Raw genomic sequence first — 106,023 nt, 5'->3', positions numbered from 1 at the left:
CAATTTCCTTGATGAAATTGCAACATGCGCAGTCTAGGTTCAGGTACTGGGTGCAACAAGTCCCCTGCCGCAGAGAGTACAAATGTCTGTTGAATTATGGAAATACTTCTTTCCACAGAATGTTATTGCCACATGTCTGAATGATCTAATTGTACAGGTGTGAGCTATTACACAGATTTAATGGCAGTATTTGGAAATACTTAAAAGTTTATTAGGTTATTTGTTCATTGCTTAACATATGCAAATTTACAGTGGCATAAAAGGTAGTTTTGAAATATATGCTGTTTCGACAAGAAATGATAAAAGTAAATTTTATCATAATTTGGTCATACAATCAGGTCATCCAAAAGCATCTGAAAACCAAATTTGAGACCTACCGGACAAGTTATTTCTTAAGAGAAGACAATAATTCCGAAAGCGTGAACATTTTCTGCTCGAGTTGTGAAATCTTTCCTCGTAGCACATTCTCTACACAAGAGGGCAACCATTATAGACAGCTAACAGATACATGGTTCATGTCATGATGTTGCCACAGTTAAAATAGCATTGCTGGATTGTTAGTAATAAACAGACACAGGTTGATTTATTCACTGATTAACAATTTCATTCTTTTGCAAGCTAATTCAGTGACACTGGTCAGTGTAACAATAAACGAGACAGCCTATTAGTACGTGGCTCGCAGTGGTCCTTTGGCAATGATCCCTGACACGAGCATGATCGTTATGCAACAGCACCACTGACGTGTTTGCAGTTACCTATGATGCACTGCCACAACAAATATCAAAGCACGGGACCGTGATCAAAGCAATATATGGAGTGGTGTGTAGTGGCTTATAAGTAGGTGCAGTAGGCGGACAGCTGGACGTACAGACATACATACCCAGTACATCAGGGATGTAGAAAATATATTGCAGCCTGTAAAAACAACGATTTGTTAGGTAAATTTTACCAACTGGGAAAATTATTAGGTCAATAAAAATTCTGTGACATTTTGCACAAAATTTACACTACTTATAACTGCCTTTACTTTATTTTTTGCTAACTGTAACCAAACTTTTCTGTATCCCAGTGTACATACACACATACAATAGATAAAGACACAGAGAGACTGCTGTTTTCCACTTATCAGATAAGATCCTATTGTCATATACATGTGGGAAAATGAAATTAAAAACTCACTGATTAGAAGCATATCTATGATAGATTTATATGTAGTTTAATATCACAAGGTTCACCACATGTTGTACCTGTTCACCCCTAATATCCTGTTAACAGGTCTACACTTTCTGTTGACAACAAAGGATTTGGGTCAAATCTGATGATGGTGAAAGGGTTGGGTTGTAGTACTGGCAAAGAACTGGGTCATTGGCACAGTGCGGCTGGCTTATCTTCTATCTACCGTTGCAACGGAAGTTGTCATGAAAAGGCTGTGGTGCAAAGGTCAGTTAAGGTCATACAGGGTCTGCCGATACATGCATGTCCATTATATGCTAATCAGATTTCTGTAGTCTTCCAGCGAAAGATTAGGGAGTCACCTGTGCTGTAAGCTTGGTCATTTTGATACGTTGGAACACGTCGAACCAGAAGTTCAGGTAGGTTACAAAATGTACATTATATATTTCACATCCATGGTTTGAGCTTTGAACATGTTTCACCAAAGGTCGAGAAATATGTGGTCTTTAGAAGGTTAACTGCTGTAAGGACAGTGTACATATGACGCCATTATAGTTGTATGCTACAATATTTATTGATTACTGCAAGTTACCACACAGATGTGTTAAAACAAGTAGCCCTATGTATTCTGCATTTGCAAGAGCTACAAGTTCAATTTAACAACCACTGATCATGACATACAGTAATTTTGTGATTGTTCTGAACATTACAATTTTCTGGGAAGTACCCACCCAATTGCTAGTAGTCATGAGGACACTAAAGCAGACGATTTTTAACATACCTGTATGTTTAACTGAATTTGCATCATTGGATTGGAAAAACTAAAGGAATCATGTTTGAATGCACAGATATGAGTAGCAATTACTGCACTGGGCTGTAGGTATGTTGATTTTTAGCTCATGATGTGTTCCCACACATGAGCTTATGTCACAGCGATGTGTGTCTGTCTGTGTGTCTGTCTGTCTGTGTGCCCAATATCTCAAAAACGGCTCATTAGATCATAATCAAATATGATACATAGATTCCGTTTGCAAATGGCAAGCTCTGATTAGTTTATGGTTAGTGTGGCTTGCGTAAGTTTTGCTCCTTGCATAATTAATGATTTTAGAAATAATGGATATACATTGAGAACGACTGCACACAATATAATATGATGAGATTTGCTACAATGTTGATTCATCAAGATATATCAGCTGTGAACGCTATTAAGGGCTGACATGAAAGATAATTGCTAATTTGCATATTTAATGAACTTTCCCAATTAGGGATATATATTGGATTTACTTGATCAAAGTTGGCAAAACATGCTATTGTATATTGATCATTATACCAGGTTATACCAATATTGAAAGTCATTTCGCATTGTCACGTCAGCTAATTTATAATTTGCATGAGCTTTCACAGTTTGGCGTATACAGCTTGAAGGCAATTACACTTGCTATATAAAGTGGTAATACAATGACAGTAGACAAAGAAATTAATTATTTTTATTTCAGCTAACTGCATATTTGAATACTTAATGACTTTAGAGTTAATATGTGGTGAAAATTTTTCATTATGGATTATGTTGATCATAACACTTTCAATGAAGTTGCAAACATGTGGCAAAGGTCCAAATTTACACAAAACTGCAATATATAATGAAACACGTGAGCATTTTCCGTTCATATCTGGTCAATACATGCATATATAGTTACAAGGAAATGTATTGCTAAAAATATAACTTAAATGCATGTTAAAGAGACATAAACATAAACACATGGCTACAATGAATTGAAAAGATTTCCTTAAAGTTCGTCAAAGCTCACAAAAGGGATTCTGTAGAAAGCACAAGTGTGGGCAGTAGTAACTGAACAGCTGTGTGGTCTCAGATGCTGATTGTTGATTTCAGTTGACAGGAATACACATAGGTACAAGGAAACAAGTAGGCAAAAACTCTTGTACTATGGCCAAAAAAAAGAATTGTTCTGGTCAGGTCTTTCTTTAAAAAATGGTGCGACGACGCGCATTTTATTTTTTTTTATTTTTATTTTTTTTTCCCTCAAGGGAGGGAGGAGGGTCAGTTTTATAGTTTTATCAATATAGTCACATATATACTGTTCATGCAGTCACTGATCATGCCCCCAAAGAATTTTCTCTTTTTTCTTCAGCCATTTTGGTTTGGTGTCAGCCACGGCCGCCGGCCACAAACACAATAAAATACCGTCAATGACGCTGTACCTTCTCTAATGTGTGGCCAGGTCAGGTAATTGGTTGTTGGCATGGAGTTATTGGTAAATAGTTGATGATGTAGGGGCATGAGGTGAGATATGGACCCAAAGAACCCAAAAGATGATTAAATACATCAATCAAAAAAAAATTCTAAGCTACAGTATAAACTGCCTAAAGATAGTTAAATGTGGAAAAAAGGTTAAATAATTCAGAAATAAGAATTAACAGTCCAAAATAGTAACGACGCACTTCCCTACTGACCTGAGTGCATGTGAAATACACAACCTGGCATCTGTAAATTAAATGTATACCAAGTGATCATTTTAAGTCACTTTTAACTGTTTTTAAGGGATATTCCAAAGAGTCCTGTGGAAATGATGAAAAACGCTTATCTGGTCTTGTGTTTGTAAAACCTCATGGCTGATAATTGTCATAGTATTCAAAAGAAATTGAAAGTGAAGAAATTACTGTTTTTTCATGTTATCCTTGTATGACAGTCAGTACAATATGGAACACACAGTGAATAAGTATGCTGTAAATGAAATGGTGTGGCTGCATCCACATGCAGCAATAGGACTAGGAGTGCCTTTGTCTCTCACCCCTCATTTCCAACCATCCCTGAAAAAATAGTTTGGTCTTATATTTATAATGTTAATAATTTCTGTATTTGTTAAAATGTGCGCATCTCAAAAACTTTTGATCATAAACATTTTCATTGTTTTTTATAGCTGACCAGTCAGTTAACCTGTTTATTTTGAATATTTGCGCATTTTTTCTCAGTATTTGACATTTTCAGAATAGCTTCTTATTCAATTTGTCATTTTCTAAAAGTTAAAATGCTCCTTTGTGTGGTCAAGCTTCCACAAGCATCAAATGTTGTACTTCATATAGGAAGGTCTGCCTCTAGAGGGCGGGCATCATGAATAGTGTTTGTTAGTTATTTCCTCCACATAAACTTCTGATTGTACTGTAAACATTGAACATGGCCGACGTCCGATTTTCCTGTCTAAAACTTTCACTCATTTTCGTTCATATGACTCTGAAACTCAAGGAAACGGTTGGGAAGAAAGAGTTATCTTGAAATATTGTGGTACTCGCCGATATTTTGCAAATTAAATGAGAAAAAATGGAAGGAAAATGCCGACAGGCTTGCACAATAACCATTTTCAGACTCAGAGGCATATGATCATCTGCAGATTATGCAACAGGCCCATATCACGTGAGGCCATGAGGGGATATCCACGCAACTCAGTACCAAACACTAGCGCACACAGGGTGAGCAGACACAAAGTGAGTACCCCTAACGTCAGCTCAGTAGTCTGTAATAGATCGTAGTCAACTAAGAACCTTGGAGAAAGGCTTACATGTAACACTGTGGCTATGCCACTAAGTCCCTTTTGATTTTGTCACAGCTCAAAATCGTTCTCCTACACCTCAACCTGAACCATGAACACCCCACCAGCTTAGATATGACCCATCACAATGACATAACGTCAACGGATCTTGACAGACGGAAGTATTGACAGACGGAAGTAGTTGACACCAGCATACTGGTTTTCAACTCTAATACCTTCTCTGTCTATAAATAGACACGAGAAGGTAAAAAAGGGTGACGCGCTGTTGTTCAAGTGACACGCGCGCCGACCAGAAACATATTTTTTTCGGCCTATAGACTTTGATGCATGCCATGCTGACAGAGAAATTTTTAGCAGTAGCATTAAAAGTTGTTCAAAAAAATGAATCCCCCTTTGATACTCTAAAAAATCTCAAGTCCCCCAGTCTATATTATACAACGCACTATCCAGGGATCACTTTCGGGCGCGATAACGCGATATTTACGCTCAAAAATCAGAAAAATCGCATTCAGAAAACTCAATCGGGCAAAAAAGTCGCGCCGATAATTCAAATGGCGCATACGTGATACCTTTACGCGATCTAAATTCATCGGTAATATTTGGCAAGTTTTCAGTACAGAACCACTCATTGTGTCGCCGTAGAGAGCGCTATAATTATGCTAGAAAAAAGCTGTTGCAGAGTTACCCGTTTCTACAGCGTTTGTGATTGGTTGCCAACAGGAAGTTTTGCGTTCATTGACAAATCATTGGAGTCGATACAGCAAGTGTTCATTGCTGATGTACAGTGTGTTGTCGTCGCCCAAAATGGCGATTTCGAAGGAATATTCGTGTCCAGTACGAGTGTTAGTGCAAAGAAAAACGAAAATGCACTGGACTACTGTACTTCCGTTACTCCCGCACTAGAAAGTATGGATTCGATTGCCTCCGATTACGCCGATTACAACTACACAAAGTGTGACAGTTTTCGGACAGGGTAGTGAATTTTGCCCAAAGCCATTTCATAAATGACGAGCACAACGAAATCTTATTATCATACCTTTCGAAACTTTATTGTGTTTATCCTCAAACTGTTTACACCGACAGAAGTGGCATTAGGGGGTCAGAGTTGCCAAATTTTTGCCCCCATGTTGAGTGCGTGTAATCGGACTGCTATCGCAGTAATCGGACGTCGTACTTTGAATGTGATAAGGGGCTAAATATTGATATTTTGAAACTTCAAACCCCGATTTTCAATTTCGATGTGTTTAGAAAACTATATGGAAATATTTCGTGATATATAGTTACATTTAATCCATGGACGACGCAACTATATTTCAACGTGTATAGCACTTAGATATCGGACACGGGCTGTCCCTGTGTGTTGCGTTCAACACCTCGTATCGTACGGTGTGGCCATGGAGTGGCTAACTTCACCAAGTTTGTAGCGCCCGAAATAGCTTCTACCGAAAAAAAAAATCCAAAACGGGACGGCAGCGTCATCTGACTTAATATGCTGTAGCATGACTTGTAAAACGCTATCAAAACGGAGCAAAGTGAGTATAACAAACAGCATGTCATTAAATGTCGGAAAACTGAGGAAAACTGAGGTCGTCCGAAAACTGTCTCACTGAGTGTATCGTTATGCAAATTAACCAATATGCAGAAAATCAGGGAAAGTTAGGTCCGGTTCCCACAGACTTTGAAATTCTCCCACTATTTTTTTTCATGTGCGATTATATCTCATGCCGTTCTTGAGCCAGGGTAATCCCCGACAATTCAGGGCAGATGAATATTCCACATTGATAAAGAATCATTAGCATAAAATTTCAATACCGAAACAATGCTCATTAATATAATTTGCATAAATTAATACTAATCTGCCCCGTACCTTGCACTAATAGGTCTATATAGCTGCATATTTATCGATGCAAGTAAAGAAAAAGCAAACATGTATTGGACAGTTCTGCTCGCAGATGTTCAACACTTCCTGTTATCAGCAGTTTGTAGAGCCATATTCCTAAGGCAAGTAGTTAAAATGAGTCATTTTTAAACATATCAGTGGAATTTTTTGATTTATCAGTCAAGGCAGACTTGATTTAATCCAACTCGCTCTGGCCAGCTGGCCAATGGCAACTGCTAAAGAGCACACACAATGACAATCATGAGAGTATGCAAAGTGTAAATTCATGGCTACATAAGATGCTACTTATAAGTTTTACAAAATTGACAATACTGGAAGGTATTCTATTAAGTAAATGTTTAAATCTCTGAAAGTTTTGGTGTAATAATGGCAAATTTGGTAAAATTAAAAGAATTCAATTTAGTTACAAATTTTTTATTTAAATTAGAATCTTAACAGTACAAAGTTTCACTTTTAGTGTTATTCTACGATGAGAATGTGAAAATTTAGAAAATCAAGCAAGGTGACCCGCATCAATTTTCATTAATATTTGATTATTCTCATATGCCAGAATTCAAATATCCTTGATAACATTCAAGTCTCCTGGTCTACTATGTGTTGCTTTCTGGCCTGATACTTGTGTACAAGTATGTTCACTGTCATGAGCGTCACAATGACCCGAACTCTTATTACTTCATAGTTGGAGTTATCTCTGTCACTGCTGGTATGCAGTGACAGTGACACTGCCCGTAGGAGTAGCAGGGCAGTAGCTGTATTAACTTTGATAATTTTGACGATAATCTTGTTCAGTTTCTACAACTGCATTCTTGTTCTATTCCCTAGGGCGTGTTGAACTGTCCAGTATTCATTTTAACAATACAGCCTGTGAATATGAACCCCATATTTGTAATATTGACAAATGATTCAGTCGAGACTCTATCAATTATCACCCAACTTTCATATGTGCAGGCTTCCCTTACCAAAACTTGAGGTATGAATGAATACAGTTTTGTCGACAAACAGAATATAATGTTCCAGCATGCTGTAGGGAGATAACAAGAAACTGTACTTGATATACTGCATAGAAATATTACAACTGTTGCCCCGATACCAGGCCTACTAGTTTGGTTTTTTACGAAAATTCATACATGTTTAGATTTTTTTGAGACAAAAGTAAGGAATACGGCTAGTTTTCAATCTGGTTCGAACCCACACATACTGCATCAGTCGCCTAGTGGAGAGGCCACAGAGAGAACCGCTCTGCTAAATCTCCACTCCCAAAAAAGAGTGGTTCAATAGCCGGCTAGTTGTACGTTACATTTTTCTGACTGAGACCGCTCCACACGTTGAAGAGCGTCAAAATGGTTGTAGATCTTGTTTAATTATTACTAACAAAGAATAATTGGATGACATTAACTGTATAACATATTATTAAATTTTCATTTGATTACCCAAAAATCTTTGAATCGTAAAAAAGGAAACCAACAAATTGTCAGGTCTCTGTTCCTTATAGGCAGTGCAAAACTTTTACGTCCCTTCTTATTACCCCCAAAAATTTCAATCTCCCCGTTTTTTTGTGAATGCAGCCTTACATGAATTATTTTGTTTTGTTATTTTCAGTGAACTCCTTGGAGCAAATACAGTCATGGCCTCATCGTTAGACTCCAGAGAAAAACTGCTGACTGACATTGATGACAAGGTATTGCTGTGCGCAATTTGTATGGAGCGTTTCAAGTCACCTAAAATACTGCCTTGTCATCACACATTTTGTGAATATTGTCTCACAAAATGGGTCAAAACAAACAATGGTCAGCTGATATGTCCAACATGTAAGAATGTATGGCCTTTACCCTCTGGAGGGGTACCGGCTATCACCAGTAATCGATTTTTGAATGACCTTATGGAGGTTATCAGCAGCAACGCCCATCCTGAAAGCATAGCTGAAACGGTGTGTGAAGGGTGTAAGAAATTGGCCAAGTACTGGTGTGGTGATTGCAGTGGACATTTCTTCTGCAATGTCTGCATACAAACTCATAAAGTACTGACAATCTTGCAAGATCATGAACCAATGACAATTGCGGAATACAATGAGAAGAAGTCAACACAGCACTTCAGAATGACTCAGCCAAGATTCTGTGCTAATCACCGTACTACTAAATTAGAATTCTACTGTGATACTTGTCAAGTTCCAATATGTCTTAGGTGTACAGTTGTTGACCATCCCTCACCAGATCATAAGATGTTGTCACTGGAGTCAGCACTGGAGAAGTATATGCCAGATATGAAAGCATACTCACTGAAAATTGCTCAGAAAGTTAGTGATTTAAAACTAAGAAAGGACAGAGCATGCGGTGTACGACAAGACCTGGATGTCAACAGGTCTACAGCTGAACAACAAATTAATACGCTGTGTGAAAAATTAATTGATGAAATTAAAAAGCAACAAATGAAAATGCTGGGTCAAGTTGATGATATCTACATACCAAAGTGTAAACAAAGTGATGCCAATATAGAACTTCTGGAACATAAAATTGCCAGTGCAGAAAGTATGCTTTCATATCTGAACCATCTCTTGACTTTTGGTGGAGCTGTGGACATCATGACGGCACAAAAACAGATGAAAGATCAACAGCAGCACTATGATGATCTGACCAATGTACTTTGTGGTGACAATGACAGTGACCTGGTTTTTACAGAAAATCCTGACTGTTTACAGATTGATCTTGGTGTTGTCAGAGGAAATCATCTGACCACACAAGGTATGTTAAGGTAATTTTGAAACAAGCTTGGGAGGAATTAATTGCACAGTGGCAATTACTGTTGAGTTTGCTTAAACCGGTAAAATGCAGGTCATAAATCTGTTACCATGAAAATGTGTTGGGTTTATTGTTGGTAATTGTATTTAAGCAAAGTTTACGTGATTTTATGAGCTTATATATACATGTATTAAATGGCAAACAAGGTAGCCAAACAGATATACACACATATCTATACATTTGTTTTGTATAGAGGGGCTTCCTTTCCCTAGAAGCACCAGATGGCTGTTAAAGGTATTTGAATAATAATAAACTTGTGCATGATAATTGCCATGGGTGAACATGGATTAATAAGCATAATGTAATACGATATTGCAGTTCTAAGAACGCAGGTAAGGGAGCCGTCATTATTTATGGCTTGGGGGATCAGAGGAATTTCATCTGAAACTCTGAAATTTCGATTAACCCCCCCCCCCTCCCTGCCAACCATGATGAATTGGAGTAACCCCCCTCTCTAACTCTGAAATTTTGACTGACCCTCCCCCCACTTCGAAAAGTTAAATACCAATACACTGTACATGTATTTGTAAAATTTACAAAATACAGCAATCAAATCCTGATATACCCTGCCAGATTATCATCAGTTATCTTATGACTGTTGGACAAGGTGAACCCAACAAAATGAAATTCAAAGCTCATGCCATGGCCAGTGTCTAACTATATAGTATATTGTTTAATTTGGATGGGTATCATGACAGGGTTTTCACTTGGATATCTGACTGAGCAGAATTTGAAAGTACACAGGGAGAACACAGGGGAGGCGGAGGGGGAAATTGTCAGAGGGGGCTGTCCCGTATCTTACATGGAAAATTTTACGAAATTGATGTGTGAAATGGTGCAGTCTGGTGCAATGTGAGAGGTGTTTTTAATTTCTTTTTTACTAAGTAAAACTGTTAGAACACCCCAAGGGGAAAGCACAAGTAGGGGTCCTCTCTCTCGTATCAAAATTTTTGAGAAAGAGATGTTTAATGGTGCAATCTGAGTTGTTTCAATTTATTTTGCACTTCTTGAGTCATTTCTTCAGCTGCCAACTTCTAATGAAAAACCTGACTATGGAATGTCAATATATCAAAATGCTTACTGATGTCAATTAAAATATGTGTTTCTGTGATAATAAAGGATGAATTCACAACAGTTCAATTTTGTCCTAGATCCTGTCAAAACTTTGAGAAATTGTTGTTTGCAATGGTGCAGTCCAGTGCAATCTGAGGGGTATTTCAATTTGTCTTTTACAAGTAAAAATGTTAGAACACCCCAAGGAGGAGAGCACGAGAGGGGTTATTCCCCCTCTCGCATCAACAATTTTTAGAAACTGATTTGTGCAATGGTGCAATATCTGAGAGGTGTTTCAATTTATTCTGCACAAAAAATTGAGTAACCCCCTTCTTACTCTCCACATTTTGAGCAACCCCCACTTGAAGTTTGCAATATTTGAGTGACCACCCTCACATTCCTCCAACCCCCAGGCCGTAAATAATGACTACTCCCAAAAGCTACCCATCTATGGCTTTAATATGTGTGCAGGTAAACCAATAACATCTGAAGTAGAAAGGAAAGATGGAGATAAGATGGACACAATCACTCGCAATCAACTCCAGGTGCATAGAGAAGAGAGAAGTGTGACTAAACAAACTGGTAACACTGGACTTGAACTGATTGGAAGACGTGAACTTGGTGTTGTTGAAAAGAAACAGACACAGACTGAGGCACTTGTAGTACGAGCCAAACATCGTCAGCCAACAAAAGAAGTCCAGCCAACAAAGAGAGAAACAAAGCCTGCTAAAACCAAGCAATCAAATCTGCCATGTGTGTTTGCAGATTCACCAGGTAAGTGTACTGGATGAAGTTAACAATTATTTTGTACAGGACCTAACTTTTGATACTTTGACTGGATTTTTCACATATGACAGTTATAGAAGGGGCACAGCGAATGTTCATGTGTGGGATTCATATTAATTAAAACTGAATATATTGAAAGGCAAGTCACATTTCTCATTTATGCTGATAGACCTTTATTGATATAGTGAGTTACATTTGTTGTTCTCAGGTGTATAAGCATTCTACCGGTACAATATAAGTTGACAGCACCATGACTCTGTAGGAAGTGAGGACCTAGCTGGAAATTATTCATAAGCAATTAGTTTTTCAGATTAGGTTAAGCAAAACACAACTGTACCGTGTGTTGGTAACTCATTTTAAGTTTATCACAATCAAAGTAAGACTTCATTGATGTGCACACCATGTGTCATATGGTGCAGCCACAAAAATAACCAAAGTCCTTGTGTTTGTACCGGGTACAGGTTAGTTTATACAAGACACAACCTTGCATATGTGACTGTTTCAATCCCACCTTGTTAGAACTACTATACTATACCCACGCACTTCGTTGTTTAAAATAAGTGCTCAATCCAGTTATTTATTAAAAGTTTTACATTTTTGTTCACTTTTACACCCTACATCAACTCTATTGAAAGTTCAAGTTTCTAGAATGCAAAATTTTTCTACATCCATGTGACTTTTGAACTGCATGTCACTCAAACAGGACAGTCTTTTCTCATGAAATTTGATAACTGCACTTTCTAAACTCTGCATTGTAAGGTTCCTACCATAAATGAGGAAACAATAAAAAGATTCCTTGTTTCAGTGTAAGTAGAATAGTTAACACTTCTACACCACATTTGTCAGACATGTATACTGTTTGCAGAAGCAAGGATTTTACTTTGAAACATCAAGATTGAAAATTTTCTCAAAATGACCCCTAACTTACTCAATTCTCATTTTAAATAATTTGGAAAATTATGCATGATTGATAGAGGAGACAGCATTTTTGTAAAATTTTCCACTGATTGTGTCTTCAGCCATGCAGAATAATGTGATGGAAAGTAGAGAGACTAGTTGCAGCAAATACAATGATATTGATTTTTTCTATTGAAAATGAAAAAAATTTGCATGCAGTGTTCTCACCAGAAAAAAATATTGTGGGACATTTTGTCCCGCTGACCAAAAAAAAGCGGGACAACAGATGATTTTGTGAGACAAGATAAATATGTTAAAAAAGTCAAACTGCAAATACGAACCTTATTCTATGCATGGAAAAAATAAAGGACTCAACAAATCATTCATCTTAACAACTTTTTTATAAACACTCGGTAAACACATCAACTGATATTGAATATCAGTGCCTTTTAATGAAAATTCTATGGGACTTTTGTTCTTTCCAGTGTGAAAGTGCACTGATAAAGTTGAACTTTTCCATTTCGGGGCCCTCTACCATAATAGTTGATTTCTGTCATAAGTTATGCTGTTTTGCACACTTAGTCTAAATCCCCTTTCACAGTCAGCAGAAGGAACAGGCCAAATCAGTTCTATGGCATCTATTTGGATTAGGAAATATATCCCTATGATGTTTGTAAATAATCATCACATTTTGACATGAAATTTTAGCCGCAAGCCAAGGCTACAAATTTTGCCAATTGATCGAAGCATGGACGTATGAGTTCGCCGAGAATAACATACTTATCACATGCACAAGCCAATAATTGATAATAAGAGAACTTTTCTCCAACTATTCCACGTTTAATCCTCTGAACTACTTTTTGAATAATATCATCAATTGGCAGTGGGCAAGTTGTCAATCATTTCCAGTCCTACGTATTAGGTCGCGTGGGCGAGGAACGGAGCAAATGCTGATGACATAACACGTACCTCCCCGAAGTTCATACACAATTTCAAACACAGCAAAGACCTTAAAAATTATCTCAGACAAAGTTGCGTTATTTTCGAGAACAAAAATCGACTGAATCTCAACGGCACGAACACTATAACGTCGTGCCCGTCCTGGTTGCCACGCGGAACCCACGGTATAATGCAACCAGCTTCGAGTTCGTTGGTTCGAAAAAATGTTTATGTAATTCCTTAGGGATATACAAGCTGTACATTCTTGTGTTTTTGTAGTTCGTATTATTATTGTTGTAGTCTCTGAAAACATTGATCGTGCCCATGACACCTCCAGCTTCAGCGAATTCCGTGGACATATGCAAAGCGAACACGTCCAGTGCGTCAGTACCACAGTCTCTTGTGGTTCAATACACAACGGCCACTGTGTGGTATACATAATGCCTACCACACAGTGGCCATCGCGTCTGGGAATCACAAGTGACTGTGGTTTAAGTACGCCCTCTGATGGGCATTGCTTCCAGATTGCCTCGGTTTCAACCAGAAATGTAATTACTCGCGTCAATCATTTACGTCCATGGTGAGAAATACTGGCAGTATATACGCATGATACGGCTGACCAGCCATACGGCTTGCTCCACGAAAGTTTATAATTTCAAATGCGTGCAACTATTGGCGCGCACGACCCAGAAATCTGCGACAAAACAGAAATATACGCGAGAATGTCGCGGAATCGCAGCCTGGTGAAAACCCTGTGCATGCTAAGTTTTCTCAGAGAATGACCCTTCAGTTTGTCATAACTTGCTGCCCAAAGTATGGTATTTGTAGTACCAATAGAATGTGACTTTAATGATTGTTTAATGGTTAGGGAGCGTTCAGTTTTTACAGCCTGGGGGCGGGGGCGGCAAAATCTTGTCGTCGGTGTTCAAAAAAATATAGACCCCCCTGCATTTTTTGTGAAAAAAAGGATGACCCCCTTTGTCAGACGAAAAAAATTGATGACCCCCCTGAAAAATAACCAAAACCCATATGTCAAATATACCTGAATGGTTTGGATTTGAACTCCTGTACGCGGCGCACTTTATTCGATGCCAGTGCACAAACTTCTCAGCCACATCCATTGAAACGTCTGTTAATTAGGACGACTGTAAGGCAATTTTTAACTTCATTTCCATAGACAACTCATGTCCATGGACATTGTATAAAGTAAACTTTATTGGAGTGGTTCGCAAAAGGCAGCCCTCCGGTTAAGAGGGTCATGGGCCATTACGTAAAGTCAACTTTATTCTAGTGGGCCACCAAAGGTGGCACGCCAGTAAAGAGGGTCGATAATGGCTATTGCATAAAGTAGACTTTACTGGACAGGGCCGCTGAAGGCACGCGGCCATTACCATTATTCAGTGCGTGATCCCAGGGGTCCCTCAAAAATCTTTCTAATACAAGCCGCGGCTTCAATTGGGAATGTTACTGTAAGATTGCCGTGGGGTATTACATAAAGTCAATTTATTGTAGTGGGCCGCCGCAGGCGGCCCGCCGGTAAAGAGGGTCAATCATGGCCATTGCATGAAGTAAACCTAATTGGAGTGGGCCGCCAACGGCGTCTGCCCGTTAAGAGGGTCATGGGTAATACTTAATGTATATTTATTGTAGTGGACCGCCGAAGGCGGCCCGCTGGTAAAGAGGGTCGATCATGGCCATGGCATAAAGTGAACTTTATTGTTGGTATTATGTTTTTGAAAATGTGGTGACCCCCCCTTTCCTACCAGTGAAAAAGCGATGACCCCCCCTTTGCGGATTCCAAATTATGATGACCCCCCCTGGATTTTGCCCCCCCCCCCCCCCCGGCCGTAAAAACTGAACGGTACCTTATTTGGAAACTTTCACTGAATGATGCTGCACATTCAGACAAATGACCTTCAATGATACAAATCAAAGAAAATTGTGGGTATTTATTGTACTCTGCTGCCCTGGCCCTACTTAGTACACTCAATTGTGAGAATGCCACAACAGATTTGAGAACCCTACAACTGACAAAACAAGATATTTTTAGCTGTAAAAGTACAACACTGGTGATCTGAAGACTTGAAAATGTTATAAGAGAAGAAACCTTATATGATAAAAATCAAAGAGAATTGTGGGTATTTATTGTACTGTGATGCCCCGGCACTCAATTGTGAGAATGCCAAAACAGATTTGAGGACCTTACTGGTAACAAAACAAGATATTTTAGTTGTAAAAGTACAACACTGGTGATCTGTTCAGGGCGGCATGAGGATTTTACTTACATGATGATTGAACTCCTTGACTCTGTGTCGTTTTGTGAATGACTGGATTCCATTTCCATTTGGATCTAAATGTACAGTGAAAAACAAAACATTTTATTGGTAAAATTGTTTAATGTTTAAAGTAAGCATTCCCATTGTTCCACAAACTGTTATAAAAGCACTACGGTTACCAGCAAAAATGAACAAACATAATCACTATTTATTCTCACACTGAGCAAATAAAATGTGACTCAATTACAGTTAATTTACATTGGAAGGAAATTTGAACTCATTATTACTAACAATCATATTACTGTATTTATTATAACAGTTAAGGCAGAATGTGCCTCAGGGACAAAAATTCAGACTCTCAAACTTTTACAATTCTTTTCAAGTTTACCACTTGTGGGGGTTCATTTTAAAGCTTTTGCCGAAAGAAAGACTTTGACCGTCTTAGTTTTTTAAAAATCGAAAAATTTCATTAACACAGGGATGGAGGCCATTTTGAGTTCCAAATATCAGTAAATCTCGGGTACTCTGTTTCTCTAGTACCAAAATTTGTACTAAATTTGCAAAAATTGACCCCTGATTTTTATTCTTGAATTTGAAATACAATGGTTGACAGATTCCTTAAGGACATTTTGAGCAAAAGTTTACATATTTCACTTTCAAGGCGCCTACTACTTTAATAAGCAGGAAAAATATTTTTCATATTTTCAGGGAAAATTTATAACTTTGTCATTGCAGCTGTTAAAGGATAATAAATTTTCCTGATAAAATACATGTAGAAAAGTGTGTTTGCTAGATATTGGTGGGGAATATTAGCGAATGATCTACACGTAGGAATCAATGTAACACTGCTGTTAATTGTCCCCTTATCTGACTGTTTTCATATATCAAGGGGACCCATGGTAAAATGACTAGGAAACTCCGGTAACATTTACCTGCTTACAGCCTTCAACAGGACACTGTTTTCTACCAATACCTTCCTGAAAGTATGAAAAAAAGAATTTTGAATTTACAGTGACATCAATATAGAAATCAGTAAATACTCTATATCTTGTTGCCATTGCAAAAAATTAGCAAAACTTTCCCTGCTCTACTGATGTTATGATGTTGATTACAAGAAGGCTTACTTTATTTGTCACAATGTAAGCTAATAAATTTACACTGTAAAACTATTTTGAATTCACAATTTTATTGACAGCATACTAGGAAAATATTTTTAAATACAGAACATTTTCTAATATTATTCATATCCTGTCAGATAAATGAATGAACGAATTAATGAATTACGGCTATATAGTTTTAAACTGAAATCTAAGTGTTGCCATGGCAACATGGCTTTCCCTTAATGATGTGAATGTCAGCGTAACATGAAATTACAATACTTGTTCCAAAACTAACACTGTATGAAATCGGGGCGTTTACGATTTTATAAGCTAACGTAAACGCGCCTTATCCACTTCCTGTCCCGTCGATTAAGCCAGCTTATATTTCCTAGGGTTGTGACCGGCAGAAACTTACACATCCTAAATCTCACACTTAAGCTGTTACAGGCCGTGTACGTCGAATCTACAAATACGCCCAAATGTACGTTTCAGCAGGGTGATTCGTTGCAATTTTCAACTATAGTGCTAACATAGTGATCTACGTTGTCTTTAACATGCACTTTTGTGGTTTACGGAGCTAAAACTGGATAGAAAATATGGTTTTGAGCAGGGTTACTCAACTATGTCGAAGTTGCTAGCGAGTGGCGTCAGTGGACAGGCGGGGCAATTGTCACCACTGTCCGTTGTGATTACATAAGCAAGCGCTCGGTAACACACGGGAAGTATGAATCGCTTCGGTTACGTGCCTTACTAATACTATGACCACACTCTTTTAGTTCTGGTATATAAAGGAACATTAATAGTGGAGCAGCCTCGGTCAATTTTAGCACAGAATGTCTCCCAGTAAATATGTAGTCTTCCCAGTAACTAAAGGCTGACGGTAGCCAGCTTCACTTGGACACCCGGACCATTTCGACAGGAGTTATTCGACGTCTAGTTTTGCCGCGGCCACATTGATTCCCCTTTTTAGTCACTTCCAACAAGGGAAATTCTCATTTCACTCCTTTCTTCATGTTAACGCACGTTTTAAGGCGAAGCTAATTCTAGGTACTACATGTAGTACGTTCAAGAACGTGTTAACTCTCACTCCGAGGCACGGTAGCATGGCATTCATTAGTGTCTACCAGCACGCATTATCGCCTAGCGCCTTCTTTACCTCATAACTATACATGTACTTAACTTTGAATCATTTCAACCCACTCTGATTTGATTTGTAATTAGCCATGGATTGACTGCTCACACAAACAGCTTGGCGGTCAGAATGATCAGGATCGAAGTGGCAATAATTCTGCTGGACGTTGATCAGTAATTGGACGATGTCGTTACCTACTGTGGTCCTTAGGTGCGCGCGAGCTACTTTTGATTTGAGCCTAAAATAAGTTTCCCGAAACTTACATTCAAAAACGCTGGCTGGTCAATAGGGACGCACAAAAAAACTATAAAATTAAGAAAGTTCACTAGTAATTTTTGAAATGCGAAAAAAAGTTTAGTGTAAGTTAGGGTCGTGTTATAGAAAAAAAGGCATATTACGCAAACTTTCGAAAACAATTGTTCCTGTTTTTGAAGGTCAGTGAACCGCTAAATACCGTGGTTTCAGTAAGTTGCGACGGAACGATGTTCCGATGTTTTACAGGACGAACAGGATAAAAAGTTGTGAGTGACAGTAAGCCGGTACGACTGACGTTTCGAACGATCAAGGGACCGTGTTTCCATGAGTGAAGTGAATTATCCCCCTGAAAATCTCCTCGAATGAATAGAATAGCTGCCAAGAATACATATACTATAGGAAATGTCGCTAATTTATACATCAATTTATCAATTTGACAATCATATGTACAACGACAGTCCCTAAACACATAACTACATGAACAACGCAAAGCGTTTCTTCGCAAACGCCGATCACGCCTGTTCTGAATGTGAAATACAATAGAGCATGGAGGTGTATCTGGTACTTATGTGTAAATGTAGTTCTAACCTCTTGACACCTCATGTTTCGCGATGGAATCTGCGATTGCATGATATGAATTTTCTTGCCACTGTGAGCAAACCAGCACTATAATGTTTATATCGCTGGGAACTATGATATACTTACAAAATACCGCAACCTCAAAGACAGATGCAATAAGCAATTATCATAAAACACATGATGGACTTTCGTCAATTTATAATGGCGCTTCAGTGAAAACTGGGAAATTCCTGAAAAAGTCCACTGACTGGAAACGCCATGATACTGGCCACGGTCCCTCCTGGCACGTATTTTAACATTTATTTCCGGGTTAAATTTCTAGATGTTTCGGCATAAAGTCGTAAATTCCGACCGCAAGCCGTTTCGTGTCGGCCTCTAGCATGTTCTATCTTACAGGGAACATGGTAAAACACAGTAATATCTTCACATCATTTTCAATTCTGTGACACAAGTTTATCGATAGCACTAGCCGCTGATAAAACAAAAGCTTGAAGGCGGATCCGTTGGAGAAAAAACAAAATGCACGTAAAAGTAAAGGTAAGAAGGCAAAGGTCAATCAAGCTTACGAATACAACTAGTCAGTCAATGACTGATAAGTTTGCCCCCCCCCCCAAAAAAAAAACAACAACAAGAAAAACAAAACAAAACAAAACAATTCGAAACAGGGATGCTGAAACGACTTAGGTCACGATGCCGATGTGACTTGCGGCCGGAAATTGAGATCGTAATGACATGGGTTGAAACGACTGGCTGGAGGCCACCGGTAGCCAGCGCTACGCAAACCCTTTTATCCACAAGCTATCAGTCTTTTTAACGCAAATTTTTATCGTGGTAATTACAGTTGTCAAAGTGTAGGTCAGGCCCAGATCATTCAGCTATATCATGGCTGTGAGGTAATTGGCCTAATGGCTTCCTCAAATATCCGAGAGAATTTCTGAAAATCGCCGTTTGTGAAACTTTCCTTTGACATCTAAACCATGCGATCAGAATTCGTCCGACCTTCGCGACGTCAGAACTACGAGTGAAAGACAAATGATAGAAACATAACTTTTTTCCAAAATGCAGAAAAGCCACTGACATGAACAATTATGCAACAATCACCGTCCCTCCGTGGGTGGAGGGACGGTGAACAAATGTAGATCGTGTGAAACGGGTACGCTTTTCCCGCAGAGGAAGTCCTTCAAACGGTGTTTTCTTTGTACAAAACGTGTCAATTACCATTGCGCCAGTAAACTCTCTAAACAATCATGAAAAAAATATTTCAGCCGACAAACATTGTAGCCAAGACAGTTCAATTTAGTACAAAAATGAGATAAAAGTTCACAGGTCCGCATTTGATAGCCAATATATTCCCCGGAGAAATAACCCATTTGAGAGGTTGTCGGACAAGTGTGTCGAGGTATCGAGAGAACGTACCGGCTATCAAATACTACGCAAAATAGTAAAGAATGACAGTGGAATGAGCTACAAAATCACTATAAGTTTTAAGTTGCAGGTAGAATAAGTCAAGCAAGCTTGTCGAAGAGAATGTTGCATCGGACATTAGAGGTATCGAAGATAACATCTGACAAGTGTGTCACGGGTGTCGATCGACTAGATGGCTTTCAATTCTACTGGTGGACTCAGAAGGAAAAAAATCAAAGAAAAATTAGTCAGAGGAAAGCATTAACGAAATCAAGAAAATCAGTGTATGTCTCATTGTACTTGTCCGTGCACAGTCCCTCCACCAAGGGACCGTGGTCCGCGTAAGCTCATTTTTAACCACAGGCTTTGTTTCTGTATATGGTTTTACTGTTGGACAAAAACACCGTAATGCTACGCTAAAATTATAGAATTGATTTCCTTCCCAGAGAACTTTTTCATATTATGATACGCAGATCGATGGGAAATAGTTTAATGTTAGGTATTCTTAGAAGTCGGCTGTCCTTTGTTTGATATTATGATTAGCAACTGCACCCTTCGTTCATTTGCATCTAAATGAAGCCGTCTTGGCTTTGGATTTGCACATATGCATGTGAAATGAGATTTCAACCTGTCGTTTTCACGGGTTGAAGCGATGTTGTAATCACCGTCCCTCCACCCACCTAGGTGGAGGACGGTGTTGTAATTAATGGTTCATTGTGTATGCACAAGGGGCAGATGAAAGTCCCCGGGTGGGGGAGTTTTTTGTGCAACGGTTTACCTTATTTGATTTTATTAATTTTGACTGTGATATTTCAAATAAAGCTTTCGAATCCAAACTGTCTGACTGTGTTTTCAACGTCCTTATCTCCTCTTCAACCAGTGCACATACCACTCTAATTGCTGCGCAAACATTGCCAACTTGTATCAGCGTATCAGCGGATTGGCTTATTAATTACGTCAACACCACATTCGTCCCACATGTGTAGGGCGGCTGTGGTGTTGACTCAATCACTTAATCCGCTGATACCGACAACGGATTAGTAAGTTGGCAATGTTTTCGGAGCAATTACAATGGTGTATACACACGTTGGAGAGGAGATAAGGACTTGTCGGGTAATATATAAACAGTCAGACGGTGTGGAGTCGAAATCTTTATTTGAAATACCACAGTCAAAATTAATAAAAGTAATTTTATTAATTTTGACTGTGGTAAAATTAATAAAAGTAATTTTATTAATTTTGACTGTGGTATTTCAAATAAAGATTTCGATGATCAAGAAAGCAGTCAGATGGTTTGGAGTTGAACTTTATTTGAAATATCACAGTCAAAATTAATAAAATAAAATAAGGTAAACCGTTGCACAAATAAACCCCCCTCCCTATCCCAGGGGACTGATTTCTTTCGCCTATGGTGTATGGTGCGAGTACTATCAGTGTCAAAGAGGTGAAACGATAATGGTGGTGACATTTCGGGCATTCTCCAAAACAGTCGGTTTTCACTGAAAAAAACAGCCTTTAATTTTAGGAGCGGTGAAGATCGCCCAGGTCCCCTGCTTCAAGCCATCGTTCACTGAGCACTGTTGATCGCCACGATTTAGCTCCGCACCGAAAACTGACGCATCAGCAATACAGTATTTGCATCAAAGCACGTGTTTGCATGACTTTGCGGTCCCATGCACGCGCCGATAGCATTTTTGTCAAAGGATCAACAAAACATAGCTAAACTTCTGTAAGGCGAAACTAGATTCTAACGCCTCCCCTTGATGATAACATATAAATGAACAATATCTGATTGGTAAGACAAGAGACGTTACATGACCGCAAAATCTTCTCAACAGTCAAAGACTAATTCTCAGAAGCAGTTGTCACTAGTCTCTAACGGTCCCATCCTACGGGTGAGAAGTTACGCAATTTGTGTGATTTGTTAATTTCATTGCCACTCCATTTTGTGGGGTGACGGCGGTTATTCGGGTAAAATTCCATAGCCTGGGATCCCCCAGGCCGAAGAAACTGACCAGACCCATAGTGACAGTTGAAAGAACGCTAAATTTTCAGGTACAGGTAGTCAACGGAGCTGTTCATCGAAAAGGGGCAGGGGAATCGTTTTATTTTTTTAATGGCAGTGAAACAATATTTTAACTGGATGTGTGGCAGATTTTGTTTGTTTGCTGGGTGGGTAAAATCACATGATTGGCGTTTGGAACGGGTTATTAACGACTGGCGAGACGAAAATGCTCGTAAACTTGTACAGAACAAGAACATTTACGATATACAGCGGAAACGCAGTCAGATGTGTCCCTCGGTAGCTACATGTAAAGAGTACACCAACAACCGCACACTATCCAAAATACAGTCAAAATGTAATAAAGTTGAGGAGAGCTGATGTACATCGACTTTCATCTGTTTACATTACCAATAAAATCAATTATGAAGTATGAAGCTTTTTATATTTTGTTCTTCCCCCGAAGTGTATAGAAAATATACCGTATGGCGACATGTCTGAACTTTTCGTATTGTTTTCCCAGGCATAGCATTCCAATTGCAAAGAGTTAGCGAGTATATAGAGATGGAGCGTTTTACAAGATGGTCTATACCAGACTGCCTGATTAAGTAAAAAAATCCTGCATGAGAGATTTAGAATTGACGGACGTCCGAATTCTACTTGTCCAGTTTATTATGAATCATTGTACGACGTAAGCGATCAAGACTTCCAAAGAATTCTATAGACAGGCACGTTTTATAACAACTTTATAATCTTATAATCCGCGGACAACTAAGATCATAATATTTAGCAAAATGCTCTCGTTTCGATTTGTTAGGGTTGCCATCGCAAATGTCGCTCATTTATATGACAAATATGTGCAGTCAGCAGACGACACTCTCTTGTGAGTTCAACTTTGTTAAAATTGATGTGACTTGCGACGAAAATTGATTAATTGACACATAACTATAGGAGAGCTGCATTACATTTTGTACCGGTGTGTTTTCGAATATTGCCAATACACTCTCATTAACATTCACCAGGGGCATCAACGACATCAAAAATCGGCTCGGGGGTGAGTCAAGGTTGTTTAGCGACATTGCTTAGCAACGCAGAAACTTATTCTTGGAAACAGGACGGGAGCATAAGTCAGGGCCGGATTGAGCACAGTACCTATGGAAACCGGTGGTTATTTCTTACAAAATATGTGATTCGACTGCGTACTTCTTCTTTTGGCCTTGGACTTTCGCCGCCTTGCCCCAAACGTCAATCAGCAAACAAATCATAAGATAGTTCAGTCACATTAATCTGTACATTTTGATGCATAAATCTTTTGTGATTTATTGTTATTCTGACTACCTAACTCATACACCGGTACCTCCAAGCTCCATCAAATCCCACATCAAGTTGTGGTGAACACCGAGCTCAGTTCCGCATGTGAAATCGCGACCGTGACCCGATGATGATGAATTGCATAAAAAAGTGCTTATATTTCGCTTTTCCCGTCATAGGGGGGGGGGGGGGTGCCTACAGGTTGATAGTTATTATACCAGGCTGATTCCAAAGCTTATTTAGAAATTGAAACAGATACGATATCCAACTAAAAACCGTGTTTTATACAACTGATTCGTTATCTTTTCGCCTAGACCTTGTTGTGACATCCTTACTTCTGGAGCAACCTGGTTGAGCGCGACCGAACTACAATATTTCTTCAATGTCTCAAAACATATTGCACCACGTTGGCGCATTGGACACGTCCTTGTATTTTCGTCAGAAACTAAATACAGTAGGTTTGGATATGACATCGGTTACAAATTATGGAATATTAAAGATTAAAATACTTTTATCGATCGACAAAAAAAAAAGAAAGAAAGAGAGGGTATGTTGAATCAAAGTCGAAAGACACGATACTTTCCACGAATTAATCAACAGTGAGCAACGACCATGAATATTTTATTCAACTTTTAAAATTTAGTTATCGACTTTCTTTGACACCCCCGTTTTTTTGGTTAGGAAATACTGTCTTCAGTCGTTTTGGTACCTCTTAGTATGACTGACACACGATTGCAGGCCTTACCCAAAGTTTTAATTAGGCCTAATTGCTGCTAGTTTTTACTATTTTGAAAAAGACCTCGCCAAATATCCGGTTCAGCCAGGTGCAGCCAACGAACAATTCACTTTTAAAGGGGTCCTTACTAATGATAAGGTATATAGTGTGAACTGACTAATTTTCAGTCGAGAGGGTAATTAATTCATAATTTGCCCTCCCACTAAAACTTTTTCGACCTACCCTGCCGCACTCAAACCCACTCCCCACTTATTTTTGCCCGTTTCCCCTCCCTACTGTGAATTTTTGAAGCTGCCCTGTGGCGAAAAAAACTTGCCAATTTCCCCTGCCCTGGAAAAAAATTCCCTCAAAATGTTGTCATTCCTTTTCCCCTGCAGACATGAAAAGTTATAAGTACTAGCCCTGTGTCCCAATCCCCAGAAACACCATGACTCAACTTCCCCTGTCCCCGTTTTAAAAGTAGATTTCTCTCTCCTCGTTTTTCGCCAAGCTCTGTCCCCAGGACAATCAACCGATATCTGCCCTGCCCTACAAAACAAACACTAAAATTTGCTCCCCTGCCACTTAAAAACATGTTCCCTGCCTGAGCAAAATTAAAATTTCCTCTGCCCTCAAAAATCGCCTCGGAACAGCTTTTTTCGATGTTCCTGTTCTGTGCACGGGTTTGGCACGTCTGTTGTGCGTAACACAGAATATTCATGAGGATAATATTGCGTAAATACAATACAAGCCGCAGTCTGATAGCACGGCAAAACTTGACCCTCTAGCTCTGCTGCCCTTGAGTTTGTACATTTATCTGGTGTAAGACAAAGATGGGGCTAAGTTAGCAATATTATTGTCTAACGAGAGCGAAAAAATAACATTTTCTTCAAGATTGAGTAAAAAATGATAGTTATCATCAAATTCTTCGCAGTTCGTTTCGTGAATATTTGAAAACCTAAGGAGCCGTAAGCCATATTGGTCAAAGGTCAATCAGTAGACCCAGTGTGGTGTTGGCGTGGCGTCGCGTACACGTACCGCCAACAATGATCAAAATCTCCAGTCGTTCATCTTTTAGCGTTTACTGACATGTCCCGCCCGTGTTTAGGAATGTCTACAGTCTACCCTTGAAATCCTGGACCATCTCGACGACTACGCTGTACGTTTTAATCTAGTACAACTGGAGAGTCCAATCGTGTCGATGTCATGAACTTAGTTACGTTTAGAGCTACTACCAGAAGCTCAACGGTTCGACAAGCAGCAAGTTTATTCTCCGTTCAATCGGGACGAAACTCGACAACCCATTTTAGCAATTTGGACGGAAGAGGGCAACTCTTTTCGCACAAGCGAAAGGTCGACCCCTCGATCGCTGCTGAGTCCTGCATCAGCTGGACGGAGGTCGTGTACAGTATACCAGGTACAGGTATGTATAGTTAACTTGTCCTCTTTGTCTATTTATTCTTAACCAGCCATATGTAACAGCCCAAGTGTCTTTTTAGTCCCCGCGGACGAAGTCCGGCGGGGACTTATAGATTGGGTCCCGTCTGTGCGTCCGTCCGTCCGTCCGTCCGTCCGTCCGTCCGTCATCAACAGTTTCTCAGACACTGTTGAACAATTTCGTTCAAACTTGGCACAAAGGCATAGCACTATGACCTACAGATGCACGTTGATTTTTTTGTGATACGATTGAATTTGGCCGCTAGGCGGCCATTTTGTTGTGATTTTTCATGTCTTTGGACCATAACTCAGACATCCTTGAGCAGATTCTGTTCAAACTTGGCACAAAGGCATAACACTATGGCTTTCATATCCATGTCAAATAATTTTGCGATATGATCCAATATGGGCGCGAGGCGGCCATTTTGTTGCGATTTTACATGTCTTTTGACCATAACTCAGACATCCTTGAACAGATTCTGTTCAAACTTGACACAAAGGCATAACACTATGGCCTACATCTGCATGTCAAACTAATTTGCGATACGATCCAATATGGCCGCAAGGCGGCCATTTTGTTTGCGATTTTTCGTGTCTTTGAACCATAACTCAAACATCCTCGAACCGATTCTGTTCAAACTTGGCACAAAGGCATAACACTATGGCCTACATATGCATGTCAAATTATATTGCGATACGATCCAATATGGGCGTGAGGCGGCCATTTTGTTGCGATTTACATGTCTTTGGACCATAACTCAGACATCCTTGAACCGATTCTGTTCAAATTTGGCACAAAAGCAAAACAGTATGCCCTTCATATGAACACCAATTTATTTCGTGAAATGATCCAATATGGCTGACAGGCGGCCATTTTTTTGCAATTTTTTCATGTCTTTGAACCGTAACTCAAACATCCTTATCCTTGAACCGATTTTGTTCAAACTTGGCACAAAGGCAAAGCACGTACTATGGCATGCATATGCATGTATCAATTAACCTTGCGATAGGATCCAATATGGCTGTGATTTTGTTGGAATTTTGCATGTCTTTGAAGCGTAATTCAAAGGTCATTACACCCATTTTGTCCAAACTTGGCACAAAGATCAAGCACTATGGCATACATGTCAATTTACTTCGTGACATGTTCCAATATGGCTGCCAGATTGTCATTTTTTTCCAATATCGCTGCCCAATGGTCATTTTTGGATTTTTTCATGTCTTTGAGGCTTAATCATATGCAAATATTCCTTAACCATGTTGTTGAGACTTGGTACAAAGATAAAGTACTATGACATACATATGCATGTCTACTAATTTTGTGCTATGATCCATATGGTCAATAGACAGCCATTTGATTTCAATTTTGGTGTGATTTTTTATGTCCTTGAAACATAAACATAGGTCACTGTCCCTCGATGGACTGATTTTGTTCAAACGTAATACATTCTTGTGCACATTAATTTGTTTCATTATATGATTTGAAATGGCTGATGGCTGATTACGACAACATACCCGATCCCATAGCATTTCGAAAATTCCACCAAACCGTGTGTATAGTATGTGCCATCATGACACTGGAGGCAGTAAGGGCATCGTTATGTGTGATGTAATCAAAAGTTCCTTCAATGGTCATTACTGGCAGAGATGAGTCATTTATTGAACATTCCTCAGATTACTTTATTATGCAAGTCACAGGCCTCAGGATGCACCCGTTGCATCAATGTCATTCCACAGCGACCTAGACCACAGCTACCTAGACACCAAAGATTATAACAAATGGACAAGCGGGGACTGTGTCATCAACGATGACTTGTCGTACATACGTCTACTCCTTCTCGTATAAACGTGTTCAGCAATGTCTTTATCTTGCAAAAATGTCTAACGTTTGTGTTGTTTAAATCATCGATATTGCTGATAAAATTTCAATAAACAATGAACATCTAATTCCCAGGCAACTTCATGCTAATGTAACCTTTTCGTGGCGAGGGACTGTACAGAAATTACGGGGGGGGGGGGTGTTAGGGTTCTGGTGTTGGTGTTTCGAAAATATAGAATAATCACCCTTCAAAAGTGTTTTCAAGAAAAAGATTGCCCCCAACTTTCATTTGTCCTTTGTGTCACAGTCTTATTTGATGTTTTATTAATAACTGACGTAAAATTTCTTATTTGACCTTTGAACTTTCAAAGAATACCCTAAACCTTTAGAAACATGTAATCACTTGGGTGAAAGTCCAATAGCATATTTGTTGTTCACATCTGCTTTCAAACGCTATTCTCACCATCCGGTACTATTCGAAAACCAATTTCGTGCACCAACATTCATGATTCACTAGTAACCAGCTCAGTCTAATTTAAGTACATTAATATCAATAATCAAGCATCTATAAATACACAGATGTGGCTAGTTCTGTATTGAAAAATAAGATTTAATGGTTTCCTCATAGATACAATGTGAAGTGAATCACCGTCCCTCCACCCACCGGTCTGGAAAGAGCTCCTGTTTGCTCCGAGCCGCGTTGCTGGTAAATATATCAATTACAAAAAATCTCTGAATCTCTGACACCTTAAATGTGACAAGTACGTGAATTTGCATTAAAAATATGCTAATTTTATCCAAAATGACCAGAATGCATGGCGATATTCACTACAGCGATTTTGCTGGATAAACTTGTCGAGACCAAAATATTTTGTAACATAAACATTTTGATATTGAGGTGGGAGCCTCAAGGTTCTTTCACATTTTTATACATAAAAATTCATTTCTTTTCAAAGCTGTCGCGTACTCTTTTGGCCTCCAAAATAGAGCTTGCAAGGAATGATGCTAGACAACTGTATGCGACAGTATCCCTTAGTTACACAGCGGAGCTATATCGGCCGCTAGGTTTGAGTAATGTTAGAATGAAAATCGATTCTAGAAAATAAACTTTTAGGAAGACTTACACCTCGCAATTCCCATTTTCAAAAATAGGTAATATTACTAAGGACATAGAACATACAATGTCTAAGTTGAAAACATTCAGCGCTCTGCATTATACATTAGACTACTCTGTGCACTTTATGTGAAGATTTCAGTGCAGGTATGCACAGTATCCTCAGTGTTTGCATGTTTGGGCAAATATTTAATCACAGCACAATCTTTACCTTGTGCAAATTGCACATACACCAAAATTACTGTATTTTCACAAACTTACTTCAGCTCTGAAGGATGTTGGCTTTTACTGCAGTAGGAAACCATACATTTGTGAAACATATGATGAGTAAATTCAAATTTTAACAGTCATTTTGATTTTGGTAATATTCCTAAGGAACAGAACATGCAACGTCACAGGTGAAAACATTCACCTCTGTCAGTGTTCAATCTGGGATGTCAAAACAGGGGGTCACTGTAAACCCCTACTCCTGTCCCAAGGGGACCATTTTAGAAATTCGGGGACATCAACACACATGTAAAACCCTTGAATCTTCTGTGGAAATTACTATATTCTGTCAACGTGGGATTTAAAGGGACATAAGCTGTAACTTGTTGCAAGTTTTTCAGTGTTCTGCTTCTGTATATCAACTACTGTGTCTGATCCTAAAAGTTTGTCATGCTGAAATTTCAAGTATTCTTTTTGTCAACACAGCTTGTATGTGTGTAGTGATCATTGTTTATTGTTTACAAATGAATTCTAGTCCAGGCTTGAATGCAATTTTCAACAATACCGTAATTTCGTAGATTATACTCATTTAGGTTGTGTTGACATGCTAAATACTTGGCATTAAATTACGAATAAGGGATTCAATGCAGAAAGTGTAGAAAACCACAAAACAAAAGTTCTGAAAAAATAGCCAAAAGATACAGCTTATGGAGCTTTAAATAAAGTATATATCAACTCTTAAACATACTGTTAACTTGTATGTATTGGAAATTAATGATCATTGGTTCTGACCTAAGGGTTTTACATAGCGCTGTTTCTCTGGAAAATCAGATATGTCCGACCTAAAATATTGCTGTTCAAAACGATCATAGCTGGCCCTACATGGATGCTTGCCTTGTAGTGTTCAACCTTTGTATGGGTGGTAGACATTGCAGACGCTTCAATTTGAGGGTATGCCCCATCACCTTTGTCTAAAACAGGGTGCATCAACTACTGGCATTAAAAATCCAAGTCGCAACTAGCCTATCGCCATTATGCACAGTCTATTTTGTCTTGTTTACATTCATTAGCCATGTCACATGCACACAGCTCTACACTACATCAGTCCTTTCTACCCAGCTTCTTACACACCACCTTATACACTCTCACAAACTTATTTCAACTTGAAAGTTAACCTTTTCCTGCCAGACAGTATTAAGACTATTACTTCCCAATCAGCCAAGTCAGTAAAACGCGGTATTGAGCCCAAACATGGCGTTTTTTCACCTGCTTGGCTTGGCCTGTTATAGCATCTTTAGTCCAAAAAATCAAGCTTACAATATTTATGTTTTCTACAGCCTTCAAATGTACAATATTATGTTAAAATACACCATATGGAATATGTTGTGTTTCATTAATTTTAACCATCTTGACCTGATGGTGAAATATGGACTTGGCAGGAAAAGGGTTAGCGCATAAAATAATGCTTAAAGATACTGCTATTGGGGCTTTAAAAGGCCGTGAGCTGCAACACTGTGAAATTTGTCCAACCTCAAAGTACCTTCAATTTCTTCAGATATTCATTGCAATCTACAAATTGAACGATATATAGTCATTAACTGTGCCTCAACAGCATTTGGTTGTGGCAGAATAGACAAGAAATTGAGCACATCTTTGTTAATTTTAAATTTCCCGCAATTTTCAAAATCTTGCCATAATTAATAGGTGAAAACAAGAATTTTTCCTCTAAGTGGAGTGAATCCCTTTCCCTTCCTTTCAGTGGGTTGCACCATATTGTATTTGTAAAGATTTAAATGTGTACATCCACCATTTACGCTGTTTATCATGTAGTTGCATGTAGGCAGCCATATTTGGGTGCGGCACCCATTTATTATTTGTCTTACAAGAATCTCCTCATGCAGTCCAACTCTGTGGATAATTATACTAGAGTAAACATCTCTGAGTTGTAGAAATTTGCTATGAACTGATTTAATCTAAATATAAAAATCATAAAAATAATGTCAAAAGTTGCAACTCATCTGCCTTAAAGTAAACATGAGAATAATTCTGATCTTACCTAAACATGGTATGTCATTTTATTTTGCATCACTTCATTAATGATTTCTAACTTTCTAAATTAATGCAATTTCTGTATCAAATGAAATATGGTCTTATTTTCAACATGAACATTTTGTATTATTGTATAACCATGGATGTAAAAAGAGTCAATCTTTCATCCATGCTTAGTGCAGTGGGAATCCGATGATGTCAAGCCTTTGTAGGCCATGGGAATGCTATTGTCTGATTCAAATGTGAATACCAATTGATATTCAGATTAATATGATTATTCATTGTCATTATTGTCACATGAAATATGATGATTCATCATCTGTGTTTCAGATATTTTGATTTTTCACAGTAAGATTTTTAACTCTTTTATTTATATCCTTGCAAGTTGCAGGCCCCTTGGAGATGTTTATTAGGCACTGAAAAAGTAGGGAAAGGGTATGTCTCAAGGAAAGACAGAGTTACACAAAAAGGCATGCCAACAACAGGAGAATAAGAGAGGTATGTACTACAAAGTCTGCACTGATAATTTTTTAGTCTAAACCAGTGAACTTTGAAGGACAAGGTAACCAAAGCACCAGTGTTGGTGAATTATAGTACATGTACATGGTAGAACCATCATGACACAAGTAAAATCAATTTTACTTAGTTCAGCTTTGATATTTGGTTATACATTTGCAGAGCACCTAACAGCTTTAAGCGACAAAATCTGCCTTTTTAGCTCCGCTGTCAGAGACGCGGAGCTTATCCGATAGACTGATTGTCTGTCGTCGTCCGTCCGTCAACAATGGTCTTCTTCTCTGAAACCACAGTCAGATTTCTTTGAAATTTGGTATGGAGGTTCATAGGAGTGACCTCACTCAAGTTTGTTCAAATTGTGGTGAAATTTGCATAATTGTATTTTTGGGGTAATTTTTCCTGTTTTTGGTCAAGAAATCTTCTTCTCTGAAACTTCAAGTCAGATTAATTTGAAACTTGGTATAGAGGTTCCTGGAGGTAACCCCAGTCAAGGTTGTTCAAATTGTGGTGAAATTTCCATAATTGTATTTTTGGGGCAATTTTTCCTGTTTTTGGTAAAAAAGTCATCTTCTCTGAAACCGATCGTCGGATTGCTTTGAAATTTGATGTGCAGTTTACTTAGGGTAACTTAGCTTTGCAATTTGTTATACAGGTTCCTACCGATGAACTTAATGGTATTTATTGAAATTATGATGAAATCTGCAATTTTGTTATTTATGGGTAATTTTTGCCATTTGTGGTCGAAAAATGTATTTCTCAAAAAGTACTGGTCTGATAGCTTTGAAATTCGATATGCAGGTTCCTACAGAATAACTAAATTTGATATTTTGACATTATGATGAAATCTGCAATTTTGTATATTTTGGGGCAATTTTTGCTATTTCTGTTAAAAAAATTTGTTTCTCAAAAACTGCAAGTGGATAGCTTTGATATTTGGTATACAGGTTCCAAGGGATTATTGTAATATGTGATATACTAAAATTATGGTGAAATCTGCAATTTTTATTTTAGGGGACAATCATTGCCATTTTTGGTCAGAAAATTTTATTCTCTAAAAACTACTCGTCAGATAGCTTTAGTGGACGTGTTCTTTGGAATGAGCCGATGTAAAAATTCAAATTATGATGAAATCTTCAATTGTATATTTTTGCAGATATTTTAGCCTCTTTTTTCTGGCCATTGAAATGAGCTATCAAAGATTTCCACCTTCTTCACCAACATGTGTCAAAATAGTTATTCTCTACATAAACACAGCGGAGCTATATCGGCCGCTAGGTCGCTTGTTAACCTTCCCTTGAAGATACAGATGTAATCGATAGTTATGCAGCTTATTCAATGTCAAATTTTGAGATCACAATGAAATGTGTAAACCCTGCAAATTATTTTGGAGAAACATACAGATAAAGTATCGCCCAAAGCTTCGCTTTTTTAGCCTCATTATCGTTTTCCGTATCGTTTCCGCATCGCCCAACCCCAAATCCAACATCGCTCACTCGGTTGTTTGGTATCGTTTCCGTATCGTTTCACTAGCGCATCGCCTCATTCACGGAACTCAAAGACATCGGATATGAGATATCGGGCATGAAAAGTCGATGTCATTTCGTCAAAAGTCATCGAAAATTGAGAATATAGACAAGATTTTATCTAGTTGAAGGTAAATGATCGGTTAATAATCATGAATTTGAACGTCTTGGATGATGTGGGTACGTGATTTAGAGTGATTGGCGCGGCGTGACATATGTAGGCCAACTCAGATTTATACCGTATGCGCATGGTGCGATAGTTTGCCTAAAATTAATTTTATTTGTGATGGATAATTGGTTGCGGAGTGTAACTCTATAGTATGAATTGCGTAGCAATTATTGAAACACTTGGAAGTTCCCGCTATCAGAGTGTTATCAATGTGTTGTGACTAAAGGTCACGGACTTCCTCTACATCATAATTTATTCACGTCATCGGGTTTAAGGTCACTGTGTAAAGCGTTAGGAGAATTCATGGCGGCATCACTATATGTGTTAACCTAGTATATGATACACTGCAGTTATTATCTTAGCAATTGTCCTTACTTTGTACGGCCAGTTTTTCTTGTGCGCTTTCAAGGACGTACATGTATTTAAGCTTAAAAATACTAATTTCAGTCATTTAAAATGGTAATCCGCACACAGTACCACACATTTCTGGTTTCTAGTCAGTGGAAAAGTTGTCCCACGTCACTTTTTGACACTTGTCTCATCGGGCAACCCGTACTGGTGTTTCAGTTGCAGTTGTCCAAACGCGACTTTCACTTGCAACCGTTAATGTCTGTCCCTGGTAGAGTGCTATCTTGTTACAAAAATGTTCGCAAATAAAACGGTATACAAACTTCATATCAAATAAAAGCAATTCGTAAAAGAAGCGCATTATAATCACAATATGTTTCAACTTTGTTCCCATTTTTGTGTGTTGAAGCAACATTTCATGAATGGATAATGTTGGACATATGGGGTTGGACACATGTATTTGATCTTTCATTTTGTATACCTTTACTCTCAAAAACATGGGCAATGCCAGGCGGCGAAATTTCCGAAGGCGGCAACTTTGCTGTGGCATTTTTGAGTGAATAATATGCCGTGGCCAATTGGGACCATGAAATTGACTTGATACGATGCAGTGGCGATGTTTAGGCTGATACGATGCGGAAGCAATGCAAGGCTGATACAGAGGCGGTAATGAAACGATATAGAAAATAAACAAACTGAGGCGACAGCAATGTCGGAAACGATACAGAGGCGATCTGAGGCGAAGTTTTATGCCATACTTTATCTGTAGTGTTGAAACAACTAAAGGGGCTCTTAGATTGAGTTCAAAACACAATGTACATAACATAACATACAATAATAGCATAGTCAAACTCAGGATGAGCTTTTAACACTTTTAACAGCTTTTAACTGGCCAAAATATTGTTGAAGGAATCCATGAAGTGTATTTTATGAACCTTGCCAGGGAACACAACTTTGAAACAATATCACAAGACACACTCATGTCCAAGAGTTTGTTGCAAATTTAATATTGAAAGATGAAACAAGCTTATGCTCTGATAACATGTTCCAGATTACACGATGTGCTAAAAAACCATAGTTTTATCTTTTATTAACATTATACGAAACTGTTTTTGGAACAACCAACTGTGTGCAAGAAAACTCTTGCCTTATTTCACAAAATGTAACTTAATATACATTTTTTCATAAAAACATTTTGCATAGTCAAAACAGCTTCAGTGTTGCACCCGCTGGGAACAAGGATATAGTTTTGAACTAGTATTTACTTAGTGGCTGAACTGACAGTTATTGAACAGTATTCAACAACAGCCAGTCCATGCTTCAAGTATCTCTATTATACTTCAAACTTTTCTGTATGGCTGTCTATATAATTTCTTGAAAATTATATAAAATGTATATAACACGATTGGAACTAATTTGGGATAATTGGATTTTCATATTTTTCAAATTTCTCAAATATGTTAGGTGCCCTATAGTTGAATGTTGCAATATTACCAAATACTCATAAAAACAAGTGCATAACATAAAAAGAAAAGTAGATGAGGTTACATTTGTAGATGAAATCGACATTACTTCATCCAATTAACCCAAATTAGTTCCCATTGTGTTATATGTACTCTAAATAATGCATGATATTGAAAAATCATTTGAAATGGTTATTGACAATGAGTCTCCTTCAAAGCATTTTTCCAAATTTTTATTTTTAGTAGTCTACAGTTTTCTCTACACATGTGAGCTATGCCTGGCTTGACTAGGGAATCTCTGTTGGTACAAATCAGAATGAATCATGGGATATTTGTAGTATGGGTTGGGGTCTTTGCATAGTTAGCACTATTAGATATACAGAGTCAACAATTTTGTCACAATAATTGTACAAATGTACTAATGGGTTCAAATAAAATTTAACAAAGCAAGACTTACTTTAGTTGAGGGTTATGTAAATTGACAGTTCCATTCTGATGTGCTCAAAGGTCTTTGGACAAGGATGCCAATGTTAAAATGATACATGAATTTCCCTATGTTCCTAAGCATAGGTGGAATGGAAGGCAACATAATATGTTCAAATCAGTAATAAGTCATGATACCAGAGTTGATCTTAAAATATCAAATGTACCATATTGTTAGTTATGGCAGTGACTGTAAGTATTATGCCATCATTTATCTCACTCTTTGCATTATTTTAAATAACCATCATTTATCATTTCTACCTACAGATTTTAAAGAGGAGAAGTGCAGTGATCAATGCAGATGAGAAGGGTTTCTGGAATGATGTAACTGCAGACCTGATGTCTGATGAGGAGGTCCCACCAGATGGAAGGATAATTGCCTCCAGGCCTTCTTGGCGATCTGACAAACTAAACGTTTTGATAGGATAGACACACTCAATCAGCGAATGCTTAATGACTCTAATTCAAGACACTACATACTGCAGAGGAAGTATGGCAGAGCCAGTGAGAGACCACCTGATAAAAACAGTTCAGTGACAATTGTGTGAGACAGAACAGTGATGCATAGCTTTTCTGAGTAATTATCCATCATCCCTCTGTTGGTCAACAACTGATTTGTTCTCAATTTTAATTGCTTTACTTGAAAAGTAGTACACAGAGCTGGTGTTGTAAGTTCAGTGAAATATAAAGTCATTAGCTGGCACAGGTCAGTTACACCAAAAAAGTTTAGTATAACCAAGGCATAACTTACAAATACTTCACAAGTACATCTTTTAAGTACTGCTGAAATTTGTCACTTTGACGTATCTGGATTTGTGCCCTCAAGAATTTATCAAGGTGCAGTTACAGTGTTTAAACATGCTGAAACAAATGTGAGCCACACCGTGTTACTGATGGTATTTTTCTATTTCTTGTCCAAAATTTCTCTGAAATTGCTTGTCAGATTGCTTTGAAATTTTAAATGCAGGTCTCTTAGGATAATATAATTGAAGCAGTAATCAGTTTGTCCTGAGATATGCAATATTGTGTTTTTCAGAGCAATTTTTCCTACTTTTTAGATTTTGATGAACTGAACAAAAGCTACAATTTAACAGTGCACATACATGTATGTGATAAGTAAGAGTTAATTAAACATACACTACAAAAAAATTCACCCCTGAGACAGTTCCTGCACAGGCCCTGATACAAACTGTGTTACAGGTCTGTGTCAGCAAATACAGAAGGAGTTCTATCAGGGGCTGATGCACATGTCTGTATCAAGTACTGTAAACACATGGCTGTATTTCTACCAATTACAGCACCTGTACACAGTGCTGTGAACACTGATCTCTAACAGGGTCTGAAATTTTTCAGTGTTCAAACAATAACATTTCTTTCTGCTTCAATCATCAAAATTTGCCAATTTTTACAACAAATTTACACCCTGAAATCCATCCAAATTTTCAGGCCCTGTAGCTGACACACCACTGTACGCACACCGGTGGTTCAGTGCTGCAATTATAGGTCTTGATACAGTCAGAATTTACAGCATTGTATACAATCCTGTACCACCATGAATCAGAATTTACACAACCCTAAAATTTGACAGGTTTTTACTGGTCTTGCAAAAAAGGTTATTTCTCTGGGCCTGTTACAGGTAATGATTATCCTCTGTTACAGGCATGTGTCTGCCTTTTCTTGCTGTGTAGATAGCTTGAGTGCTTCATATTCAATCAAGAAACTCTTGAAATGATTTTTTATTCCTATATTTAAAGGTACACATAGTTGATCTTGTAATTTGGTGAATTACACAGTCATTAGCTGACACATCTCAATTGACACAAACTTACTGTACAAAACTTAGGAATACTACACATGTATATCTTTTAACGTATGCCAAATTTACAGCATACTGTAAAGAGCATTAATTTTCACCAGGATTTAATTTCACTATTTTGCTGTTTGGGACACATGATTCACTGTGTTTTATTTTCACAGATCAGGCCGTGAAACAATGAATTCTATTATAATTTAAAATTGTCATATGGGTTTAATTGAGCTGATTTTTAGTTGCTTGTTGTATTTTGGGTTATTTTCCTGTTTTTGTTTAAAATAATTTCTCTGAAACAGGTCAACAGATTGCTTCAAAATTTTGTATACAGGTCAATAGGGATGATAATGGTAAGATATCAAATTGTTCTGATGAACCATATTTCTCCCTGTTAGGCTCAGGCATATTTAAAAGTGACTGCATTAATTGATATTAGAGTTATCAAGGCTATGGAAATTCTTTTTTACAGTATTGAAGATAACTTTGAATGTGTCTCAGGAAATTGTTCTGAATGTTTTTTGTCTGTATTTTTTATTTATTTTACTAACATTTACACATTCGTTTGGAATAAGAAGAATCATTTACAGTGATCTTGGATTTGTGTATCTAAATTGCAGTATAGTTTTCAGATGCAATCTGTACTCTATTTTGCTGTAGAAAGCATCATTACATTGGTGTCTTCACTTGTAAAAAGAATACTCATTGCGTATACACACACACACACACACACACACACACATATATATATATATATATATATATATAATATATATATATATATATATATATTATATATAGTGTATGTGATGCCTGTATGAGTAGAAATACATGAGTCAAAAGCTACAAAGCTTTACTGTTATTTGAGGACCCACCCCCACACCCCAGGTCCCCCGAAGCCAGTGTTGGATAATTATGTAAAAATTGGTGAATAATAAGTATGGATATATGCGGCAACTGTCCCTTCCATTATTATGTAATCAATCAAGCCAAAAGTACTGGTCCCTTGATTCTCTATAAATTAGAGAATCCAGTAGTATCCTGAAATACATATATAATGGATAACACGTGAATCCAGCAGAATCCTGCAATGGATTAAGCAATGGATTCTGTTCCGTATCCGACAGAATCCATTGACCACCAGAATCCACTGGCATACATAATGTATATTTTAGTATTCTGGTGGATTCTTGAAGTATCCAGAACAATATACAGAAGAATCCTCAATGGATTTCTCACTTTTGGCACAGTGTACCGGTTAGATAAGTAGCCCCTAATTGACTAATCTGTTGATGACACCAGTTAGTGTTTGACAAGCCTGCAGCTACTGTTCCCAGGCCCTGGGACGGCTAACCAACCAGATCAACACAAACCAAACCCATGGTAAAATAGTAAAGTAAACAAAATTGTGTCACAGATCATGAGTTTGGTTCTATTACCCTCTCACCGTCCCCTCTAAAGATGCCCAAATTAACGCAATTCAACTATAGACAGTAGAGGGAGCCCACTCTACTGTTTATGATAACAAATCGCGGTTTAGTAGTTGTTAGAACATCTATCATGTGATAAAGATTTCAGGAGCCATCGACGTCGTGGCCATTTCATAGCTAGTTTCGTTTGTCGGACCACGCGGATGTTCACTTTCCTGTCTCAAGGCTGAAATTTATGCATGTGCGTCAATGGACAAACGTATTCACTTTATTGCCAAATTGGGCGTTAAAAACCCAGCGTACTCAGTTTGTACTGACCCAATATTACTGTTGAACGCTACATGATTGTATCACAAATACGATTGAAATTCAAAATCGTCGAAGTAAATAAGAAAATAACGCCACCGATATAAAATAGAAAGGTCAATCAAGTGCATGGCGGTAGAAGAGACTGCTTCAAAGGATGGTCACCCATTAATTAGAGTATTATTTTGAGGTCCCGACATCGACTAATTCTTCATCAGGTATTTCTATGCCGTAAATCACAAATTAAAACATATTGAATATGGGAATCATGTAAAAAATCAACAGGTCGCAGTTACAAGCTACCTGTGAAAGGTCGCGATCGACTACTATCGATGGAGGAAGCGTGTCGCCCTTGAACAGAAATAATTATATTACTTTTGTGAAAGGCATGTAAAAAATTAAGAGAAAATAGCTTCAGGTCATAAGGACCTGCACCAAGCCAAAGCTTCAGGTCCTTACAGAAAACTGCCGGTCCTCAATAAATGCAGTTGTTAACGACCATTAAAGTCAACTTCTCCACCGATACTATGCTTTTGAATGTTGTAATATTTAATTTTTCATATCCTTTTATCAATAGAGTCAGTAAGTATTCACTCCAAAGGACTATTTTTCACATAGATTGCAGAATAGTGTAAATGAATGATCATGAAATATTCATCTACATGATCAGGAATCTGAAAAAGATCACAGCCCTCATCTTCCTCAAGGTCATGCGCACACATTTATCAATGTTTTCCATCACCGGGGGGGGGGGGAGACAACGGAACTAACAGGAGAATTTGACATTTTTCCTAGCCATGTCAAATCCCCTACTCTCGGACTATAAAATGATGTCAAACACCCAGGGGCCGGGGAATACAGGCTCATGCACTGGCATGGCTACATGTGGCTGATGATAGCGAGAATTTTTTCTATCGTAACTTTCTATGGGGAATGGTGTTCTCTACATTGCTGTGTACAATAGCGCTGTTCACGGTTACACGTTTGTTCCTAAATATAGCTGTACGCGCGCGACATCGGACACACAGCTTGAAATGCGGACAAATTTTATCAATGTTGCACACATGGCCGTTTTTGCAGGTTGTACTCTGAGTCCTGAATATGCCTTTTATTATTCATTGTTACACTAGCAGTCGCCTACTAAGATTTGTTTTCGTCGATTTTGCATGCGCAATTTCAATTTCTAAAAATGCGGACAAATATTAATTTTTGCATATTAATAAGAACAGTGACGTAAAGTTATTAAAATGACTCTGAAAAGTTTGACAGACCTCGATACTGCTGAAAACCATCGACACAATCAGTTAATGATACCGTAAAATCTTAAAAGACGTAATTTTTGCGACATTTAGGCCTACAGTCCATGATGACGCTGAGTTTTGCCTGCCTGTCGTAAAACGGTATACATCGAAACAATTTGAAGCCCTACTCTCGGCCTCTGAGAGTATACACGACAGACAGTGCAACTCGACAAAACTGTTAATGATAAGGTCGGTCTGTTTTATAAAATGCACACATGTTATCACGATATGTCGTGGTAAGAGTCGGCCTTGTGAACTTTGGTTAAAGACCAACAAGCGAGAAAGATGTTCTAGCAGCGAAACGCAGCGAAACTTGAACTTGACTGTCGACTGCAGGTAGTGCAATTGGGCTGTCGTGTAACATCTAGTCCTTGTTCAAAACTTGAGGTAAACAAATACCTCCATGTTCAAAACCAAATATGTTTAGTCAACAGCACTGTTCTCGTAGTAGGTTTTTGTCTTAAACTCTTCTGTGAACCGTTTATGTTTTTAACGCTTCAATGAAAAATCAAAGCAAAGAAAAGAGGTCAGTTTGATAAAACGAAGGGCTGTATTATGTACATTTGTGTACATGTAAATTCCGAACACTTAAAGTGTGGAACTATTGAAGTAGTACTGGGTGTTGTTATCATATGACACAGATATGCTAACATTACCAGGGTTACACTCTCTAGACGAGTATTATTATAATATTGTGTCACATTGTTGCACCAAAATCAATCCATTCCATCATTGCTAGAATCTGCATGCACGGACGTAATTCATACTGATCTGAATGTAATCAGTTGCACCGTGCTATGCGCGTCCATCGGAGGGGTTAGACTTTTTGTAAATGTAAAAAGTCGCAAGACAAAAAATTACTATGTTGCGACATTGTCAACTCCCACCACCCCCGGTCTGGTGTACCATAGAGATCAAATTCCCCACTACCAGGACACGAAGTGCGATCAATATCCCCTGTTGCCCCGCACTCCCACGGTGGAAAACATTGATAGGTGCATGACATTCAAGTCTGAATCGCATGATTCAGAGTCAGTCATCATCTGCATCTGATACAGGTCTTGACGGAGAAATTTTCATCATTTATTCCAAATTTCAGTCGGTCATAAGGACCGACATGTTGCCAAAAACCTTCGGCCCGACGAGAAATCTGTCGGTCTCGGACCGTCGGACCGACGTTAATTTCGCACACTGCTTATAACTGAATGCGTCATTCTAAAATCGTGAGGTTCGAGTCTTGTACAAGTAAAGAAATACGTGAACTTCAGTCAAACAGTTGAATATCGCGTTTTCTGATATGTTGAATCGAGCATTCGTCGTTCTTCGGTGGCGACTGGCCGTTGAACTACTATAATAACGATGATAGACAACCCAGCAGCACGCTGTTTGTCCGCGTGATTGAGTTTATAAACAGGAAAAAGCAGTTGGTGATTCGAAAAAAGCACTTTCGTGGTTGTTTAAGTTTTTTCAAGTTCATGGAAATAATTCTATTATTTTCTATTTTGGTTTCTTTAAATTTATTGCATAAGTGTATAATTACCTTATTCAATATCGTTTTCAAGCTATACTGACATGAATTTGTGCTGTGAAATATCGCATACTTTTCAATCGAGATTTACTTCGACCTGGACTTCGACTCATTTCATAAGCAGTCCGCCAATGACAAATTATGTCTGCTCTATATAACTGTTCGTGATAGAGGGACCGTGGTCTGCTCTATAAGAGCGCCGGTACAAATTGAAAAACAAATGCTAGGTCAACATTGTGTTTACATTGTAAATCACAGCATCATTCTAATGTAATATAGCAAAACTTTACGTGCGTTACCCGTATCACGTTCCCTCTTTACCCGTCATAGAATTTACATAACGATAAGCTTTTCCAAACCGGGCAGAGCAGACACCGGTGCGATATTTTGTCGCTTTAAAAGTTCGAACTATTGGCATATTATTTCTAATTTCTACTGAGAGGCATGTTGCTCGCTCAACTGTCGAAACAAAAAGACGTCGCAACCATTCTCACAAAAAAGGCAGAAAACTTTGGTGACGTACAGGAACGTAATGTTCATTGCATGCTTTAAACCGTACAGTATAAAGCGGGAACAGTTTTGATTGCCAGACTGCACTGGGCATATGCAGACATAAAAGTCATCTGACATTTTTATCGTCAGTCGCAATTAGTTCGGAGCGGATCGATTTTGAATGTCGGACTTCATTAGGTGCAGACGAACATGTAAAGTGTTATCAGAAAAAGACGTAATTTTTGGATTTTCGAAGTAGGCCAAGTTTGATTGAGACGGGGTCAGTTTGAATGTCAGACTATACTTTGCATAGAGACCACGTCAATTCGAGAAAAAAACGCAAAAAACCTGTTTTGTTACTTCGACGCGACGGTATTTGATAATTAAACGTGCATTAACCTAAACGCAGGCATATTTTATTACCTAGTGATAATGTCGATCGGGAATGACAATTGTTCAAAGAAAAGTTCCGAGAAAAATAAAATAAATAAATAAAATAAATCACGGAAAACTACCGATTTTTGGAGCCTTTGTTTCGGCACGTCGCCAGAGCTAATGGCTTTACCAGGCAAAAAAAATGACGATGAGTCATTACTGAGATCGGACGTGTCCTAATTCATAATATAAGCTTGCCTACGTTCCCCAGATACATCGGACTAATGTTTATTGTTCACAAGTTGTGAGAAGTAATCTAATAAATGACTAGAACCGTCAAGCACCGCAAAGCGGCTAGTTCATCCTCCAACCACAACTATCGGTATTTTCGAGGTATAGCCTAAACTTACTTGTATAATTAGGGTTATCATACGAAGTTTGGAGGGTACCGACTGATGTTTCCGTATTTTGGCAAGTAGCGCAGCAACTTTATCGTGCCTTCAACAAACAGGTTTTTGAATTGCTCTGAGCTCCGGTCAGAGGGTGGAGATTCCAAACCAAAGCAAGGTCATTCGAACGTAATGTAAAACAATCGACGAATACCCTGGCAACGTTTGCCGATAGGGTCCGAGGAGCGGTCGGCATATTTTTTCGCGTACAATCCGGGGGAGTTCAAAAGAGTTCGTGGGGGATGTCGCCCGATCGACTGTCAAATTGTATGACATCGCAACCATTTCCAAAATAAAACGACACTGAAACCCTTGGTGAGGTACGTGAACGTAATCTTTATTCACCGTGATTACGTTCAGATGCATTGAGGAAGGTGCATAAGCTTACAACGCGAAGTTTACCGAGTTTGACCATGGTTGACCGATGTGTAAAACACAATCACTGCATCAAAAAAGATGTTCGTTTTTTTCGGCTCCAATTAGTCCGGAGTAGGTACAATTTTGGATGTCGGACTTGAGCAGATATGCTAAATATATTCAGAAACGGACATAATAATTTGGTGTTCTGCATCATAGGTTGGGATTCTGGGAACATTTTTTGAATGTCAGACATTGTATTGACCGACATAATATACCAGAAAAAGTCGTGGTTTTTGGTAGTTTTTTCGACCCTAATTTCATTCAGAGCAGGATCGAAGATTTTGAGTGTGAACTTTGTTGCATGTCGACTCACATGTAAAATGTTAACAGAATTGGACGTATTTTGGGGTTTTGAGGTCGTAATATTAAGTTGGATGGAGAACAGTTGTCTCTTATCGGGTATGGATAAGCTTAGACGTGAAACATACCGTAAAACAGGTAGTTTTTGGCCGCAATGCGTTTGAGCGGAGACACTCCCGTATGTCGAAAACTGACTTATTGGACTAGGCTTCAACCACCGTCCCTCCTGGGTGGGGGACGGTGCTTCAACAAACATTATTGTTACGGTTTATTGTTGACAGGTGGGAGTGATCATGGGTTTTGGAGAAGCCCAACAACGTCACTATGTAAATTACGCAACGCTGTGTCATTCAAGGGGAATTATGCAAATAGGAATGCAAATGTGTCCACAATGTTTACAAAAGCTCCCCGATTTGACCGGGATAGCCACGTGCATATGTTTTGAATTTTAAAAATCGTGTATTACACGAAACAATTACTTATTATGAATGAGCGACACAGCTCAATGATGGCCATGATTTCAAGGCGTATTCTCTGAGAATTTCGAAAATTTGACAGAAAAATGACCAATTTAGTATTATCTACCTTAAGACATAAGATAAACGATGGCACGCGAACTGGCTCACAATGTTCATTTTTGTTAAAATCTAACACATTTCCGAGTATGTTATGATTTCAAACTTATCGTCCACTCAAAGGCTATATATTACACGGATTCAAAATTTATCATAAAACAAAAAATGACCAAAATCACTCAAGGAAGGTGGGTGTACCCCTTAAAACTACTTTTGTGCCCTTATCAGTTAGGATTCCTATCCAAATTTCTACGATGTGAAAATCGCATTGCGGAGACGGCTAATGTCACAATTATTTCAAATTTCATGAAAAAAGTACGTTTCCGCCAGAAAATGAACCGTCTACCTGGCAGTTTGTGTATTCACATAAATTAGTGTGATGGCAGGTTAGCCTATGACGTCGGACTGTCAAGTACGGTTTCTTCAGTTGCCGGGAGGTGCTAACTGATCCTCGTTAATTGGGATTAGCTGATAAACAAAGGCTTGTTCCAGATCGATTATTCTCTTTTGTTCACTCGCCAGTTCCTTTCCATGATGGGTAGACTGGAAACTACTCAGAGATTCGTAAATGTAGCGATTTTGTCGGGTGGTAATACGTGTTTTAACAAACGACCCGGTACTTCTTTACAGTGTAAATGTTTTGCCTGTTTTAGATTAGCCAAGATACGAAGCCCTTCTACTGATTCCGGCAGTACGTATGTAGTGTTCACTCAAAGGGGTTTGTTAGCGTATCGAGCCCGATACCGTTTTCATGTGCCGATATCTGATTAATCAACTCGACAACATATCCGATAGCCAAAAAATCTCCACTTACTCAAGTTTTCACGTCCGTCGTTGTTTCTTTATCCGCACGTCAGTGTCTTTTGTACTGAACAATTTAATATCGTATCGCGCAGTTACCTCCATGATCATATTTAATTTTGCAGTCAGTGTTCGCATTTTCAAAGCTTGCTCTTCTTGAACGATTGACACAGTGACAATGCCATTTCCAAAATGTGAATGAGAGATCGACCAATGCAAAATAGATGACTCGGAGCAAAGCCAGCGCGAAAAGAACTGACAACGTCCGGTGCGGCAAGCTTATGATTAGCTGACCACAAGTAAAATTGACAGTTATGGCTACTTATTAAATTTGACCGCAGTTTGGGCTGTTTCACCTTTTGTGAATTGAAATATCTTCCGATGCCGTCATTGATGCAAGCGACGATGACGATGTCACGATCCCCATCCGATTTCCCCCGACGGTTGAATCGTGTCTATCCGAGTATGAATGATACCCTGTAGCTATGGGTAACCGACCATTGCCGAACAATGCCGAAGATCAACCGAGTAACGTTCCCGGAATGGCAAGGCTTGGTTATCACCGGTAAATGAAAAAGCTGGCGTTGAAAACGTTGTTTTCGTGCAGCTTTGTCGGACTAGGTCAGGTTCGTAGGCAAGCCATAGGGTTTTGAGCAAAGGCATTTTGCGGGTTTTTTTCATAATTTGAGTCATGACGTCGCCATTGATGCAAAATTTCAACACGATCTTGTAGTAGCTTAGCCTGCGTACGATGCTGTGTGTTCCGCTACAGCTAACCGCCCCGCTCACCACAGCGGGGCGGTTAGCTGTAGCGGAACACACAGCATCGTACGCAGGGCTAGTAGTAGCTCATCCCACAATTACGTTGTCACACGTGCCCTTGAAGAAGCAGGAATCAGCAAGTCGAAAGAAACAATTGCAAGTTCTGCAGTTTAAGACTATATCTCGGGCGACTGAATGGCTATGTCGCTTTCGGTAAAGTTAATGGCACCGACCTTGGCAAAATGCAACTATATTCTATAGGACTATCAAACAAAATAAAGAATCGGCAGTTCCAATTGCAAATATGTCTGCATGCTCCACCTCCTATGTTTATCTGAAACCGAGTAAATGGCCATACAGGGCAATCACCTCCTCCAAAAAGAGAACTACCGTAAACGCATGTCTTCATGCTTATCCGATTCATTTCCCAATCATAACGTCAACCCAAACTTTGATGAATAGTCGAAAATCTGAAACAGGGATTTGTAAAAACTCCATGTTTACAAAAGACTTAACACAATTTTACAAAGTGTTGTGAATTACGAAATAAAGTTGCATTTAGAGAATTTAAATGGGTTGCTTCGGTTAGGTGTGTCGCTTTTATCTTGTTTGCTGTGCAATCAATGTGTTTTAATATTGACAGCACAAGTAGGGAGAGAAATTTGGCGTCAGTTTTTCGAAAATTTTACATCCGAACGAAAAATGCCTTTGATACGAAACAACCGGATTGCTTCGGTTTAGAGATTTGTTGCGCTCATCCTTGTTTGTTGTGTAATCAATGTGTTTTTTTGTTGACAGAATTAGTAAAGAGATAAATTTTGCGTCAGTCCCTGCAGTTTGGTTCATGAGATTTTGTGCTGCGGACCAGTCTATATACCTAACTCATGCACATTTGTTGCGTACCTGGCATTTTCCCAGCATTTAAAATTGGATCTGTGGTGTGATCATCTGAAAGTTTTGTGTTTTGTGCGTGCCAACACTTGATAGCTAAGGCTAATCAGACACATTTTAATCACCTTCGACAGATCAAGCTGATGAGGCTGCACGTGTGGACAACGAACCATGTGGCCATACTGTATATTACGCTTGTCACTGATACTTGTCTTCGCATCGAAGCATAGACCCTCTAAAACACGTCTATGATCGAAGTAAATAATCACTCACATGATCCATGAGTGACAGCTTTTTATTTGCCCCTTTGCATCAAAGCTGAACCGCGTCACGGCATTCCTTGCATAAATGCATATGAAATTAGCTGGTTACTACCAGGCGCCATGTAAAATAATTATTTTACACATTAGAAGAACATATTCATACGAAAAGGGTGTATTTGCATGCATTTATCAATAAAAAACTACTATAGCATAAGTATAAATAAATCAATACAGACATAAGTAAATACATATATGAGTGAAAAAACATACATATATGTGAACCAATTCACACAAGACCTATGAAGACAGACATATACATACATACGTGCATACGTACGTGCATACATACATACATACATACGTACGTGCATACATACATACATACATACATACATACATACATACATTCATACATTCATACATACATACATACATACATACATACATACATACATACATACATACATACATACATACATACATGCATACATACATACATTCATACATACATACATACATGCACTCACGCACGCACGCACATACATACATACATACATACATACATACATACATACATACATACATACACAAGCCCATATGCACTCATGCACGCACGCACGCACATACATACATACATACATACATAGCCCATATGCACTCATGCACGCACATACACACAAACCCACACACTCATATACATACATACATACATACATACATACATACATACATACATACATACATACATATACATACATACATACATATATACATACATACATATACACACATACAGGATCGAAAAGTTTACATGAGGGGAACGAAGTACGCTTGCGTATATCCACTCGCACACACACACACTGCTACTCGGAAAAGTTTACATGAGGGGGAACGAAATACGCATGCGTATATCTACTCGCACACACACACACACTGCTCTGAAAAGTTTACATGAGGGGGAACGAAATACGCATGCGTATATCTACTCGCACACACACACACACTGATCCACGCCGCCCTGGAAGATATCCTATAATGCATTGCTGTAAGCCCAACGCCTAAACCGGAAATAGGCTCATTTGGCGTCAAGACACCAAGGCGAGCGGACCGGCGTCGCTCATCCAATCTTGCCGCATATGGCAAGCAATTGCGATAATGACGAATGCTTTATTTCCAAAATCAGTAAATGACATGCTTTATCCATCCGTACTTCAGTGAGACACGTTCCCCAGTCAGTAAATGACAATGGGGCCGGGGTACCCCAGGCCTCCCACAAGTATCAGAGTGTTCACAGCCCCGTGGATAGCTGTGATATCGCAGCGGTACTCGTGGCGAACGCGATCGAGTCATTGGGGTCATCGCCACAGGGATGACCCCAAACCAATGACCCGAGCGCGTTCGACACGCACAAGTACCGCTGCGATATCACAGCTACCCCGTGGATTGTTGTAGCGAAGCCAGCAGTTTTCTCACAGAAACAAGTTGCATAATGTACTCAGTAAAACGTTGTCAGGTACATGTAACATGAAAACTGACTGAGGTCGAAGTGACTAAGGCACCGGGATTGATTTGACCACAAACAACGACAAGAGGGTGTGAATTACTTGGGTCGAAACGGACAGGGGTCGAGGTGACCTGCTGCCCCGGTCCTCAACTGCAGGCCTGACGGCCTGGCTATGTTTACATAAGGCGTCCACATTTTAGAAAATCACTAAAAGTAGGCAGAAAGAAAGCCCCCATTACGTGAAAACGCTAGGGGTCGGATGACAGTTTGACACATTTCGTACCATTAAGAGTCGAATGATACTACATTGACCGGGTTGACCATATGACTTTCATCAAAAAACGTCCGGGGAAAAGTGAATACATTTGATGTTTGACCAAACTTTACAAAGCATCAATTTTTCGATCAAAAAATTCACGCGTAGAACTAATGAAAATTCGTAAAAAATACAACCACTGCCTTGTACATCAGGCACTAAAATGTCGTAGGCGTGAAAATGAGTTTATTAGAAAATACACAGTGGCTCTTAATATTAGTTTGAAAATTCCAGTTCTCCGTACTCCGTTGCTGTCTAGTTCCAGTGGGCATACTTGGCATTCCAGACATTCATTCCCTGCTGAGTGGAGCTACGTACGATCCTGAGTAAAGTATAGCAGAGAGTTTAGAGAGCAGAGAGTTTAGCAGTAAAGCTGTTGCTTTAGTTCCAGTAAGCTGTTGCTGTAGTTCCTGTTGAATGCTGTATTTAACCATTAAAGAATATAAGCCGAATGGCAGAGAGCTGTAATACACGACTCCCAGTGTTTTATTGGCCTGGGTTGGGCCGTTAACCCCAGCAGAACTTCGCCGGCATGGCAGGTACCATTAAGTCAGAAACCCTTACGGGGCCTCTAAGCAGTGTAGTATTACTCAGGCCGGCTACCACTTTATCACTGTGTAAAGCCCTGTACGAACCCGACTCACGACACAAAGGCAAGAAAGAGAAAAAGTGTCGCACATCTTTGTCATCGTCACTAGCCTTCGACGCCGCGAGGTACGTAGAGTCCGAGTAAGAAGTGTGAGCTCCCCGGTGTGGCACTTCCGGGCCTGCAGATCGTCGCGTCAGTGTGTGTATCTCAGAGAGAGTAGCAATGTGTGTGTTGTGTGTGTTGTGTGTGTGTGTGTGTGTGTGTGTAAGTGTGTGTGTGCGAGTGGATATACGCATGCGTACTTCGTTCCCCCTCATGTAAACTTTTCAGAGCAGTGGTGTGTGTGCGAGTAGATATACGCATGCGTATTTCGTTCCCCCTCATGTAAACTTTTCCGAGTAGCAGTGTGTGTGTGTGTGTGAGTGTGTGTGTGTGCGACTGGATATACGCATGCGTACTTCGTTCCCCACCATGTAAACTTTTCGATCCTGTATGTGTGTATATGTATGTATGTATGTATGCACGTATGTATGTATGTATGTATGTATGTATGTTATGTATGTATGTATGTATGTATGTATGTATGTATGTATGTATGTATGTGCGTGCGTGCGTGCGTGCGTGAGTGCATGCATGCATGTATGTATGTATGTATGTATGTATGTATGTATGTATGTATGTATGTATGTATGCACGTACGTATGCACGTATGCACGTACGTATGCACGTATGTATGTGCGTGCGTGAGTGCATGTATGTATGTATGTATGTATATATGTATGTATGAATGTATGTATGTATGTATGTATGTATGTATGTATGTATGTATGCACGTACGTATGTATGTATGTATGCACGTACGTATGCACGTATGAATTGGTTCACATATATGTATGTTTTTTCACTCATATATGTATTTACTTATGTCTGTATTGATTTTTTATACTTATGCTATAGTAGTTTATTTTTATTGATAAATGCATGCAAGTACACCCTTTTCGTATGAATATGTTCTTCTAATGTGTAAAATAATTATTTTACATTTGGCGCCTGGTAGTTACGGTTGCCGCCTGGTAGCGTTGTTTGCTTTTTTGCTTTTTCACATTAATCCTGTTAGTCTGAAGTGATAAGTCGACTACATTTGTGGTCATAAAGCTTTCCCCCAGATTGAGCGCTCTATATAAGACTGCGCTCGATTCCCGATAGTTTCGAAACCGACGTTTGGTATGCAGTGTAAGATTTCTTTTACAGACTGTCTGACTGACAAACATTAAATGTTGTAATTTATGAAACGTGTGTGTTTCACGGCATATAGCCGTTCCGTTGGTTGAAGAATACTCGAAACGTAGGCCTACACACTGTCCCTCCACAAACTGGCCTACATCATGGATGTAAAAAATAGACATCCATGCCTAGATAAGCTCACTCTTTTAGCGAATATAGGCTACAGTAGAAGTCAGGTCTCGCTGCCACTCTCTACATTAATGCAGCGTGGAGGTAGCATGGAGGTAGCATACCTCCATTGATAATGCAATCATGAACATGTCCTGTAAATCCCAGTAAAATCACACGCGCAGATACGGATACCTAGCTTATGTTACACAACTGGTATCAGTGGTAAATGACGTTATGCTAGCAAGTACTGCGGTTTTACAAAAGTTTCGGCAGAATTTTGAGGTTGTGAACGGGTTACGAGTATTTGATTCAACGTTACCGACGTGGCCCTAACCGATGTATAAGTTGGGCTTAACCATGCCGGTTAAAGGACATTTAAGCCATGTCGTATACGTCGGCCTACAAGCGGATAAGCTGACGGTTAAGTAACGTATTGGTAAGTAAACAACCGACGGTTCTCTTCCGGTCCAGTCGGATCAGCCATTGAACCGGTGACGAACCGCTGACAAACCGTTGCTAAACCGGAAGTGTAAACGCCCGATTTCATACAGTGTAATGAGTTCTACATTAAAAACAATGGTTTCCTACACTTTGCAGGGGTTTCATTAAGAGCCGGCAGCCGGCGAAATTGACCGGTTACTCTCACGATTTCGCCGGCTACTTTTTTGGAAAATTGGGACTCTTTCATCGCTAAAATGTTTTTTACCTTCTGAAATGGTTCGGACAAGTATCACAAGCTGTGCTATCAAATATTTAAGGGTTTTATGTGAAACAAAGTTTAGTAGACGAGCACTGCGATCGCCGTGTAACACGTCTGGGGTGTGTTGCCTGAGTAAAAATCGGCATTGCAATGGACAATTCTATTGGCTACTGCAATTGCTGACCCCAATATAGTGACTTTTATATTCGCCAATGAAAACGTCCGTACTACACCTGTCGACCCTCATAAACTCAATTCAAAATGACCGGAACAGAAAGAGAAGCGATCGCGAGGTCAAGCTTTAAAGCGCACCAAGGAACGAAGGAGAGTGTAATTTCGTGGGTTTAAACTGTTTTCGATGGTAATGGCCTGATTTTTTCTTACGAAAAAACTTCTCAATTTATTACAGTTTGAATTTTAGTAGGCCGACCTGCATTGCGGGGCGTTGCACTGCCATAGGCGTAAATGTGTCCATACACCTGGAGGTATGATATGTGCTGCTTTTCGGTCTACCCGCTCCAATATAAGAAGGGATAGACATGAGTCATAATTAAAATACGAGCAGACCTTCGAACTCACTTAGAAAACGATCGTCAGGTTAAATCCATTATGTGAGCTTCTGAACGTACAAATTTTCATATCCCATATCAAGGTTCTTACTTTTTTTCATTTTGTGAAGTATGGTCGCCATAATAAATTTTAATCATTGATAAATAAATTATCATTTTTACCTCCTAAATGGTATTAATTTTCTTCATTTACCTATTTTCATACCCAACATCAGGGTTCTTAATTTAAAGCACAACATAGTACAAGAAAGTTTATCGTTTTTTGTGTTTAAAATATCAGTGTTTCATCCAGGATGGCGTCAACAGGGGGGATTTTCCCCTCTTTACCAGAAAATGTAGGGAGGACTTCACCAGATCATGTGTTCTACTTGAATCTCTAAGATATGACTGACACCATTTCATGGGAGGCTGGTCCCCCCTTGACAAATTACTTGGGGGTGCCAACATGTCAACAGAAGGGGGATCCCCCATCCCCCTGTCTAGATGAAACACTGTATAATATCGTCTACAATATCAAATTTATATCATTAATAGTAATGAATTATTATAGTTTACCTCCTAAAAGCAAATAGAGGTTCTTAACATACCAATTTTCATACCATACATCAAGGTACTTTACTGAGCAGTATTGTCAAATTATTTCTAGATTTTAGTTTTCTTTCTTCAAAATATATTCAGCATTACCCAATTTTCATCATTTTTATTTATGAATTATCATATTTAATCTCCCAGGTAAATTGCTTTTATGATATATGAACACAAATTGTCCTGGAGCACTGCTGACAATACTTCTGAAAATACTATAATTTCAAGTGTCTTTGAGCTGTAAAAGTGAATTTTTAGCTGATTTTTCAGGGCTTCCGGCCTTCGGCCTAGAGGGAGGGGACACCCCTCTCCCGCACCCTCCCCCTCCCCCCCCTTGGCGGTCATGGTACGCAGCTGCAAAGCCGCCTACATTTTTATTTTAGCCCCCTACTTCAAAACTTAGTGAAACCCCTGCTTTGAAAAGTTAGTTCATCATTTATTAATACTGTTGCCATGGTAAATAGTCATTAAAATATCAAAATAACAAACATTAGTCAAGATTAGAATTACCATTGTGCGGCAGTTTGATTTATATCAACATCTATTCTCAATTTAAACTGCATTAGCCAACACAGCTTATTGTCATGATATTATATTTAAATTTCATTACATTTATCTACTTTTGACCTTTGACCTCTTTGACCTTGTGGTCATCTGGACAAAATTAATGTTAAGTTCTAGGACAAAAGTTAAAATACCAAAAGGTTTTTTGGGTACATCTATTGTCAATTTAAAGCTACATTAGCAAATGTAGCTTATTGTCATGACATATATTTTGATGTCATTACATATATTTACTTTTGACCTTTGACCTCTTCGACCTTGCGGTCATTAGGACAAAATCAAGGTTTAAATCCAGGACTCAAGTTTAACGACCAAATAGATTTACCTTTTGATAAAACTATCAAAGATATGTATCCACAATGTGTCTTGCTATAAAATCTTTAAATGAACGTACAAAGGATGGCATTTCTAACATTTTGAGACAAATAATTGAAAAAAAACAAGATTTCTATTGTTGCCATGGTAAAGGGACAGTAAAATACGGCTTAGCAGCAAAAATTCAGTAAGGCTGAGGATTTACTCTGTAGAATTGTGATATTGAACTTTGATTTGAATCAATATCTCTGTTTATAATTTGAAACCATCAGCACACACAGCATTCAACAACTGCTTTGCCAATTTTGACCTTTGACCTCTTCGACCCTGTGGTCAGGTGGAGAAATTTAAGTCTGAAAGGTCAAGTCCTAATTTCAGACAGATAACCCAACATGTTTGGCCTTCCACTAAAAAATCAAACGAAAGTATCCATATGTAATGAAGCTGACAACTAGAATTTTATCAAGAACATTCTTTCGTCATTTTATAATTCCTTATTTGAATGCAATCTTTCTTTAGTGTTCTTTAAGTTTCAATGTAATCTTTGTGATAGTTTATTTAATGTTTACCATGCTACAAAATGTGTTTGCTAGAGACCCAAGCTGCTACATTCCATACCCAAGCTGTTATAATCCATACCCAAGCTGTGAAGATACTATCAGTCTTAATACACTAGCCAATGACAGTACGTTTATAAATCATGTGACAAGTCATGTGATAGTAAAGAAATCATGTGACAAGTCATGTGACAGTAATTAACCAATCAGACGAACATTAGCATGGGTAAGCATTAGTGAAGGGTATAAATGACCCAACTTAGGCTTTGTAAGGTAGAATGAGCTAGAGCTGGACCTGAGCCACAGACTGCAATAAAGAAGTTCTGCTGTAAAGTTACACCCGTGTCAGTGTCTGTACATGTATAAGCAAGGGCCGACGCTACCACTTCATGACATGGTGACCAGCGGTGGGTTCTCCAAGTTATTACAACACCTTACCATTGAAGACCAGTAAGTTGGCAGCAGAGAAGTCAAGAGCTCACTGAAGTTGCAGTGGTGAAGACGACTTCCAGAAGTAGCCAGCAGCAGAGAAGTCAAGAACACAGTGATGTTGCAGTGGTGAGAAGACGACTTCCAGAAGTATCCAGCAGCAGAGAAGTCTGAGAACACTGAAGTTACAGTGGCGAGAACTGAAAGCTGCAGCATTTTATCTCATGCTAGAGTACTGATATTGCAGACCTGCATAACAGTACGAACAGTTTTACCAGGCTGAACAAAACCAGCTGATGGTAATGACTAGAAGTGACAAGCCAAGCTACAGAAGTACAAGATCTGAGCAACAGAGAAGCCTGAGCTGTTGGGAGATTGCCGTAGAGAATTAAACCACAGAAGTTGAGAAGATTATAGAGCTGCAGTGAAGACTCCACGAGAAAGAGAAGAAGCACCAAAAGTGAGTATCACAGTTTGATCATTGATTTAATTGGTGTGTGTTAAGATTAGAGTGTTGCATTATGTCTCACAAACCTGTTACTCGCAGTAATGCTGGGGGTCAGTCACAGGTAGAAATAGAAAATACTGACCAACCACAGTCTAATGAGGTTCACTCAGATATGTCAGTTCAGCTTACCGCTGAGCAGTTATTCCATTTAGAAATCAAGAAATTGGAAATAAGAGAAAAAGACAGAGAAGCAGAAAGAGAAAGAGAAAGGCAAAGATTTGAAGCTCAACTTGAGAAAGAAAAACTGGAGCTTAAGGCTCAACTTGACAAACAAAGGTTAGAATTTGAAAACCGCCTCTCATCCCATGTAGGTCACAGCAAACAAAATAGTGTCAATGAAATTAAACTTGTTTCTCTACAAGACAACGATGATGTTGATGTATATTTACGTACATTTGAAAGACTTGCTACGACCAATAAATGGGATGAGAGTGAATGGGTTATTAGACTGGTTCCAGCATTAACAGGGAAGGCAAGGAGGCTTATGTTTCCCTCCCAGAGAGCATTCGACTAATTATAATAAATTGAAAGAAGCAATTTTTCAGCGGTACAAATTGAATGCTCAAACATACAGAAGCAAGTTCAGAAATTCTTGTCGTAGGGATGGGGAAACATATACAGAGTGGGCAACAAGAACAACAGATTTATTTGATCGCTGGATGGAAGCTGAAAAGGTTGATGGAGAATTTCAGATGTTAAAGCAAGTGATTTTGAAAGAGCAGGCGTACAATTCAGTACCAAAAGATATGTCTCTTTGGCTTAGAGAGAAGGAGCCTGAAACCATTGCCAAGATAGGTGATCTTGCTGACCAGTATATAGCTGTAAGAGGTGATCAAAAATCTATGAATATACAGGCATCTATTTTTAAACCACAACAGGAAATCACACAGCAACAAAGTATTCCATTACATGCTGAAAACCACAAATTGTACGCAAATCGGAATAGGCAAATTAGGTGCTTCAATTGCAATAAATTTGGTCACATAGCTGCACACTGTAGCGAACCACGTAATAAGCCCACAGGAATATTTTGGTGTAAGCCACAAAGTCCACCGTGTTCTAGAGAAGTCATGTCTCAGAGTCCATATGAGACCTTCGGCAGTTTGAATGGAGAGAGAATTCTGATCCTTCGTGATACCGGATGCTCACACAGTGTGGCAAACAAAAGAATAGTTTCATCAGGTGCATACACAGGTAAAACCATAGAGTTATCCGGTATTGAAGGTCAAAATAGAAGGTTACCAGTAGCAAATGTGTATGTTACATGTGAATACTTTAAAGGTTGGATAGATGTTGCTGTGCATCCTACACTTGAGCGTGACTTACTTCTTGGGAATGAAATAGGTGATGTTTGGGAGCGCCACTATTTGACTAAAACCCAGTATTCTTCATCTAAATTCCCTGAAACTCCCTCGAAGGTATTGGTTGTTACACGTAATCAACAACGGGAGATAGATAGAAAACAGGAACAGGAAGAGAAAGAAAATTTAGAGTCAGGGATACAAAGTAAATCAGTTGAACCAAGTTCGATGGTAGTCAGTAGTTCTCCTTCTGATGAGGATCAAAGTGAAAAGGTTATATCAGTCAAAGTAATCAAATGGATGTTGAATCTAGTGCAGAAGTAAAATCTCAAATTCAGTTAAATTTGCCATCGAGTTCTGATAACCTCAAGAGTTTGCAATCTGAGGATCTCACACTTGCAGGTGTGAGAGACCGGGCTCGGCCAGAGAGTCTAGTTGATGGAGAGAGGGTAGCCTTTTTCTTTCGTAACGATTTGTTATACCGAAAATGGTCTTCCAAAAACCCCACAAATCCACATAAGTATGAGCAGCTTGTTGTTCCTCAAGCGTGCCGCTCTGAAATTCTCAGGTTAGCCCATGAAGTGCCAATTGCAGGTCATTTAGGGATTTCTAAAACAAAGGATCGAATTCTCCAACATTTCTACTGGCCTGGCATATTCCGAGATGTTGCCAAATACTGTAGATCTTGTTCAGAATGTCAAAAGACGTCCCGCAAGTTACAAGCTGAAAGGGCACCCCTTAACCCCCTACCTATCATTGATGTCCCTTTCAAACGAATAGCGATAGATATCTTGGGCCCTTTACCAAGGTCTAAAGCAGGCAACTGCTTCCTCTTAGTAATCTGTGATTATTCAACTCGTTATCCAGAGGCCATACCTATGCGCAATCAGAATACTGAGACGATAGCCAATGCACTTATTTCTTTCTTCTCACATGTGGGGCTGCCTGAAGAAATAGTTTCAGACCAGGGCTCAAATTTCATGTCACGCCTTATGAGGTGTATTTGTGAATCTCTTCAAATCAGCCAAATCAAATGTACTCCTTACCACAAAGGCAGTACAGGCCTTGTTGAAAGGTTTAATGAAACCATGCGAGAAATGTTGCGAAGAAATGCAAGGGAGAAACCCTTGACTTGGGACACCTATATCCCATATTTGTTATTTGCATATAGGGAAGTTCCCCAAGAGTCCACCGGGTTTTCTCCATTTGAGTTATTGTATGGGCGGCCAGTTAGGGGACCTCTCTCTGCACTTAAAGAAATCTGGACAGGTGAGATAACTGAGCCACAAAATGTTGTACAATATATTGTCCAAATGAGAGAAAAAATACAAAATATGACTGACCTAGTCCAGAAAAACATGGCAGCAGCCCAAACTAAGCAAAAATTGTGGTATGATCGTCATTCTAGGAAACGCTCATTTCAGGTTGGACAAAAAGTACTCCTATTGTTACCTACTAGTCAAGGCAAGCTTCAGGCCAGTTGGAAGGGTCCGTATACAGTTACCCGGCAAGTCAGTCAGGTTGAATATGAAATTGACATAGGGAGCAGTCGCAAATGCTTGCGTATATTTCATGTGAATTTACTCAGACTTTGGGTGGATCGTGAAAGTTGTTTTCTAGTAGATGCTATGGATGACCATGAGCTCTCCTCAGATGTGAAACTGTGTGAAATTGAGGGGCCACAATTAGAACAAACTCAAGGATGGCAAGATGTAAAAATATCAGACAGCCTCACTGAGCCTCAAAAGCTAGAAGTCCGCAAGCTATTGTATGAATATCAGGATATATTCTCTGATGTACCTGGGAGAACTTCTCTAGCCAAACACTCTATTATTACAACCAGTCAACAACCAATTCACCAAAAACCATACCGCCACCCTCCAGCAATAAAAGACAAAGTTAGGGAGGAGGTTCAGAAAATGCTTTCTGCTAATATAATACAGAGTTCTTGTAGCCCGTGGGCTTCGCCAATTGTGATGGTTCCCAAGAAGGATCATACAATACGCTTTTGTGTAGATTATAGAAGACTTAATCAAATTACACAATTTGATGCTTACCCAATGGCTCGCATAGATGAGATTTTGGATGAAATTGGCCGATCAAAGTTCATCAGTTCTTTAGACCTGACTAAAGGATATTGGCAAATTCCGTTAGATGACGACAGTCGAGCTAAGTCAGCCTTTATAACCCCCTTTGGTCTCTATGAATACTTGGTTATGCCTTTCGGCATGCAAAATGCACCTGCAACCTTCCAAAGGCTTATTGATAGCATTTTTAGTGAGTGTCAAGATTATGCAAAGTCATATTTTGATGACGTTAATACTCATAGTGAGGACTGGTCATCCCACTTAACCCACCTCAGAGAGGTATTTGATAGAATAAGACAGGCTAATTTGACAGCAAAACCAGACAAATGTGTTATTGGTGCCTCTAAGGCCAAAGTTTTTGGTCATATAGTTGGTAATGGTTACATTCAACCAGACCCAGAGAAATTGGAAGCTATTGAGTCATTCCCGAGACCTGTGGTCAAGAAACATGTACGCTCATTTTTAGGCTTGGCTAACTACTACAGGAAGTTTATCCCTACCTTTTCAGACCTGGCAAGTCCATTGACGGACTTGACTCAAAAACATCAACCAAATTCAATTGTTTGGAATTCTCAGTGTGAGAAAGCATTCACAGTTATCAAGGAATTACTCATGCAGCAACCAATTTTGGCCAGTCCGAACTTCAATGCCAAATTCCTGGTTCAGACTGATGCAAGTGAATTTGGGATCGGCTGTGTACTCAGCCAAAGCAGTGATTCAGGAGAACATCCTATCATGTATCTCAGTAGGAAACTTCTTCCTAGAGAAAGAGTCTATCCCACTATTGAGAAAGAATGTTTGGCTATAGTGTGGGCAATAAATAAACTCCATGTTTACCTGTATGGCCGAGAATTTGTTGTACAAACTGATCATCAGCCACTGCAATGGTTAGAAAGAATGAAAAACACGAGCAGTCGGCTGATGCGATGGTCCCTTCTATTACAACCATATACATTTAGCATACAACATAGAAGTGGAAATTGTAATCAAAATGCAGATGCACTTTCCCGTATGTATGACACAGTCAATTAATTACACCTGTCCTTTTGCTAGCTGTTACTGTGATATAGTTTTTTTGTTTTTTTTTAAATATAATTGATTAAGTAATTGAAATAGATTTTGTTTTCTTTTAGTGGTGATTTGTACTTTTTGTATGGTTTGTGAGACAAATGCATAACTTGAACACATCAATTGTCAATGATATCATATTGTGATACTCATATGGCTGATATGGATATCAACATGTGTTTGTGACATCATCAAGAATGTAAAAGGCGACATGAAAATGAACTTTCCTCAGTGAACATTTTTACGCACCACGAGTTGTGATACTTTTCTCAACTACCATGGGCATCCAGCACTCTACGTTGTCTTTTACAAATGACAGTTTTCTCATAAACATTTTCATATCACTTAAACAGTACTTATTATCAGTGACTCATTTATCATTTACAAAAAACACAGTTTTTTTTTCCAGGAGAAAAAGGGAGGTGTAATGAAGCTGACAACTAGAATTTTATCAAGAACATTCTTTCGTCATTTTATAATTCCTTATTTGAATGCAATCTTTCTTTAGTGTTCTTTAAGTTTCAATGTAATCTTTGTGATAGTTTATTTAATGTTTACCATGCTACAAAATGTGTTTGCTAGAGACCCAAGCTGCTACATTCCATACCCAAGCTGTTATAATCCATACCCAAGCTGTGAAGATACTATCAGTCTTAATACACTAGCCAATGACAGTACGTTTATAAATCATGTGACAAGTCATGTGATAGTAAAGAAATCATGTGACAAGTCATGTGACAGTAATTAACCAATCAGACGAACATTAGCATGGGTAAGCATTAGTGAAGGGTATAAATGACCCAACTTAGGCTTTGTAAGGTAGAATGAGCTAGAGCTGGACCTGAGCCACAGACTGCAATAAAGAAGTTCTGCTGTAAAGTTACACCCGTGTCAGTGTCTGTACATGTATAAGCAAGGGCCGACGCTACCACTTCATGACACCATAGTACATGCGCTCTGCAAAATGGCATTTCTATTCTCAGTCTAGCATATTGAAAAGTCAAGTTTTAAGACCACAAATTTACATTGTTGGCATGGTAAAAAGACATTAAAATATGGAATTACAAAAATATGTAAAATTGAGTATTTACCTTGTTGAATTGTTATTTTGATGCGTTTTGAACGGTATTCATAGCTATTCTCACTTTGAAGCTGTGTTTGTGAGAACAGTTTGTTACGCTGCAAATGCATTGCAATTCCACTCTGCTGATTGCTCGTTTTAACCTTTGACCTTACAGGTGGCTGGTCAAAATTCAAACTGGAGGGTCAAGGTCCTAGTCCAGGACAGAAGTTCAAGAGTCCATGTGGTTTAACATTTCACAATGACAAACTTCTGGTGTGTGACAAAGGCAACAATGTTGTTCAGATACTGAACAAAGACTACACATGTGAAAAGGTGCTAGGAAGTTTCAGCGGTCAGTTGGCCAAAGCATTCCAGCCACAGTCTGTAGCAGTCTCTCAGGACAACCACTACTACATACTTGATGACAAGAATTTGCAAATTATTGTCTGTGATCAAAATAATAAAGTTATAAGAATAATTACTTTACCTGGAGACACTGATCCCAGGTGCATAGCTCTCTTGAGAGGGTTTGTTTTGGTCACTGATGTCAAAGGTCATAGGTTACTCAAGTACACCACGAATGGTCAATATGTTGGAGAGATTGGTAGTAAAGGCCATGGCCGTACACGGTTCAACTTGCCCTACTTTGTCGCTGTCAACAGTAGGGATGTCATCATGGTGTCTGACTGTCGCAATCACTGCATCAAGTGTTTTGATGCTGATTTCAATTACCTGTACCAATACGGTGAGTTAGGTGACGGCGATAGTCAGCTGTCCTTCCCATACAGCATTGCCGTTGATGGCGCTGACAATGTTTATGTTTGTGATTTCAACAATGATAGGATTTCGATTTGGAGTCGAGATAGGACTTGTATAGGTCATCTGTTCCAACGTCAAGTGGGCAACCCCTGGTACATTGCAGTCAGCCGAGACAGAATCTGTGTTACAGGGTTGACAGACAAACACATCACAGTATTTTCTAAGTAGACAGAAACACCAAGATGATGTGTATGTCTGCATTTCATCAAAATATTGCATTTCTGTCAAAAACTTTTGGCGCCATGCAATTTCCCGATTATCACTCAAGCGTGACGACGAACGAATCGCACCATTTACATCATGTTTACATTCCAAAAACCATCTATTTCTCACATTTAGAAAGATAGTTTTTGTAAAATGTTATTCTATGTTGATGTCGCCTCATGTCTAGAGTAAATATAAGCCCAAATGATGTTGTTTTCTGATAATTTTCACTCAGAAAATTTAGGAACTTTGACAAACGGTTGGCTTACAATCAAGTTATGTTTCCGTATTTGACACACAAGGCCCAAGGCGCAGCGTGATGCAGTTCTGTGAACAGATGAAATGAAGTTGAAAGGATCACATTTTGTAGATAAAATACTGAATGAGTGGACTGTGCCGTATATTTGTGACAGTCGCTTCACCTCTTGGGTACAAATATCCCATAGGTGAGATATTTTCAACAATTTAAAGATATAAATATGTATAATTTTGACGTGATAGGTGTCTGAAGTGCGGTATACACCCAGGGTGTACAATGCACTGCAATAGGGCCGTTCACAGTTTACGTCACTGTTCTCTCATTAATATGCAAAAATAAATATTTGTCCGCATTTTTAGATTACGCTTTTGAAAATTACGCATGCAAGAACGACGAAAATACATCTCAGTGGGCGACTGCTTGTGTAACAGTGAATACTAAAAAACATATTCACGACTCAGAGTACAAGCTGCAAAAACAGCCACGCATGCAACATTGATAAAATTTGTCCGCATTTCAAGCTGCGTGTCCGATGTCGCGCGCGTACAGCTATATTTAGTAACAAACCTGTAACAGTGAACAAGGCTATTTACCGATCCCATCTTATCCAACTCCTCTAGACTTGGGCGAATCAACAATTGTGCGTGCAAAATGGATTTTTAAAAAATACCTGTGCTTCCGATGATGTGTGTTTTGATCTGGGATGGTAATATTTCCACTCAATAGTAATTGATTCTGTCACTATGAACGACATAAATGAGAGAGCCAACGCCACTGATCCGTCCCATCGCGGTTTACTTAGCATATGGCGGAACATAAGTCGATGGGTAGAGGGCGCTGGTACCATGGTCGTGACCACTGGACTAGCTAAACGACAACAGGCATGTGAGTGGGTGACGGTGTGACATTTTGAAGCTTTAGGAGAGCAATTTTCAATGTTTTAGAGAATTTCAATGCACCTTATAATAGTTAAGACTTCTCTTTGGACAGTAGTGTAGATGTTTGATTCAATTTCTGAAAGGACATATGAAACACAACCTTGTTCTCTTTTGTTTACAGTTTGAAGCTTAGTCATCTTTAGCCTTAGCCGAACCGCGTAACCGGTCGAAATAAAGTTTCGCCAAATTTTCTAGAGCTCAAAACTCTGAAGTAAGGACAAAGCGATCAATTTGAATGACTGGAGAAATGTAGCTTTTACCTAATACCATTTCAGTAACTATCTTCTAGTCTTAGCACTAGTTTGTTTCGAAAAATGAAATAGCGAATCACGGTATCACTCTTTTGAAGTTATACATTGACTTTTTGTCCCAAGCCAGAAGTATTTGCTTTCATAAGGTTTTTTTATTATTTTCTGTACAATGAACAGTCGATTGTAACTCTCATGTCTCTTACCGTGCATTACTGCACAGAGTAGAGTTTGGGAATTTCGCTTTGTCACTCGGTCCGTGACGGTGAATTCCAGCTTCCAGAAACCTGTCGGAGTTTTTATGATTAGCGCCCTCATTAGTCCAGTTTCTACAACTACTTTCGTTTGGATATGACGTCCTGCGATATAAATAATCACATAGCTTTAATTATATTCTCATGAGCGTACTTTAGTTTAGGAATATAGTATGATGGAAAGGAAAGTGTAGAAGAAAACTGTATCATTATGACTAGATTTCATGAATATAACGAGATATTTTATGACTTTGTAATCGAGTGTGGTTAGTTTTTACAGTTGTCTTGTTATTTTTCAGTCTGCATGCATTTATACCTTTGTCATTTTATTTCTTTGAAGGTCAGATATCAAAGTTCAAATAACTCTCGATATAAGTCTTAACAAAGAAATTTTCTCAATATTAGTTGTGTATGATGTACTTTGCTTTCTTTTTTTGATTTTTTGTCTATGTGTTTTACAATGTACATTAATACAATTCTCAGTGATGTCACAATTTTTAGGTCAAGGTAGTCTGGCCTGTACGAGTGGAAATTTAAGTCAGAACAGGCCTTTGAGAGAAGTTTTATCATGACAAATACCATTTTGTATATAATTATAATTCGGACTTTTGATGTGTGGCATTGGTGACTTTGCTTTTTATCATGAAATTTTATAACAAGTCTTTCTGAATTCTATTTCTGATGTATAAACTGTATATTTGCAATAAAACCTTTGTACGTTGATTTTCAGTTTTGTTTCACATTCATACCAAACATACACAGCAATAAACGTCTGATATCGATGTTACTGGAATATAGCTACTTGGATCTTGTTATAGTATGTACGGAGCATAGATGCACAACTATGATTACCAGCCTTGAGGTAAACAACATCACTTACACGACAAAGTAAATAAAAATGTGCCATGAATAAAAATGCAAAGTAACCTATTTTGAAAGCATCTAAGGCCAAGAAAAATATAATGTTTTTTTCTCATCCTCGCGCGCGTCAATGCAGACCTGGTGCGTCAACGTTTTTTTCTGCTCATGAGAAAATAAAGTGCAAAAATCCGCAAAAAAATACGCGATGATAGTGCATAACACAGTGCTGTATAAAACAGAACTATAAACAAAATAACTGACACTAACATTCCATTCAGAACTGTACACATATGTCACTGTTATATTAAGCTGTCAAAACTGTGCATTGCTGCACTAAAAGTCAAACCACAGAACTGTTGCTATACAAAAATACTAAAGCAACACTGCTGTGCATTTATGTCTGTGTGCATTCCTCTGTTGTTTTCATGTTTTTTGCGCGTTCTTGTTGGTTGAAGAATAAAAAAAATTGAGAAGAAAAAAAACGCCGCGTCACCACATCATTTTTGCAATGTGTCTAGGATGAGAAACAAACGTTTTATTTTTCTCTGCCTTAAAAAAGAATAATAAAATTAGTGTCGCAGGAATTTTCATTGAAAAGTAATTAAAATAGGTGAGGAAAGTTAAAAGATTAGCAAATTTTGTTGAGAAAGAAAAGAAGTACACACTGAATGAATAAATTCGGGATGATGCAAACATGAATGGACATCCAGGCTCCTCAGACTGCTTCTTATTCTCCAAAACATTTTACTGCGCAGAAAGACAAAGTTATTCACTGTGACAACAGGTCACTATATATTTTACGTGTATCAATTCTACAATCAAAACATTTATCATAGGTTTTGCCAGACGGAGCATAATTGTTTGTAGGAGATATAATAGAACTGTGTTTGAGGGCTAATTTTATGTTTTCCATAGTTTTATATACGGGGTATGTGTTTGGCACAAGAGATAAACCATCCCGGACGCCACTCGAGTGCCAGTGAGTATGGCAACACATTACCAGGGCTAGAAGATCGCCCTCCTGCGGTGGATGTACAAAAAACAACTGTAGAGATGAAGGAAAGTACAGCTTGCAATAGGGAAAACAAGAGCTTGGTGAAAATCTGTGCCAAACTCTAATCACGTTTCAAAGGTTAGATTATAATTACCATATCTTAAAGATATTATACGCAAATAAAGCTGAAATTGGTATCCTTGATTTTGAACACCATATTTCGCCATCCGTTGAAAAAAAAAAATAGGCCACTTACCCTAGTGCTGCGCTGTCCACAAGTCAAAATGTGATATATGACCGATGTGCATGTAATCAGATCAGTACGGATTTAGTTCAAGTGATAAAATGTCCTAGTTGCCATGGTTGTCAATTAGTGAATTATCATGCTCGTCTTACTTTCAAAATGTATTCCCCGGTTTTCTGCATGATCGTCCACTAGTTGGCGGAACGACAACAATTGGATGTCTCGATTTTAAAAGGGACACTTTGCTGTAATTTGTAAGGAATGCGTTTATTATTTGTGTTCTCCAAATCAAGTAAATTTTCCTTCTCTAAGGTATAGTGCAAGCCTTGCAATGTTATCATCGACAAATAAAGTTTAGTCCGGATCAGAATTAGTTGGCAACAACAAAAATTGGATATTGGATAAATTGGCGTTTATACAAAGTCAACAAGGCATGTCGACATGACAGTAAGGAATAGAAAGGAATCTGTATTTCAAAAACTTTGAGAATACATTCCAAAGCTATAGCAGGTTGAACTTTTAAGTCTCGAAAAGAATGATATCAAAGTTTGTCTCATTTACCCGTATTTGAAGGGACCTAGGTAGAATACGCCTAGGGGAAAGATATTCCGACTGTCAACCTTTTACGATTCATTTCTGGTCTACCACTCGTTGGGCTCATCTTGAAGCTCATGGCATAAAACAATTTTCACGGGCTTAGTTTTATGATATTTCATAAATAGTTCTTCCCCACAGAGTTAACACTCGGATGGCGGCCATTTTGAATATAGGCGGTTTTTGGGGCCTACCATAAACTACTGATTATCTGCTTGTTTTGGATTTGAAAGTACACGTATGTCACTGATTTTTGTATCTGTTCTCAGGCTTGCTTTAGGTAAATGCGCCCTGGAAACAGGTTTTCGGAAACTACAAACGTTTACGTCACTTTTCTGGTCTGCGATTCGTGTGGCCGCATTTTGACGCGTAAGGAATAATGAAGGTTTCATCATCAAGTATTTTCCCAAAAATCCCAGCAGACTAACACAGTCGGCCACTTTGAAATTCAAATGTCGATAAACTCTAAGTAATGTTGTTTTTAAATCTCAAAATTTATGTATGGTACATGACCGCTAACTTTCATTTTTGATTATGAAATAGAACAGTTTTAATTTTCCTTCGGTAAAGGTCTTACAAAATGTTTAAAACTTTCTATCTCTAGACGTATTTTACTCAAGGTAGCCCACACCTCTAAATTGAGGGACAAAAATTTTGCTAAAACTTTCCCTAAGAAAAATTTCAATCACCTTCGTTCAAAAATCAAACATGAATATTGCGGTCAGTGTTCGAATCTTGGCAAGAGAAATACTTATCATCTACATATTTACCGACACTCGGTATTAAAAATGGCCGCATCTCTGTGTTAACTCCTTGGGAGAAATTAAACATTCCGAGTTTCAAAAAGGTAAGACCGTGAAGTCTTCACTTACCCCGACAGCTTCAAAATGAGCCCACACAAACAGTAGACCAGAAAAGTGATGTAAAAATTTGAGAGTCCGAAAATCTGTCGGTCCCCGAGGCGCATTCTAGCCGAGGATTGAACGTCTGGCCGATAATATCAAGTGATGCAGAAATTGACATTAATACCAAGGGATAACGAGCCTGTCCATAGATAAGCATTTCCCATTTTTCAGCCTTTTCATCACTGCAGCAGTCTTGTTTCTTTCCCTTCCGAGAAATTTATCTTTCGGCAGTTGAAGAGATCCCGGACGAACAGACGGCATTCTGAGCAAAGCTGAAGACGACCAACTTCCCGTACTCAATGCTATCCATACCAGTTCCGAACAGGAGTACGCCCCCACCCGGCTGAATCTAACTATATATGTAACAAGTTTGTTGTTACTCCTCTGGGCAATCACTCTCGTTTGGCAACTTTTTGTTCTTTGCAGTTCAATTTTAACATAGAATTTTAATGATTCTGAGAGAGCCCTACAAAGAAAACCCAACTTGAACACCTCTCAATGACAGAATTCATAAAAATAAATGGTGTTACAGTTTCTTGCATTGCAGAAAATTCGGACCAACATGGTCCAATGGCGTCTGCGATACCAAATAAGCCGTTTAGAGACCTGCGAAGTAAAATTACGACAGCCTGCAAACATTAATGTTTACTAAACGGTGATTTTGAGGTATTTCAAGGGGAACACACAAAAATAAGTTACAAACGACAGCTTTGTCTCTCTAAGGATACATCCCATTAGGTCAGAACGATTTTCTTTGATTATTAAGGCAAATACGCAGCCTCGGAGAAAGATTTCGGACTCTCAAACTTTTAGAATATTCTTTTGGCCTAGCACTTAGGGAGGGGGTATTTTGAAGCTCATTGAGTAAATGAAGTTTTCACCGGCTTAGTTTTGTGAAAATCGGGAAGTTTATTTCCCTCCATAGAGATGACACAGGGATGGCGGCCATTTTGAATTTCAAATATCGATACATTACCAGTAAAATATAGAGTAACTTCTTCCTCTAGTACCAAAATTTCCACGGTGGCCACCTATTTTTTATACTTGAGTACAGCTTAAGTTTCCTTGATGAAAGTTTGACCAAAAGTTTAAGAATCATTTTAGTGCGAACTACCTTAAACCAAGTCACCCCACTCTCTTACATAACCTCGCGACTCTCAATTTTCCCTGTCATATATTCTTGCAAAAGCCTACTAAACCATGCCCTAATCCCTTGTAAGATACTGTGAGTGGCCACCGTTTTCAACGGAGACGCAAAGCGTTGCCAAGACTCTTGAAATCATTTGGGACTGCAAAATATTACACGTAATCGGGCCTAATCCCGTCTTTCGGCGACAAAAACTTCAACAATTGAATTACTGAGTTACCTTTTTGATTTATTCTCAGACAAGTGTGCTTTCAGTAAATCACACAGGGAAACGAGCTCTATAAAATTTGCAGCCTGATACGTGCCTTCACCGACTTTAAATACCGCATCATTTGCCGTTATATGTCTCCGATATTCTAAGCTGTTCTCCTGTATTTTACACTGTGACAGTTTTTGATAGATGATAGGACCAAAGTCCATCACAAATTTTACGCGTCCGCTCTGTAATCTTTAAAGTTATCTTTGGGACCTCAGAGAGCGATTCACGTTTACCGTACCGCTTCGTAGTTGCCCCAGCTCGCCACAACTATTCAACGTAGAGATATAAATTAGGTAAAACTCCACACGGGGGACATATTTCAATAGAATCGGCCAGTGCTATTCAGTGCATTTCTTGGCCATGGTGGTCTTTCCCTATTTTTAAGTGTGGATGACATTACGTATGATCAATTTTGAACAATGTCGTTCAGAAACAAAATGATCTTAATCATCTGTAACATAAACCTTCGAGTCTAATTTTGTTTGTTAATTTATTTAAAAGAAAATGGCATAGAATTTCATACGGATGAGTCAAAACTTTCATTGCGAACTGTGCAAGCGTCAGCACGAAAATCAACGCCCATTGACCGATAGCATATCCGTCCCCGGGGGCGCTCCTATTGGTCCAGGAAAAGTATACATGAGCCTATCCGCTGGTGAACAGGTCCAAATTCGCGCGTAATTCTTTTGCGGGAAACATCAGCCGGTCAGCAGAGACAGAAACCTGTAACACAACCCTATCATAAGTCAGTTAGGAAATTTGAATTTTAAAAGGTATTTTAGAAGAACTGTTTGGGTTTCAAGGTAATCCGTATCGCCGATGAAACAAGAAGGGCAAAATCCAGACTCTGAGCGATTGGTGTGCGCATAAAACGTGATCAAAATTACATTGTAAAATAACCCGACGGATTCTGTGAAAACTTTTGACAAACTGTCAACTGTAGGTACAAATATCTGTCACTTTGAAATGCGAGCGATTGCAAACAAAAAAGGAGTTTTGCCGCAAATGTCTCAGTTATTTAAATATTTCATCACCATTTTCCGTCGCATTCCAGCTGGCGTAATGGCCGCATTCCAACTGTCTCCAACTATCTCCCGACAGAAAAGGGATACCACGTTTATTGTGACCGGCACGCGTGGCGCGCGCTCACCATGCCTTTGTGCGCCCTCATTAATATGAAATATGCGCATGAGCAGTTCGTCATATGTAGAATTTACGAGCGTGACTCGCCCGTCCAAATCTCTTAGATTTACGACCCGAGCAGCCAAGCAGCGCGACGAAAGTGTGAGAAATGACATAAATCAAGACGCCTTTACCATTGAATCTGGAAGATGAATGGAGTGCAATGCAGGGAGGATAATGATGATCGCGATTATTCAACGCGAATCTTGAAATCCTGCGGCGATCCATCATTTGAACGAACAAGTTCCATCTCAGGATCATTTGTAAACTGCTAATCCGGTTTGATTTCGTCCATATACCCTTAGAACCTTTGACGAGTTCGCCCATTTATCACACATATCCTTTTTTTCCGTACTGCTGTGCGGAAATTACAAAACATCCCGAGGAAGAAAGGATCCTAAAGAATGATTTCAAGGAGAAGTAGCTGGCCAAAGAGGAGTGAAACGAGTATTTCAATTTTGCTGCATACGACCAAAAAAGTTACACCTTCTCAAAACTTCCCCCGCACGTTAGTTAGGTATGCAAAAACTATTATTGTCCGTAGATTTTAAATAAGGAAGGCCGGATATTTTTGCGACACTAAGCACCCATGCTGCTAAAAGCTATTGAGATTTGTGCAATATTTATTGTAGACTGAAAGATTCAGTCTCTGCCACGTACAACCCGAACAAGGTCTTTGTTTGGGTTGGAGTGGGTGGAGACTACACACGACTGAATATTTGAAGTCTAAGTTTAGTCGTAATTATTACGATTTTTCACTATTTCATTGTGTTACACAGACTGTGAACATGCATATATATATATATATATATATTATATATATATATATATATATATATATATATATATATATATATATATATATATTTATATATATATATTGAGAGAGAGAGAGAGAGAGAGAGAGAGAGAGAGAGAGAGAGAGGAGAGAGAGGGGGGAGAGAGAGAGAGAGAATGATTTACACGTATTATTACTTAAAAAGAGTTTACTTTGATCAAATTACAGGTCTGACAATGTTGAATTTAGAATTTTTCTTTCGAACATATTGGCTGAATAGTTAACTGGTGTAAAATTGATGATTGCGTAGTTTAACATAACTAACACGATTGGAACTAATTTGGGATAATTGGATGATGAAGTAATGTCGATTTAAACCACAAATGCAATCTCTCCTGCTTTTCTTTTTTACGTTACACTTGTTTTTATGAGTAATTTGCAATATTTCAACATTCAGCTATGCGGGACCTAACACTAGAAATTTGAAAAATATGAAAATCCAATTATCCCAAATTAGTTCCAATCGTGTGAACTTTAATATCTATAATAGAATACGATTAATAAAGTTAAAAAAAATTAAACGCCTAATAGCTGTTTCTTTTAGCATTATTTTTTGTGATTTAACTTCCAAACTAAAACAAGTTTGTGAGAGTGTACTCATTGAGGGTGTTTATACAAGTAATACTGTATTATGTGCATTTAAAAACTATCTACTGTTGATTGACCAATCAGAGTGCTCAATTCAGGGTGTTTTATTTACTCGTAAAGCCTTGGTCACCAAATTCCAGAAACGAATGACAGCGCCGTAGTAAAGTGCTGTCCAATCAAAAGTGAACATGTCATATTCTGTAGACATCTGGTACGTTTTTTCCCTAATATTCAAATTTGGTAACACAGCGGAAACCAGCTGCAACACAAAATCTGCGGTGGTACAAACATAAACTAATGTGCCCTAGGGCATTTATAGGATGTTCCATTACATTGGAAGGCTATTTCACAAATAAAAGTTTTAATTCATATCCTAAACATGTTACATTGACGATTGACGTAAACACATTGAAAACGAAAATATATCAGTTAGGGGCGATAGTTTTTAAGTCGGATAAAACCCTCGTACTCGGGCTCTTCTGGTATATAAAGTCCAACCATACGATAAAATGTCGAGGCCGCAGGCCGAGACATTTTATCGTTGGGTTGGACTTTATATACCAGAAGAGCCCTCGTACTCGGGCTTTATCCTATACATATGCATTGGAATCTTCAGAGAAAAACAGAGTAGTCCAATATAATGCATAGTGCTGAATGTTTTCCACTAGGACATCATATGCTTTGTTTTCTTTGTAATATTACCAGTTTTTAAAAACGGCGAGAAATCAAAATAATGGTTAAAATTTAAATTTACTTGTCCAATTTTTCAGAAGTAGAAGACTATATCCTTTTAATTTGTAGAATTTAAAGAAAACCAGAGAAAATAGAAAGCCTTTTTCAGGTCAACAAATTTCAAGAGTTACAGCTACAGGAGCTTAGATAATCATGTTTAAATGTGTTTGTTTCCCAGATATTATATCAAGTCTAGGAACGTTTCGTGTTTTGAAGAATATCCTCGTCGTTGGTATATGTAGATCGTGGAATAGATTCCGTTTTCATGATTTTGTGATACTCTAGAAAATCTTTTCACGGTGATAATCCATATTCTAGACTCACACAATTATTTTTTTTCAAAGCGTCTACATTCTTACCTTTATTGAGAGAGATGCGAATCCCCCAACATTAACATCATTTTGAATACAGACTTTAGCTGCACATATTACTATTATATATCATCAGCTTTATCTAATAAAGTTATAGGCATTTCGTGTTTCAATATATGAAAATATTTCATTCTACGGATTGCCCGTTCAACAAACATACGTAAGTTGGCTATAACCTTCGTCTTCGAAATTTCAGATTTTGTCATTTGAGTATTTCCTCTTTACCTAGTGGGATACATAGCCAACAATTACGAATAAAAAGGTCGTCTGCTATCGTAAATCCCAATCTGCCATCACTTCATCGTTATATTCAAGGATATCATAAAATCCACACTCTCGTGTCAGATGAACATCAGATGTTCTGTCACCCCATGCCCGATAAACAAAAGTTATCATACCACATGGCATGATGGAAAGTAGAAATTTAATAGTTTGGCGATATTTATATTCTGAAAACGTAGCAACACGTGAAACTGGATCACTAGAAGTTTCTATGAAGACCTCAGTACAGTCTATGATGTGCCTTACGTTCCTGTACTAGTATGAAATCTTATTGGTAATTGCTACATTGCTATTTCTTTAGGTGGGTTGCGAATGTGAAATTTCAATTCTCTTGACAAAAATCTCACCCATGTATTGATGATATTCCTCAAACTACCCACACTGATACCGAAACGATCTGCTAAATCTAAATTCCTACTTTTGAGTTTCAGCTTCATTGGGACCAACAAGAATTCGTCTTTTCGTTTTAACACACGACGGGACCAGATTTTAGTGGTCTTCGGGCAAAACGTCGCACTCTTGAATATATTATGCGGGACCCATGCCAATAAGTAATATTTGATACTTTATCTTTTAATACTTCTTCAAACAAAAAATTGAAATTGAAGTGGTTTGGTAAGCCAGTGAAAGCCTTGATTTTTCTATCATCCTTTGACTTGTATGACTAAACGACTGTCTTTCGTTATTTGACAATTTTCGTTTCAGATTACTGATTTCTGGTAGTAGAGCACTTATACTTTGTCTCAGAGTTTTAATCTCCTCGCTTATTTCCTGCTGACGTAATTCTTTGTCACGCAGTATGCTTTCAAAGGTAATACAATAATCATGACCGTGTTCACTTAAAATGAAAAGTTTGTTCTTTAGTATTATGCATATTGTTCGAAGAAAATTTCTCTGTCCGTGGAACTTCCGCACAAAACATGGGATAAACATTTGACTCGTCGTGTTATCACTGGTACATCCATACTCGGGCGATGATAACTGAAACCGTTGATAACATTTCGGTTATGATTCTTGGTTTCTTCTGAGGTATGGGGGTATTTTTGCTATCAACTGGCACTTTTCTCGTCATCTTCGTACTTACGTTGCAACCCAGATTCAGAATTGGATCTGGATTCTCTGCAATTCGGGAAGTGAGCTGAACACACCCTTGAATATCGACTTAGTGTCCAATTATTACGTCTACAGTCTTTTCTGTTTATCAGTTTTTGCCATCGAAGCCCCTCTTCTTTGTCGAAAGTTCCCTACAGAATTGATGCATTTGAAAAGGTGTTGGACAGTCACATCGACTTTGACTAAGATTACAGATGTGTACCGCGATTACACATGTGTACCGCGCAGTATTTGGTCATCCATTTCTCCAACTTGGCCCCACTGTTTGCACAGCCTACAACAACACAATATCTGCATCCAGGCATGCTGAAATTGTAAAATCAATTATCAAAGAAATAATACCTAATAAAAACAATATCCCTTGAAGTTTTCGTTTTCTTTGTATGAACCCGAAGTAATTGATACAACGAGCGCGGTTCAAAAACAAGAATATATAATATACGAATATACCCCATACCACGGAGGTTTACCTCCATGCTCATACAGAAATCGAAATAAAAACAAACATGGTCCCTCTGAACTGGATACACTAGTCAGAGGTTACAACGCGAATGGCCTGGGTAAAGCTATGTAGAATTACGAACTGACTCCAATATCGAGCTCGCTTATTACTGCAGAAAAATATATATTTACTGTTTGTCGATAATATTCGAATCGAAACTAAGCTTAATATCCAGATCGCCATGGCACCATACAAGTACTCAACAGACTTGGCTGGATTGATCGTGGCTGGATATGTCGCGCCGATAATCGTTTATTTCCTGCTGTGTCCAGTTAGTCGGGCGATTGAATTTTCATTCGGAAATTTATCAAATATATGTTCGGTAAATAATGGGAATTCTGCACGTTTATGACTTATACATTATCAAACATGATCTCCATAAGCTAAAACTACTTGAAAAAGAAGATAAAACATTCAATACCTGACCTGACGACCGACGAGCGAACATCCGTGTTATTGTTTACGTTCTATTGTTTGAGCATCTATGGTTTCATAAGTTAATAGTACTTTATACCCACTCCACCCTTGACCCTACCCACAATGCATCTCGTATTTGATGGTCACCTGACATTCGAGACTCCAGTACAGCAACCCAAGTACGGCAGCAGAGGACAGTCCCTTTTGTCAATGTATGCTGTCGCTAGTGATTCCCCCACCGTCGTATGTGCGAGAGACTACTGCTATAAGAAAAAGAAAGGGCACAAGGGACTGTCGACAGTCTAACGAACAGATAGACGTACAGACATACATATCCAGTACATCAGGGATGTAGAAAATGCATGGCAACCAGCAAAAAACAACAAGCTGCCAGCTAAAGTTTACTGGCTGTGAAAATATGTTTTATGAAAAACCTGGGAAACTTTGCACAAAAGTAATGTGCTTACACACTTCTTGTTACTGCATTTACTTTTATTTTTGCCACCAAAATTTTCTACATCCCTGAGTACATACACACATATAAACACATCCCCCTTTTGCCACTCATCAGATAACTAAGATTTCATTGTCATATACATACAACCATGGATGTAACGTATAGGAGATAAAACCCTCTGAAGTTTATCTACCATAGGTTTATATATAGTTGACCTCTTCACCCCTAATATTATGCGAAAATGTTCACGATTGCCATCGACAACAAGTGTTTGGGTCAAATCGTGGTTGTTTAAGTGTCGGGGTGTAGAATTTGCATAGAACAGCTAGCAGTAGCCGCCGACTGGCCATCTACTGTTGCTAGGGAAGTTGTTTTGAAAAGGCATGCGCATGTTGTGTAAAGGTCAGTTACGGTCATACCATGGTTCTACTGATACAAGAACGTCTATTTATAGGGCTAATCAGGTTTGTGAAGTTTTCCAGTGGAATATTAGGGAGTCACCCGAGCTAATGAAGGTGATTTGATTGAGTAAGCTGAACAGGAAAAGACCAGTAAACTTCGAAATGCACATTATATATTTCACATCGAATTTTTAGTTTTAAATACGTTGCTCGGAAGGTCCTTCATTCAAGGTATAGAAATATGGGTATTTGGACGGAGGACAACTAGTTTTTCTATCAACCTTTAACTTTGTGTGACTAATGACTGTCTTTCGTTATTTGACAATTTTCGTTTCACATTACTGATTTCTCGTTGTAGAGCACTTATACTTTGTCTCCTTATCCTTCTTGCTCGTTCCTGCTGACATAATTCTTTGTCACACATTCTTTGTCCTTCATTCAAGGTAGAGAAAGATGTGGTATTTGGACGAAGGACAACTAGTGTTCGCCATTATTAGTTTTGTTGTTGATATGATATGTTTGTGTTTCAGGTGTTACTGCAACTTTCAACTAGTATGTAAAAATTAATTTAATAGCCATTTTTAAGCAACAGGTACACTTTAACTGAACGGCTATTGATATACAGTAATTTTACGAGCGTTTCAATATTACAGCAGAGTTAACTAACTTATGGGGAACTCACGCCCAATCATAGATAGAACACTAACATATGAGAAGATTTTTAACATATCTTGAACTGAACTTATATCATTGGGTTTGAAAATTCTTATAGGATAATTTGAGAGTACAAATTGGGAGATATGGGTAGTAAACTATACTGGGATGTCGGTATGCAGCTTTCAAGTTGATATGCATTATTTACAAGGAACTACACTACTAAAATATCCACGAGCTGACCTAAATGTACGCCATGGAGACACAAACACAAAAACATGGCCAGAATTAAAAGATGTTCTTAAAAGTTCATCGGTTTGTCAGAACTTATAAAAGGGATTCTGTTAAAAAGCACTTTGTGTTGGTAGAGGTAACTGCCGAATATCTGGGTGATTTCAAATGCTGATTTCAGTTGATAGGAATACAATAGGTACCAGGAAACAAGTAGGCAAAAACTCTTATAATATATATATATATATATATATATATATATATATATATATATATATATATATATATATATATATATATATAATATATATATATATATATATATATATATATGAAAGCTGGGCATATTGTATTTAGCGAATCGAAACGAAACGAAACGAGCATATTCCATTTAACAAACCGAAACAAATGAAAGAAACAAAAGGAGCCTATTCTATGTAGGAAACGAAACGAAACAAAACAAAACGAAACAAATGAAGCACGATTCACTTCTATTCACTTCCTTTGCTAATCACATGTGCATCAGCCTTCATATTTGGTAGGATGAGGCACCTAATGGCGTCATATCCTTTTGTCAAATAAAATATTAAATGTTTACTTCCACAGTTAGGGGAGGGTCATTGTTTGTTAGGCGTAAAACTTGAGGAGGGTCTCTTTTATTTTTGCAAACACCTTTGAAGGGTCGCTTTTTCACGCGCAGCATTTATTTGAACAACACTGGCCCTCCCTTCCTATAATTTCTGTTCATCCCCTTAATAACTTAGGCCTACATGAAGAATTCATAACACATGTATTGCAGGTCACCACGTCATGCGTATAGAAGGCACCTAATGCTGATTTATCAATGTAGATGAATAGATAAAGTAAATTGCAGTGAAAATGTATGTGTTTCTAGCTTAAACTACAGAACTTAAATTGTGAACTTTGACATTTAGCGTATGGCACGTGGTTCATGGCATGTGGTACGTGGCCAATGACGCTTGAATTAAGCTTACTCCATTCATTTTGCCTTCAAGTCTAAATTCTGATTCTATCTATATGTGTCAAGAATTCTGATGCATGTTTATCAGTTTGTTACATGATGTGATCTAATAGGGCCTTGACATAGTCATTTGGTTTTAATTTTTGTCTATCCAGAGCTATAACTCAGAAATTTCAGGACCGATTTCAATAAAATTTGGCACCAGGGAATAGTACTGCTACCATGAAGTGAAGATGCATGACCATTGTTTTCGCCGGTATAGTCCAATATAACCACATGCTGGCAATTTTGTTTAATTAGTCAGAGGCTTGCGCCATTTAAACATGCCAAGACCTTGTCCATTTAAACATGACACAAAGAAGAGGTGCTAAGACGTATAGCTGTGACCATATAAATAGCTATGCTTACATGTCACCCTTTGACCTCAATTACATCTAATACAATCACCTAAGTTTCAGGTGGGTATTGTGTTCTGAGTCATGTACAACTTGTTTTACATGATGTGATTTTGCTTTGATTGTTGTTAGGCTGGAACCATTGCTCAATCATGCCAAGACCCTTTATATGTTTACTTTTGTGTATGATATTAAGTCACACCTAATTAGTTTATTATTTTGTCTTCAAATCACGTCTTATCCAATCGCCTTATGACAGATTGGGGCTGTCATTTGATATTTTTCTTCTCATTCTTCAATGGTTAATAAATTAAAATAAATGAAAAATATAGACTTGTCAGCCATGCCTGCTAGTAAATTACCAGCAATGTATTTCCAACTCAAGCCAGCTACACCAAGACCTCCGTTTTGTTTCGTTTTACTTTGTTTCATTTCGTTTCGTTTTGCTAAACAGAATAGGCTTAGCTTCTTTTCAACCCCATTATGACACATCCACTTATTAAATCCACTTATTGAACCACTTTAGCTTCTTGGTTATTTCAGCAGAGAATTATTGACCAAATAATTTTTTCAACACATAGTTGATTTAGGCCTGATATTGCTTCTTAAAATCTTAAATGGTTGACAGGGTTGATCTTTTCCATCAAAGTCAATGATTTTAAGGTCGCATTGTCAAGATTATTTGACAACAAAATATCTGAAATTTTAAATAAGAGGAAAGCATTGATCAAAGCAGTAGATTACTTCGTACTAATTTGTAATCACTCCTTTGTTGAAGAGTTCATATTTAATTCATTATGAATTGACAAATCAGAAAGACATCAGGATCAAAAATTACAATAATAGCTCTGTTAAAGGGGCAATCCTCAATACCTGGTTCTCACACTAGTGGTTATTGACACAGGCCATTTTATGTCATTTTAGTCTTTTCTGCTTCTTTAAAAGTTGTGCACAGTTAGTCCATTTGCCAAGAGATTAAGCTGATGAAAACCCTGCCCCTTTTAAGTACAAATTTTGGTGTCCTGCTAAATTAGGAAATTTGTTTTGGTTCCAGATACTGTTTTTGTGTGTGTACTGATAATTTAAGATTGTGGCTAATGTCACTTATTATTCACAATCATGTGTATATGTACTTATTCTGACTTGACTTCACAAATACTTTATATTCAGTTATTTTTTCTGTGAACTAAAACTGTGTTTCAAGTCAAACTGATATACGTTTCGTTTCGTTTCATCCCATTTCCTTTCGTCACGGTTTCGTTTCGTTTCCCTAAATAGAATAGGCTCTTTTTGTTTTGTTTCTTTCGTTTCGCTAAATACAATAGGCTCCTTTCGTTTCGTTTCATTTGGTTTCGCCATATAGAATAGGCACCTTCTGTTTCGTTTCGTTTCGTTTCGTTTTATTTCGCTAAATAGCATAAGCCTATATGCTGTAGGAGACACACAGAAATATTTAGCTGTAGCATGAAAAGCAAAAAAATCTGTAAGATATTCATAGAGATACCTGTAACATAAATTATAAGTGTTTACAAGAACCGTTTTTGTTTTATTATTGTCAGTCAACCCCTTTGACCAAATATAGTCATGGCTTCATCGTTAGACTCCAGAGAAAAACTGCTGACTGACATTGATAACAAGGTATTGATGTGTGCAATTTGTATGGAGCGTTTCAAGTCACCGAAAATACTGCCTTGTCATCACACATTTTGTGAACATTGTCTTACAAAATGGGTCAAAGCAAATAGTGGTCAGCTGATATGTCCAACCTGCAAGATTCAATTGACTTTACCCTCTAGAGGAGCACCAGGTATCACCAGCAATCGATTTTTGAATGACCTTTTGGAGGTCATCGGCAGCAACGTCCGCCTTGAAAGGATCGATGAAACGGTTTGTGAGCAGGATGTGTGTAGGAAGGAGGCCAAGTACTGGTGTGGTGACTGTGGTGGACATTTTTACTGCAATGTCTGCATACAAAATCATAAAGTAGTGACAGTCTCGCAAGATCATGAACCAATGACAATTGCAGAATACAATGAGAAGATGTCAACACAGCACTTCAGAATGACTCAGCCAAGATTCTGTGCCAATCACCGTAATACTAAATTAGAATTCTACTGTGATAGTTGTCAAGTTCCAATATGCAATCAGTGTACAGTTGTTGACCATCAACCACCAAATCATGAGAGATTGTTACTAGAGTCGGCACTGGAGAAGTGTATGCCAGATATGAAAGCATACTCACTGGAAATTGCTCAGAAAGTTAGTGATTTAAAATTAACAAAGGACAGAGCATGTTGTATTCGCCAAGACCTGGATGTCAACAGGTCTACAGCTGAACAACAAATTAATACGCTTTGTGAAAAATTAATTGATGAAATTAAAAAGCAACAAATGAAAATGCTGGGTCAAGTTGATGATATCTACATACCAAAGTGTAAACAAAGTGATGCCAATATAGAACTTCTGGAACATAAAATTGCCAGTGCAGAAAGTATGCTTTCATATCTGAACCATCTCTTGACTTTTGGTGGAGCTGTGGACATCATGACGGCACAAAAACAGATGAAAGATCAACAGCAGCACTATGATGATCTGACCAATGTACCTTGTGGTGACACTGACAGTGACCTGGTTTTCACAGAAAATCCTGACTGTTTACAGATTGATCTTGGTGTTGTCAAAGGAAATCGTCTCACAAAAGAAGGTATGCCACCACTAGTAAAGGTAACTTTTTAGACAAATTGGGGAATTGTGTCGTAATTTATATTGAGTTTGCATTTAGTTGTAAAAGTCATGAAACTTACCATGAAATTGTTTTGGGTTTGTTATTGTCGTATTTAAGCAAAGTTTACTTGCTTTTATAAGCTTACATGCACTGACAAGCAAGATAGCACACCCACACACACACACACACACACACACACACACACACACACACACTCTCACTCACTCACTCATACAAGACTGACATTTGTTCTCGCATTGAGTCCTTCCTTCCCTAGGAAGCACCAGATGTCTTTTAAAGGTTATATTATTCATAATACACTTGCGGATGGTATTATTGCCACTAGTGAACGTGGCTCAATAAGCATAATTTAATACGATATTGCAGAGTTTTAAAAGCACATAAAGCTACTTATCTATTGCTTTAATATGTGTGCAGGTAAACCAATAACATCTGATGTAGAAAGGAAAGATGGAGATAGGATGGACACCATCATTCACTATCAACTCCAGGTGCAGAGAGAAGAGCGAAGTATGACTAAACAAACTGGTAACTCTGGACTTGAAGTGATTGGAGGGCGAGAACTTGGTGTTGTTGGAAAGAAACAGACACAGCCTTCTGAACGACTTGTGGTACGAACCAAGCATCATCAGCTGACAAAAGAAGTCCAGCTTACAAAGATAGAAACGAAGGCCACTAAAACAAAGCAGTCAAATCAGCCATGTGTGATTGGCGATTCATCACGTAAGTGTATACAGGATGTAGTTAATCGTTATTAAGTAAGGGACTGGACAGAAATTACATAGGGTGGGACGGTGTTTTCGGGGGTGGGTCGCCATTTTTCGCGCAAGGATTTTTGAAGGGTCATAAAATTTTGTGCAAGCCTATGGGGAGGGTCACCTTTTTTCATGCATCAAAGCTGAACTTGCATATGCACGTATTGGAGAATATGGAAAACTGAAAAAAAAGAAAAATACCTTCTGGCATTTTCATTTTGTGCCCTTTCCATTTTTGGCACGCCTTCGGGCGCAAGTTTTAGGGTATATTAAACAATTTATTGATGATCCAAGCAGCCACATTGAGGCAAAAGATTTAGGTTGTCATGATTTCTACTTACCCAACTCCTCTGTTGTGCATAGCTGTCCCCTATAATGGTTAAAAAGTTTGAATCTAGCCTTTCAATAACAGTTTGGGAGATCACGTATTTGATATCATTCTACCATTGACAATACATTGGGTATAGGTTTGGCAAACGTTCATGTCGCTGTATGTGTATTTTATTTTTTGAAGACTTTGACAGAAGACAAACTATTTAGAATAGAGCATAGTGTCATCATACCAACTGGAAGCTTCAGGTCAAACATACTTTGAATAACAATTTGGGAGCAGATAACCTATGTGTTATTTGTAGTTTCCTCATAGGCTACAATGTATAGTGAATCAACATTTCGGTGAAATTTCAAAATCATATTTCTTGCATACACATGGACTTGTAACCACCCAAGTCTAATCAAGTACATAAATATCAATAATCAAGCATACATAAACACACAGATTTGCCGTGTTTTGTTTTTTAAAAAATTATTCATAGTTTCCTCATAGACTACAATGTATAGATGATCAACATTTTAGGCGAAATTCCAAAATCAAATTTCTTGTACACAAATGCACAATTAATCGCCCTCTTCTAATCAAGTACAATTATGTCAATTATTCCAGGTCCATATATGCACAAATAGTGCATGTTTTTATTTGGAAAAAATATTTACAGTTTTGTCATAGACTCCCATGTATAGTATAGTGGATCAATATTTTCAGCGAAATTCCAAAATCAAATTTCTTGTTCACATGTGCACTAGAAAACTACCCATGCTAATCAAGTACATTTATATCAGGTATTAAACGTCTATAAATGAACAGATATTGCTAGTTTTATGTTAGAAAATGCACGTCAACATTTTAGGCTAAATTCCAAAATCAAATTTATTGTACACAAAGGCACATGTAACCACCCCCCTATTCTAATCAAGTACAATTATGTCAATTATTCCAGGTCCATATATGCACAAAAAGTGCATTTTTTTAATTGGAAAAAATTATTTACAGTTTTGTCATAGACTCCCATGTATAGTATAGTGGATCAACGTTTTCAGCGAAATTCCAAAATCAAAGTTCTTGTTCACATGTGCACTTGGAAACAACCCATGCTAACCAAGAACATTTATATCGGTTATTAAATGTCTATGAACAGATATTGCTAGTTTTATGTTAGAAAATGCACGTCCATAGTTTTCCTATAGACTACCATGTATAATGGATCAACAATATCGATGAAATATAAAAATTACATTTTTGTACACGCATGCACTTTTTCCCTGCCTCTTCAAGCAAAGTACATTTAAATGAATTATCACACACATATGATTTGATATTTTTGGACAAAAGCATTATATCGGCCACATTTTTCCTTCCTTTTTGGAGGGGGACTTCAAAAGTATAGCAAGTCAGAAGGGGGACTTGAACACATTGCAGGTTTGTTAGGGGGTATTGAGTAACAGAGGAGGGTCACTTATTTTCAAGAACGGATAAGGGGGAGGGTCACTAATTTTTGTGCAAGAACTTTTGAAGGGTCACTTTTTTGGAAGCCGTGGTGTTTTGAAAACCTCCAGCCCACCCACCCCCCCAACTCCCCCAATAATTTCTGTCCAGTCCCTAACTTTAGATACTTTGACCGGATTTTCAATATATGGCAATCAGAGAGGGAGTGGTGAATGTTCATTTCTCGGGTTCATATAAATTAAACAGAACAGACTGAAAGGGTAGTTACATTTCTCATTAATGTTATGCTGATAGAGCTTGTTTGATGCAGTGAGTTACATATGTTCTTTTGCTGTGTATAAGCATTCTAAATATAAGTTTGCAGTACCACTACCATGTAGGAAGAGAGTGATATGGTCACGGTCACAAGCTGTTAAAGAAGAATAACTTTTCCTGATACAATACATGAAGAGAGTGAAATGCTTTTGCAAGGATTGGGTAATATTTGTAAACGATCTCACGTAGGAACCAATGTAACATTTCTGATGTCCCCTAATCTGATTGCACTGATATATAAAGGGGAACCCTGGTTAAATGACTAGGGTACGCTCGTAACATTTACCTGCTTGCAGCCTTCAACAAGGCACTGTTTTCTACTAATATCATCCTGAAAGTGTTGAAAAAGAATTTTGAATTGACTGTAACACCTACAGAGAAGTCAGTAATAATCTTCAAGGCCCTTATACGGTTTTTGTGAACTGAGGATATATACGGCAGAGAGGTCAAAATGTGTAACGACCGGCATGCCATTAACGAGGTATTTCCCTTTGTTAAACAGCCAAAATGTAGGGACCATACATGCAAATCAGTTTCACATTAGAACCTTTCAGCAGAATGAATAGAATAATTTAGTTGATACAAAAACTATACAGTTTCACAATTAAGAAGTAAACCAGTTGATAAAAAATCGGAAGATTAATGATCTTGTTGCAATATCAAAATTTCCTAAACTATTACAAATGTATAAACAATTTTCTGCTCTAATGGTGTCATAAGGAGAATTAAAGGAAGATTTACTTTATTTGCTACAATATTAGCTAATAAATTAACATTGTTAATCTTCTTTGAATTCCTCACATTTTATTGACAGCATCCTGGGAAAGACATTATTTCAGAACTTTTGAAATATTATTAATATGTAGTCACATAAATGAATGAATGAATGAATGAATGAAATACAGCGATAACATTTTCAACTGGTATCTAAAAGTGTTGCCATGACAACATGGGCTTCCCTAAATCACGTGAATGTCGGCATTACAAGCAACCTAACAGCCAATATAGCTCCACTGTGTTATGTAGAGAACCATCTATGACATAAGTGTTGATGAAGGGTGAAATCTTTGATTGCAAATTTTAAGATGGCCTGACCAAAAATGGCAACAATAGCTGCAAAAATACTAAACTGAAGATTTCATTACAATTTGAACATGTCACATGATCATCCTTAAGAACACGTCTAAGAAATATCAAAGCTTTCAGACAAGTAGGTTTTGAATAACAAATGTTTACCCAAAAATTGCAAAAATGGCCAAAAAATACAAATTGCAGATTCCATCATAATTTCAATATATCACAGTTATATTAATCCTAGGAACCTGCATACCAAATATTTATATTATCTCTTGGAAGCTGCATGCTAAGTATCAAAACAATTAGACAAGTAGTTTTTGAGAAATAATACTTTTTACTAAAATGGCAAAAAGTGCCCCAAAATAAAAAATTGCAGATTTCATCATAATTTCAATAAATCATATTTAGTTAATCCGTAGGAACTTGTGTACTAAATATCAAAGCTTTCAAAAGAAGTAGTTTTTGAGATACAAATTTTCTGACCAAAATGGCAAAAATTGCCTTAAAATACAAATTTGCATACTTCTGCACAATTTGAACAAATCTGACTAGGGTCATCCGTACGGACCTGCATATAAAATTGCAAAGTAAATGAGAAGTTATTTCAGAGTCTTATAAGAATTTTTGACCAAAAACTGCAAAAAAATTACCCCTAAATACAAATATGCAAATTTCACCACAATTTGAACAAATCTAATTGAGATCACCCAAAGTGAATAGCATATCAAATTTCAAAGCAATCGGCGGGCAGTGTCAGAGAAGAAGATTTTTTAACCAAAACCAGCAAAGAATGCCCCCAAAATACGAATATGCCAATTTCATAATGATTGACGAAATCTACATGAGGTCAACCAAAGTGTGCTGTAAAAATTTCAAAGCAACCGGACCTTCGGTTTACGAGACAGAAGGCAAATGTTGACGGACGACATATGGATGACAAACGAACGGAAGGACAGACGGTGGATGATAGAATATCAGCCTATTTGATAAGCTCCGCATCACTGACAGTGGAGCTAACAATATTTGTTCTAAAACTAATGAGTTCTACCTTAGTACTATATTGACCCTATTAAATTGTCAATGTGCTGCAGTTTGATTTATATCAATATCTATTCTCAATTTAAAGCCACATAAGCAAACACAACTTATTGCTATGACATTTATTTGGCTTGACCTCTTTGACCTCGCGGTCAACTGGGAAAAATCAATGTTAAAATCCGGGACAAAACTTAGGGATCAAACAGGTTTAATTTTCCGGAAAACTATCAAAGATATGTATTCATAATATGCGTCTTGCAATAACATCTATACATGAATGTACAAAGAATGGCATATCTTATATTCTGAGACAGATTTTAAAAAGCCCAGATTTTGATTGATGCCATACTGAAAATACAGCATAATATGGAATGGTTAAATTCAATAAAGTTAATGATTTACTCTGTTTAATTGTCACATTGATGTACTATTTTTTTATAAATATCTCTGTTTACAATATCAAATCATCAGCAAACACATCTAATTCATTAACCAACTGCTTTGCCAGTTTTGACCCCTGACCCAAGTGACCCTGTGCTCAGCTGGAGAAGTTAAGTCTGACAGGTCAAGGTTCTAATTCCAGACATTAGATAACCCTACAGTTTTAGCCTCCTACTAAAAATTCAAACGAATGTATCCCTACATGTACTTTGCAAAAATGGCATTTCTATTCACAGTGTAGTATGTTCAATAAGACGAATTTACATTTTTGCCATCGTAAAGTGACATGAAAATATGGAATTACTAAAAATAGTCAAATTGAGCATTTAACTTGTTTAATTGTCATTTTGATACACTTTGAATTGTAATAATATCTATTCTCACTTTCAAGCTGTGTTGTGAGAACAATTTTTACACGGCAAATGCATTGTAATTCCACTCTGATGATGTGCTTGACCTTACAGGTGGCTGGTCAAAATCCACACTGGAGGGTCAAGGTCCTAGTCCAGGACAGAAGTTCAATAATCCATGTGGTTTAACATTTCACAAAGACCAACTTCTGGTATGTGACAAAGGCAACAACGTTGTTCAGATACTGAACCAAGACTACACATGTGAAAAGGTGCTTGGAAGTTTCAGCGATCAGTTGGCCAAACCATTCGAGCCACAGTCTGTAGCAGTCTCACACGACAACCACTACTACATGCTTGATGACGGCAATTTACAAATTATTGTTTGTGATAAAACTGATAAAGTTATAAGAATAATTACTTTACCTAGTGACACAAATCCCTGGTGTATAGCACTCTTGAAAGGATTTGTTTTGGTCACTGATGTCAAACGTCATAGGTTACTCAAGTACACCCAGATTGGTCAGTATGTTGCAGAGGTTGGTAATCGAGGTGATGATCATATTCAATTCAACTGCCCCTACTTTGTTGCTGTCAACAGTAGGGATGTCATCATGGTGTCTGACTGTGACAATCACTGCATCAAGTGTTTTGATATTGAGTTCAATTTCCTGTACCAATACGGTCAGTATGGTCACGGCAATGGTCAGCTGCACTTACCACATAGCATTGCCGTAGATGGTGCTGACAATCTCTACGTTTGTGATCGTAGCAATGTTAGGATTTCGATGTGGAATAGAGATGGAACATGGAGACGTAATCTATTCAAGGGTGAAGTGAGATATCCCTGGTACATTGCTGTCAGCCCAGACAGAATCTTTGTTACATGTAAAGGATGGAATGACAAACCAATCACAGTTTTTTCTTAGACAGAAACACAAAGATGATGTTTATGTCTGTATTTCATCAAACTATTGGATTTCTGTCAAAAACGTTTGGCGCAATGCAATTTTCCAATTATCAGTCAAGCATTTATTATGTTTATATTCAAAAATTCATGCGTTTTTCGGATTTAGACAGATAGTTTTGCAAAATATTATTCTATATTGATGTCGCCTCTTGTCTAGAGTAAATATTAGAAAATTTAGGAACTTTGACAAAGAGGTGCCAAACAATCAAGTTACATTTCCGTATTTGACGCACAAGGCCCAAGGCCTAGCACTATGCCGTTCTGTGAACTGATGAAACAAAGTTTTGTAAATCGGTTTGCCCTATGTTTTGTTTCAATGCTTTGAGTTATAAGGCTTTGAAAAAAATTCTAAAACAATTTTTATGCCAGAAAATCTTCCAGCCCGGTGAATTTAATCCTGGTTGACTTCTTAAAATTGTTCTCCAAAAACTCTAAGCAAGATATAAAAATCCGAGACATGCTTTGGAAGAGCGTTGTAACAGCTTGCACTCCGGAAATTTTAAGTGGGATATTTTGAAGAATTGAGACAAAACATAGGGAAAACCGATTTTTGAAAGGTTTTGCAAATTACCTGTCATGTGATAATTACGTAAACAATGTTGCCACTGTTGTTACCGAAATGTTCACCTATATCTAGGCTTTCAGAAAATATACAATTTACTCGGGTTCTTACCTTATTAATCACCAGAAAATTGTTTGTTTCAAAAGGTCAATTTCTTGTCTTGGAACCTTAAGAGAGAGCCAGAACCACTAGTCTGACCCAATCACGGTTCACTGAGCATATGGCAGGACACAAGTTCATGGGTAGAGGGTGCTGGTACCATGGTAGTGACCATGGTACTAAATCACGACTGCCAGTGAGCGACGATGTGAAACTTTGTAGTTTTAGAGTAGCAATTTTTGATGTTTTAGAGAACTTCAATGCGCATTATAATAGTTTAGACTTTAAACAATGGTGTAGAAGTTTGATTCAATTTCTGTAAGGACATGAAACACAACGTCGTTCACTTTTGTTTACAATTCGAAGCTTGGTAGTAGTAACACCTGTCAATAAAGTTTCGCTGCATTATCAAGAGCCCAACATTACTTAAGTAAGGACAAAACGATCGATCTGAATGACTCGAGAATGTGACTTTTTAGCTAACACCACTTCATTAACTATCTTGTAGTATAGCATTTCGAAATCAGAAAAAGTGAATGACGGAATCACTCTTTTGAAATTTTAAGTTGATTTTATGTCTCGAGCCAGAAGCATTTGCTTTCATAAAAATTTTCATCATTAACTATTAAATGAACAGTGGATTAGAGAGATGCTAACTTCCTTGTCTCTTGCAATGCACTAGTGCATGGAGCAGAGTTTCAGAATTTCACTTTGTCACTAGTGCCTTGAGTGAATTCCAGGTACTGAACAACCAGGCGGGTTAACATGATTAGCGCCCTCATCAGTCCAATTTTTACAATTCCTCTCGTTTTGGTTTTGATGTCCCGCAGGCTGGATGCCATATCAATAATTACATAGTTTTGATTTATTGTCATGAAGCGTACTTCACAATTAAGGTATATGGTATGGTGGGAAGGAGTGTGTTGAAGAAAACTATCATTATGACTAGATTTGATGAATACAACGGGAAAATATATATCTGTTCACTGAGTGACATTTGTTGGTTTTTACAGTTGTCTGGGTTTTTTAACTGAGTCAGCATGTTTATACCTTTTTCATTTTATTTCTATTGAAGTTAAGATATCAAATTTTATATAATCTCAAAGTTAGTCTTGACGTGAAAGTGTTTGTTCAATGTCAGTTGTATATTCTGTACTTTCCTGTTCTTTGTTGTATTGTTGTATCAATGTGTTTTACAGTTATGCTGCGTTCACAAAAAACGATAAGGGCTGGCGGGGGGGGGGGCTGGAGGAATTCAGGTAGATTCGAAATTTTCAGGGTAGTGGAGGGGGACATGAGAGTTTTGCAATGCCTAAGGGGGTACTTGAACATTTTTAGTTCCGTTTTACCTTTACATTTGCACCCTTTTACCTTTACATTTTCCAATTCCAAGGTTTGTCACGTAATCAATGAAAAATGAATAACATTTTAATCTCATTCAATTGTTCTAATATTAGTAATAATTAAAAAAATCTAGAACCATTTTGTCACATTTCATTATTTTTTTTTCTCGAAAAAATCTAAGCATTTCTGTTTGTCGAAAAAATCCCAAACAAGCGGGCCCAGTAATGTGGCAGAAGCTTCTACTGTTGATGGCTTTTTCAAGATTTCGATGCACTATATCAAATACAGTTTCTTGCTGTCTCCCTACAGTATGCTGAAACACACAATATTTTAGTTTGTCGACAAACATGTATATATTAATATGTATTGGATGATAACTGAATTACAGTCCAGCCTGAAAGTCAATTCTTAATGATGCAAATATCCAGAACACATACACTGGCTGTGTTGGCAAGCTGAATTATGGACAGTTCAACATGTTGTAGGGAGTAGAACAAGAACACGGTTGTATAAAGTGAACAAAAATATTTTCAAAATAATTAAAGTTAATACAGCTACTGCCTTGCTATTGCAGTGTCACTGTACCTGCATAGCGACAGTAACAGAGATAGCTCTGACTCTGATGTAATTGAAGAAGAGTTTGGGTCAAATGACGCACATGACAGTGAAATATACTTGTACATAAGATCACACAAGAGAGCACCATATGATATGGAAGACCAGGGGATTTTTGAATTCTGGCACATGAGAATAATCAAATATTAAAGAAAAAAGATGGGGTCATCATGCTTGATATTCTAAATTTTCACACTAATTTATATAAAAAAATGTGTGACTGGATGGAACTATTTATTTTCTACCAAAGTTGCAGTATTACATCAAAACTGTTAGAGATTAAAACGTTTATTTTATGGAATATCTAATCTTCCAGTATTAACAATTTTGAGCAGCATCTAAGTCATATGTGTCTCTTATTTTTTAAAATATATTTTGGTCAGTCACTGTGCTCACTTTTTCACAATTTGCAAAATGTTGCCAGGAATTCACAATTTTCATACTCTCTCATAATTGTCATCTTGTGTGCTCTTCAGCAGGTGTCATTTACCTGCCAAGAGTTGCATTAACTCAAGTCAGCTTAGACCTGATAAATCCAAAAAATTCACTGATGCGTTTAAAAATGAACTAATTTAAGAACTTGCCTTATATGAATATGGCTCTACAAACTGCTAATTAAGGGTAGTGTCGAACATCTGCGAGTGTAACTGCCAAATACAAGTCTATCTTTTAATTGCGCGCATCCGTAATAAGTATGCGGCTATATGATAGTTGGGGGGACTTGAAAAATTTTGATCATATAGACGGGGGACTTGAAAGTTTTTGAAGTTACTGAAGGGGAATTAGAAAAAACTAAGATTTCAATCGCGGTTCCTCCTGCGGTCCCCCCCCCCCCGACCGTTACTTGTCAACGCAGCCTTACACTAACACAATTCACAGTGATGTGACAATCGTTAGGTCAATGGTACTCTTGCCCGTACGAGTAGAAATTTAGGTCAGTTCAGGCGTTTGAGAGAAGTTTTATTACGACAAATACCGTTTTGTATACCATCGCCTTCACCTGCTTATTGGGACTTTTGATGTGTGGCATAGGTGACTTAGCTTGTTATCATAAAATTTTACAACAATTGTTTCAGGATTATATTTCTGATGTATACACCGTACTGTTGCAAATAAACCTTTGTACGTGGATTTTCAGTTTGGTTTCATATTCACACCAAATATACACCGCAAGCAATGAACTTCTGATGTTACTGGATATAGCAACTTGGATTTTGTTATTGTATGCACGGAACATTCATGCACAACTAGGATTACCAACGTTGAGATAAATAACATCACTAACACTACAAAGTAAATTAAATATGCCATGAGTAAAATTCAAAGCAACCTATTTCGAAAGCATCTAAAATGTAATAAAAAATTAGTGTTGCAGGCAATTTCATTGAAAAGTAATTAAAATAAGCGAGGAAAGTTAAAAGATTAGCAAATTTTGTTGAAAAAGAAAATGAGAACACATTGAATGAATAAAATCAAGATGAAGCAAATGTGAATGGACATCCAGGCTTCTCAGAATGCTTCTTATTCTCAAAAACATTTACTGCACTGAAAAACAAAGTCAGTCATCTGGCAATCGTTTATATTTTATGTGTATCAAATCTACATCAATACATTTATCATAGGTGTTGCCAGACGGAGCACAATTATTTGTAGGAGATATAACAGAACACTATTTGAGGGCCAATTTTATGTTTCCATAGTTTTATATACGGGGTATGTGTTTGGCACGAGACCACTACCAACCATCCAACGCGCCACTCGAGCGCCTGTATGTATGGCAACATATAGCTGCTAGAAGATCGCCCTCCTCCGGTGGATGTACAAATACGAGTGTAGAGATGAAGGACATTACAGCTGGGTTAACGAATTGCAACAGGGAAAACAAGAGCTTGGTGAAAATTTGTGCCAAACTCCGATCACGTTTTAGAGGTTAGATTATAATTATCATATCTTAAAGATATTATACACAAATAAAATTGAAATAAGTCTCCTTGATCCAGGTAATATTGTTTTTAAATCTCAAAATTTATGTACGGTAGATGACCGCTAACTTTCATTTTTGATTATGAAATACAACGGTTTAAGTTTCCCCTTCGGTAAAGGTCTTACAAAATGTTTAAAACTTTCGATCTCGAGACGTAGTTTACTAAAGGTAGCCAAGACCTCTAAATTGAGAGACTAAAATTTTGCTAAATATTTCCCCAAGAAAAATTTCAACCACTGTCGTTCAAAATTCAAACATTGATATCACGGTCACTTATCATCTATATATTTACCGACACTCGGAATTCAAAATGGCCGCATCTCTGTGTTAACTCCTTGGGGAGAAATTAAACATTCCGAGTTTCGAAAAGATAAGACCATGAAATCTTTACTTACTCCGACAGCTTCAAAATGAACCCCCACAAACAGTAGAGCAGAAAAGTAATGTAAAAATTTGGGAGTCCGAAAATCTGTCGGTCCTCGAGGCGCATTCTACCCGAGGATTGAACGTCTGGCCGATAATATCAAGTGATGCAGAAATTGACATTAATACCAAGGCATAACGAGCCTGTCCATAGATAAGCATTTCCCATTTTTCGGCCTTTTCATAACTGCAGCAGTCGTGTTTCTTTCCCTTCCGAGAAATTTTATCTTTCGGCAGTTGGTATGAAGAGATCCCGGACGAAGAGACGGCATTCTCAGCAAAGCTGAAGACGACCAACTTCCCGTACTCAATGCTATCCATACCAGTTCCGAACAGGAGTACGCCCCCACCCGGCTGAATCTAACTATATATGTAACAAGTTTGTTGTTACTCCTCTGGGCAATCACTCTCGTTTGGCAACTTTTTGTTCTTTGAACGTTTACTTTTGTACATAGAATTTTAATGATTCTGAGAGAGAGCCCTACAAAGAAACCCAACTTGAACACCTCTCAATGACAGAATTAATAAAAATAAATGGTGTTACAGTTTCAGGCATTCTAGAAAATTCGGACAAACATGGTCCAATGGCGTCTGCGATACCAAATAAGCCGTTAAGAGACCTACAGTAAAATTACGACAGACTGCAAACGTTAATGTTTACTAAACGGTGATTTTGAGGTATTTCAAGGGGAACACACAAAAATAAGTTACAAACGACAGCTTTGTCTCTCTAAGGATACATCCAATTAGGTCAGAACGATTTTCTTTGATTATTAAAGGCAAAATACGCAGCCTCGGAGAAAGATATTCGGACTCTCAAACTTTTAGAATATTCTTTTGGCCTAGCACTTAGGGAGGGGGGTATTTTGAAGTTCATTGAGTAATGAAGTTTTCAACGGCTTAACTTTGTGAAAATCGGGAAGTTTATTTCCCCCAATAGAGATGACACAGGGATGGCGGTCATTTTGAATTTCAAATATCGATATATTAAAATATAGGGTAATTTGTTAACGTTCCTCTAGTACGAAAATTTGCACGATTGCCCGCTATTTTTATTCTTGATTTTGAAAGAGAACAGCTTCAAGTTTCCTTGATGAAAGTTTGAGCAAAAGTTTAAGAATCATTTTAGTGCGAACTACCTTAAACAAGTCACCCATTCTCTGACATAACCTCGCGACTCTCAATTTTCCCTGTCATATATTCTTGCAAAAGCCTACTAAACCATGCCCTAATCCCTTGTAAGATACTGTGAGTGGCCACCGTTTCAACGACGACGACGCAAAGCGTTGCCAATACTCTTGAAATCATTTGGGACTGTAAATATTACACGTAATCGTGCCTAATCCCGTCTTTCGGTGACAAAAACTTCAACAATTGAATTACTGAGTTACCTTTTTGATTTATTCTCAGACAAGTGTGCTTTCAGTAAATCACACAGGGAAACGAGCTCTATAAAATTTGAGTCACGTCACCACACAGCCTGATACGTGCGTACATCGACTTTAAAATACCGCATCATTTGCCGTTATATGTCTCCGATATTCTAAGCTGTTCTCCTGTATTTTACACTGTGACAGTTGTTGATAGATGATAGGACCAAAGTCCATCACAAATTTTACGCGTCCACTCTGTAATCTTTAAAGTTATCGTTGGGACCTCAGAGAGGGGTTCGCGCTTACCGTAACGGTTTGGTGGTTTCCCCAGCACGCCACAACTATTCAACGTAGAGATATAAATAAAGGTAAAACTCCACTCGGGGGACATATTTCAACAGAATCGGCCAGTGCCCTTCAGTGCATTTCTTGACCATGGCGATCTTTTCCTATTATATATTTTTAAGTGTTGATGGCATTCCGTCATGATCAATTTTGGACAATGTCGTTCAGTGACAAAAATATCTTGATCATCTGTAATATAAGCCTTGAAGTTTAATTTTGTTTTTAAATTGATTTAAAAGAAAGTGGCATAGAATTTCATACAGATGTGTCAAAACTTTCATTGCGAACTGTGCAAGCGTCAAGGCGAAAATCAACGTCCATTGCTTGATAGCATATCCGGCCCCGGGGGCACTCGTATTGGAAAAGTATACCTGAGCCGATCCATTGGTGAACATGTCCAAATTCGCGCGTAATTCTTTTGAGGGAAACATCAGCCGGTCAGCAGAAACAGAAACCTGTAACACAACCCTGACACAAGTCAGTTGGGAAATTTGAATTTTAAAAGGTATTTTTGAAGAACTGTTTGGGTTTCAAGGTAATCCGTATCGCCGACGAAACAAGGAGGGCAAAATCCAGACTCTAAAACGTGATCAAAGTTACATTGTAAAATAACCCGACGGGTTGTGTGAAAACTTTTGACAAACTGTCAACTGTAGAGACAAATATCTGTCACTTTGAAATGCGAGCGATTGCAAACAAAAAGGAGTTTTTGCCGCCAATGTCTCAGTTATTTAAATATTTTATCACCATTTTCCGTCGCATTCCAGCTGGCGTAATGGCCGCATTCCAACTGTCTCCAACTGTCTCTCGACTGAAAAGGGATACCACGTTTATTGTGACCGGCACGCGTGGCGCGCGCTCACCATGCCTTTGTGCGCCCTCATTAACATGAAACATGCGCATGAGCAGTTCATCATATGTAAAATTTACGAGCGCGACTCGTCCGTCCAAATCTCCCAGATTTACGACCTGGGCAGTCAAGCAGCGCGACGAAAGTGTGAGAAATGACATAAATCAAGACGCCTTTACCATTGAATCTGGAAGATGAATGGAGTGCAATGCAGGGAGGATAATGATGATCGCGATTATTCAACGCGAATCTTGAAATCGTGCGGAGATCCATCATTTGAACGCACAAGTTCCATCTTAGGATCATTTGTAAACTGCTAATCCCGGTTTTGATTTCGTCCATATGCCCTTAGAACCTTTGACGATTTCGCCCATTCATCACACATATCCTTCTTCTTTTCCGTACTGCTGTGCGGAAATTACAAAACATCCCGAGGAAGAAAGGGTCCTAAAGAAAATAATTTCAAGGAGAAGTAGCTGGGCCAAAGAGGAGTGAAACGAGTATTTCAATTTTGCTGCATACGACGAAAAAAGTTACACCTTCTCAAAACTTCCCCGCACGTTAGTTATGTATGCAAAAAATATTATTTTCCATAGATTTAAAATAAGGAAGGCCGGATATTTTTGCGACACTAAGCACCCATGCTGCTAAAAGCTATTTAGATTTGTGCCATATATTTATTGTAGACTGACATATTCAGTCGTCCATGGGTTTCTGCCACGTACAACCCGAAGGTCTTTGTTTGGGTTGGAGTTGGCGGAGACTCATAGACGACGGAATATTTTCAGTCTAAGTTTATTCCTAATCATTAGCGACTTCTCACTATTTCATCGTGTTACGCAGACTGTGAACGTGCACATGTGTGTATAAGGAGAGAGAGAGAGAGAGAGAGAGAGAGAGAGAGAGAGAGAGAGAGAGAGAGAGAGAGAGAGAGAGAGAGAGAGAGAGCGCGTTAGCACTGTAATTTCCAACGAGGAAATCTGCTTGAGTATTGGGTTTATGTCTGGTATGGATAGAATAATTAAGAAAATAACAAACAATTATATTTCGTGTCTTTTACCCAGCATACATCACACATGTATGCTTATGAGTGGTGTAATTTGTTTTAAGAAGCGATGCGAACAGCGTTGAGTACAATAACACAGTGAAAAACCATTTTCCATTCATGTCATCTATGATCGACATCATGCAAGTACATTTTAATTATAATATGATAATTCATAAAGTGGAAAAAACATTTAAGCACAGCGACTTTGTTTTCGTCAAAATGTATCGCTTTTAATGTAGTATTCGTGATATTTTAATTCATGGTGTGTTTATGTTCTCCCATTACTTTAAATCATATCATTGGGATCGTCGATTTCCATGAATTTCCTAATAACTTTATCAATGATTCTTGGCTTCACCTCTCCATCTCTCTCTCTCTCTCTCTCTCTCTCTCTCTCTCTCTCTCTCTCTCTCTCTCTTTCTCGACTCCTGTCGTCTGTCAATCAGAACGTATATCTGCCAGACCGCCCATTAGAGGGCCAGTAGCTGTAACCTTTTGTTGAACTTTTCTATATTTGTTTTGTATATCAACAACACTCACTATTTAGCTTGTCAGACGGCGTCTGTACGTGTACAATGTACTGTTATTGTTTACATTTGAATTCTGGTCCGCACCATAATAATCTGTCAAAAAATAGCAATGCAGTCTACACTAACTGGATACAATGAATCTCAACATGCATTGGGGAGACGAACAAGAAACCATGGTTGATATACAAAACAAAAATAGAGGGGAAAATATCACTAAAAGGTACAGCTACTGGTCCTTTAATACCCGACTATGCACTACTTTTTTTAGTTTGGTTTCTCTCTCCGAATTCTCAACTCTTTCAATTGTTGAAATTCATCAGAAATAGGATCCAGATATATCTCCTTTTCGCACTGTCCGTCTGATTATCTCCCTCTATACTTCTGTGTCTCTGTTTCTCTAGCTCTGTCCGTCTTACTTTTTAGTTAGTTGATCTGCAAAATATTGAACAGGGTGAAAGTTTTGTCAGTTATCGTCAATATGGGGTTCAAATATCAATTAAATTAAAGAAAGGTCTTGTGAGAATGTCAGTTGTTTGCAGCAAACCCAGTCGTTTCTTTGTTTTCTTATTTCAAGGTCAATGCTGTCGAGTGTAATGTGTCATATGACAGCTGACAAATCAAGACAGAAGGACCTGTGTATGCCGATTCATGGATTATTCCTTACTGTGGTATTTCCGTTCTGGAAAATGCAAACCTCATTTATTAGTTGTGGGTAACTACGTCTGCTGCTTTGCACCTGTCAAAATCCATTCCAACATTGTTTATGTTTGTCTGCCAACGATGTGCGGTGACACATTGCTAGGGATTTATGTCTCACCATGCTTCATTTCATCACATTGTTCACAAAGGTCATGTATTGAGTCTCGATGACAATGGTCTTAATCAATTCGGCTTTGATAGTTCTTTTTTTGGTTTCCCTTCATCTCTTGATTGGTGCTTCATGGGCGGTTCTGAATTCTAGCTTCAGATAGTCTTTCTTCGTTCACACACAGTTCACATAACACGCAGTTCGATACCTAGCGCTGGGTGCTTATATATGTGTCTGTCTGTCTGTCTGTCTGTCTGTCTGCATGCATGCATGCATGCATGTATGTATGCATGTATGTATGTATGTATGTATGTATGTATGTATGTATGTATGTATGTATGTATGTATGTATGTATCTATCTATCTATCTATCTATCTATCTATCTATCTATCTATCTATCTATCTATGTATCTATGTATCTATCATCTATCTATCTATCTATCTATCTATGTGTATCCATGTATGTATCTATATACGTATCTATGAATTTATGCATCTATGCATGTATTTAAATTGGTCATTATTAGGAAAAGGATAGACAAACAGACAGACAGGCAGGCAGACAGAGACTCAGACAGACAGACAGACAGACAGACAGACAGACAGACAGACAGACAGACAGACAGACAGACAGACAGACAGACAGACAGATAGATAGATAGATAGATCCACAGGGATGCATCATGGACGGATGGGTAGGGGGGTGGTTTGGTCGTTGGATCAAATTGGTTGGACGGACGGACATACAGATTCAAAAGTTCACATAACCATAGACAGTAGAAGCGAGAATACTCTCTATGACACAACTGAGCACAAATAGATGACATGAATTGAAAGTTACTACTAGGACGCGACTGAGATATCAAGTAATATTGCGTATTTTTACCGTCACTCGATCTCTGAAGAAGATCTCCAATATATCTGCCCTGAAAGGTGAACCACTGTAAGTTCTTTTGTCAACAGGAAGGCAGTTTGCTGTTGGAATAAATATGAGAGAGAGGGGGAAAGTCTGCGTTTGGAAATTCCTTAGACTCATTGAGTATTTGATGGCCATAGTTCCATCAACCCTGGCGGCGGTGGCTTTCGGCCGTGTTCTGACGTCACGCGCAACACGTGATGTAGTCATTTGTAATTTCGATCGTTAACCTGTTCCATCTGTATTTCTAAAAGAATGAAATTTGGCGAAAATTTATATTTTTTCAACTGTACCAATATTTGTTTGTCAGACTGCGAGCTCGCGTCTTTTTTCCTTCAGCATCAGTTTTATTTTGCGGCATTTTTTCACGACTGAAATGACAAAGGGGTTCATTCTCCATATGTTGAAATCGTATTGTAGTCTTAACACAAAACAGCGCCCTAGGCCAGCTGAAGAGCAACCGGGCAGTTCTCTCTTTTTTACCAACCCAGGCCAAGAAAATCTTTCAAAATCTAACAAACACAACCAGAATAAAACCTGACTGGCAAGTTTATCAAAGAGTGTTGACCTAGAGGGGCGATCACCTTTTCGATACCTTTGTGTTGTATTTGCTGGGATCTCATTCTTTTCCTAGCATTCGTGTCAACACCCCGGGGCGCTTATCTCAAACCACTGTTGCGCACACTTTTACAACCCGTGGCCGCCTTTATGCATCGCCGTCGCAGTTATTGAAAGTAACGATTCTACCTTTGACTTGGTTTTGCCTTCTGTCAGCGATTGTTTGGAAACCGCCGCTGTCTTTATTTCGTGCATCCACAATGAGACTCCACTTTTGTCTTTGATGTTCTCTTCAACCTATACCGTTGTCCTGATCAGCTTTAGCTCAAATTTAATTATCCTGTAGTACAGATGTGCAAAAATGACCCTACTTTCAGTGCAAAAATTACTGAAGCTCTTAATTTAGTTAGCCGGTTGGTAGTTTTACGTGCTGACGGGTACCTTCCCAAAACGATGCAGTTTGAGAACCTTTCCGTCTCTTAAGATACCGTGACTTTGTTTGAATGTTGCCAGAATATCGATATCGTGCCGATCATGGTTATCATTTTTAAATCAGTTATCATCAAGGAATCAACTTGATTTCTCTTAGTTCCCAAAGATGTTTCTCTTAAACTTTGAAATGTCATAATGACCAGGAGTAACCTTTTCATTGACGTACTTGACTCGCAAGAGTCTTACACTCGTGGAAGTTTACTCGTAAAAGTATTTCAAAGTAAAACAATAGACTAACAAACAGTATGATGCATGATAGCGTGTAAATTGAACCCATTATTTGGTATTCATGTTCCTCTGTGTAAACAATACAAAGCTGTAAAGCATTTAGCTGGCTATATCGGTCAGTTCTTGCGGTTTGTTTATATCAGTTTGATCGTTGCCGTACAATGTCGGCCGTCTAGACGAATTTTGCGTCAGCGGCCCGCCCCAGGGCTCGTACCCCGTACACATCCATAATTGTCTAATGGAGGCGATGTTACCATCGTGAGAAAGTTTCGCCCGAGCAAATCGTCTGTCAAAACAGCTCATCGTTGTCCGTGTGTGTTTTTTTTTCTGGTAGTAAAATAGCTCTGTGTTCACTCGACCAATACATGGCAGACTGCTTCGGTATCACATCATGATCATTTTGCCGCAGGCTATCAAACTATAACTACATGTCTGTGTCGTTGTGTGTTTGTTATGGTCCGTATCTGAGTTTGTGTCTATATATCTGACCGCCATCCCCCTCCCCCCCCACACACACACACATCCGATGTAGTGATCCACGTTGATCCCATTTGTAAGGTCGGCAATGTCACTTGTTTTCGCTCTCTCTCTCCCTCTCTCTCTCTCTCTCTCTCTCTCTCTCTCTCTCTCTCTCTCTCTCTCTCTCTCTCTCTCTCTCTCTCTCTCTCTCTCTCTCTCTCTCTCTCTCTTTCCAACCTTCAGGCTGTGTTCACGCAGAGGTTTGAGTTGTCCAGAGTCAACTACGCTTGAAGCCACGATACATTGAGGCTGCTTTGAAATAAACAGACGTAGAACTCACGAAAAAGTACAACATGTATGCCAAATACCCAGTGAATAAGAAGCAACGATATAAGAAGTAGGAATATAAGATGTACAAATGTGAAAAATATCCCAATACTATGCGGCGAGCTTCAAACGAGACATGGTACGATAGCTCCACGTCAAAAAAACATCACATAGTGCAGCCCAGATGACATAATGAGGTACGCAATAACAGATATGCCCTTTGATTTGCCACCATAAAAACTTTTTTATGAAACGTTTGTTTCCTGACCCGTCATCGCCTGCATCCCAAGAAATTGAAGTCATTCTCTGGGCTATAGGGGTGCGCAACACTTTCAGCCTCAGTGAAACCGTTTCGTCTATCAATCGATGATGTGGGTGTACATCAGGTATGCTCTTTTTCTTGGGAAATTCGTTTGAACTCTGTCTGCTGAGGGGCCAAATGAGGAAGATCGAAGACTGAAGTACATGTTATTCACGACGTTCAAGAATACTAATGGTACTAAAATAAGCAAAACCCAGAAACAATTCTCTCTTTTTCAGATCTTATTTCAAGTTTAGCGCCACTTCAAATCTAAAAGTTAGCTTTGAGCAAATTCTTCCGTGAGTAGATATGGCAAACAAAAGTGTTTTTCACCAATTATATTTAATTCATTTACCAATTCCAACCGTCAATGTCATTGACTCCTTCATCGCTGGAGTCCTTGAAGAACTAGTGAGTCAATCCTGACTGCATGTTCATGTGACAGTGGCGTCACCATGCCAAGACGTCGTACAAGACGGCACTGTAAACTATTTAATCGGCCATGCCAACAAAGACTTAATATTTGCCGTAACATGAAATGTATGAAACTTAAAAGGGTGGCTTCTTTGAGTGTGACAGGTCACTGCTTTTCTAGATAAGGAATAAAATTTTAGTACGACCGTTTCAATTCAGGCCATAAAATTTCATAAAAGGCACCGTCAAATCGTTATGATTTCAAAGTAATTTCTTAATCAGCCTTGGACAAAGTGCCCGCACTAGCAGGTGCCTACGATTTAACTTAAGTAAGGTTCGTTCTTCTATTTTCGAAGGTTAAAGTCGCCATAATTTAGGGATCATTTTAAAACACTGGGATTAATCGCCACGCTTTTAGCCTTTTCTGTTGTCTGAAATACTGCATTTTGGTTATAGTACATCACATTTCGTCACGCAAATGACGCCAATATTCATCCGCGTCCCGATATCGGAATATTTTGCACTTTTCATTTCATGGTGTTTAAGGTAATATGCACCTCGAAAGTGAAAGAATTAAACTTTTGCTCAAACTTTCCTCAGTGAAACTTTCGACCATTCTCTTACCAAAGCAAGAATAAAAATCAGGGGTCACCATGCAAACTTTGGTACTAGAGAGACAAATAACTTGTGCGATTTTTCGATATTTGAAATCCAAAATGGCCGCCATCCCTGTGTTAACTCTATGGGAAAAAATAAAATTTTCGATTTTCGAAAAACTAAGGCCATTAAAACTTTTCTTTTGCCAAGAGCTTTAAAAGTGAGGCCCCACAAGTGGTAGATCAGAAGAGAATTGATAAAATATGAAAGCCCAAATTTCTGTCCCCGAGGTGCGTTCTACCTTAAGTGTTTGTTCTCATTGAGGTAGTTCATGCCAAAATATTGAAAGTCTTAAAGGGCAAAGTCCAGCGCCATCATGGGCGCACAATAGGCAACGTAGAAGTGACGTTGGCTGTTGGCAAACACTGGGCGGGATGGTTAAACACTTGCTTAGTCGTTGGCTTATCAGAGAAACATAAACTATCTGTTACACCAGGGCCTACCGATTAGCACCTTTGCCTGAATATTACGGAAGTGTGCAGGGTTTACATAATTCGAGCCTATGGCTTATAACTAGGGTTTGTAGAGTTAATCAAATTTCTGCAAAGAAACGTACATCCGTTTTCTTTTGAAATCAAGAACACAAATCGGGCGTCACCGTGCAAAATGAGTTACCGGAAACAAATACACAATATTTGCAGATACTTGAAATCGAAATGGCCGCCATCTCTGTGTTAATTCTATCTGAAAAATAAAGTTTTCGATTTTCACAAAAATAAGACGGTGAAAATTTTATTCACTCCATAATTTTCAAAATGATCCCTACAAGTGGTAGGCAAAAAAGTAGTGAAAGTTTGGGAGTCCGAATAACTTTCACCGCCGTACATTCTACATTTAAAATGTATCCCCCAGTATAGACCAAGCAACTTACGGATTCCCATTGGTAAGGCTTTCAGTACGAAGGTCAAAACTTCAAGCGTGGTCACAAATACCTGTCTAGCAAACACTTGCCTGCATCATTTAGCCCCACTCCTACTCACCCCTATCATTAGCAAACTAGACTCTCCGACCGTGAAAACTCTAATCAGAAGAGAAAACATTATTGTTTTGGGTTGCCACAAAGAAATTGAAGGAAAACGAGACATTGAAATAACCCTTGTTCGTTTGGAATACTACGACAAACACTCCGTCAAGTTCAAATAAACGTTGGTGGGGCGAGGGGGATACGATGCACTTGAAATGTCGAAATATGACAATTTTAGATTTTTGTTGTTCTTATATTTGTCACCTCCTTGTTATTTCGTGTGCAGTTTACCCTGTATTATATACGTTTCACCCGCCGGTAATAGGTGAACACTCCCTCCTCCAAGTCAAATCTATTACTTGGCTCGCATTATCGGCAAGCCTTTTTTTATTTATTCTAAGCGCCCTCGTCTCTTCCTCATTTTTCTAATCACCCCGTCACAGAATTGCTAAAACTCTACTATTATTCCGTACACTCCCGCGTCGAACACTTTTCCATAACCTCTGATATCGCAAAAAAAAGTCACAGCCATAAATTGACCTAACAGGTTTCAATCTATAAAACAAAAATGACGCTGAAAGGTCAGTTGTGATAATCAACAGATAAAATTATTTTAGTTGAAACAATAAACAATAATTTTAATAACTCGGCATGTAATTCAATGGAGCGGTGACTAATGACTGGCTTCATTGAAAGTTCTCAAAGCTTTACATTGACTTCCCCCTCCTCCTCCCCCTCCCTCTCCCCCCTCTACTGTCTATGCTTCAAGTTAGACTTCATTCAAGCGACAGGTAGTTTCTGGGACCTAACTTACGCAAATTGTCTTGTGGGAGTGCTTTTACCTTTTGGTTATGAAGTGTTTACAATCGTAAAGCTTGGTCGATCGATTGTTCGGAAAACCTCTTTGAATTCACTCGGCCAAAACCTTCAAACGTTGACAGAACTTTACATCCTGCAGTATGCGCCGCTTTTAACTTTTGACGTTATGATAAAGACACTGGATCGGAACGACAAAGAGGGGTATAACAGTTTCCAACGGGCGACAGGTGGCAACCGGCTACGGGATTCCCCGAAATTAAGTAGGCTGTGTAGATAATCGGTGGTTTTAATTGAATAATCTTATGTGGAGCAGTTGATCAGACCCGGCTAAAACCTACTGTTTTATGGGATTGGTGTTTGCCAAAGCCCCATCAGATCAAAAATAGTCCCCGGAGAACGGCTCACAACTCTGTGCGGAAACTGTTAATAGTGTTACGAATAGGGGGACGGTGTCCCGTTCTATGGACCGGCGTGTGGCGGCGCGTTCCGCGTCTGACGCGTACAGGCACAGTCTAATTAATTTTATTTGGGGTGTATTGAAAATCCGATTTTTCAATAACATAAGCAGTTTCACCTCAACAATACAAATGGCCTACTTGTCAACTGACGTCACCAGTTACGTTGACAAACTTGGACAGGAAAATGCAACCGTGTATGTCCAGCATACACGCAGTTTACCGTGAGAGTTCTGGATAAACCGTGCTTTTAGATTTACACGTACGACTATAATATTAATTATCTCGGTAAATTTTTTTGAACCTGCATAAAGATGGACCAAGTATTCGAACGTGACCAAATCGCCCTGTCTTCACTAGTGACCGACTGTGTCGCGGAGAGGGACTGAATTGTCGGATTGCAGAACACCACCGTGTGTCTGGTTAGAATTTCTCATAGAAAAATATTACTATGACGTCATTCCACTTTAACTTGACGAATGATACCGTGATTTCTTGACGACACAAGACATTGTTCAAGACATTAGAAAACGTAGACGAGTTAGAGCAGTAACGTGGAAATACCCGGCGCGCAGTCTCTTGGGGACTACGTTTTACTCTAGCACACCATGCATCCTTTGGAAAACACGAAAACAAAAAGTTTCCAAGATCGTATCTTGTTCACAGATACGGTACCTGAAGAAAACTCCATCGTTTATAACTTTTCTCCGATGCTTTAAAATGATTTCGCATTATTGTTGGTAATTGTTGTGTTGTTGGCGTCCACACGCATTGAAGCATGAATTCATTTTTTTCTTTACGTTTTGTTTTTTATTTCGTTTACTTCTAATTTTTGTTTCGGAAGGGGAAGGGTTATTTTTAAAGGGGAGGGTATGTCGGTGTCCACGATATCAAATCAGAAAGAAGCGATATCTTTTAAGCATTAAATGCCCCTAAAATCCCTACTCATTTCGAAAATGTCGAATTGTCAAACGATTATTGACAGGCATTTTTAAGAAAACGCCAATTCAAGTCATACAAAGTATTCTGTCGTTTTCTAATCTGGCAGTGTTAAAATTAATCGTAATTTTGTGCTCGAACAATCCCAGCGAAGACTTCAATCGAAATACCTGTCTTGGCCAACAGCTGCCTTCAAAACTTAAACTTTAGAGCAGTTGAAGCCCCAGACTCCAGTCGCAGTCTATCACTCAACCTGACAGCGCTGGAAAGGTGTCACGTGACACTGACGGTTTAATGCCAGACCCAATAGTGTGTCAGCATGTAATTGCCGTAAAAGGGTGCATATGGGAACCGATGAGCCCATCAACTTGATTATCTGTTTTACAAAACCAACGACAGGTTTTTTGCGTATGCATGAGTGGTTACGCGACAGCGCCACAGAAGAGAATTTTATGAGGGGACGCGGACGATGAGCGAAGTCGCAGCGACGTGAAAACTTACCAGTGTGTGGAGCATCCACGTCTCGGGTTTCCCTCACCAAAAGTAATTCTAGCCCCTCCCCCTCCCATCAAAAAAGCGCCAAAATTATCGTGGTCGTTGGGACTCTTTTTTAAACTTTTACAATATTTTTCGATTTCAGTTTCGGAACAACAGGCTTCTTGTATCGCCCTCAACTGATAGTTCAGAATTTAACATAGTAACTGGTTAAACAATAGGTCTAACACGCTAGACGAGAGGGCACAAAGCCGCCTGTCCATGAACACAGTCACTCGTTTTTGAAATGAACATTATTGTAAAAATTTCAGCCAGACAAGACTGTCATCTGCTAATCACCGAAATTATAAGCATACCGCGTAGTCATGGTAACGGATGCAAGGTTGGCTAGGTGAAGCCAAGTTATTCAAATTCGGGACGGAACGAACCGGCAAAAGAGACAACAATGACGGATGAGATAAAGGGAAATAAACTGTCCGGTATTATGAAGCCACGTTATATTTTCTCTTCGGCTGATGATTTTGCCAGGATCTCAATGTTCCTCCGCGGTTAACGCACGCAAGCTCATTTAGATAACGCGCAAAAGTCGGGGTACTTGGAGAGCCGGCCATATATCTACTGGCAGCGGAAAAAAACGAGAAGAAAAGAAAGAAAGAAACACAGAACTGTAAAAAAGGGGGACCAATTTTCCAGAGCAGCCACTCTCTATAAAAGCTATGAAATGAAGGTGCAATTTTCTAGACAATTGTTGAGGAAAACATGAACAGATGGGTTGCGCTCTGCTACCTGATTACATATTCATTGGCACTCGGCGCATGCGCAATGGTTTTAATTTCGTCGGTTGATTTATTCATGGCTATGTACGGGGTGCTTTTCCAAGTGCCACTCAATTGCTCCCGTATATATCTCCTATTTTGGCGCAACTACTACTGACAAGCCAATTCACAGATTTTTTGTCGATGATACACTTTCCTTTGTTTATTTTGTTTTTTTTCTTCGAAAGAGAATAAAGAAAGCAAAATATAGGGAGAAGGTTGAACTCGGCTGTAATTTGATAATTTTTGGAGAGTGTCAGCGAGCGACCATTGCAAATAATAACAGCAATTAAAGAACAAAGTCGTTTGAGTCCGAACAGCTTCAGACATCCGAGTGTTAATGCCTAGTTAGAAGAGAACAATTTCTGTAACAATGGTGGGGCTTCGATAACATCACACGGCGTTCGCCCTGTGCTCACAGCGCGCATGGCCGTTTTTGGTGTCTCCGTGAGATTTAGGCCCCGCCAATAGTGGCGACCAACTCAACCGTGTTACCTCAAAAACGTGTTATGTATCGCTGATGCTGAGCTCATCCGGAAATTTGAATGCAGGAGAAAGAAAAACTCTGACAGCTTTCAGATTTTGCGCGCCTGGT

At 38.4% G+C, this 106,023-nt stretch overlaps 1 protein-coding gene and 1 long non-coding RNA gene across 5 annotated transcripts; both read left to right on the top strand.

Moving 5' to 3' along the window:
- The first annotated feature begins 1,475 nt into the window (after positions 1-1,475).
- On the top strand, positions 1,476-87,128 carry LOC139114161 (tripartite motif-containing protein 2-like). 3 transcript variants are annotated; one of them, XR_011547810.1, is made up of 5 exons: positions 1,476-1,592; positions 8,239-9,377; positions 10,959-11,261; positions 60,437-61,812; positions 62,120-63,776. XR_011547810.1 is itself a non-coding variant. In XM_070675726.1 (4 exons), exons 2-4 carry the CDS (start codon positions 8,264-8,266, stop codon positions 86,564-86,566), a joined length of 2,232 nt encoding a protein of 743 aa, XP_070531827.1. In that variant the 5' UTR covers positions 1,476-1,592; positions 8,239-8,263; the 3' UTR covers positions 86,567-87,128. The 3 variants fall into 3 exon arrangements, 2 of the variants coding, with proteins under 2 accessions (XP_070531827.1, XP_070531828.1); XM_070675726.1 differs by lacking the exons at positions 60,437-61,812; positions 62,120-63,776 and adding an exon at positions 85,752-87,128; XM_070675727.1 differs by having other exon boundaries at positions 60,437-63,776.
- LOC139114156 (uncharacterized) lies at positions 24,866-35,747 on the top strand. Of its 2 annotated transcripts, none has more exons than XR_011547809.1 (3): positions 24,866-25,306; positions 30,895-31,007; positions 35,279-35,747. It is a non-coding gene; the product is annotated as an uncharacterized lncRNA (long non-coding RNA). The 2 variants fall into 2 exon arrangements; XR_011547808.1 differs by having other exon boundaries at positions 24,867-25,306; positions 30,901-31,007.
- Positions 87,129-106,023: the final 18,895 nt, after the last annotated feature.

Source organism: Ptychodera flava, chromosome 16 (assembly GCF_041260155.1).
Source record: "Ptychodera flava strain L36383 chromosome 16, AS_Pfla_20210202, whole genome shotgun sequence".
Classification (NCBI taxonomy): Eukaryota; Metazoa; Hemichordata; class Enteropneusta; family Ptychoderidae; genus Ptychodera; species Ptychodera flava.
This window is presented reverse-complemented; position numbering and strand designations above follow the sequence as displayed.

Bases quoted from the DNA above. Each gene is read 5' to 3' on its own strand.
- LOC139114161 (XM_070675726.1), top strand. From the start codon at position 8,264: ATGGCCTCATCGTTAGACTCCAGAGAAAAACTGCTGACTGACATTGAT. The intron at 9,378-10,958 runs GTATGTTAAGGT...ATATGTGTGCAG, and splicing joins AAATCATCTGACCACACAAG to GTAAACCAATAACATCTGAA. The intron at 11,262-85,751 runs GTAAGTGTACTG...TTGACCTTACAG, and splicing joins TGTGTTTGCAGATTCACCAG to GTGGCTGGTCAAAATCCACA.